At 42.3% G+C, this 144,179-nt stretch overlaps 1 protein-coding gene across 2 annotated transcripts; it reads right to left on the bottom strand.

The window, feature by feature from the left end:
• Positions 1 to 51,366: 51,366 nt before the first annotated feature.
• Positions 51,367 to 139,434, bottom strand: FHL3 (four and a half LIM domains 3). Of its 2 annotated transcripts, XM_077481810.1 has the most exons (7): positions 139,263 to 139,434; positions 123,957 to 124,089; positions 63,547 to 63,716; positions 61,865 to 62,039; positions 55,135 to 55,304; positions 53,253 to 53,439; positions 51,367 to 53,014 (listed from the first exon to the last, which is right to left on the bottom strand). In XM_077481810.1, exons 3-7 carry the CDS (start codon positions 63,700 to 63,702, stop codon positions 52,863 to 52,865), a joined length of 840 nt encoding a protein of 279 aa, XP_077337936.1. In that variant the 5' UTR covers positions 63,703 to 63,716; positions 123,957 to 124,089; positions 139,263 to 139,434; the 3' UTR covers positions 51,367 to 52,862. The 2 variants fall into 2 exon arrangements, with proteins under 2 accessions (XP_077337936.1, XP_077337935.1); XM_077481809.1 differs by lacking the exon at positions 123,957 to 124,089 and having other exon boundaries at positions 139,263 to 139,429.
• Positions 139,435 to 144,179: the final 4,745 nt, after the last annotated feature.

Below are 144,179 nucleotides of genomic sequence, written 5' to 3'. Positions count from 1 at the left end.
CGGGTGAAAGGACGGCTGAAGATGTTCCTTGGGGATTAGATGAAGAGAATAAGGCTTGAACTTGCTCCTCCAATCCCTGAGATGGTAACGAGGGACACCTATTAGTAAAAGTATTTTTTTTTTTTACCACTACTATTCATTTATACTGGTTTTTGAAATTCATAAATTCAGCAATTTAGAAACTGGAGGAAATGTTTAGCATTGGGAAACACTTTTTAAAAGATAAAAAGTGCATTTTATATATAACTATATAGATCAGATCAAAATAAGAGGCACATGAGGAGGGAAGAGGGACAGAGGGGCTTTGTTCCAAATCAGGGACAGTCCATCAAAATCAGGGACAGTTGGGAGCTATGCTTTAGACTGGGTTTACACTATTGCGAATTGAATGGATGGAATTACTGTATTTTTTAAAGTATAACTTCAAATAAAACATTTTCTTCAACTTTTGGCTAGAGTGGGGAGGGTTGGCATCTGTGCCAGGTTTACAGCTTGCTCTGTGTCCCCACTGTGGAGATTTCTGTTCCCATCCTTTCCCATAGACACCACATCGGAGAAGTGGAATTCTCTCTAAGGCTTGATTCACATCTATGCATTTTTAGTGCTTTTTGCATTTTTCAGATTTGCACTACAGAATGTGTTCCATAGGAAACCATGTTAATGGACTGTAGTGCAAATCTGCAAAATGCAAAAAGCACTAGAAAAATGCATGGGTGTGAATACAGCCTAAATGTGAGAGGAAATCTCACAGTAGAACAGATGTTCCCACTGATTTTATCTCTACTTCTATGCACATGTTTGCAATGAACCTTGGCTTTTTAGGTATTTGGGAAAATGTCTGGACATTTACCTGTTCGGCAGGAGTCAAAATGTCATGTATAATAGTGGTATTATTTCCACTATTATAAATTACAGCATTGTCAATAGTTGTTAAGAACATAAGCAAGTGCAGGCACCACAATGCTCTTAACAACCAGTGATGTCACATTTGACTTGCATGGCTGGGGTTCCCTAGCAAGTAACTATTGGAACTGGCAATAGTTAAAAGAAAAAATGGTGTAGGGGTTCCCCTATAATTCATACCAGGCCCTTCAGGTCTGATATTAAATGTAGGGGGGACCCCATGCAAAAAAAGCATAATGTTCCTACCAAAAATCTACACCAGACCCTTTTCCAAACATGGAGTTTGGCAGGCCAGGAAGGTATACACAGGTTATTGCTTATAGCCCTAATAGACCACCATATATAAAAATAATAAAATAAACCTTCAATCTTATGCATGAATGGAATATCTTGCATAGACTGTGTTACTTGGTATGTTGTGTCAGGTGACCCTGTTATGTACACTAAATGTTAAATAGAAATAAAGGTAAGTATGGTCGTGTACCATAAATGAAAAAATATTGACTACTTGCTCAGTCCAACACTGAACAGGTGGAACATCACAGTGAAGTAATCTATGTCCAGCACCAAACAATATAAAAAATTGTTTGACTTACTTGTGAAATCCTTTTCTTGGAGTACAGTACAGGACATAAAATATTCAATTCTAATCATGGGTTATGCTGCCTTGTTCTGGAGATTGGACACTAGCACAACAAAGCTGTAAAGGCAGCCCAGTATAACCCCTCCTACTCCCAGCATGCCTCAGTTTTGGTCAATAAGCAATAATAGAAGTCAAAATTCCAGTCTTTTTATCCGTACAGTACGGAACACAGAATAATTAGTCTTAACCATGGGGCATCAAAAAGCAGTCCAACTGAGAGGTGGGCAACACAGCAAACACATGTTCACGGGCCCACCAAACAACGGCTCAAAGAAATTAATCAATAGAACTTAGCAGCTTGAAGCCCCTTACACCCAAAACTGGTATCAGATGAGGCCTGAATATCCATCTGCCACCCTATACAAACGCCCTCTCCAAAAAAAGTGATAGGCAGATGACCTCAAAAACTAACCACTAATACAATACTATTAAGGATAGGGGAAAAGGGGACTGCAAGAATACCCACTAGTTTTTTGATCACTATCATAGACCAAGATTTGAATCATTCATCCTAAATTTAGGTGTTGACGCTGCAACCAATTAGCATATAGGAAAAAAGAAGGGATTACAGGTCGACAGACCCAGACTGTAAAGGGGTTGCTATTAGCACCAATAGATAGTTCAATATAAAGTGATTAAGTTTAAATTTCATTTAATATTATTCATATTTAATAATTTATCATAAATAAATTCAATCAAATTAAAATCAAGTACAATTCATAAAGATATTCCTACTATTAGACAGTCAATAAATCACAGACAGATTAACTCACAGGACATACACAAATGACATAAAACAATACACAGAACAACAGAGGTCCGGACCAGTTGCTGTAGGTTACTATAACCAAGACATACTATCTTATAATGTCTATTAAATTTTTTATTTAAAAAAATCTCAGATATTCATTAATTGGTTATCCAGCAATCTACAGCAAACTAGGAGAGGGAATAGTAAGATAAAGTAAAGATTATTATCAAAGTAGCTTAAGAAATGCTAGGAGGCTATTATTTAATACTAAAGTGCTGTTGGTTTGGGTTGTTAGTGCAAAGTGTCCACGGTAGTTCTCGTTATTAGATAAAATACTGTCCATTCAATATGGGCATTCATTTGCCCAATATTCAATCGGATGTTATGGAAGACAACAGCAATAGCTAACGTGGGTTAATGCGCATTACCACTGTGGATAGCGGCGATTAAAGTAATGTGAATGATATGGTTGCAGGCTAAGATTCAACCTTTTGTTGGTCCTAAAATCCCAACACTTATCCAGACCAGATTGGAGAAGACAGGATTCATTCCACAGAGTATATATTGGGAAAGAATCCTCATCTTGCACTAAAGCTAAATATTCTACCAAGAGCAATGGTACACTATAGGAGAACTCAGTTCTTTAATCTGTAGAGTAAAAGGAAACTGAGTCCCATAGGCTCCTCTCTCTCATAACCTGAGCTGCAGTAGCCAGCGACCAAGAAACAGGATGGGAAACCAGCCCAAAAGGTAACAAAAGATCCAGGCGATCTGGAAGGGCCCTGGGAGTGTCCCCACAAGAGCTTGACAAGGTCCTCCTGGGTCAGTTCGGAGTCAAGAGAATCACCAGGTGCCCTCCGACTGGATCCTGCAGAGAAGTCAAGGAAGGAGTATTAGAGGCGGAAAGACGTTGATCAGGTTGAAATGATCCTACTGCAAAGGCTGGGGAATTCCTGGATCTGGGGGAAAAACTACTAATTTTATTCAACCTGGAATCCAGGAGATCCAGCATCCCCCACCTGTGAATGTGGGGGATCAATAACAAAAGAGGCTGCTGACTTCAGAATCAGCCAATCAGACACTTGTATTCATTCAAAAGAACCAATGACACACATGCATATATTCAAATAGAAATGCAGTAGTGATGTGTGCAGACGGTGGTGTGCAAAACCATGTGGCAAGCATATGGATTCAAACACAACTGTGTGCACATTCCCACTGCTACCAATGATGTGAGCCATACTACATTATAGCCCAGTGGGCCGTAATTTTGTATGGTTATACTATAGTGCCAAAGTACACAGACCTGCTTACTTAGGAGTTTAAAAACGATCACCATGAAGTGGCCAGTTCCCTGGTGAAGCATAAACAAACATCCTTAAAAGAACAAACAGATCCGCCATGTCCACGGGAAGGTTTCCGCATCCAATGGTCTTCCACCAGCGTCGGTATGTGTGAATACCCCCACGTGAGCGTATTACAGCAAAACTGACGGGGGGGGGGGGTATCTGACAACATACATTAATAAAAATTTCCAACAACGCTCACTGATAGTTACTCCAGACAGAGCTCAGACTAGTACGTTTTGAAGAGATTGCTCTTGGAGATCCCACACTTCTGTTCTCTGTGAAATCACAGCAGCAGGTCTTGGTGTGCTTAGTAAGTAAGTAGCCAAATACAGCAATCCAAGAAAACATACTCCAGGGTACTTTGTTCTGAGTGAACTTCAATCAGGGGGAGGTTAAAGCCTAGTACACACGAGTCGAATGTCAGGCAGCAGTGGATGGTTCAATAGAAACCAGCCAGCATTCATTCTATGTGTACTGCAGCCGGTCTGACAGAACCTCGATGTTCGGCCAGCTTCTGTAGAAGGGGCATGACTGAAAAAGGGCTGCCAATCGGCTTCTGATCAGCGCTATCAGCCAATGGCTGAGAGCTCTGACCGGAGTTTTCTGGTGGTGGGGGTGGGGGAGAGGGATCTTCCCCTCTATCAGAACACAATAGCACAGCAGGGGAGATCGCTGAACTAACATCACATAGTTAGTACAGTGGCTCCTCCTAGGGCTATTAGTAGTGCGTACTAGACTTTCGTGGGGGGAAATAAATAGCAAATAAAGAAAAAATAATATAGCGTGCACAATTGCGATACAAGTCATATTGTTATTGAGTGTTATTAAAAATGACCTTTCCTTTTCAATCTGCAGCCTCTGTAAATTTCTACAGTCATGGCCGAAATTGTTGGCACCACAGAATTTTTTCCAGAAAATCAAGTATTTCTAACAGAAAAGTATTGCAGTAACACATGTTTTTCTATATACGTGTTTATTCCCTTTGTGTGTATTGGAACAAAACAAAAAAAGGGAGGAAAAAAATCTAATTCGACATAATTTCACACAAAATTCCAAAAATGGGCTGGTCAAAATTCTTGGCACCCTTTCAAAATAAATAAGGATAAATAAGATTGTTTCAAGCATGTGATGCTCTTTTAAACTCACCTGGGTCAAGTAACAGATGTGGGCAATATAAAAATCAAACCTGAAAGCAGTTAAGGGAGAGAAGTTCACTCAGGGTCGGTTCACACTGGGACGACTTGTCAGGTGACTTAGCCGCCTGACAAGTAGCGTCCCATTCTGTACAATGGAACCGTTCTAATTGGAGTGACACAAGTCACTCCGACTTAGAAAAAGGTTCCTGTACGACTTTGGGGGGCGACTTGCATTGACTTCTATACAGATTCCATTTTGCAAGTTGCCGCAGCGGTCGCGTCCAGGTCGTCTGAGGCAGTTGCGCTAGAAGTTGTGCTGCCTCAGTGTGAACCGGACCTTAGTCTTTGCATTGTGTGTCCGTGTGCCACACTAAGCATGGACAACAGAAAGAAGAGAACTGTCTGAGGACTTGAGAAACAAAATTGTGGAAAAATATCAACAATCTCAAGGTTACAAGTCCATCTCCAGAGATCTAGATTTGCCTTTGTCCACAGTGCACAACATTATCAAGAAGTTTGCAACCCATGGCACTGTAGCTAATCTCTCTGGGTGCGGACGGAAGAGAAAAATTGATGAAAGGTTGCAATGCAGGATAGTCTGGATGGTGGACAAGCAGCCCCAAACAAGTTCCAAAGAAATTGAAGCTGTCCTGCAGGCTCAGGGAGCATCAGTGTCAGCGCAAACTATCTGTCGACATTTAAATGAAATGAAACGCTATGGCAGGAAACCCAGGAGGACCCCACTGCTGACACAGAGACATAAAAAAGCAAGACTACAGTTTGCCAAAATGTACTTGAGTAAACCAAAATCCTCTTGTGGACAGATGAGACCATGATAGAGCTTTTTGGTAAAGTACATCATTCTACTGTTTACTGAAAATGGAACGAGGCCTACAAAGAAGAGAACACAGTACCTACAGTGAAATATGATGGAGGTTCAATGATGTTTTGGGGTTGTTTTGCTGCCTCTGGCACTGGGTGCCTTGAAAGTGTGCAAGGCATCATGAAATCTGAGGATTACCAAAGGATTCTGTGGGCGGCACAGTGGTGTAGTGGCTAGCACTCTCACCTAGCAGTAAAATTGGTCACTGGTTCAAATCCCAACCATGACACTACCTGCCTGGAGTTTGCATGTTCTCTCTGTGCCTGCGTGGGTTTCCTCTGGGTACTCTAGTCTCCTCCCACACTCCAAAGACATGCAGGTAGGTTAATTGGCTTCTGTCCAAAATTGGCCCTAGTATATTAATGGGGACCTTGGATTGTGGGCTCCTTGAGAGTAGAGACTGATGTGAGTGTGCAATGTACAAGGATAGGGACAATTGTAGACACTCACTCAGGTTGAACTGGATGGACTGGTGTCTTTATTCAACCTTACTAACTATGTAACTATGTAGTGCTCAGTGTCAGAAAGATGGGTTTGTGTCTGAGATCTTGGGTCTTTCAGCAGGACAATGACCCCAAACATACGTCAAAAATCACCCAGAAATGGATGGCAACAAAGCGCTGGAGAGTTCTAAAGTGGCCAGCAATGAGTCCAGATCTAAATCCCATTGAACACCTGTGGAGAGATCTTAAAATTGCTGTTGGGAAAAGGCACCCTTTCAATAAGAGAGACCTGGAGCAGTTTGCAAAGGAATAGTGGTCCAAAATTCCGGGTGAGAGGTGTAAGAAGCTTATTGATGTTTATGGGAAGCTACTGATTTCAGTTATTTTTTCCAAAGGGTGTGCAACCAAATATTAAGTTAAGGGTGCCAAGAATTTTGACCAGCCCATTTTTGGAATTTTGTGTGACATGTCCAATTTGCTTTTTTCCCTCCCTTTTTTTGTTTTGTTCCAATACACACAAAGGGAATAAACGTGTGTATATCAAAACGTGTTACTGCAATATTAATCTGTGAGAAATACTTGATTTTCTGGAAAAATTTCTGGGGTGCCAACAATTTCGGCCATGACTGTATACATGCATTGCAATATGGCTACATGGAGTTGTTCTGTACACAGAATGTGTACGGACTACTCCACAGAAACATAATTTCTGGCTTGTGTGATTGGCTCACCAATTTTCCCAGAAGTCTGCGTCAGATTTCAGGCATCCTCTACAACAACAATTTCATTTTTGGTGAGATATTTCCAATAGGAACACTTCTAAAAGGATGCAGGCCCAGCAGCTTCTTCATTAGTGCCCTGCAGCTGCCACAACTGACAGTTAATTATGAAACCACTCCCATTAGACCCACTCAGAACAGAGGCACAGACAAACACAAATTGATTTCTTCAGAATAACAAAAGGTAGGAATCTGCAGCAAAGGTTGTTATAAGCCAGTGATGGCGAACCTTGGCACCCCAGATGTTTTGGAACTACATTTCCCAGGATGCTCAACTACACTGCAGAGTGCAGGAGCATCATGGGAAATGTAGTTCCAAAACATCTGGGGTGCCAAGGTTCACCATCACTGTTCTAAGCCTTGCAAGGTAAATAGATCACCCAGGGGGGAATGTTTTTTTTTCTCAACACCTTTCATGTCAGCCATTGAAGATAGATCAAACTGCCTTGTGAAAGCCTGCACTTTGCATGAGAAATGTTAATGTTAATCGGCTAGCTTTAGGAATTTATGAATAAATAAAGAAGAGAGATATGCTGTGAGTGACCTGGACTTTTTTTTTTGGCTTCTTCTAGGATTCTTAATCATAGACTAAAATTCTCCCACATGCCGACTTATTAAAAAGGATGGGGTGTATTTCCTCGCTGTCTTCAGCTGAACAGAAGACGTAGGGTATATACTTTGGAATAAAGGGTGAGGCAGACGTATTGCAATTTTCATAATTGGAGGCAGCCAACATGCAAGATGCCACACAAAGCAGCGGCAGCTAGAAGAGGCTTCAGAGCCATTACCCTTGCACCATGGCATAGTATACCATTTATATGGAATACATGATTATTTATATACTGCAATAGCTAGGTTAACTAATGACAAAGGTGTAGAACAGGAGGCAGACTGGGTCACTTGCGGCCTTGATACAAAGCGGGGACAAAGGTCATCCATGATCAGGGCACTGTAGGCTCTCCCAGTACAGTATGCAAAAGAGTCAATAACAGCAGATATGATTCAGACCAAATGCATAGCAGTGGGAATAGCTTAGCATGGTTAGGTCACCAAAGGCCACAATGCCAAGAGAATGCACATTAAATAGTACCAGCAAGGATAGCAGTGGACCAAATGAAGAGCGGAAGGGGCAAATGGGCACTTTAACTAGGTCACCTTAGGCTGCCATACAAACAGCAATAAAGGGGGAGAGAACAAGCATGATTGTGTATGCTCTAACTGCAGAACAGTAGGGGTAAAGGGTTGTTTATGACCAAGGCACCTTAGACCACCATAAAACAGTATGTAAATGAGATCAATCCCACAAGGGGTATTAATGGACCCACTGCAGAGTAGAATGGATTAGTGGCTATTTACCTTTGACACAAGGTCACCTTTGACCACCAACAGTGTGAAAGTGAGACATTACCTGCAAGGTACTCACCAATTGAGAAGCAGGAGGAGTCAAGGACCATCGGCTAGTTTACCATAGGCCACTATACAAACTGTATACAAGTGAAGCAATACAAACAAAGGTTACAGACCAACTGCTGAGCAGTTGAGGTTAGTGGCCATGCATGACCGGTTCACTATGTGCCGCTGAATAAAATGGTTTGCAAGTAACACAGTACCAATAAGGGCTACTCACAGACCACTGCAGAACAGGCAGGATTAATAACCATCTGCGAATAGATCACTCTAGGCCACTGTACATAAGTGAGACATTACCAACAAGGGGTGCTCACTAACCACTGCAGTGAAGGAGTGGTAAATGACTGTTCAAGTAGGTTAACACTCTATTCGGGCAGTGGGAGATGCCCGCACTTTTATACACACATTAGCATTCATTTACTAAAGGCACATAGGCTGTTCACTTTGCAAAGGGATTTTCCTAAAGCTTAGTGAATGAGGCAAAGCTTTGCTGACTTCCATCATCCAGTCATGGGCAAGCAAAAATATTGTTGTTTTTTTTGTTTTGTTTTTACATTTTCCTTGTGTATGACGGTATTACAATATTATTTGCAAAGTGAATTTTCACTGTATTCACTAAGCTACTACATTCCTAATGAGGTGAATTTACAATAAGTGAATATGCTATTGATTTTATTAGGGAAGTTGCACTTTGCAAATGAGTCCTCCTCAAAGCTTAACCACTTGCCAAATGTCTGCCGTCATTATACGTCGGCTGTTTGAAGAGGAGTATCGTTGTTATGGCAGCAGCTAGCTGCCGTAAACCTGCTATCTTCTTCTTCAGTGGGCGGTCAGCTTTCAGATAAAAGTGGTCTCTGTGGCGGATTCACAGTGAGATCACTTTTATAGGCGGTGGGAGAGGGCCCCCCTGCCACTTTCCGATGCCCCCCGCCGCTTACTGGAGCTGTAGGCGATGGGATCCTTCTTGGTCTGTGGTATGGAGCTGACTGAGGGGAAGATGGCCCCACACTCAGCTCCATACCATTGCAGGGCAGGAAGCAATGTCAAAACAACATGGCCATAGCTCTTAAAGGGACATTTTTTTTAAAGACTTTCTTTGTGTAAATATGAGATCTGAGGTCCTGTTATGCTTTTTTTTATTACAAGAGATGTTTACATTCCTTGTAATAGGAATAAAAGTGACACTTTTTTTTTTAAAAGAACAATTAAAAAAAAAAAAAACTAGGGAAAAAATAAATCAGAAAAAAAAGTGTTTTAACGCGTCCTGTCCCGCCGAGTTCGCGTGCAGAAGCGAACCCATACGTGAGCAGCACCCGCATATGAAAATGGTGTTCAAACCACCCATGTGTGTTATCACCACGATTATTAGAATGAGAGCAATAATTCTAGCCCTAGACCTCCTCTGTAACGCAAAGCATGCAACCTGTAGACTTTTGTTAAGGATTGTCTGGAGATTTTTAATTTTGCCGCCATTCCATGAGCAGGCGCAATTTTCAAGCATGACATGTTTGGTATCAATTTACTAGGTATAACATTTTCTTTCACAATATAAAAAAAAATTGGGCTAACTTTACTGTTGTCTCATTTTTTAATTTAAAAAAGTGTATTTTTTCCAAAAAAAAGTGCGCTTGTAAGGCTGCTGCACAAATATTATGTGACAAAAAGTATTGCAATAACTGCCATTTTATTCTCTATGGTGTTAGAAAAAAAAAATATATACATATAATGTTTGGAGGTTCTAAGTAATTTTCTATCAAAAAAATCTGATTTTAACTTGTAAACACCAAATCTAAAAACGAGGGTCTGTCCTTAAGTGGTTAATGAATCTGGTGCAATTTCTCTTTGCAAAAAATATCCAATCACTTGCAAGGAGAATGATAGAAATACAATTGAGTGGTGGAAGTCAGCAGAGCTTCACCTCATTGACGAAGCTCTTCGCCTGCAATGTGCACAGTTATTGTGCCTTTACTAAATCAATCCCATTGCATGCTTGAGGCTAGAGCAACAACAGGTTTGCTTTTACAAAAAACTGATTCAGATCTAGTTAGTCAATTGTGCTAACAAGAACCATTCTGATAGGAGGAACAAGCAGAGTGACAGAGGGGTAAACTGCTGCTTATCCATCAGAATTTTTTCCTTACCTACAGCGGAGAACATTCAAGTCACTATGCTGGATAAAAAAGTCTGACCGGGCCAAGTAAATCTTGGGATTAAGCATACAGAAATACAAATCCTTTGCCAGATTAAACATCTGCCATATATTATTATTATTATTATACAGGATTTATATAACACCAACAGTTTGCACAGTGCTCTACAATGTAGGGAGACACTACAGCAATAGTATAATTCAAAACAAGAGGGTTAGAGGAGCCTTGCTCCTGCGAGCTTACAATCTAAGAGGGATGCGCTGGTGAAACAAAAGGTAGGGACTGTGAGGGATGAACTGATGAGGGGAGTAGAAGATTCAGTTGTTATCTGGAGGCAGGATAGGCCTCCCTGAAGAGATGAGTTTTCAGGGATCGCCTAAAAGTGGACAGAGTAGGAGATAACTGAACAGATTGGGGTAGTGCGTTCCAGAGGATGGGAGAGGCTCTGGAGAAGTCCTGGAGATGAGAATCAGAGGAGAAGACTAGGGAGCTAGAGAGCAGAAGGTTTGTGATGTTGTTTTTTTTATTCGTTGGGCAATGGGAAGCCAGTGGAGGGATTGGCAGAGAGGAGTGCCGGACGCTGAACGGTTGGTAAGCTGGATGATTCTGGCAGCCGCATTCATGATAGACTGAAGAGGGGATAGCATGCAGAGAGGCAGGCCAATGAGGAGGAAGTTACAATAGTCAAGGCGAGAGATAACGACGGAGTGAATAAGTTGCTTAGTGGTTTCAATGGTTAGAAAGGGGTGCATTTTGGAGATGTTTTGGAGGTGAAGTCTGGACGATTTGGATAGTGATTGAATTTGGGGCTGAAAGGACAGGTCAGAGTCTAGGATTACACCTAGTACCTTGGCATGTATTGCAACTGTTAATTTAGCCTGGAATTCAACTTTAAAGTGGAGTTAAACTCTGTGATACTTATCTATTCAACTGTCTGACATCCCACACCAGCCCTGGCATCTTCCACCTGGCTTCTTCCAGGTGCCGGGGAGCAGCTGTTTTTTTTGGCCAGTGCGGGATGATGTCATTTGCAGGAGTGCAGTCATCCCAGCACACATTCGCTGTGCTGGACTTTAAATGGAATTGCACATGCATAGATCAGTTGACATTCCAACAGAGAGGAAGAGACATTTCATGTCTTTTCTACAAGAACAAAGAGCCTGTCTGCTCAACTGCTTTTGAAAGCAGGATTTTAGTGCCACCTTAATTTTGTTTTAAAAAAGCCAAAACCCATATAAGGCATTGATCTGATGAGACGAACTGAGACAGAGTACCTTTTTAATTCGCCAGCACATTTCACAGTTGAAGGCACTTTCATGATGGCATAAAGTAGACCGACTGCCATTTAATTGTTTTTTTCTATAGCTGAAGAATTTTTTTTTTTCGTTTTTGCCAGCTGAGCATGACAAAATATGCTTTGAGCTGTATAAATAGATTACTAATTGCAACAGGATGCACAACAGTAATGAAGAACAGAAAATGAAAAGGACACCTAAACGCCAGTTATACTTTTAGTATTCATCATGTAATACAATCCATAAGGCATTGTGTCGTGCACCACTAGAACTGAAAAACAGCGCCCTGCAGACTCATGAAAACTGGTGTCCTCAAACATTAAGCTGTGATTTTAGATAAAGAACTTTAATCCTTGGGTTATACAAACAGAGCCACTGCTATCGGAAGAGTTGCAGAAAGTTGAGCTACACTGACCTTGTCTGTCTGGAATGTACTTATTGAGAAAGACTGGCTGATGTTTGCCAGAGCCTGCATGCCATATTTGTAAAGACACCTTACATAAGCGTCACAAATCTTTTTTAATTTTAGGACCAAGCATGCATAATTTAATAAATGAAGACGTAGATTCCAAATTATGACTCTTAGATCTCCTGACGTACTTTGAGACATGTGAAATTAGTTTGTAGGGATGGTCTCTGCTAAGTATGAAGCACAGGCAATATCCCATAGGCAAATAGCACAGTCTGCGTTTTTCACACACATATGCACGCCAGGAACAACATTGAATTAGAACTGAGTTTAGGTGGAAAAACGTCAGACCCGCTATCATTTTTGCCTACGGTCTGTGCCCCTCCCCCACAGAAAGTGTCCCAAAGAGGTTAAGAACCAGGCAGGGATTCTAAACCCAACATATGCTCTTATATAAATGGTGTTTTTTTATTTTTTTCGCTGTTGCATGTATTTCCCGTAATGATGATGAACCAGGAAATTAGGGAAATTTTATTAGTGGGGCACAGCAATACAAACCATCCTGATATTTTAAAACGCCTTCTGAGAATGTCAGATTATAGTTTAACACTCTACTGTCAGTCATTTGTCCTCTGCTTTAAAAATCAAATAAATAATTAACAATCAAAGTGAGTGATATACGGTATATACAGCGGCTAGAATAAGTATTGAACGTGTCACCATTTTTCAAGGTTAATACATTTCTAAAGGTGCTATTGACATGACATTTTCACCACATGTCGGTAACAACCCATGCAATTCATACATACAAAGAAACCAAAACAAATACGTTCAGAAATTAAGTTATGTGTAATAAAATGGAATGACACAGGGAAAAGTTATTGAACACGCTAACTAAAATGTATTTAAAGCGGAAGTCACGCAAAAATGTTTTTTTTTTTTACATCAGCAGCTACAAATACTGCAGCTACTGACTTTTAAGATAAGGACACTTACCTGTCCCAGGGTCCAGCGATGTCGGCACCCGAGGCCGAACCGTCCCTCGGTCCTCCTGCCACCATCTTAGACAGGTATCTGCACCCCCTTCCCCCTGAAAGGTGCCAAATGTGACACCAGGGGGGGGGAGGGGGGAGGGTTCTGAAAAGCGGAGGTTCAATTTTTGTGTGAACCTCCACTTTAATACTTCTGAAAAAATCCTTTGTTGGTGATGACAGCTTCAAGACGACTCCTGTAGAGAGACTAGTCACATGCATTGCTCAGGTGTGATTTTGGCCCATTCTTCCACACAGTCTTCAAATCTTGAAGGCTCCGTGGGCCTCTTGTATAAACTCTTATCTTTAGTTCTTTCCATAGATTTTCTATTGGATTCAAGTCATCTAATTGGCTGGGCAATTTTAGGAGCTTTATTTTCTTTCTTTGAAACCAATTTTTCCATGGGTTTGTGCTTGGGATCATTGTCTTGCTATAATGTCCACCCTTGTTTCATCTTCATCATCCAGGTACATGGCAGCAGATTTTTATCAACAATGTCTTGGTACATTTTTCCATTTATCCTTCCTTCAATGATATGCAGTTTGCCAGTCCACACCACAATGTTTCCACCTCCAAACTTCACTGTTGGTATGGTGTTTTTGGGGTAATGTGCAGTGCCATTTGACCTTCAAACATGGTGTGTATTATGACATCCAAAGAGTTCAATTTTGGTTTCATCTGACCAGGCTATATTCTCTTAGTATTTCACAGGCTTGTCTAAATGTTGTGCAGCAAACTTTAAACAATTTCCAACATTCTTTTTCTTCAGCAGTGGAGTCTTGCATAGTGAGCGTGCATACGGGCCATGGGGGCTGAGTGCATTACTTATTGTTTACTTTGAAAAAATTGTACCTGCTAAATCCAGGTCTTTATAGACAACTCTCCTGATAATTCTTTTCACTTCTCTGCCAGAAATCATGCAAGGAGTACCTGGTCGTGGCTGGTTTATGGTGAAATTATGTTCTTTTCACTTCTGGAATATGGCCCCAACAGTGCTCACTGGACCATTTACAGTGCCTTGAAAAAATATTCATACCCATTGAAATTTTACACATTTTGTCATGTTATAACCCAAAATGTAATTGTATTTTAGTGAGATTTTATGTGATAGACCAACACAAAGTTGCACTTAATTGTGAAGTGGAAGGAAAATTACACATTTTTTACAAATAAATATGTGAAAGTGTGACGTGTATTTGTATTCAGCCCCCCTGAGTCAATACTTTATAGAACCACCTTTTGCTGTAATTACAGCATCTAGAGAGTAAAATTCTTTACCCATTCTTCTTTGCAAAATAGCTCACGCTCTGTCAGATTGGATGGAGAGCGTCTGTGAATAGTAATTTTCAAGTTTTACCACAAATTCTCAGTTAGATTTAGGTCTGGACTTTGACTGGGCCATTCTAACAAATGAATATGTTTTTATTTAAACCATTCCATTGTAGCTCTGGCTATATGTTTAGGGTTGTTGTCCTGCTGGAAGGTGACCCTCTGCCCCAAACTAAAGTCTTATACAGACTCTAACAAGTTTTCTTCTAAGATTGCCCTGTATTTGGCTTCATCCATCTTCTTATCAACTCTGACCAGCTTCCCTGTCCCTGCTGAAGAAAAGTATCCCCACAACATGATGCTGCCACCACCATGTTTCACAATGGGGATGGTGTGTTCAGGGTGATATGCAGTGTTAGTTTTCTGCCACACATAGCATTTTGCTTTCAGGCCAACAATTGGATCCACTAGATTTTAGTTAGGAGTATCAGAGTAAAGGGGACTGAATACAAATGCACGCCACACTTTTCATATATTTATTTGTAAAAGAAATTGAAAACTATTTATCATTTTCCTTCTACTTCACAATTATGTGCCACTTTGTGTTGGTCTATCACATAAAATCTCAATAAAATATATTTATGTTTTTTGTTATAAAATGACAAAATGTGTAAAATTTCAAGGGGTATGAATACTTTTAGAAGGGACTGTAGAAGATTAGAAATCCTTCTGTAACAAATGCCATCAGTATGTTTTGCAACAATAAGTCTGGGAAGGTCTTGAGAGAGCTCTTTGCTTTTACCCATCATGAGATGTTTCTTTTGTGACACCTTGGTAATGGGACACCTTTTTATAGGCCATCAGTTGGGACTGAAGCAGCTGACAAGGGTCAGGATTGCTTTCTATTTACTTATAGATTTCAGCTGGTGTCTTGGCTTGTCATGCCTTTTTGCACCTCCCTGCTTCATGCGTTAAATACTATTTTCCTGTGTCATTCCATTTTATTGCACAAAAATTAATTTCTGAACGTATTTGTTTTGGTTTCTTTGTATGTATGAACGTATATATTCGCCAGCACACCATGGATCGGCAATTTTCATCCAAAAAGTTTTAATGGAAAGGATCACATCACAAAGGAATTAACACCTTCCTTTGTGATGTGATCCTTTCCATTAAAACTTTTTGGGTGAAAATTGAAGATCCATGGTGTGCTGGTGAATATGTATGCTTGTTTGATGTTTCCAGGACCTATCTGGTAATCGCTGCAGCACCCACCACTTTATGAGCCACAGATACCAGGAACGTGTGCGACAGCAATATTGATCAGTCTTTGTATGTATGGACTGCATGGGTTGTTACCAGCATGTGGTGAAAATCTCAATCTAGAAATCAATTTACCTAGAAAAAGTGTGACATTTTAAATACTTATTTTACCTGCTGTGTGTGTGTGTGTGTGTATATGTGTGTATATATATATATATATATATATATATATATATATATATATATAAATATAAATATGTGTATGTATATATATATATATATATATATATATATATATATATATATATATATATATATATATATATATATATATAAATATGTATATATATATATATATATAGCTGGTGCCTTGAATAAGTATTCATACCCCTTGACATTTTCCACATTTTGTCTTGTTACAACTAAAAACGTAAAATATATTTAATTGGGATTTTATGTGATTGACCAACACAAAGTACAAAGGTACATACCGTATATACTCGAGTATAAGCCGAGATTTTCAGCCTCTTTTTTGAGGCTGAAAGTGCCCCCCTCGGCTTATACTCGAGTCATCGCCGTCTGACTGCTCGATCAGCATATCGAGCAGACAGACGGCGGACATACTACAATTCGAAAGCCGCGCCTCCGCCTCCGCCTGTGATAGGCGGAACACTGAATTTCCCAGCAGCCTGTGTTCCGCCTATCACGGACATCGTCTCATCCTCGTCCGTAGTACGAGGATGAGACGATGTCCGTGATAGGCAGAACACAGGCTGCTGGGAAATTCAGTGTTCCGCCTATCACAGGCGAAGGCGGAGGCGCGGCTTTTGAATTTTAGAATGGCCGCCGAGGCGCCGACGAAGAGCGGCGATCCTGGCAAGGCACGGGACGGAGGCAAGGCAAGGCACGGCACGGGACGGGACGGAGGCAAGGCACGACACGGGACGGAGGCAAGGAGGCAAGGCACGGCACGGGACGGAGGCAAGGAGGCAAGGCACGGCACGGGACGGAGGCAAGGAGGCAAGGCACGGGACGGAGGCTCGGGACACAGGCTCGGGACACAGGTAGGCTGGACACACACACACACACACACACACATGGACACACACACACAGGGATGGATGGATGGAGACACACACACACAGGGATGGATGGATGGATGGAGACACACACACACAGGGATGGATGGATGGATGGAGACACACACACACAGGGATGGATGGATGGATGGAGACACACACACACACAGGGATGGATGGATGGATGGAGACACACACACACAGGGATGGATGGATGGATGGACACACACACACACAGGGATGGATGGATGGATGGAGACACACACACACAGGGATGGATGGATGGATGGAGACACACACACACAGGGATGGATGGATGGAGACACACACACACAGGGATGGATGGATGGATGGACACACACACACACAGGGATGGATGGATGGATGGACACACACACACACAGGGATGGATGAATGGATGGACACACACACACACAGGGATGGACGGACACACAGGGATGGACGGACACACAGGGACGGACACACACACAGGGATGGACAGGCATGTCTCACCCTCGGCTTATACACGAGTCAATAAGTTTGCCAGTTTTTTTGGGGGTAAATTGGGGGCCTCGGCTTATATTCGGGTCGGCCTATACTCGAGTATATACGGTAAGTGGAAGGGAAATGATGAATGATTTTCAAACATTTTTACAAATAAATATCTGAAAAGTGTGGCATGTATTTGTATTCAGCCCCCTTTACTCTGATACCCCTAACTAAATTAGAGTGGAATCTAGTGGAATCAATTACCTTCAGAACTCGCCTAATTAGTAAATTAGAGTTCACCTGGAGTGGTTTAGATCAAAGCATATTCATGTGTTAGAATGGCCCAGTCAAAGTCCAGACCTAAATCCAATTGAGAATCTGTGGCAAGACTTAAAGGGGTTGTAAACCCTCATGTTTTTTCACCTTAATGCATCCTATGCATTAAGGTGAAAAAACTTCTTCTAATGACCAATCCCCCAGCCCCCCCATTTTACTCAGGGCCATTTTTAAGGCAGGGCAAAAGGGGCAGCTGCCCTGGGCTCCATCATTGTTGTGGGGCCCAAAGCAGCTGCCTCATACTTGCCAACTATCCTAGTTCAAAATACCTTAATCTTTGTTTTTTTTTATTCCCATGCTGTGTCCCGATATCTCAGCGTAAAGTTCTGTTGCTGCTGCCCAGCTCTGCCCTATTGCCCTGTACAGATGACTCTCCCGCAGACCCTGTGTTTACATGTGAATAACCTGCATTGATATGCAAATAGAGGCGGCATTCATATTTATATCATGCCCCCCTGAGTTCATATCTACAATCACTTCTGCTGAATGCTGCCCACTGGGGAGGTAAAGGAGCATGCTTGAAAGTCCTGCCTACAACTGTAGTCATTAAGTCTAACATCAGCCTGTTCTGCAAAGGTAAGCAAATTGGAGGTGGAACCCTTCTACAAAAGATCATGTGCCACAGCACCCTGAATTTTGGTGCATGTGAACATGCACATCTCAGCTGATGCATGAGGGTGTCATTTGCTAAAGGGCAGGACGTTTCTGTGGTGTCAGGAAAGCAATTTTGCATGTATTCCCGACACACACAAATGTGAATGCAGGCTAAATATCTCAGTTACATTGGTGGTCAGTGTAAATATTCTCATTAGATTGGGGCTTAGTGTACAATCCTTTCATTCACACTAGTGGCCAGTGTAAATGTCCCCCTTACATTGGTGGCCAGTATAAATCCCTCTTTACATTGGTGACTGTGAATGCTCCTATTACATTAGTAGTCAGTGTAAATATTCATTACATTGGTGGCTAGTGTAGAAACTCCTCTTTATATTGGTAATCGTTAAAAAAATACAAACTTGCATTTGTGGTCAGTTTTGAATCCTCCCTTACATTGGTGGTCCATGTAGAATGCCCCTTTAAATCGGTGGTGAGTATAAATCCCCCTTACATTGGTAGCCAGTTTAGAAATCCCCCTTTATTGGCTGTTGATGTAAAATACCCCAGTACATTGGTTGTCAGTGTAAATTCTTCATAACATTGGTGATCAGTGTACATTTCCCTTTACATTGGTGGTAAGTGCAGAATTGCCCTTACACTGGTGGTAAGTGTAAATCCCCTTTACATTGGTGGTCAGTGTAAACCCCCCTAACATTGGTGGTTGGTGTAGAAGTGTCACCTTACATCTGTGGTCGGTACAAATCTCGGTGACAATTGTTGCCAGTGTAAATTCCTTCTTACATGAAGGTCATTGTATATTCCCCCCTACACTGGTGGTTGGTGTAAATGCTCTTATTACATTGGTGTCAGTATAGAAATCCCTCTTTTCTATTGATGGGTGGCACAAATTCCCCCTCACATTGATGGTCAGTGTAAATCCCCCATTACATTGGTAGAATCCCCCACTATATACTTGCTTTGCTCTACATGATTCAGAATTTGCCACAGTGTACTGCCTCCTAACTAATCCCATCCCCCACCATTGCCACTAATCCCATCAACCCCCCGGAATTGCCACTGATCAACCCCCCCCCCCCCCCCCAGCATTGCCACGATCTCAAGAGTCCTAGGATTCCTAGGTGTTTTCTGTCTATTGATGGGTCTCCTCACCTCCCCATTCCATGGTGTGCAGGCAGTGAGGACATGATGTGCTGTAACCTTTAGCAACCAGTCAGTGAGCAGTAATGCTGTGCACTAACGTCTTGTGACCAATCATTGAGCGGTAAGGATATGCAGTAACCTCTAGGAACCAATAAGTGAGCAGTAATAATGTGCAGTAACCTCTAGTAGAGCAGTGATATGTGTGTAAAGGGTAACAAAAGGAAAAAGCCGCGTACATATATAAATACTGTAAATAAAATTGGGGTGGCAGACACGCTGACGTCATCGCAATACAGTGTAGGTTGTACGGGCGATTGCATGCCGGCCAGCATTTTTTATGGCTTTCTATGTTATGCCACGTACACACTATCAGACTATCCGGCGGACCAGAGTCCACCAGACAATCCACCTGTGTGTGGGCTCCGGCGGACTTTGACTCAAAAATTGTCCGCCGGACTGCGAGTCCGCCGGACAATCCGGCTGTCTGTGCGCTAGTCCGCCGGACTTTTGAAATGAATAGACTTTCCCGCACACGGAGAAAAGTCCGTTCATTTTGAAGTCCACCGGATAGTCTGATCGTGTGTACGTGGCATAACATAGAAAGCAGTAAAAACGCCCATAAAAAATGCCGGCCGGCATTCAAGACCCCCGAAGGCGGAAGAAGACCCCTGGGTGGCGACGAAGAAGAAAACCGGGCTCCTCCACTAGTAAAAGAGCTAGCAGAAGATAGCGGAGGAGTCCAGCAGGAAGACCCCCAAGACGGAAGAAGACCCCCGGAGCTGTGCAATAAATTATTTTGAAACCTTGTGTTGTGTTTTATTTACATTTTTTTTCACCAGGTGAATGGGTAGGGGTACATTGTACCCCAATACTCATTCACATAGGGTGGGGGGCTGGTATCTGGGGGCCCCCTTATTAAAGGGGGTTCCTGGATTCCGATGAGCCCCTGCCCACAGACCCTGACAACCAACGGCCAGGGTTGTCGGGAAGAGGCCCTTGTCCTCATCAACATGGGGACAAGGTGCTTTGGAGTGGGGGGGCACTTTTCCCCAAAGCACCCCCCCATGTTGAGGGCACGCGGCCTGGTATGGCTCAGGAGGGGGGGGGGCGCTTGCTCGTCCTCACCCCCTTTCCTGACCGGCCGGGCTGCGTGCTCAGATAAGGGTCTGATGGGGACTCTGGGGGGGGACCCCACGCCGTTTTTTCAGTGTAGGGCTTTCCCTTTAAGTCCATACCAGGTGACGGGGCCCAGCGACGTGTCAATCTCGCACATGGAGGCGGCGACATTGAGCTCCTGCGCCTAGGTCCGCCGGAAAAGTCCGGTTGTGTGTGGGTAGGCCCGCTCGTTTGTCCGCCAGACTAAGTCCGCTGGATAGTCTAATTGTGTGTACGTGGCATAAGTGTATTTCTTTACTTTTATTAAATTTGTTATACGGAATTATGCTATGGTGAGTCTTCTTTCCATTTCCCTGGGATCCCGAGTACTGCCTTTCTGCTTCATGTGCTGCTGTTGACGGTCCCGGCCTATTTCATTCAATAAGGGAGCCTACTGTGATCATGGTCTGAGGAGGTGATGTGGAGATTGACTATGGGCATGAAATCACTTAACTTTTGGTAAGTGCCATTGGCAGCCCGTCCATAGGGGGCGCTCGGGCGCCGCCCCCCCCCTGCTGTAGTCACCAAAAAAAATAAAAAATTATAAAAAATAAAAAAAAATGTTTTTTTTGAAACTGCCCCTTTAAGAAAAAAAAGCAATGTCCATTAAGTGCACTGTGTCTATTAAGTAAGTGCACTGTGTCCGGGCGCACTATGGGAAACGCCACGTCAATGCAATCAGGAGATTGCAGACGTGGTGCTTCATTGGCGGGGTTTGGAGATGCTTTGTGGCGCAATCGATCGCACCACCAGCATCCGCCCAGCCGAGTGCTTTGTTCTCCGTGTGAGAACAAAGTCACTTCCGTCGGGCGGGCTACAAAAACATGGCCGCCGTGAGGACTAATCCTGTGTGTTCAGTAAAGAGGGGAGGCCACTCCCCTCTCTACTGAGCACACAGAAAACCAGGAAGTAATGGACTGGCCACCACTGCCTGAAGTGCAGGCATTCCCCTTGCTGTGGGGTTTTCTATCAGCAGGTGGGTGGTGATGGAGAAGCCACACTTACAGAGGTATGTAGATCTACCTGCCTGCCTGGGAGGGTGTTCTGCTTTACCTCTGCTCCCCCAACTATTCATTCACAATCTGGGGTGGGGGGGCTGCTGAGTGCTGATCAGAGCAATGCTTCTGGTATTCACCACTAAATCCCTCTGTCATCTATCCTGTCCTATCTCTCTCTCTCTCTCTCTCTCTCTCTCTCTCTCTCTCTCTCTCTCTCTCTCTATCTCCCACCAATATCTATCTATCTATCTATCTATCTATCTATCTATCTATCTATCTATCTATCTATCTATCTATCTCCCACCCAATATCTATCTGTCTGTCTGACTATCTCTCTCTCTCTCTCTGTCTCTCTATCTCCCACCCAATATCTATCTATCTATCTATCTATCTATCTAGCTATCTATCCATCTATCTATCTATCTATCTATCTATCTATCTATCTATCTATCTACCTATCTCCCACCCAATATCCATCTGTCTGTCTGTCTATGTATCTATCTCCCACCCAATATCTATCTATCTGTCTGACTATCTCTCTCTCTCTCTCTCTCTCTCTCTATCTCTATCTCCCACCCAATATCTATCTATCTATCTATCTATCTATCTATCTATCTATCTATCTATCTATCTCCCACCCAATATCTATCTATCTGTCTGACTATCTCTCTCTCTCTCTCTCTCTCTCTCTCTCTCTCTCTCTCTCTCTCTCTCTCTATCTCCCACCCAATATCTATCTATCTATCTATCTATCTATCTATCTATCTATCTATCTCCCACCCAATATCTATCTGTCTGTCTGACTATCTCTCTCTCTCTCTCTCTCTCTCTCCCACCCAATATCTATCTATCTATCTATCTATCTATCTATCTATCTATCTATCTATCTATCTATCTATCTCCCACCCAATATCCATCTGTCTGTCTGTCTGTCTATCTATCTATCTCCCACCCAATATCTATCTATCTGTCTGACTATCTCTCTCTCTCTCTCTCTCTATCTATCTATCTATCTATCTCCCACCCAATATCTATCTGTCTATCTATCCTACCCAATATCTATCTATCTATCTATCTATCTATCTATCTATCTATCTATCTATCTCCAACCCAATATCTATCTATCTATCTATCTATCTATCTATCTATCTATCTATCTATCTATCTATCTATCTATCTATCTCCCACCCAATATCTGTCTGTCTGTCTATCTCTCTCTATCTCTCTATCTATCTCTCTCTATCTCCTACTATCTATCTATCTATCTATCTATCTATCTATCTATCTATCTATCTATCTATATATCTATCTATCTATCTCCCACCCAATATCTGTCTGTCTGTCTATCTCTCTCTATCTCTCTATCTATCTCTATCTGTCTATCCATCTATCTATCTCCCACCCAATATCTGTCTGTCTGTCTGTCTGTATGTCTCTCTCTCTCTCTATCTATCTATCTATCTCCCACCCAACATCTATCTATCTCCCACGCAATATCTATCTATCTATCTATCTATCTATCTATCTATCTATCTATCTATCTCTCTCTCTCTCTCTCTCTCTCTCTCTCTCTATCTATCTATCTCTCTATCTATCTCCCACCCAATACCTATCTATCTGTCTGTCTGTCTGTCTGTCTATGTATCTATCTATCTCACCCAATATCTATCTATCTGTCTATCTATCTATCCCACCCAATATCTATCTGTCTGTCTGTCTGTCTATCTATCTATCCCACCCAATATCTGTCTGTCTATCTATCTATCTATCTATCTATCTATCTATCTATCTATCTATCTATCTATCTATCTATCTATCTATCTATCTATCTATCTATCCCACCCAATATCTGTCTGTTTATCTATCTATCTCACCCAATATCTGTCTGTCTGTCTGTCTGTCTGTTTGTGTGTGTCTCTCTCTCTCGCCCACCCAACATCTATCTATCTAGCTATCTATCTATATCCCACACAATATCTGTCTATTTATCTATCTGTAGGCCCTATTGCGGGCGAGTGATTGGGGGGGGGGGGTTGTTTGTGGTTTTGTTTGCGCTCCCCCAAAAAATAGAGCACCAGCCGCCACTGGTAAGTGCATATTTTGTGTGGTGGTGGTCATGATCCTTGGTGTTTTTTGCTTGCACAGAAGATTGAACACTTTTTATTTTTTTATTTTATTTTTTATTTTAATTTTTACATAATTATTACACTCATTATTATCAACAATTTTTTATTATTATCACCAATATATATATTTTTTATTTTATTTTTATTGTTACTATTAATCTAATATTTTTTTATTTTTCCATGAATTCTTATGAAATTTAGATATTTATTAAGTTTTCACTGGACTATTTTTCATTTATTGGACTTTTTTATCACTTCACTGGGATTTTTTTAATTTCATTATTAACACTTGTTATTTATAATTCTTTTTATAAATTATGGTATGTTACTACTATTGCAATCAATTAATTAATCACTCATAGGTGTTTATATTTAACCACTTCAATACCAGGCACTTAAACACCTTCCTGCCCAGACCAATTTTGAGCTTTCAGCACTGTCGCAATTTGAATGACAATTGCGCGGTCATGCTACACTGTACCCAAATGAAATTTTTATCATTTTTTCCCCACAAATAGAGCTTTCTTTTGGTGGTATTTGATCACCTCTACGGTTTTTATTTTTTGCGCTACAAATAAAAAAATACCGATTTTTTTTTTTTTTTATGTTTTTTTTGTTTCAGTTTCAAAACTTTGTAAATAAGTACGTTTTCTCCTTCACTGATGGGCACTGATGGGGCTACACTGATGGGCACTGATAAGGCGGCACTGATGGGCACCAATGATGTGGCACCAGTGAAGTGGCACTGATGAGGTGGCATTTATGGACACTGATAGGCGGCACTGACAGGCGGCACTGATGGGCAACACGGATGGGCGACACGGATGGACACTGATAGGTGGCACAAATTGGCACTGATAGCTGGCACGGATTGGCATGGATGGGCGGCACAGATGGGCATGGATAGGCGACACAGATGGGCATGGATAGGCGGCACAGATGGGCATGGATAGGTGGTACAGATGGGCATGGATAGGTGGCACAGATGGGCATGGGTGGGCACTGATAGGCGGCACAGGTGGGCACTCATAGGCGGCACAGGTGGGCACTCATAGGCGGCACAGGTGGGCACTCATAGGCGGCACAGGTGGGCACTCATAGGCAGCATTGGTGTTATACAATCAGTGCCAAACAATAATGCATGCCAAACAGTGATGCCCATTGTGGGCACTGATTGGCATCCATTATGGGCACTGACAATGGCATCCATTGTGCTGACTGGCATCCCTGGTGGTCTAGGGAGGATTACCTTTTGCTTAGCATCCCTGGTGGTCTGGTGGCATCCCTGGTGGTCCAGTGTGGGCATCCTCGGGGGGACTGTGCTGATAATCGATCAGCACAGACCCCCCCTGTCAGAGGAGCAGCCGATCGGCTCTCCTCTACTCGCGTCTGACAGACGCGAGTGAGGAAAAGCCGATCCCCGCCTCTTCATATTTACACTGTGATCAGCCGTGATTGGACACGGCTGATCACGTGGTAAAGAGTCTCCGTCGGAGACTCTTTACCGAGATCGTAGTTGCCGGGTGTCAGACTGACACCCCGCAACAACGATCGCCGCGATGCGCGCCCCCGGCTCATAATCCTGATCACGTCATATGACGTCCGATCAGGATTATGAAACCACTTTGCCACCGTCAATTTGTAATAGGGCGGGCGGCAAGTGGTTAATTTTATTTACAGTATTTATATATGTGCGCTGCTTTTTCCTTTTGCTATCTTATTGTGTTTACGTGTATCTTGTAAAACTGAGCTGCAGCAATTTTTAGTTGTACAAGTCTAGATTTAGGTTTAGCGCGGCATTTATTTTTATTTTTGATCATGTGTGTAAAGGGGCTCACAGGAAAGCAGAATTTTTCCTTACGTGCAGAGAGGGGAACTGATGAAGACACATGACTCTTCTTTCTCCTGGCACTCTGATCCTGGTGAGCCCTCCTCTCTCATCATCCCATGTTATGTCACACACAAGCACCTGGGATGGACGTGATAGAAGGGCCGTCCTGGATCAGTACAGCATAAAAGGTAGTTCCTTCCATGCTCTGCTCTGCAATGTGGGAGGAGTGGTCTGGGGTCAGCAAAGCAGAATCGCTGATCTACTCGTCACCTGGCCATAATTGAAGGGTAGATTGCAGTCAATGGGTCGCTGACCTTCGATTTAAAGGGTTAAAATAGGTGGCAACATGTCACCTCTTCACCACCTGTCAAATGCCTCTGAAAAGCAATCCATGTATAAATTGCTTTTCAGAGTGACAGTCTTTTTTATTTAGAGAATCAGAAGGAGGGGCATATGCCATTGTCATGGTGGTGTTGGTAGTGGGGGGGTTGTTCGGTGGACTCCCCAATTTAGCAGCCTCTAGTGTGTGTGTGTGTCTGTGTGTGTGTGTCCTCTAATTTGCCACCTGCTGCACACCCTCCATACTTCCAGCACAGCACAGTGTGTGTGTGTGTCCACAGGAATATGGGTGGGGCTGCCAGCGCAGGCACAGCTGGGATTGGCTAGTTCACATGGAGGTGCTCAAATATCATGGGCCTCTTCAGCTCCCTAAAAATATTCACTCCAAATCCTTTCTCTCGATATCTCACTTGCACGATTGAGTAAGATATTCCCACAGTCAGCAGCAACGTGCATGGACTCCCGATTTGGGGGCGAGTGGAGGTGGAGCATGCAGCAATACTGACAACTTGGAGATGGCAAGCAGAAAGTGCTGCTCGTACCCGCTCAGTCAGCCCTGCAACTAAGACTAACTGGAAGTCGGAGCACATATCGGACCAGTGTGAACTGGCCCTCAGTTTTGCATGCTCTAGAAAGAATAAATTAAAACCAATGAGCTTGTTTATACCACATGCCATAATCACATCAAATGAAAATTGCCAACTTGCTAATCGTTTCTTCTTTTCATTGGCCTGAAAGCATTGATAACAATTTTATCAACACGGGCCACCTTTGGACAGCAGGATTGTTAGTCTAGGGAAGTGGTCTCCAAACTTCCAGAACAAAAGGGCCAAGTTACTGCCCTTCAAACTTTAGGGGGGGCAGACTGTGGTCAGCGGGAGTAGAAAATCCCCTTGCATTTGGTGGGAATAAACAATAGGCTTGGTGGTTTCAGTAGGAGGAATAGTGCCACATCATTGGTGTGGGTGGGAGGAATTGTGCCCCATTTATGGTTTCAGTGGGAGAATTATTTCCCCATCATAGTGCCAGTGGAAGGAATACTGCTCCAAGGGCCAGATAAAGGCAAGCAAAAGGCCACATTCGGCTTGTGGGCTACAGTTTGGAGACCCCGGGTATAGGAGGAAGGGAGTGTTATAAGTACTAGTGGATTAAGTACTATTGGATTTAAATACACTAACAAATTGAAGCAGGACTCCAGCTAATACTTTATAATCAATTACAACAAACAGTATTTTTGCTTTTGGGATAGAGGTTTTACATAAATGTAGCGCTGATAATTTTTGCCTACTAATGTAATGTTGATGTTTTACAATGTAAGCCTATGGACAATTCTATAGCTTAGTATTTGGCGCCATCTAGCGGCCAAACACAGGTAAACTGAAATGAATATTGCTTTCACAAAGCACAAAGACTGAATACAGGAAGTGACTGTTATTTACTTTGGAAGGTTGACCTTTACCCAGGATGCTTAGTGACCTACCCATGGACACCCACACTGACAGTGCATGCTGGGTTGGACATAAAAGGAGCCCGAGTGGCCATTTTAGGTCTCTTCTGAATGCATGGCCTGCCTGTGAGGACTTGTGAGGAGGCCTCCCAGAAGAAGCGGCCTACAGCCATTGCAGAGCGCAACTCCAACAGTTTGTGTGAGTGACCTGACGGTGCCAGAGACACAGTGACAGATTGGAGAGATCCAGAGACACCCTTTTGAGCATCGGAGAACCGGGTTCACCCAGCATAGTGGAATGGAGTGACAGAGCCAGTTGACAGAGAAGAAAGCTGCAATCATCGGACCAAAGCTACCATGCAGAGCTCCGATCCAGTTGGTGAGCGGGTTGCGGCCCACAGTTTATTAACTTTTGCACCTAGTCAGAGTTATATACAGGCCTTGCTGGGATCTGTAGTCCTATGGAGGAGGAGTATAGCAACTGTCACTAGGCAGGCATAAGGCCTATCTGCTGTTGCATCTCAAGCCTTGTATCATAGTCACTGAAGTTACACCAGGAGCATCTTTAACTCAACTTGAATTACTTTAAACCTTGGATTACAAATCACAAGGAATTATCATAGCTAGCGAAGATCAGAAGATAAAGACTGAGTACATTAAGTGAGATCTCACGCATAGCAATAAAAGTAGGGGGAGATCCCATATATATGCATATTGTTTGTAGCTGTCTTATCAAAGTTCGTTGTCCTGTCAATCTATGTTGGATGACAGTACAAATGCTGTAATCACCTACAAATATATATAGTAAAATATACTTTGGTTAAGTACCTCGTTGTGTGGAGTATTGTTTTCTACCAGCAGGTGGAGCCAGTGGATCCTGAGAGGACAATACAGGTATATTGTGATATATTATATATTACTGTATTGTATTGCACCACAGCTGTGTCAAGTGGACTGAGCCAACTCAGTGGGGGTTCATTAGCAGAGTGCAGGCACAAATCAAACCAGCAGCTCCTTCGGGGGTCAGTTCTACATAAATAAATAAAAGTTGATCATTTTAAGCACCCCTACCAGTGTTAAATGTTCTGTCTCATCCCTTTAACTGCAAGAGAGCTTTTCTTTAAAAAAAACAACAGACTTAAAGGCTGGATCAACAGATGAAAACAGAAGAAAGAAAGCCTAAAAAACAAAAATAATACAGCCATCACATTTAAGAATTGGTAAGCACCAATATAATGTTGGTTTTTGGGTTTAATATTTCTTTAAAGGACTGGATGGGCAGGAGGGGCAGCTGCCCTGGGCACAACAGAGTAAGAAGGCTGGCAAAATGGACACAGGGCAGTAAGCCCATTTTATGATTTCATTAACAGTGGGGGAGGGGGTGCAGTTCCACATCCTTGCCCTGGACGATGGACAAACCTGTCCTGGTACTGCCATCACCACAGCACATAGGAACTGTTAGCTGCATCAGGCACAAGATAAGAGCCTAATATATCAAGTATATATCAATCAATATACCTGCAGAGCTTGAGCCCTAGTTCACACCAGTGCGAATTAATAGTTTAAAGTCGCATGACAAGTCTCATCCCATTTGAAACTGTTCAAATTGCTGCGACTCAAGTCGACTTTGAAAAAGGTTCCTGCACTATTTTCAGTGCAACTTACATTGAGGTCTGTTAAATGAAGTTGCACAGATATCAGCAAGCCGCACATGAAATCGCACTGCTTTGAAGTTGTACTGAAGTAGTGCAATTTTAAAACCGCCCTGGTTTGAACCAGGGCTTAATGTGTATTGTAGGGCATGGTGATTAGGGTCAGTAAAAACAACATCTGTGGATGCTAAAAACTGAATACAGTAAAACCTTGGATTGTGAGCATAATTCATTCTGGAAACATTCTTGTAATCCAAAGCACTTGTATATCAAAGGGAATTTCTCCATAAGAAATAACGGAAACTCGGATGATTCGTTCCACAACCATTTATTCATAAGTCCTTCAGTTTATAGTCCATATAAAAAGATTATAGCAATGTCACCAGGTTGAGTAACCATAAAATGTCCAGCCACAAATGGAAGCCTCCACAAGGGGATTAGAATCCAGCAGGAGCTACAGAGTATAAAAGAGAAGAGAGGTGCCTCTAAGTGTAGCAATATGGTTACATTTAATGAAAGTACAACATTTAACTCACATGGTTGATGATTAAAAGAGGCACATCTAAGTATGCAGGCATCCGGGGGAAAGCTGTCCACATAGACTGTACTCCGCAACGCCGACTCTCACCGCTGTCAGTCTGTTATCGTGACCGGGAATAGAGATGGCCTTGCGGTTCGCCCGGAGGTCGGTTCGCGGTGAATTTTGCTCATTCGCGATTCGCCAAACCGGTGGACTTCTGGCGCTGTTCGCGCGGCGGACATATGCGTTTACATTGTGAAGAACTTTGACCCATGATGACACATCCATCATGGGATACAGGACAGCCAATTGAGACATTTCAGCACATGGACAATTGGACATACCCCCTACCTTATAAATAGACCTGATCTGGCGGCCATTTTACATTCCTATGTATACATACGTATAATATACTTTCTTTCAAATATAGAAAGCCTATTATACTTGACTGCTGACCGATTCTGCAGCTGTCTTTTATCAGTGTAGGCACTGAGGGACAGTTTGGTGTTTTGGAGCAGGGACAGTCTGCAAATCACTAGCTACTAGGTCCACAAAAGTCCTTGTAAGGACTGGTATAGGTGTACATTATATAGGATTGTACACGTATAATATACTTTCTTTCAAATATAGAAAGCATATTATAGTGCACTGCACTGCTGTGCTGCTGACCGATTCTACAGCTGTCGTTTCTCAGTGTAGGCAGGGACTAGGGATGAGCTTCGAGTTCGAGTCGAACTCATGTTCTACTCGAACATTGCCTGTTCGCCTGTTCAGCGAACAGTGAACAATTTGGGCTGTTCGCAGCAAATTCGAAAAGCCGGAACACCCTATACAAGTCTATGGGAGAAATCTAAAGTGCTAATTTTAAAGGGTAATATGCAGGTTACTGTCCTAAAAAGTGTTTGGGGACCCGGGTCCTGCCCCAGGGGACATGGATCAATGCAAAAAAAAGTTTTAAAAACGGCCGTTTTTTTCAGGAGCAGTGATTTTAATAATGATTAAAGTGAAACAATAAAAGTGTAATATTCCTTTAAATTTCGTAGCTGGGGGGTATCCATAGTATGCCTGTGAAGGGGCGCATGTTTATGGTGCTTAGAACTGTCCCTGCACAAAGTGTCATTTGTGCAGGAAAAAAAGTCTTTTAAAATCACTTGCGGCTATTGTCGGGTCCCGTAATACAGAGAACACTCAATGAGTGTTCTCTGCATTAGCCGACAATTCATTCATTCATTGATAAAAAAAAAAAAAAAAAAGCGTGGGGGTTCCCCTAAATTTAATTACCAGGCCCTTCAGGTCTGACATGGATATTAAGGGGAACCCCGTGTCAAATTTAAAAAAAAAATTGACGTGGGGGTCCCCCTAAATATCCATAACCAGACCCTTCAGGTCTGATATGGATATTAAGGGGAACCCCGCATCAAATTAAAAAAAAAATTGACATGGGGTCCCCCCTAAAAATCCATATCAGACCCTTTATCCGAGCATGCAACCTGGCAGGCCGCAGGAAAAGAGGGGGGGACGAGAGAGCGGCCCCCCCTCCCTCCTGAACCGTACCAGGCCACATACCCTCAACATTGGGAGGATGCTTTGGGGGTCTGTGACCCCTCAAAGCACCTTGTCCCCATGTTGATGAGGACAAGGGCCTCATCCTCACAACCCTGGCCGTTGGTTGTGAGGGTCTGCGGGCGGGGGGCTTATCAGAATCTGGAAGCCCCCTTTAACAAGGGGAACCCCAGATCCTGGCCCCCCCCTGTTTGAAATGGTAAGGGGGTACAAAAGTACCCCTACCATTTCACAAAGAAAGTGTCAAAATGGTTAAATAAGACAAACACACTTTTGAAAAATTCCTTTATTAAAAATAAAAAAAATAAAAAAAAGATTCCAGCGGTGCTAATCCACTCTTGCTATCCAGCGACGGGTCTCCGGGGTCCAGCGATGGATGATCATATCCAGCGATGGGGGATCTCTCAGTCCAGCGCTGTCCATACATCCTTCTTCTGTCTCCACTCCGGAGACACTGCAGAGATCCCAGCGCTGACGTTTCTTATATTAGGAGGGCGGCGCCACCCGTCACCTGACCCCGCCCCCTCTGACGCTGGTGAAGGGAGCCAGGGGTTCCCCAGTGACGTATGGGTGACCCCGCCCCCACTGATGTAACGGAAACCTGCGTTACATCAGAGGGGGCGGGGTCACCCACACGTCACTGGGGAACCCCTGGCTTCCCTCTCCAGCGTCAGATGGGCGGGGTCAGGTGACGGGTGGCCCCGCCCTCCTAATATAAGAAACGTCAGCGCTGGGATCTCTGCAGTGTCTCCGGAGTGGAGACAGAAGAAGGATGTATGGACAGCGCTGGACTGAGAGATCCCCCATCGCTGGATATGATCATCCATCGCTGGACCCTGGAGATCCGTCGCTGGATAGCAAGAGTGGATTAGCACCGCTGGAATCTTTTTTTTATTTTTTTATTTTTAATAAAGGAATTTTTCAAAAGTGTGTTTGTCTTATTTAACCATTTTGACACTTTCTTTGTGAAATGGTAGGGGTACTTTTGTACCCCCTTACCATTTCAAACAGGGGGGGGGGCCGGGATCTGGGGGTCCCCTTGTTAAAGGGGGCTTCCAGATTCTGATAAGCCCCCCGCCCGCAGACCCTCACAACCAACGGCCAGGGTTGTGAGGATGAGGCCCTTGTCCTCATCAACATGGGGACAAGGTGCTTTGAGGGGTCACAGATCCCCAAAGCATCCTCCCAATGTTGAGGGTATGTGGCCTGGTACGGTTCAGGAGGGAGGGGGGGGCGCTCTCTCGTCCCCCCCTCTTTTCCTGCGGCCTGCCAGGTTGCGTGCTCGGATAAAGGGTCTGATATGGATTTTTAGGGGGACCCCCACGTCAATTTTTTTTAAATTTGATGCGGGGTTCCCCTTAATATCCATATCAGACCTGAAGGGTCTGGTTATGGATATTTAGGGGGACCCCCACGTCAATTTTTTTAAAAAATTTGACACGGGGTTCCCCTTAATATCCATGTCAGACCTGAAGGGCCTGGTAATTGAATTTAGGGGAACCCCCACGCTTTTTTTAAATTTTTTTTTATTTTTTTTATCAATGAATGAATGAATTGTCGGCTAATGCAGAGAACACTCATTGAGTGTTCTCTGTATTACGGGACCCGACAATAGCCGCAAGTGATATTAAAAGACTTTTTTTCCTGCAAAAATGACACTTTGTGCAGGGACAGTTCTAAGCACCAGAAACATGCGCCCCTTCACAGGCATACTATAGATACCCCCCAGCTACGAAATTTAAAGGAATATTACACTTTTATTGTTTCACTTTAATCATTATTAAAATCACTGCTCCTGAAAAAACGGCCGTTTTTAAAACTTTTTTTTTGCATTGATCCATGTCCCCTGGGGCAGGACCCGGGTCCCCAAACACTTTTTAGGACAGTAACTTGCATATTACCCTTTAAAATGAGCACTTTAGATTGTGAACGTTCGAGTCCCATAGACTTTAATAGGGTTCTAAAGTTCACACGAAGTTTAGGTCTGTTCGCAGGTTCTGGTGCGAACCGAACAGGGGGGTGTTCGGCTCATCCCTAGCAGGGACAGTTTGGTGTTTGGAGCAGGGACAGTCTGCAGTCTACTAGCTAGCTACTGTCAGTACTCTCTATCACAGTGCTGGTGTCAGTGTTCTCTATCACGGTGCTGGTGTCAGTGCTCTCTATCTCAGTGCTGGTGTCAGTGCTCTCTATCTCGGTGCTGGTGTCAGTGCTCTCTATCACAGTGCTGGTGTCAGTGCTCTCACGGTGCTGGAGTCAGTGCTCTCTATTTCGATGCTGGTGTCAGTGCTCTCTATCTCGGTGCTGGTGTGAGTGCTCTCACGGTGCTGGTGTCAGTGCTCTCTATCTCGGTGCTGGTGTCAGTGCTCAGTCTCTATCATGGTGCTGGTGTCAGTGTTCAGTCTCTATCGTGGTGCTGGTTTCAGACAGTGAGGGAGATAGCAGCGGAGAAGCCAATCAGCAGGCAGTTCCAGCACCATGGCTGAGGATCAGCACTGGACTGGCACCTCCGGACCACCGCAGTGGAGCCCTGCATAGGTGGGGGTAAGGCCAGGCAGAGGGAGGGGCTCAAGCACAGGTTGGCACACTGGGACACTGGCACAGGACTGCGCTGCCCTGACTGTGGCACTGATCATCTCCTGCACCCCCTTCATAGCCTGCCCTGACCTTGCCTCTCCTCCATGGCCTTCACGCGCTCCTGAATTGTCAAAATTTCACAGATAAAAACAGAATACTTGTTGTTGTCGATCCCAGATTCACTTAATACTTTTGTTATGTCAGTGTCCATGTTGTGGGACTATGTGTGCACAGCTAGTAAGTATTTTGTGGCTGAAAATATGACCTGGAGGTTTTTAAGGTTCGCCTGCCATTAAAGTCAATGGGGTCCGCCGCGAACCAACTTTTGGCCGTATTCGCGGTTTGCGTTCGGGAAACGTCCTGTCGGAAGTTTGTCCATCGCTAACCAGGAAGACTACCCTGCTGTAGAGTGATTTGGAAAGGATGACATTAATGGCGGTGCGGAGGACGGTCTATGTGGACAGCTTTACCCCAGATGCCTGCATATTTAGATGTGTCTGTTTTAATAATTAACCATGTGAGTTGCTAAATGTTTTACCTTCATTAAATGTAACCATATTGCTACACTTAGTGGCCCCTCTCTTCTGTTTTTTGTACCCAGTTGTGATATGACACTACTTGTATATCAAGATATCGCTTGTATATCAAGTCAAAATGTATTTAAAAATTTTGCTTGTCTTGCAAAATGCTCTCAAACCAAGGTTTTACTGTATTCTGTATTAGAAGATGCCACCTTTGCTTTATCTGCACTGAACAAAAACATTATCTTTTGGAAGTAACAGAAAGGAAGAGTGACAAAATCAAGGGAGGGTTTCCTTGTTTTTTCTTGGCATTCCAGTTGGTGCAGCAAATGGGAACATACACAGAACAATTACTGGCCAACAGTGTCAACTAAAATATTTATTTTCACACCTGATAAGTCCCGATTCAAACCTATGCAGGATGTAGTTTGCATATTCTGTTTTCTTCATTTTTTTTCTTGATATTAAATGTTGGTAATATATTCAGGTAATTTGTGCAATGGCATTACAGTCAAAAGAATTTTCATTTTTTTGTATTTTAAAGTTGTACTTCTGTTTGTCAAAAAGCCATATTTTTGTTTGTTTATGAAACTTGGCTTTATTTTTAAAGACGCTACATATCACAAGGGCTAAATCTACTTCTGAAGTGCATGTTCAAACCTTTAGGACCCTTTCACACGGGCAGATAGAATTCAACTTTTAGATGAAGTTATCTACCGCACCTAAACTCCCACAATGCTTTCCTATGGCCCCATTCACACACTGCGTTTAGTGGCGGTTTCGTTACATGTGGTTCTGTGCGGTTAGAAAAAATTTGACTCCGTCCAGGACCGGTTTAGCGCAGCTATCTGCATATAATCGCAGGTAATCGCAGTGTACTATTTCTCCTTCAGATAGCAGCGGCAAAGAGGAAAGAAAAACAACAGGAAGCACATCAGAAATGGCAAGAATGTTCCACTGCAGATAAAAGCAGCTGCATGTAAACGCACGTAAACGCTGCTAATTGCAATGCACAACTGCAAGTGTTTGCTGTGCCCGGAGCCTTGGAATTTTAAAATAACAAAACATGCTTTTAACAGCGGCAGAACAGCCACCTGTGTAAAAGAGGCCTAATACCATAAATCAGGGATATGCAATTAGCGGACCACCAGCTGTTGCAGAACTAAAAGTCCCATGAGGCATAGCAAGACTCTGACAGCCACAAGCATGACACCCAGAGGCAGAGGCATGATGGGACTTGTAGTTTTGCAACAGCTAGAGGTCTGCTAATTGCATATTCCTGCAATAAATAATAAGATTTTTACTCCAGGAGTATATAATGGAGTTTGGCAATTCTAAAGAAATGCTTAAATAATGCATTCAAATTGAACTAAACCCGTTTGGATTTAGGGCCAGTTCACACTGCTGTGTGGTGCGAGATCGGTCGTTATTCACACGGCACTGCAAATCACACGCGATGTCTGTGCGCTGCAATTTCAGCCATAGCTGATATCGCATTCAAACACTTTTTTTGATCCGTGCCAGAGTCGGAACCCAGTGCGATCTGATTCATGTCCGAACTGTCGGTTCGTAGTGCGATAGGCGAGCTGAAATGGGGGGGGGGGGGGGGGATATCATTAACAATTTATTGACGGTGCTAAATGGGTACCTTAAATAAATAATTATATAATAGATGAGCATCTTAATGGGATGCAGTGTACAGGGATAGGGGTAATTGTAGACATTCACTCAGGTTGAACTGGATGGACTGGTGTCTTTATTCAACCTTACTAACTATGTATTGACACTCCCAGCTGTTTGCATATGGCAGTATGAACGGCTGTGCGAGTCAGGTACGATGCGAGATTCGCAGGGCTCCCGCATTCGCACAAGTGTGATCCGAGCCTGAGTCTACTAAAATACGATGAAAGCAATTGAGATAACTAAAATACAACTAAAACAAAAAAATGTAATTTTAGTCAAAAGACAAGAACTACAAAAAATAAATAAAAATTTCACGTCAATAGCAGAGATTTGATGTTGTATTACCTGTACTGCCTTTTTCTCTGTAGGATATGTGGAAAGTATGTAACCTGTTGGTCTATGTGGACCTATTTCCTGCTATAAATAAACAATTAAAAAAAAAAAATTAAAATAATTTAACGTCAAAACGAACACTGCTGACCAACTGATCTGTCATCATCTTGGCCATAGGATCATTCTATTAAATGGGTCCATGCTGACCAATGAATCTGTCATCAGTTTTGGTATATATGGCTCAGCTGACTCATGCAGAAGAATAAAATCCGTTGAAATATTGAACAGCGAGAATTTCAGCCTGCGATGATGTCATCACATCTGCAAATACGTGCGCTCATCAAGTGACTGTTGCATGATTCAGATTTTCTGCAGACTTCCAGGTGGGTCAGATTAAGCCAGATAAGAAAGATCAAAGCTTTCTTTGGCCTATTTTAATGTGTTTAATGCATGGTTTGTAGAACGTGGAATTATTCAAATAAATATACATTACATAAAATAAATGTTTTCTATAGAGGAAAGCAAATCTGATTATTTGCTGCTAGGCAAACTGTGTAGTATAGAAAAATCGAAAAATAAAATCCTGTTACTTAACATACTAGATGTTGCTTAGAAGGGGTTAATCGAGTTTCCTTTGTAACATGGGTCCAGGAGAGCTGCCGGGGGTACTTCCACAGAGGAGACATGGTGCCGTGAATACCCATGACAAGGATAAAATCCAGATGTGTCCCATGCTCCCCACCCCCCAAACCCAGCCCTTCACAAATCCTTTTTCATTTCCTTTTTTGGTGAAAAACACAGAGCTCCCAATCCATTTTAAGAGCACCCTGTAGTCTGTTAGCAATAAGCCCTGCACTGTTACAGTTACCATTCATTTTAACTCATTGTTTGCCGCATCACCGCAGCCTTTGCGATAGAAAAATGCTGTTTCTCATGCTGCTGATCTCAGAAAAAAATATTTTGTCGGAGAAATAGATGTTATGCTGCAAATCAGATTTTACGTGAAATGTACAAAAACATTTTTTTTTTTTAACAATGTGCTATGAAGCTTACTAAACACTCTAAGTTGAGCAAAAAATTCTAATGCTGGCACTAATGTGAACTAACATGCATATAGCATTAACACCGCGTATTTGATGTAGTCAACGCACATTTAAGGCGCATTAAAAAAACCTTAAGGAAAAAAAAAAAAAACACCAAGACATCTTCTAAGTGAATTTTGGGGGGAAGTGTTTTTCTTCCACCTGATCATTGATAAACGCTTTTAAAAGGCATAGGGGGTTATTTACTAAAGGCAAATCCACTTTGCACTACAAGTGCAAAGTGCCCCTGAAATTGCACTGAAAGTGCAGTCGCTCTAAATCTTAGGGGTAGATCTGAAATGAGGGGAAGCTCTGCTGATTTTATCATCCAATCATGTGCAAGCTAAAATGCTGTTTTTTATTTTCCTTGCATGTCCCCCTCGGATCTACAGTGACTTTACTTCCAAGTGCCCTTGTAGTGCAAAGTTCTGTCTTTCTGTCTGAAAACAAAACGCTTAGGTATGAACAGAGCCTGAGTTCACACTGATGCAAATTTACAGCAAGTTTAATGCGTTTAGGAACACACAGATTCGCAGGCATGTAAAAAGCACAGTATTCCATGGTTTTGGTTCACATCTGTGTGTCATGAATTTGGTGCGAGGAAAGAAAAAAAAAGGATCCTGTGTGCGTTGACTGCGGGTGTGATGTGAATTCCTATGATGCAGTACGAATTTTATCTTCATAGGCTTCAATGATGAGGCTGTTCATTGGAGTAGAGCAGGCTGAGTTCCCAGCACAAGCTAAAAACCTATGCCTAGTGTGGTCACGTTTTAACCCCCCCTGACGGTCTTCCCGAGTCTGGCTCGGGGTGGAATTTTTATACCAAAAGCGGTATCCCCGAGCCAGACTCGGGACCACATCGCTGGATCCAGGAGGAGGTTTACTTACCTTCTCCCTCGGATCCAGCGTTGTCTCCCCGCTGTACGAGCGAGCCGTGTCTCGCTCGATCTATCACATCGCCGATCTCCGTTCCCTGCGAGCGTTGCGACGCACGGGGACGGAGATCAGCGCCAAATTCAAAAAGTGAAACACTCACTATACATACAGTATAATGTAATCTTCCAGATTACATTGCTGTATGTAAATATTTCACATCCCCTTTGTCCCTAGTGGTCTGCCCAGTGTCCTGCATGCAGTTTTATATTATAAAAACTGTTCTTTATGCCTGGAAACTGGAGATTGTCCATAGCAACCAAAACTGTCCCTTTACATCAAAAATTATTTCAGACCAGCTAGAAAACAGTGATAATAAATTGGAATCACTCGCAGAATTGAGGGATAGCGATTTGTGCGGAGATCCTTCATCAAATATTGAAAAGTAATGACAGTGACAATTCTGCAAATGAGCAAATTTCAGTGTTTTTGATTTGATTACATTATTGAATAATTTTTATTATTGTTATATTATTATTTGGTACAATTATTTATATTATAATTTATGATTTCATTTTTCAAACTTTATTATACCCGGGATGTCTGCTAGACTCTGGTTTGGACAGATTTAAGAGAGTTATTCCTAAGAATTACAGGACTACAATATAAAACGCCAAATTTTCATGCAAAATAATGGTACCGCTTTTAGCACCTAAAATCTGAAATAATCGTACCGCCAGGGAGGTTAATATAAAAGCAGACGGACTGATAGGAACACCAGGAATTTCACACAAAGGAAGCAATACAAAGAGAACAGGATACTTTTTCACACAAGACCAAGGTACATCAGGCATAGAAAATGTTAGGGTAATAGTCTTTAACCACTTGCCGACCACCTACCAGGGCAGGTTGACTCTATTGTCAGATATCTGTATGTCATTTTGTGCAATAGCCACTGTGGGGCATGTGTGCACGGCGTTGTGGGCGTGATCGCATGCCAAATGGACACAGGGGATGCCAATCAGTGATCATTCCCCAGGGAGGCAGAACAGCAAATGGCCTATATAAACAAGGCAGATCGCCATTTTGACAGCGGGGGGGGGGGGGGGGGGAGGTGGAGATCCTGTGTTCCTAATCATGAACACTGATCTCTGTCTTCCTCCAGTCTGAACAACCCCCACATAGTTAGCAAGCACCCCCTAGGGACACACTTAACCCTTTGATCGCCCCCCGTTTTAACCCCTTCCCTGCCAGTACAGCAACAGTGTATTAGTGTCACTGGTCCCCAAAAAAAGTGTCAGTTAGGTGTCCAATTTATCCGCCACAGTCCCGCTAAAAATCACCCATCACCAACATTATTGGTTAAAAAAAAATGTCATAAAAATATCCCCTATTTTGTAGACGCTATAACTTTTGCGCAAACCAATCATTGTACGCTTATTGGGATTTTTTTTTACCAAAAATATGTAGCTGAATATATATTGGCCTAAACTGATGAAGAAAATTTGATTTTTTTGGAAATGTTCTATGTTAAAAATATTTTCAAAATTGTCACTTTTTTTTATGGCGCGAAAAATAAAAACCACAGAGGTGATCAAATACCACCAAAAGAAAGGTCTATTTGTGGCACGACCACACAATTGTCAGTTAAAGTAACGAAGTGCTGTATCGCAAAAATGGCCTTAAGGGGGTAAAACCTTCTGGGGCTGAAGTGGTTAAATAAAGACACAATAGATATAAAGCGAATTTGTAGAAGGAAAAAAAAAAAGCAAGAAAGGAAATGCCTATTCCACAATAACCACATGCCATATGTCATTTTTACAGCAGGTTGAAATGCAAATATCTGATTCATTGTGATGTGTGTTGCTGCCACAATTTCATTTATCTTCATCAGCAATCAGCCTTTCAGGATTCATATGAATAGAACCCACTGTACAGGTGAACAAGCCGTCAACAAAGCAGAAGTCTTTACTGCTATAAACTCACTCTGGATCTGTAGGAGTTTTCATTAGAAACAAATCTTTGTATTCCCCGTCACATGTACAGCAAAGGCCAGACTGTGCCTCCTGGCCTAACAGTGCATAATGGTGCAGGCTACCAGGTGCACCACTGAAACATCACAAATCCCAGTTCACCCAGCAGGCTATAGACAATGGCAGACTGGGTAAGAGTTGCAAACAGCATTTATTTGCAGGGATTTCCTTTTTTTCACAATAAGTGCGTTTATCCATAGCTCCAAACAATCCCTGATTTCGTGGGACTGTCCCTGATCTGGAGCAAAGTCCCTCTTTCCTCCTCATTTGGCCTTCATTTTGGTCTGATATATATAAAATGCACTTTTTATCTATCAAAAAGTGTTTTCCAGTGCTAAACCTTTAACAGTTCCACCATTTTCCTCAGGCTTGATTAGGGTAACATTCTAAAGTCCTAAAAAAATAAATAAAAAAAGTAATGGTGGTAGTAAACAGAGTGGAGAAGTATATAATTCATAGCACAACATGCAGAGTGGAATGGTTTAATAACACAAGAGAGGTGATAAACTGGAGCAGCTTATAGTGTATAATGTACAGCATGCACACAAAATTCAGCAGTCTGCTGCATGATATGTACAGCAAAACTAAAGCGGGCTTGAAAAAGTAACAAATTGCATACAGGGGGTAGTTGTTTGTAATATAATGTATGTTGTACGAGATGCAGCAATCTGGCGTATGTAATATACAACACAATGTAAACAATTCAGCAGGCTATAGTATAGTAGCAGTACAGCACAATGTTTAGATTGTAGTAGTTCAGATTATACCAACAGTTTAGAGTACAGACAAGTGTGTTCCAAAGAATACAATCCACAAGAGCACACAGCAGTTCAGATTATATTGCTTTGAGCACAACATGAGAGCAGTGGTCAGGAACATTTATTTTACAATACAGTGGGCAGTAAATTTAAGCAGCGCATACTCAGTACAGTGGTCTGAAAAAAAAGGTGAGTTACAGCACAGTGTACATACAGGCATACCCCCCTTTTAAAGTGGTTGTATAGTTAATTTTTGGACTTTAACCTACAGGAAAGCCTATAATAAGGCTTACCTGTAGGTAAAAAAAATATCTCCGAAACCTGTATGGTTTAGGAGATATTCCCCTTGCAATAAGCCACTGACTGCAGCGGCGCACGCGCACAGGGGATTCCCGGATGGAAGTCCGGTAGACGCCAGACCCTGCCGGAAAGAAATCTCCCGCGGGCATGGGCGGGAGTGCCGATATCGCGGCTCCGGCCACTCACAGCGCCAGAGCCGCGATACCCGGAAGAAACGCAGAGGGAACATGTCAGCTCCCTCGGCGTGGATCGGGCCAGATATCGGGGCCTCGTTCTAAGGTAAGTATTACTGCATACTAGCTCATTATGCCTTTTCCTTTGCAGGTGAGTAAAAAAAAAAAAAAAAAAACAGGATTTTTTGTACTCACTGTAAAAAAAAAAAAATCCTTTTCCCTGTAATTCACTGACCGACACAGCTCCTCTCTGTAACAAAATGGGTTGTCAGCCCTAGCACTGGAGATTACTAGGCAAAGTTGTAATACAACACTTCAGAACTTTTAGTTCCACCCAGGGGGCGGTCCCTAGGCTACAACCCCCACAGCCTGCCCTAGCAGACTCAGTACGTCAACAAGCAGTATAATGTAAATAGAAAAAAGGAGGGGCGGGTGCTGTGTCGGTTGGTGAATTACAGAGAAAAGGATTTTATGGGGAGTACAAAAAATCCTATTTTCTTTTATATTCACCGACCGGCACAGCTCCTCTCTGTAACAAAAGGGGACGTCCCCAAACGAGGGGTGGGAAAACAGCATAAAACTACATCCACCATGGCAAGTGGGAACTAGTGAAACTCTACCCACCAAAAGTGTGTGGAAAAACCACCACAAAAATCAGGGTATCCTCAACAGGAGTGATTACCCAAAAACCGCACCAAAACTGCAGAAGTAATGCAACAGTGCATTAAAATCAGGGTATCCTCAACAGGAGTGATCACCCCAAAAAAATTTAAATAAAACAGTACTGTGTTTTTATCGAAAAACCAGGAAAAATTTTTTTTGCATTTTTAATTGCAACTACACGTCCGCCTGCAAAACTTTGCGGCCAAAACAGGCATCAGCCGTGCACTGACGTCTACCCTGTAAAATTTGGTAAACGTGTGGACAGATGACCAGTCGCCACCTTACACACCTGAACGACAGATGCCTGGTGTTGGAAAGCCCAAGACATTCCGATTGCCCTCGTGGAGTGGGCCGTGACTGGAAAGGGGGGCACCTGCCCCTTCAAGGTGTAGGCTTGTACTACAATCTGTCTGATCCACCTGGAAATTAAGTATACCTAAGTATGTGAGCGACATCGCGAGCAGCGGCTGAGCTTCTTGTTCCCTCTTGGCGATTGACGTATGCCACCGCGGTGGCGTTGTCTGATTGGATCCTGATCGGACGTCCTTTCAGTCTCATTGATCATGTGGATAGGCACAGCCTGATCGCTCTCAATTCGAGCAGATTGATTGGCAACCTGGATTCTTCCGTCGACCAGAGGCCCTGAGCCGACCGAACCCCCATCACTCCACCCCAGCCGGATAGGCTGGTGTCTGTGATCACTGTCCACTTCAGGAGGTAGGAAAGATTTTCCTGACTAAATCACCGGGGACCTCAACCACCAGATCAGTGAGTCTGACTGGCTCACCTGGATCTGGCGATCCAGGGACAACTGAGATTTGTCCCATTTTGACAAAAGCTCCTACTGCAGGACTCTGGTATGGAACCAGGCAAATGGTACCGCCTCGAAGGAGGCCACCACGAGCCCCAGGACTCGCATGCAAAAGCGAAGCAACGACCACTGGCGGTTCATCAGCAATGTGCCCGCGGATCTGCAGTTTGTCTGAAGGGAGAACACTCTCGCTTCCAAGGAGTCCAGCAGCAAGCCTAGGTACTCCAGATGCTGGGTCGGTACCAACACCTACTTCTTTAGGTTCAACAGCCATCCAAATTCTTGCAGGGTCTGCATGGTGATCGCTATATCCCCCTCTAATTCTGAGGCAGAAGATGCTCTCAGGAGGAGATCGTCTAGGTATTCCCTGATCTCGATCGCACGTTGCTGCAGCAACGCCAAAACTGGAGCCACACCTTGGTAAAGACTCGGGGGGCTGATGCCAGGCCAAAAAGGGAGAGCCAAAAACTGATAGTGGGCTTCCCCGTCTGCAAATCTCAGAAACTTTTGATACCTCAGGCACATGGGCATGTGCAGGTACGCATCCTGGATGTCGAAAGACGCCAGGAAGTCCCCTTGATGAGTGCAATGACTACCGAGCGAACTGATTCCATTCTGAACCTCTGCACTTTTACAAAGTGATTGAGGGCTTTTGGGTCCAAGATTGGACATACCCCTTCCTTTTTGGGAACTACAAACATCTTTGGAGTAGAATCCCTGGAAACGTTCCGAGTCCGGAACTGGTACAACCACTCCGCAAATCAGCAGGTCCCTTACTGCCCACAAGAAGGCCTCCCGGCGAACAGGGGAAATGGGTATGCTGGAGGGGAAGAATCTTTTCTGTGGCCAAGAGAGAAACTCTATCTTGTAGCCGGAGGAAATTAGATCGCAAACCCATTGGTCGGACAGTGGAGAGGAACACCGGGCTGCAAACTCCCGAAGACAAGGGTGGGGGCGAACCTTCATGCGTTAGCACATTTTGTTGCAGGCTTGCAGTGCCAGGGAAGCTTTTGTCCATCCGTGGCCATCCTGGGGACGCTTAGTTGAAGCTCCGGGCGGACGAAAAAGCCGTTTGTGAGCGGGAAAAAAAGGACCCTTGCCTACGGCGTGGCTCCTAAGACTTCCTGGCCTGTGGGAGTAGTGTACTCTTACCACCAGTGGCATTTTTTAATAATGTCATCCAAAGCGGCTCCAAAAAGCCGGTTGTCAAGAAAGGGAAGATCTGTCAAGGCTTTTTGGGATGCCTGGTCGGCAGACCAGTATACTAATCAGATTAGGCGCCTCAGCACCACAGCTGACACTGAAGCCCTGGATAACAACGGGAGAGTATCCAGGGACGCGTCACAGACGTACTTAAGGCCTTGCACTAGTTGATCTGCTAGTTCCACACAGACAGGAGAAGTCTGTTGCTCTCCCAATTCGTGATGCAAAAGTTTTGCCCACTCAGTCAGTGTCTGCGACACTAGTGAGGATGCCAGTACTGGTCACATGGCGGACCCCACAACCGTAAACAAGGAACGAGCCACTGCCTTGGCCTTCCTGTCTGTGGGATCCTAAAATGCAGGAGTCCCTTCTACCGGGATCATGGTTACTTATTTAACCTGGATACTGGGGGGTCCATGACCGGAGGAGCTGAGCACTTTTTGAGAAGGCTTTCCTCAAAGGGGTAACGCACTGCCATGTTTTGGGGACCGAAAAGGTCCGTTGCGGTCAACCCCATTCCCTGTAAATGAACATGTCAAAATAAGTCAGATACAGGAACACCTTAGGTGTACGTGCTGGCTTGCAGGACCCAAAAGGGACCAGTACATCAGCAGAGGGATCTTCTGGCTCCTGAATCTTCAGGGTATCACGCACAGCTGTGATAAGTGCTCCAACAAGTGCTTTGTCATGCACGGACCCGGACGGGGACTCATCCTCACTATCCAAACGGTCCTGGTCAGCGTCATCTGATAGACAGAGCAGGGGTCACCATCTGCAGCAGGGCCCGAGTCTGCATCAGAGCTCTCCCCAGAGAACGGGGGGCAGGGGCCTCTTTAAATGCACCTTTCTTCCCACGCACCGCCTCTATCCTAGCAACAACGAATTGAGGACCGCTGTCAGGGTGTCCATGGGCACTGTGCAGTCCGCAGGTGACCCGCTTGCAATTGCCTGGATTTCGGGGGAAGAAACACCAGTTTCTGAACCCATGCTGACCCTACCCTGTCTGCCACCTGAAGGGGACTTAGGACAGTGAAAGGTCCCACCCTCCTGCTGCCGCTGACTAGGGGGGCTCCTACCTGCCGGACTCACTACCCTGAGGAGTTCTGTACTGAATACAAAGCAATGCCTGCAGCCCCCAGGGGTTCCCAAGCGCAGAGGGACAAAAAACAGTGTTGGCAGCAGCCGTGAAAATGAGCGCTGAAATGATCTGTACAGCATGCTCTGGCTTTAGGAAAATGCCCGCCCGGTGTCCTGTACACAGACAGGAACCACAGGAAGCAAGGCTGTGAAAGCACATGTCATGCTGCTGCTAGAGAACACTGAATGAACGTTCTCAGGCCTTCGGAAAATGGCTGCAAGTGTCCTGAATAGGAAAACTCACAGAAAATGGCAGCTGAAGCCCACATAGACAACCTGCTCTGCCCATACCCAAAATGGCCGCCAGACATCGCCATGAGGTGAAAATAAAACACCCCCTGCAGAGTCACAGCGCTGGCCCAACACAGTAAAACCTCACAGGCACCTTCCAGGGACCCCCACACCAGACCCAGGACCACCACTATGCGTTCAGCCCCCCCATGACAGGTGAGAGTCCAGAGAGAGCCCCTGCATAGGTTACACATACCGCTCAGCAGACACATGCAGTGACCCCCCCCCCCGGAGGGGGGATAAAGGGAAGACAGGGACAGGGGAGGAGAGGGAGGTGAGGTGGCCCCCAAATCGATCTCCCAGGGAATGCCCAGCTGCTCAGCCCCACCGAAGCAGAGAGAGCTGTACTTACCAGTCCTGAAGAGCTGGAATACATTCCATTACAGACCCACTCACTGATCAGTACAGGGTGGCTGTTGGCCTCGGCATACTGTGACCCAGACATTAGTAGCCCAGCCATATGTATGCCCCGGAGCATAAAAGCTCACCGGCCACCTCTGGAGCGGAGGTATGACGTGGCCTGCCGAGCCGTAGCTGCGACCTGTACACGCTCGATGGCTGGACTGGGGAGATTACAAGGATAAGTGAACCAGCCTGTCACCCAGCCGGCTGTTGATGAATGATCCTGTGATCTTCTATCTTGAGCAAAAAGCAAAGCTTCTGCATCAAAAAACACGGACCTATGGGCCCGCAGGGTTCCTAGGTGCATCTCCTTCACTAGGCAAAATAAAACGGTGTCTGCTAGGGCAGGCTGTGTGAGGACTGCCCCCCTGAGCGGAACTAAAAGTTCTGAAGTGTTGTATTACAACCTAGTAATCTACAGTGATCGGGCTAACAACCCATTTTGTTACAGAGAGGAGCTATGCTGGTCGGTGAATATAAGAGGGGAAAAAAAAAAAAACGCTTTAAGTACACATTGGGGTTTATTTACTAAAGCTGGAATGTGCAAAATCAGGCTCACTTCTGCATAGAAACCAATGAGCTTCCAGGTTTTATTACCAAAGCTTAATTGAACAAGCTGGGGTTAGAAGCTCATTGAGTTCTATACAGAAGTGAGCCTGATTTTCCACTTTCCAGCTTTAGTAAATAAACCCCATTATGTACTTAAAAGTGAGGTATGCCTGTAGTACAATGATTTGGAGTGTTAATGCACAGCACAACATACAGAATATTAGAAGTATGTAATGTCCTGTGTGGCCTTCTGGGTGCAGTGGGCCAGAGTACGTAACATACAGCACAACACAAAGTGCAGAGATCTGAAGCATATAACAGAGCAGCAAAAAAACACCTGAAAAGAACTGATGAACTGTAAAATATTTCTACCATTATATTGTAGAGGCCAAAACAGAAGAAGTGGAAGGAATTGTCTACCACCAATTTGAAGTAGAAAATTGAGAGGGCAGGCAATACAGCCCCGACAGAGCATTATTTATGAAGGATGAGCCACAAGCTAAGATATACAGTGCCTTGAAAAAGTATTCATACCCCTTGAAAGTTTCCACATTTTGTCACGTTACAACCAAAAACGTAAATGTATTACATTGGAAGTTTTTGTGATAGACCAACACAAATTGGGACATAATAAAGTGGAAGGAAAATGATAAATGGTTTTCAATTTTTTTTTTTTTTTTTTTAACAAACATCTGAAAAGTGTGGCATGCATTTGTGTTCAGCCCCCTTTAACTCTGATAACCTCAGAGGTTTGTTAGAGAACCTTTGTGAACAAACAGCAAGGAACATACCAGACAGGTCAGGGATAAAGTTGTGGAGACGTTTAAAGCAGGGCTAGGTTCGAAAAAAAGGTTCCTTGACTACTTTTGAGCGACTTCATCACAACATGCGTGGACTTCTGGCAATGAAGTCGCAAACCAAGCCGCAATGAAGTCATGCAGGATCTCGGCTTTAGGATAGAGGTACACTTCTACAGGTCTTTTGTATTTTTTTTTAGTTTGCCAAGTGTCTACATTATGCGTCATTTAGAATATCCTGCTTGAGATTAGCAGAATTACACGTTCTAAAACGGTTTTACTAGCATACCTGCCATTTCCGCTGCTACAGATAAAAGCGACACAAAATTATTCAGCCACGGTTAAATTGCAGGAAATGTCAATGAACACTCTGTTTGGAAATCTCAGCTGAAACATTTTATTACAATTTAAGGAAACAAAAAGCACGATTTATACTAGAAACAGAATACATAAAAAATAAAATAAAAAATACAAAAAAAAAAAACACACACACACACAAAAACTTTGATTATCGCTCTTCTCAAAACTTGGTAAACTCTGATAAGCCTGCATCAAAGTCTTTATGATAAAATAAATGCTATAGGAAAACAAAAACATGCATAGTATTAAACAGAGGACCTTGCTGTGGTAGAAGCCTTAACCATTGCTCTGCAATACAACATGACTTCTACTTGCAGTGACAGGGTCAACACAAAAAGTGTGTTACTATAATTGTATTTTATATATTATGCTACAGACAGTATATACCATTGTGAAACAGACAAAAGTACACATTATTATTACATGTGAGAATATAAAAATGAAAGCATGGTATACAAAATATACTTTTTTTTATTTTTATTTTTTTAACTAAACCTTCAAATCTGATTGGTGCTTTATTTTTTCTAAACTGCTCCTAACTAAATTAAGCACATACAGAAAATGACAGAATATTGCATCTAAAGCTGAGACAATGTAAAAAATACTAGAATAGCATGTGCAGAACCAGAACAACTGCAACCAGACAAGCATACCCATAGAATTTATTCTTTTTATTTATTTATTTTTAACAATACCCCCAGTATGACATTTTCCCCCCCAAAACCGAACACCGTGGGGTTGATTTATCCAAGACGTATAGGCTGTTCACTTTGCAAGGGAAACTTCCCCTGGCTTAGTAAATAATGTGAAGATATACAGTTGTTTTCCCTTGCATCTAATTGGGCATTCTTGTCAATAAGAATTTTCATCACATTCAGAAAGGGAAAGGTCTTTAGAAAAATCAAAGCCAGTATGCACTACTAACAAGTTCACAATTTAGACCTCTGCAGCTTAGAAAGCTACACTGTTGTGAGGGTAAGAAGAATTGCCCCTGGCACTGACCATACGCTTTGGAATATCTCTCTAAGGGCTAAGCTACATGGCAGGATTCCTAGTAATGAAATTCTAGGGGTAGCAACTGATCTCTACACAGATGGAACAAATGGCTACCCATGGTAGTGGAGATTAATCACACTTTATAGGAGAAATGTACAATTTATTTGCTAATAAATGCAACCTGAATAGAATGAACCATAGGATTTAAGCCATAGGGTACCATCTTCCATCTGTAGCCATAAACAGACTGCTAGCAATAAATCACTAGCCATTTTTTCCTAGTCCTTTCATAATGAATTTTAGTTGGCAAGAAGTCAAAAGCAGGTCAGAATGAGGTCAACCACAGGGTCATTGACACAGTCCAAAGCCTGTTGGCAATTTGGTAGTGATCATCAAGGGTTGAGGAATACAGACAAAGTAATAGCTATAAAAAACAGTAATATACTGCAAGGAGGCTGTAGAGAAACCAGAAAAGGCCTGTGCAAAAAAAGTCAATAATTTAAGGTCACCAAAGTTAAATGCTAAAGTTGAGTTCCAGCCATTTCTGTGTTTATTAAAAGTCAGCAGCTACAAAAAGTGTAGCTGCTGACTTTTAATAAACACACATTCACATGTCCCACGATCCAGCTGCCCGAGGCCTCGGTCCTCTCTCCCGCCTCTGGCATCACTAGTGTGGGCACCTGGCTGTGACAGCTTACAGCTTCACAGCCGGGTGCTCACTGCACGAGTCTCATTGAAGGGCCGGGCAATCTCCTGGGACCTGTGACGTGTCCCAGAAGATTGCAGGGTGGGAGGGGGAGAGGAGAACTTCTGCTCGAGTCGCCTAGGCTGTCAAAACTAGGTACCCCCTCCCAAAAAAAGACATGCCAAGTGTGGCATGTCAGGGGGTCAGGAGTCCTTAAAGCGGAAGTTCCACTTTTGGGTGGAACTCCACTTTAAGTTAATAGGAACGCTGAAAAAAGTGCCAAGAGAATGTAAGATCAAAAAGAACAGCGTGATATATTTGTAGATTAGCCAGTATAGAAAATATGTGCTAGAGTAACTATCTAAAGATTATAGGTACTGTGGTGTCATGATCAGATAATGCCTGATACACACAAGCAGTCTTTTTTTTTGGTTGAACAAAGGAGAAGCTTGCTGTACTATGTGATGTTAGTACAGTGATCTCCCCATTGAGCTATTGTGTTCTGACAGTGGGACAGCCACCCCACCAGAACACACCAGTCACTGCTTGCAACCATTGGCTGCAAGCGCCATCTGGATGCCGGTTGGCTGTTGCCCAATCGACAGAAGCCAGACATTTGGCCAGCTTCTTTCGGACAGGCTGCTGCACACACTGGCAGAATGTTGCATGGTTTTTGTTGAACCAGCCATATTTGGCCCGTGTGTACCAGCCTTAAGACTGCTTGCTTATCACTACATGTGACAAAATAGGACTGTAATGCACAGCAATACACACAGCACAAGGAAGACTTTTCAGCAGTGTAAGTTTCATTATAGAGAATAATGATTCTTTATACAGGAAGCTGACAAGTAGCAGCTGCACTGACATGCTGACACATTGCAATATATCTCTAGCTTGCTTTCACACTAGCATGAAATGTAATGCTAAAATAAACGTTACATCATTTTACCTGCTAGCCATAATTACACATCATTTCCATACCATCAAAAATATCAACATGAGCTCAGTAAATACATTAACCATGTTTCAAAAACGAGAACAAAGCTACTTTTTTTGTCACTGCCATGTCTTCCTGAACACAATTTATTTAGGTTTATATTTGAAAACCTAAAAAAAAAAAAAAAAAAAAAAAAGGAACAAGAAAAAAATCTAAATGAAGTACAACTATAAAAAGGAAAAGGACTTTAATCATCACTGAAAAATACTTTCAGTAACTTGATCAAGCTATAGAGTCATGTCAGTTGGATTTCCAGTGCAACCAGTTACGATAGCAATACATTGGAGAAGTCAGCGATTTTGAATGTTGGGGCTCTTTTTTTTTTTCTTTTTTTTAAGCTGCATTTGGGATGTGTAGCACCACTGATAAAAGGAAGTGGTACCAGAGGAGAAATAAAACTGAAGTTGATCATGCTTAGCTTCCGCCCTCTGCAAACCAATGTTCTGCTGTGGGAAATAGATTACGAACAAGCAATCTGTTCTTGTTTGTATTTTAGTGACAGACGTCTTCGTTCTATAGGTTACTGTGTAGAAGAAATGGAATTGCATAGAGAAAACAAAAATTACTGTAGTTCTCCTTATCTTGTATAAAGAAAATCTTAATTATTAAGATCGGCCTCATTTTTCTCAAACTTAAAATTGGAAAAGCTTTAAATATCCAAAAGCCTATCACAAAACTATGCTGTGTCTACAGTTGACATCAAACTCCAACCAAAATCTGAAGGAGGACTGAAACTCCGGGCAGGTTTCTATTTTATTTGTCTAGGTTATTACTGGAGGGATATACCCATGCTTCCCATCTCTGTGATGGCGACAGAGACAGCAACAGAAGCACATTTATTTAGTAGTTATTTCCTTACAGCTCTCTGTTTCTTCACACCCGTATCCTTTCATTTCTTGTTCTTCAGAAAATCTTAAGGTCCTATTGCAAGAGCGTCATTCACTTCATCATGGAAACTAATTAATTAAAAAAATGCATGCAAACTAAAAAAATTCTACATCTGTTTTCATCCGTTTTTTTATTTTTTAAGTATAAACCAAAAATATGTTTCTGGCCTAAACACTGACATAATATAAACCAATGTCATCCATTTACATCCAATTTATGATGACCACAAAAATGGAAAAGGAGGCAAAATCTTTTCAGATTTTTTATTTTTTTTGCAGACATAAACAGCCAGCTTATAGACCTACATTGTGGTTCAGTTTCCATTCATCTTAAAAAAACCGAGAGCTGGATCCAGATTGAACACTGTGAGAGGTACTTAATGGCCTGTACACGCATGATCCAATAATTATATGAAACATACAGCTTTCGAAGTGATCATACGATAATCTGATCATTAGTACAGCTTTCGAGAGCCGATCATGACAGTTCATCCGATATTATCCAAATCGAACAAGCACGAAAATGTTCCTCATACGATACCAGATCGTATGATTTTCATTTAATCAGTACAGTTGACGTCCAAAAATACAATACAAATACACAAAAACACATTACATCACTTCCAAATTTTTATTCTGTTGTACGAGAATTTTCGTAACTTTAGTAACCCATTTAATATTTCTACTTGCAATTAGCAAGCAAAAAAAGTTGGACAATTGGTCTTCCGATTTTTGGATCGTGTGTCCGTGATTAGCAAGAATAAAGTCATAAATAAAACCTTTACCGATGTTCTGACTCTTGCCGCTCTGTTGGAACTGTAAAAAAAGTTTTGGCAAGATTCGTGCTTTAAAAAAGGTGTTTTCCATTGGTTTGTTTTAACACTTTTTAAAAAAATGTATCAAAATGTACCTCAACCTCCATGTTATTCAGGTTTTCCTGCCATCACACCCTGGGGCTGCCTCCTTTTATTTGGGTTTCTTCAGTTACATAAGTAGCTTGAGCTTGGCATATGATGGATGGATGGATTATGGTCAATCAGAAACTTGTTTCTTCTGCTATCCAACGTTTTAACAGTTTTTTATGCTATTTATGGGTAGTTTGTGTCATTTGCTAGTATGTATCAATATTTTATCTCAAAGAAGTAGCACTGGTTCTTGAAGCAAACAATTTTTATAAGCACAATTATTGATTTACAAACCATCTGTTGCCTTGCCAGAATAACTGGGAACATTGCATACTGTACAAGAGGCTGATTTGATCATATCATGACAGTGAAACTCATCAAGTAGGTATTTTCAGCGACTCAAGGCATTTTGCTCCACAGTGTTATCTGGTTCCTAGTGAGCTGCCTGACTGACTTTTCATAACCGTGAAATGTGACACATGAAATATTTTTAGCACTATATTTTGAAGTAAAAAAAAAAAAGAAATTTTTTCCCTTCAGATAGGAAAAAACTAAAAAACAAAGAAAACCTAATATAACATTCTTACTGAGTAATAACAGCATCATTTATGGCATAATACAAAAAATAAATGTACTATTAACCCCAAGGAGTAATAAAATAGGCGATGCACATACAAATACAACAATATTAATATAAAGTACATGAAAATACTGGTGTAAACTCTAAAAGCCTGTTTACAGATTTGTTTTTCAGCTGGGCAATCTACATTGTATTGCTTCTTCAAGGGGTTATATGGGTCCATGACAAAGGAGGTTCACCCATGAGCTGGAAGATGGAAGCCTAAAGGTCACTATTACAGTCACGGCACAGAATGTCACTATTGTCTGGAATAAAGCCTTTCCCCACTAACGAACATGAGCAACGAGTGCAGTTAAAGCAGCTGTGATGCCAGTGGCGGTCTTCAAAGGAGACATACTTTCCTCCACCAAAACCTGAAAGATAAAAATTAAAATGGTAATGCATACTATTCTATTCTTATTTAGCCCTGACAGTAGGCAAGTACTATTGGCATGTGGTCTTATTTAGGTGTATTAATTTCTATAAATACACATAAATAAGACCACATGCAAATAGCGTGTATTCATTTCTATGAATGGAATGTTTTGGGTGAAAAAATAACTAACATTCGGTTAATCACATGTATTAAGACGTCACTGAGCTTTAATATACCTGTGATAGGTTTAGTGCAGCCAAAACACTTCTTGGCATATAGATTTCCAAAGCACTTGATGCAGTATGGCTTTTCATCCTGAGAGGTGAACTGTGTCCCAGCTAGCTGGACCTTGCATCCCGTGCAGACAAAACATTCTTTGTGCCATGGCTCATCCCGGTATGTCACTCCACCTTTGCTAAGAATCTGCAAGAAATGAATGAAAGGTCTTTGAGATATAGAAATATGGTAAAATAAAGTACTGGTAATTCAAGATTTACAGTAGATGGCTTTAAAATTGGCATGCAGCCCTCAGATCATTAGCATGCGAAAGACAAGGAGGGGCTGTTATTCTTTTGTGATTTCCATTATACAATATCGACTGGTTGAAGGGAAGGTTTTGCCAGGGCATTGTTTACCAGAAGACATCAATGCACAATATAAATTTGTGTTTACTTTTTTGCACAATTTTGTCTGGCTACTTCCAGGTAAATCCAGGTAGGGGTGCAGGGCCTACTGAAAAAAAAAAAAAAAATAAAAAAAAAAAAACACACACTCCTTCTCCTGAGGCTCCTAAAGTGATTGTTATATTAAAAATAAACTAGCCTTTACAAACGGGTTTATACTTACCATTGCACAGTGCGGCCCCGATTTTGGGGTCCCCCGCCAGCACTTCTGGCTCCTCCTCTTCTTGGTGTGCCACCATAGGCAGCTAGGGATAGAGGCACTACAGACAGACTCAGCGCTGGGTCGGACGAGGACTCGGGTAAGTATAAGTGGGGGTGTGGGGGGCGCATACTGCTGCCTAAACATTTTTTTACCCTAATGCATTTAAAGATTATTGTTTATGTTTTAGAACCGGTTTCAAGTGGATATGTAAACCCTAAACCTATTTAAGTATGTTTGGCATCATGCCCTACTGTATATAAATTTTCCTAAACAAATAATTTTTTGTGAATCTATTGCAAAGTTGTTTATTTGGAAATTCTACCAGTAAAAGCACTACTGGTTTCAGGCGAACAGAGCAAAGTCACTCACTGCCTTCAAGTTAGCAGCAACTTTGTAGGTCTTCCATTGTCCATTGAGCTGCCTATCTGATAGACCCAACAGTCAACTGAAGAAGTGTGCATGGGGGCGGACAATACTGATGCCAACCAAAGATATCAGCTTGGCCTTGTCAAACCCCACCAGGAAGTTGAGTTACTGACAGGATATCCAGGAAAGACTTGCAACAGTCACAAAAATGTGTATAATAAGGCAGGATACCAAACATACTGAAAACATTTTTTCCGGTTTATTTACACTTTAAATGCAAGATCATATAGTCCAGTGGAATATCTAAATAATCTATCTATCTATAGAAGTACAAACTAAACCTTATCTGCACATATGATCTCAGATCAGGGCCCAGACTTTAAACAGCCGTCAATTCTCCTGCAGAAGTCAGTTACTGAGGATTGTAAATGAATAAGCATTACAAACGAATGAAAAAAAAAAAAAAAAAAAAGGATTAAAATGTTTCCAAGATAAATGCACTAAATAGCTGTATGTTCATTAAAAAGCACCACTTAGAAAGCATTTGTATCACACATAACCACATTTAAATTGTTACATGATCCAAACTATTACAAATTATATATATATATATATATATATATATATATATATATATATATATATATATATATATATATATATATATAATCCAACAGGTTAGAGAGTAAAAATAATTGCACCACAGCACAAAATTTTCTCTGTTTGAGAGAATATTTTCCTTATGTAAATTTATTATACCACACGTTCAAATAAAATACATGGTTCTGAGGTCATGTAACTTTACACAAATGTAAATTGCTGGGCAATTCATAGAATCAGACACTTCGAAACTCTAATTTCATCTACCTTTTTGCAATGTGTGCATCGTGGTGCAAATTTGCTTTCATAGCACGGGATGCAGTAATAGGCTTGGTTTTCTGGGATAAAAGAACGGGATCCAATGGGCTGCTTGCAACTATTGCAGATGAAGCAGTGTTCATGCCAAGTCTGTCCATTGTATTCCAATTTGCGAGAGCCTGCAAAAAAAATAAAATAAAACAAAGTGTTAAATGTCAACTCTAGCAAACTCTGTGCCATTTCCTAACATGAAGCTCAGAAAAGGTGTGATGCTTTGCATTGATTTTCATACAAACAACTCAGTTTCCATACATTTTAACATTGTAGGTCAAGGGAAATGTGACAATGAGGGCCCATTCACACTAAAACATACGTGTTCAGAAGCACCAGTTTTTACAGCCGTTTGATTTTAATGGGCTGCAGAATGGGAGAGAGCAAAAATGTAGTGCAAGTATTACTTTTGCAAATTGCGCCGCATGAAACTGCATAGTACTGTGGGTGCAACCTAAAATGCTGTTTGCATGACAGTTTACATATACATAATTTTATCTGTCTCTGGACAGTGAAATTGTTCCTGGGCAAAACCCCAAAAATTAAGAAAAAGAACAGATTTCTGTTATTGAGTGCAATTTTACTGCTTAGACCTACAACCAGCTCCAACTCTAACTTTATTTCAATGCTACGTTCCTTTTAACTAGGGTAGCTGCTGAAGTTACTCTGACATGACAAAACTTCCAGTGCTGTAAAATCTCATCAATATGTACATTGCTCTTTTTTGAGTGCAAACAAACAGTATTAACAGGTCAAGTCGAAAGACAATGAAAACCTCAAGAACGCCAGTGGCACCCCAGGTTATCGACGATATTCAAGACCAGGTTTACCAAGATATAAACTGAAATTAACCTATGTAACTTCAAACATACAATGAAATGTATCGGAATGGGAAACATCCATGCAACTGGATGTTTGAAGTTGACACTGGTTCAGTTCACCTCCCTTTACGCAATAGCCAGGACTTGATTTCCATCACTAGAGCCACTAGGCACACAGGGGTCTGATATGCTATAGTCAGAACTGGATTTGCAAAGTCTGAATGATGCAGAAATTGGGAAAAAAAAACAAAAAAAAAACAGAAGTGTAAAGTAATAAGACAGTGATGTAGAGATATTTTCTATATTCTACCCCCACCTGTATGCACATCATTGCTTCACTGGAGCATCAATGATGCATTCTGATGACATAAAGAAATTGTTATCTGACATTTTCTTTCCCTGCATAACCTCTAGAAAAAAAATAAAAAAATACTCCTACCATCTAATATTAGCAACAGGCTCCCTTCACTATTCCTGGTTTCCCATTACAGCTTTGACTTCCATATTCCGTGAACCCTGAAGTTGGGAGAACAAAATTATCTGTTTTCTAGGAAAAGTCCACAAGGGCTTAGGGAATTTTAAATATTTATAGCTCAGAGAATCCTTTAATCCTGTTACTCCTGTCCCAAGAAGACTTTTAAGTAATACAAATCAGCTTCAGAGCCAAGACAGAAACAGAATATTGCTTCAGTTAAACCCACAGAAGACCAACGTGTGGCCTGATATGAACCAGATTACAATGCAGAATGTGACTTAATTAACCGACAACATAACTCATCGTCGCCCAACTTGTAATCGAGCATCTCAAGATACAGAATATAAACCAAACAATTATATACAGACTAACACAAAATATAATTCATGGTACACTGTATATGTCTAGTCTTGAGCTTTATGAATAAATAACCATGTGCATTCTCATTTTGGATAAAAGCCTAGTGTAAGCATGGGTCAACCTGAGTTGCAGTTTAATGTCTTTGCAACTTGGCCAAACATGGCTAGAGCTTTACTTTGAAACAACACACACTAAAGTATTTTACTATCCTCCAAAAGATCGTCAAGCAAAATTTTTATTTAGATAGCACAGCCGTATTTTGCAATGTGTTGCAGAACATAACCATTTATATAGTTTTTGCGCCTGGTGGCAATAACAAGTTAATGTTCCCATCACACTTATTAGCTGTCCATGAAAAGCCAGATCTATCGCAAGTAGCAGAATTTGCTTGTCTTTGTATTGTGTTATTTTTCCTATTGAAATGGGTACAATCCTATCCTTGGATGCAGAACTCTTAGCCCTTGTACACACGGTCGGAGATTCCGACAACCAAATCCGTTGGAGTAATTCCGACAGATTAATTCCGGAAGTGATGTTGCATTCACACGGTCGGACCAAGTTGTACATAAAGTGATGATATTATTTAGTTAGGACGGGACTACGTTCAAGCTAGTAGCCAAAAGCTTTGGTCTAGGAATTTGATCTGAGCATGCGTGGCACTTTGTCTGTCGGAGTAGGCTACACATGATCGGAGTATGTCCGATCGGAGCATTTTGTCGGAAAATTTTACCGGCAAGTTGGAAAAGTTGGTCCGTCGGATATTCAGACGGAAACAGTCCGATGCAGACCACACACAGTCGGAATATCCGACAAGAAGGTCCAATAGGAAACATTCCGTCGGAATCTCCGACCGTGTGTACAGGGGCTTACATTGTTTTAGAAGACTTCAGTGATTAAAGCCGGCCGTACATAGATCGAAATTTGTCCGGTTCAGCAGAAACTGGACGATTTTCAATCCATGTATAGGCACCCAGGTTGTAAACAAATTAATCAGTCAGTCAATCTACAACCAGTCTGACGGGTCTCTTCTGAACAATTAGTGCTACTGGGTATAAGCTGGCAACACTAATCATTGTGTTCTGCCAGCAAGGAAGGCTCCCTACGCTCCCTGCTGGCAGAATATAATAGTGCTGTGGGAGCCAGTGTTGATGGGAGAATCAAGCAATTTTCTTTCCTTCCTCTCATGGTGGAAGAAAAGAAAATTGCATAATCTATGGCCCGCTTAACTCTTTGCCCGCTTAACTCTTACTGCCAATGCCCTCTGTGCTGTGCATCACAAGTGGTGAAGGAGAACCATATAAAAAGGACCAATTGGCCAGGACAGAAAAGCACCTCCCTTTCTTGGCTGTTCCTCTGTAAAAATACTAGACACTTTAGCCAGCCATGCATACCAGCCATGCATACAAGCAAATACTAGGGCTGAGCTAGATAACAAATATACCATAGAGTAGAATTTTTTGTGCCAATTTTCTGGGTAGACGCATTTAAAATCTTATCAACACTTTTAGTGTCAAATGCCTATACCGTGAAAGTCTCCTTTCAATGACTCATCTGTCTGCCCATTAAAATAATGATTTCAGAAGCCTCAGGCCTAAGCAACAAACATTTTCCCAAAATCCTTGAGGATATTTTCAACATTGCTAAGAGTTTTGTCATTTTTACTGCTTGTTTTAAATGAGTCACCACATTTATAATGGTCAAAAAACCTCCATCCAAGGTGTTAGCTGTGTTAGTTGAAAAAGTGACCCAACTATGACTTGCTTTCTGTGAACCAGATATCTACCAAGTTTGAAAACGGGCACATCATACATTTTAAGTGTAACTGTATTTTAAATTTCAGTGAAGACAGCAGCAGACAAGCAATAGCAACACGTGTGCCAAAAAGCAAAACTAGAGACAATAGTTTAATTTAATTTAGCACTGGTGTTATCACTACATGGCACCACAAGGAAACTGAGCTTTACAAATGCCTTCATAGCTTACCACTCGAATTGAAAAAACAAAAAATGCCTTTACCAACTCTTAAAGCAGATTTAAACTATAAAAAAAAAAATAAAAAAAAAATAAAAACACACATATACATAAAAAATATAATTTTTATATATATATATATATATATATATATATATATATATATATATATATATATATATATATATATATATATATATATATATATATATATATATATATATATATATATATCTATATCTCTTAGATATGGTGGCTGCATTCCTTCTTACCTTTCGAGCTACATACATTTTCAGCACGTACAGAAAATATCTAATAATCTTGTGGCCCTGTCACTTACTGTGAGCTTAAACACCCAAATTACTTTATACCTATTAATCCCATCAATACGCCATATGTGAAGATGAAGAAAGGCAGATCCAGTTAAAGTCCAGCCTGTTTGACAACCATGGCTTTCCCCAAAAATACAACGAAGTAAAAAGCATAGACCTATAAAGGGACAGATGTGTGTGATCTGGAGGATTACCAGATGAAAACAAAAGCAGAAAAGCCCACCTTCATCTATGGGCTGGAAAGCTGCAATAAATTTGATTTTTTTTAATGAGTTTAAATGGTTCCCATCCAGCTTATGGTCGAATGACGTCAGGGCAGGCCTCTCATCAATCAGGGTGGATTTTATATGATGCCCTCCCAGATCATGCCTCACATGGGGCCATGCAGTGGTGCAATCTGTAGCGGACCACTTCCGGTACCATGTGACCGCTGTAACCAATCACAGCAGGACACATGACCATTGTAAACAATGGATGGCTTTCTTTCAAGCCATCCATTATGTACAATTGTGTTGCTAGCTGTGATTGGTCACAATGATCACATGGCACAGACTGGGCCAATCACGGGCCATCTGTGTCCTGTGATCAGCAGTGGCCAATTACAGCCAATCACAACAAAACAAACTGTATGTATCAATTTCATGCAGTAAAATTTGTTACTATAAGCAAACATCATGTGTAAAAATAAATAAATTATTACTTTCCCAGAGTAGTACAATGTTACTATGGTAACATTTGACTATGGTTAAATTTAGACAAAAAGATAAATAAATAAAAAGCGAACAATAGAATATTTTTTTGTCATGCTGTCACCAGTCAGTGTCCCTGATCATCGAAACACCCGGTTTTTATGATGATGCTGTACTGCACTGGTTACAGTAAGTAAATTCTTAATTTCTTAAAAAAAAAAAAAAAAAAAAAAAAATTCAAAAAAACTCATTACTTACTAAATACCTTGTACTGTGTACATTCCAAAAAGGGGTAATTTTGGGGATATCTGCAATGTCATGACATTGGGCCTCAAGAAATTAGATCAGCCATTACATCGAGATTGATATATACCATAGTTTGTGTACTCTTTTCTGCAGACTAAATAATATACACAGATTTGGTTTGGTTTTTTTTTTTTACACCAAAGAAATGTAGCAGAATACATTTTGGCCTAAATTCATGAAGAAATATTTTTTTATTTTAACAGAAACCAAGAAAAACTTTTTTTTGGTCTTTTTCATTGATTTGGCAAGAATACAAAAGACCCAGTGGTGATTAAATACCACCAAAAGAAAGCTCTATTTGTGTGAACAAAATTATAAAAATGTATTTTGAGTACAGTGTTGCATGACAGCGCAATTGTCAAAGTGCGACAGTGCCAAATGCCGAAAATTGGCCTGGGCAGAAAAGGGGTAAAAAAAATGTCCAGTACTGAAGTCATTAAATACACTTTTAAAGCAAAGTAGACTTATTGTTCAAACCTTTACTGTTGTTAAGACTCCTTGAACCCAGCAGACAACGTGCATGATATATGAGTGTTGATGGAAAATTCGACTATAAGCTCCTCTGGGGTGCACATAGATGTAAATGGTTCATTATTCTCTGCTCAGTATGTTGATACTATATAAATGAATATATATAATATTCATGTAAGGATTAAATGAGTATGAAGTCATACCTAGAGAGATTCTACTTTGTACTGACATTCTGTTAAACATTTCCCAGCAATTTGGCTCGCCCTCTGTTATTGTAAACTGTGCCAAGGACATCCTAACATTGATAACTTTACTTTACTGACTTTATACAAAGAAAAAAAAAAAGAAGAAGGAGAAGATGGGTGTCAAGTAGTTTGTTATTTTAGTAATAAACCTACCTGAAATATAGAAAAAAGTCTAACTGCTATAGAAAAGTCCTATTAGGCTGGGTTCACACTGCAGCACGGAGCAGCTCACGGCAGGGGTCCAGTGCGTCCCTGTTCACCATTTCAGGTCCGATGTCAGTTGGCTGAATTCGGACTTGAAACATACCAGAAGAGGCACAGGACCCCTTTGGAATTTGCACCAGAGCCACTCCGGAGGTGTGAACCGCCTCCATAGAGAGCCAAGCACAATCTTCTGACACGCGAATTAGATGCATAAATCCGCATTCAATTCCCAATAGTGTGAACCCAGCCTTAAACCTGAGAACTTTATGTGAAATAAAACAGATACTGTTTTAGATATGCAACTTCTCTCTTTCTACCTTCGTATCCATTTTAGGCAGTTTATCCTGGCCATTTATGTTTGGGCAGCATGAATTTTCACAACCTTGATCATTCTTTTGGACAGTTTTGGCACCCTTACCAAAAAATTGAAGAGAACTAATATAAGATCAATGTAGTCATTATGGATTTTTCTTTGCACCTCTTGATATCCAAGTTGATGTAGTGAGCATTATCAAATTAGGTTTAAGATTTGTGAGATAAATGCATTTCATGGTTATTTAAAGGGGTTTTCTACCTTTAACAAGATTGGGAGCAGCACAGACATCTGTCACTGAACTTTAAAAGCAAAATAATAAGCTGGTAAGGGATTAATCCACTGGTTCCTCACCCAACAATGGCAGCTGTTTTATTGCATGCTTTTATAATTGTGTTTACTTCTACATATCTTGAGCTTTGAAAAGTCAGGAAGAAGTTTACAAAGTCTTGGATTTCAATGTTAAGGAAAAAGTACAAAATTTATTTATTCCATAGGTACCTGGCATGACTGTCTTTTCACAACTGACACATTTGGAGGAGAATTCGCTGCAGTAACAATCATTGCACAGTAGTTCCTCATCTTGACACGTAAAAGGCTCATCTGCCAAAGAGCGTTCACATCGGAAGCAACGAAAACAGTTCTCATGATAATGACGATCCTCATAGTAGAGTTCCTATAAATGGGGCAAAATACATAAGCGCAAAAGAGAACACATAACACCCATTTAATTGAATGTACATCCTCTCCCACAGTGTTAGATATAAAGCTATGCAATTCATAAAGAAAAAAAAAAAAAATGTGTTGAGCCTGATATTAGAGTATTAAAGAAGCACTCCACTTCTAGGTGTTAAGAGGGTAAAGAAATGAGATGATAATAAACGAAGTGTGTAAATTTGCAAGCGTGTGACATCCCAGTGCCCTAGGTCACAAAAAGTGTTATCAAACATACCTTTGAAAACTGATTAAATTGTATGTGATGGGGTTGGTGACTGGTTTGGTTAGGAATATAAGGTCACTGGTAAGGTATATGATGATAGACTCTCTAGTCTGTAGGTGTCAGTATTATGTTTGAAGAAGAGAAGACTAAGTGGTTCAATAGTCAGGAGGAATGGCGGGGGAAGGCGTCAGCCTTGATGGATGAGAGATAGAGAAAAAAAAAATTATATATATATATATATATATATATATATATATATATATATATATATATATATATATATATATATATATATATATATATATATAGATATAGAGATATATATATATATAGATATAGAGATATAGAGATATAGAGATATAGAGATATAGAGATATAGAGATATAGAGATATAGAGATATAGAGATATATATAGATAGATAGATAGATAGATAGATAGATAGATAGATAGATAGAGAGATAGAGAGAGAGAGAGCTAGATATATAGTAGAACCCCAATGTAGAAGCCCCATGGAAGTGACTCAAATGCTTTTTTGATAGCTAAAGAAGAACACAGAGGCTAGTCCTTTGAATTTGGCGATATTGTTAAGATACAGGAGCCTATGGATAATATTGCTAGCTTGTTTCCCCAGTATGAACCCTACTTGTTCTGCTGAGATGAGAGAGGGATGGCCCCGTTCAAAGTGCAAAGTTTTGAAGCTATGCAGGGCCTCTTTGACACATCCCCAATTAAGGTGTTGTGTGTGGCCCTAATCGAGAGTAAATATACAAACAGTCTGATTGTACACAAGTCAAACTAACCAGCCTGCCCGTACATGGATTGAAATACAACCAGTCCTTGCTGAACCAGCTGAATTTTGATCCATGTATGGCTGTCTCAAACTTGTCAAATGCAAATGCACCAGTATGGCAAACACAGCATATGACAAGAAAACAGCAATCCAGGTAAAACTTGGTCTTTGAACAACAATGTTTACTGCTCAATTAAAGTCAATGAGATTTTGCTGACATGTGTTACAAATGTACAGCCGCATGTGCTCCCCTCCTGGACATTAAAAACCACCGCTGGAAGATGGCATTAAAGGGTTAAATTATTTTATATTTTGGTTATTTGTGATCTTGGCACACAGAAAACTCGTTCTCTCAGATCCCACAACTAAAGGAACTCTGCTAAGATAGGACATCAAGGGATGTAGATTTTTCATGGAACACTTAAGAAAAAAAGTCTATTAAAGATTCTTACCCTTGAATCGTGGCCAATCAGCTCTTTACACTCATCGCATGTGTTGGCAAACAGGCTGTCATAACAAGGTATACAGTAAGGGCCCTCTTCCATCTGGATGTACTTTCGTCCATAGAGAGACTCCTTACAGCTACCACAGTCAAATGGCTCACTCATTGTTTAAGTTGAATCTACAAGGAAAAAACAAAAACAAAAAAACACTTGTAAAATGAGTACTATTGAGCTTTGATAAAGTTTGATGCTACGTATAAAATGTTTACAGTCATGATTATTGATGTACTAGCTAGATGATGTTCTATCTAATAGTCCCTTTAAATGTTGACTGTCTACATTTCTGGGGTTTTACAAGGGCAATTAAACACACAAAAAAGTAACAGTTCTGCCTAAGGATAGTTGGATGGCATGTAGAACAGGAACAATAAGCCCTTACTAGCATACTAAGGCTAGATTTAGAAGGGAACACAGAGGAATTTTCTAGCAAATAAAAAGGTAAAAGTAGACACCTTGTGGTATCTACTCTTAAAATTACTGTACTATTTTTAAAACGGCTGACCGATTTCAATTAAACTCAGGAATCTGGAAGGGCTTCTTTGTCTTCAAAGCATTCTGGCAGTGTGGTAATTCATATACATAAGAGAGATATGTTGTACATAGGACAAACATGAACAGAAAACAAAAATTTATTTTGTGTAATAAAGTATTACGAGCTTTAAACAGTAAAGCAAAAACCACGTGAATCCCAACGATTATTATTATCATAATACAGGTTTTATATAGTGCCAACAGTTCACACATCGCTTTACAACATGAGGGCAGACATTACAATTTGGTACAAGAGGAATCAGAGGGCCCTGCTCGGTAGAGCTTACAATCTAAAAAATTTCACTATTTCATATTTACTTTGAATTCTCCTCCACCACTGTTAGAATACAATGATCAGCTCTGAAGCCCGCTGATCAATCTGTTGAGTGGGAACTGACAGAGATGGACAGAAACGTTGCCAGTCCCTACCGAACCGCCCAAATTTCGATCCATCTGTGGCCAGATTTAGGCTGCCCATTGACCTCATAGGAAAGTTGGAAATGCAAGCATGACCCAAAACACCAGCAGGGAGAAAATGGCATCCTGGAAACTTTATGTCCATGGAGAGAGAAGTGGACTGAGCAAGAAGAAATACTTAGTATCAATACTGGGGAACATGGAGTGTTACTACAGAGCTCTCCATAGAAAGAAAAAAGGTGTGCATAGTCAAAAAGATTTAGGCAACTGGCTATGCAATAATATCTCAATGGATCGAGGACAGGTAAGTACGAGATACAGAAATTCAGACAATCATTTGACAAATCATTCAATGAAGCCATCATAGAGTCATCAAATTTTATATGATTTATATGCCCTTAAAAATCTTGTTCTTGCCATGCAAATGTATAGAACTTTAATGTTGCTGGCTGTTGGAACCCAGTTGCCACCTCAAAACGGCCAGCAGTCTACTGGTCAAGACAGAGAACACCTCCAGGTTATAGATGTGGTGCAACTTAACATGCCCCTTAGAGCCTGCCTGTGGCTAAAATGATGAGTGGACATGAACATAAATTCCGAGCATCTCTGCAGAGCACCACCCACAGCAAAAAAACACCCTGCCACCACCCTAGAACTAAACATTGCTTAATAAAATGTGGGTGAATAAACACAAATGCCTATAAATATTTTAAGAAATGGTTACCTGTGCGTCGAGTCACAACACAGTAACGCCTTACTGTACAAACATTCCCCACTGCTGAACTTCTACCTAACCACCTGCCAGCATATTTGGCACCGGCTTGATTCATTGCCACTTTATCACACTGGCTGTTATTTGCACAAAAAGGTAAGGAAAACAATTCAGCAGATATATATTAACTAAACCTACTACTGTAGCAAAAAAGAAATAATAAAATCTGTTCTGGGTGGTACATGATATAGCATATAATATTTATATTTATGAGAGCTCCCTGCGCCAACCTGTGTTTGAGGATGTATTTTCTAATAAGGTTATTAAAGTATAAGTAAAAAGGCAAAACTTTTTTTTATTTTAGCTTTGGATAGAGTGGAGAGGGATTAGACCACCTGTCAGGTTTTTATTGCTATTTATGATCCTATTAGGGAGGTTCACCCTCTCTCTTTCAAAGAAAAAGAAAATTCAAAATTTGAGTTGCAACCAGAACAGGAATAGAGCAGACATCTAAATGGAGACACAGATGAAAAAAAAAAAAAAACTGATGGGGTTAAAACCCTCCCTTATGCTGTCCAATAGGAAAAAAAAAAAAATAAAAAAAAAAAAAAAAAACCCCAACAGCGAGTTCTGTCTTTAGTTTTACCTTAACGTTCTTGATTCGTTGGTCCAGAGTAAGCCTCAAAACCTCATAAAAGCATAGAGATTGGTCACAAATAGTAATGCTAATTTCTAGTGTGGCCCCAGTGGTTAAACACAATCAGTGGCGTATGGAGTACAAGCCACGGGGGCCCCCCAAAAAAAAAAAAAAATTGTTTACTTTGGGGTCAGATGTCTTGACCTAAATTTTTATTAATTCTAGTGCAAGCCTGAGGTTAACAAAATGTGCAGATACACAGGCTCATGCTGCTATTTTTTTTTTGGACAAGACCATTTTCTATGTCAGAAAAAAGGAAAAGCAATTATTTTATGGACCATTCCATAATGCCCCAAAGTGTTATAAATGCATGGACAAATCATATTGCTATATAGAACACTGACTGCTTATGGCAATCCAATGCTTTTTGCCTGGCATAACTGATGTTGCCTACATTTATACATCCATAACAGCAGAATAAACTAGACCCACCAAGGCATTATTGTCACCAGTTTCAAGGCTGTGTCTGTATTTGGAATGATGCTAAGATTATCCAAGAGTAAGAGCAGACTTTTAGAGGAGTACACAACTGCAATAAATAACTTTGTTTAAAGTGGAAGTAAACCCTTCTATCATTTTCAGTCAAGGAAGCTGCCATCTTGGCCTCCAATGATTCTTCAACTGCCATAATGCTGCACATGTGATCAGTTATGAAACCAGCCATTGGATGGTTTGAAAGCTTGGTTGAGAGCACAACCAATGTAAAAGTTAGCATTTCCGGCATGCCGGGAATGTAAGTGTTTTTTGAAACTGGGTTTACTCCCGCTTTAAAGAGACCCTGCCACCAGATCATTAATTTCAATATAAATCTTCCAGTAAGATTATATGTGCATTTAAAATATTTTATTCATGTTAATTAACTGTAAACACCTCCCTTGTGTGGACATCCCAAAGCTCGGAGACTGCTGCTGTTGCCACCATCTTGGATTTGATGTGAAGAGACATCCATTCAATGCATGTATGGTCAGCTTTAGCAGAGCTGCTAATGGTTGTGTCTAGATATTCCTTAAGCCCCATACACAGGCCCCGAATGTCGCAAGACCTGGACCGAAAACCCCCCAAAAAACAAACAAAACAAACGACATTTGGCCCCGGACCCAGTCAGACAGTTGTTCCCCTGTCAGAACACAACAGCTCAGCGGGGGAGATCACTATACTAACTTTGCATAGTTAATACAGCGGCTCCAAAACAGAGCTGACAGTTTTTTTTCATTCAACCCAACGGTTGGAAAAAAAAAAAAAAAAAAAAAGAAGAATATAGCGTGTACCCGGCTTTACTCTTCCTCTCTTGCTGAAGTCTTCCAGTCAGCTCTAATCCACTGAAACAACAATGCTCTCTCTATAGAGCTGATATTTTATCTCAGCTCTTACTTTTCAGGAAGGATGAGTGATTGTTGTGAAATACAGATAACTAGTGGAAAAAGTGTCTCACAAATCAAATGTGATGCAATTATGGGCATGTGGTACTGCAAGCATGTAAAACTTAAGATGGAGTACAAAAAAAAAAATAAAAAAAAAAAAAAAAAAAAAAAGAAAAAAAAAAAAGAAGAAGGAGGAGGAAGAACACACACACAACCACACAGTATGATCATTCATGATAGATAGATAGATAGATAGATAGATAGATAGATACATACATACATACATACATATACATATACACACACACCTTTTTTCCTAGTGTGTGTGTGTATACACACACACACACACACACGCACACAAAAAAAAAGGGATTTTTAAAAGGTTTATTCGATTGTCTAATAGTTAGTGGGGTCAAATCAGCATTCATTTTTGGCCACAGCAACAAAAAAATAAAAATTTAAGGATCAGGATGAAAAAAAGTTCTCGAAGGTGTGAATTTCTAGAAACAATTATGTTTTTTGTTCAGGAAAGTCCATTTGCTTTAAAATAAAAATGTTAAAAACATTAGCATTGAATGTACTAATGAGAATGAGAATGCGCCAGCACCAGGAAACTAACTGGTTGCTTTTGGAAACAGCTCCACCATTCCCAAAATGAATATTTATGAATGGAATGCCTTCTGTCCCATGCGTGTCATAGTTCCTTTCTAAAAGTTGACACTTGTTTATATATAGCATAGGAAACATTTATCATATAGAATATTTAGAAATATTTGGTGCAAACCATATGATTTATAGCTGCTCTAGGACTTTTCTTTAAATAGCTTATTAACCACTCCAGCCCCGGACCATTTTGCTTGCCAAAGACCAGAGCAATTTTTGCGATTTGGCACTGCGTTGCTTTAACTGACAATTGTGCAGTCGTGCGACGTGGCTCTCAAACAAAACTGAAGTCCTTATTTTCCCCACAAATAGAGCTTTTTGGTGGTATTTGATCACCTCTGCATTTTTATAGTTTTTGCGCCATCAATAAAAACAAAAAAAACAAAAAGGGAGCGGTGATCAGTGACAGTGTCAGTAGGCAGAATGGGGAGATGCTGGTTTACAATAGCATTTCCCATCCTTCCTCTCCGTGAGACGATCTCTATGTCCGTGGGAACTGCGATCCTACTCACAAAGCTTGCGGCATGCGCGTGTGTGATGGCACAGCAACAAATTCATAAGGGACATACAGATACGCCCATTTGCACAGCCGTGCCATTCTGTCAACGTAAATCTACAAGCGGCGGTCGGCAAACTGTTAAGGCTGGGTTCACGTCCAAGCTGCATGAGGCTCGCAGCAGGGGTCTGGTGTGTCCCTGTTCTCCGTTTCAGGGATGAATCAGGTCTAAATTTTTGCCTGAATTCGGCCCTGAAATGAAGCCAAAAGATGCACAGGACCTCTGTGTAATCCGCCCACGCCGGAGATATGTGAACCGGCTCTATTGAGAGCCAGTCGGTCAATCTCCTGTTGTACGTATTGGATAGTAAAACCAAAGCTTAAGGCTAGGTTCACACATATGCGAACTGGATGCATTTTAAACCGCGTCCAATTTGCATGACATGTGAAAGAACATCGTTTACTATTGTGCCCGTTCACATACTGTATGTCCGTACAGCTGGAGTGCAGATTCAGTGCAAATTGAAGAAAAATTTTCTCCGTTTTCTGAGCAGTGCAGTCCAGTTTAGGTGCTAATTTAGGTCCACTGACTTCTATGGGAAGGCTTCTGAATCGTACATGGGACATGTCATTCAGGTGTGAACAGGATAAAATCCTGACCCGATATGGATGTAAACCTGACCTGATCCGATCAAAAACTGACCTGAAAACGCTGAACAACTACTTTGTCAATTAACAATGAAAATGGAGCTTCAATTCGCACGGAACATGTGTGAACCCAGTTTAATTGTCTGCAAACTTCAAGCTCAGAGATTCCACCAATAGAGTTTTAGAGATTGCATGGCCGATCACCTGATCACTAAAGTAGATATTGCTACTCCAGTGATTTCCACTTGATTTGGGGTCCCATGCTGAGCAGCAGGCCTGCTGAATTCTAGACACAGCTGGTCAGCTGCTCACCATGGGTGCTTTTGGAGAATGCTCTGCATTTTTATTTTTTATTTTTTTTTAAGAATGAAAAGCAGTCTCTGATTGCACTAGGTGGACAGTATGATGTCACCACCTCGCTTCTTCACCTCGTCCAATCATAGAACTCGCACGTATTCAGAAAATGCAAATCATTCACAGGAACTGGAAAGTGGAGATTACTGAAGCAGCAGGGTGTAATTCAGTGGCTTCCCTGGAGCATCGGCCAGGTATGGTATATGCATAGTTACCCAAGCTGGACCAATGTAACCATGTATAAAATATCCATACCTGGAATTCCTCTTTAATACTTTAGTAAGAAAGCCTTGCATACACTTCATAAATAATAGATATTCCAAACTACTGTAAATAGGTAATACCACTATAATTAGCAATATTATCCAGCTTGTTAGAGCCTGCAAGGGAGGTTCAGCATGTAACATTATGCAAGCACAGCACTTGGTGGGAAACTGCTGAAGCTTGTGTTCATCGTGGCCTTGTATTGTAAGAGCCTGGCTGCGTCTACAGCACTGTTTTCATTGGCAGAGCTACTGGTACAACATGATTCTGTCTTCAATGCCATGAGTTACAAACCCTATCATTTGGAAAGGCTAAATATATTCAGTCTACATTATTTAGCATTTTGAACATAGGGTCAAGTTCTGCCTAAAAACGAAGGATACAGAGATATACATTTTAAATGATAACATGTTCACGGAATAATGATAATTCTTTATGATCATGAAACCCAATAATTTACAGCTAAAAAAATAAATAAAAAAAAAATAAAAAAAAATACATACATCATATTTACAGGGTAGATTTGCAATGAGTAGCCTATTGGTGACACTATATACACAGTATTTGGTAAATGTGCCCTACACTTTGAACAATATTCAGTCCTGTGAATCTAAGAAAAACATTATTATAATTATTATACAGGATTTATATAGCGCCGGCAGTTTGCATAGTGCATAGGGAGACAATATAATCACAATACCATTCAATTCATTAGAGCTTACAATCTAGGGAGGGAGGGAGTGATATGAAAGTCTAATAAACTGAGGGATGAGTTGATGAAGAAAATAAATGAACAGTTGTTAGATGGAGGCAGGGTAAGCTTCTCTGAAGAGAAAAGTTTTCAGGGATCACCTAAAAGGGGATAGATTTGGAGATAGTCTGGCAGATTGGGGTAGGGTATTCCAGAGGATGGGAGAGACTTGGGAGAAGTCCTGGAGGTGAATATGGGAAGAGGTGATGAGGGAGATAGAGAACAGGAGGTGGTGGGAGGAACGAAGCAGACGATTAGGTTGGTATTTTGAGACTAGGCTAGTGATGTAGTTGGGGCAGGGTTGTGGATGACTTTGTAACTTATTGTTAGTATTTTGAATATAATTTGTTGGGTGAGTGGCAGCCAATGGAGGGATTTGCAGAGAGGGGTAGCAGATGCTGAGTGGTTTGTAAGGTGAATGAGTCTGGCCACAGTATTCATGGACTGAAGGGGGGGATAGTCTATTTAAAAAGGTAAGCCAATGAGGAGGGAGTTGCAGTAGTCGAGGTAAGAGATAACCAGGGAGTGAATCAGGAGCTTTGTGGTTTCATTCGTTAGGAAGGGACGTAGTTTGGGTATGTTGCAGAGGTTGAGGAGGCAAGCTTTGGAAAGGGATTGGATGTGGGGCCGAAAGGAGAGTTCAGAGTCCAGGATAACACCTAGCACCCTGGCATGTGGGAATGGGGAGGAAATATTATGAGCTCGATTTTGGACAAGTTGAGTTTAAGGAAGTGATGCGACATCCAAACGGATGTGTTTGTTAGTAAGTTAGTGACACGTGAGGAGACTAATGGAGTGAGTTGAGGGGTGGAGAGATAAATTTGGGTGTTGTCTGTGTGAGACAGACAATCAGCTCACCCAAGGAAGAGGTGTAGATTGAAAATAAGAGGTCCAAGAACAGAACCCTGTGGGACCCTGACGGAGAAGGGAAGCGGAGAGGAGGAAGTAGAATTGTGACACTAAAGGTGCATGGGGATAGGTAGAATGAGAACCACCAAAGGGAGCAGTCACAGAGACCGAGAGAGTAACTTTTTTTTGAAGAGGAGGGGGTGGTCAACCATATCAAAAGGCAGAACAAAAAGGTCCAGTAGTAGGAGTACATAATAGTGTCCGTTGGTTTTTGTGGTTAGCAAGTCATTTGTGAGTTTTTGAAGAGCAGTTTCCGCGGAGTGTTGAGGGCGAAATCCAGACTGAAGGGGATCAAGAAGATTATTCTTTTTAAGGTCTAGAGGAAAAGGAGTAAGGAGATAGGGCATAGATTTTTTTTAGATTGGTAGGGTCCAAGGATGGCTTTTTAAGTATGGGGGTGGTCAGTGCATGTTTTAGAGCATTGAGGAAGATGCCAGATAAGAGAGAGAGATTGAAGATGTGGGTTAGAGAGTGTAGGATAGTGTCAGAGGGTGACCGCAGTATTTTAGAGGGAATGCAGTTCAGGGCACAAGCGGTTAGGGGGGCGTTAGAAAGGAATCAAGCAACTTCGTCTATAGTAGCAAGTTTGAATAAGTGCAGTATCAATTGTACCTGTTGACATGGGGTGTTAGCTGGGGGAGATACTTGTAGAGTGGAACTTTCATCACAAATTGTATCAATCTTATTTTTGAAGTGATTAGCAATCTCCTGGGCAATGAAGGATTAAGTAGAGAGTTGAAGGTAGAGAAGAGTTGACGGGGATGAGAAGGTGTTAATGAGAAAGTGGTAAAATAGGTTTGCTTGGCGGTGTGGAGGCAAGAATTGTAAATTTGGAGAGCAGATTTGTATTGGTTGAAGTCTTTGAGAGACTTAGTCTAATGACGCGTACACACAATGGGACATTCCGACAACAAAATCCATGGCATTTTTTCCGATGGATGTTGGCTCAAACTTGTCTTTCATACATACGCTCACACAATGTTGTCGGAAATTCTGAACATCAAGAACGCAGCGACGTAAGACGAGCCGAGAAAATGTAAAAATTCAATAGCCAGTGCGGCTCTTCTGCTTGATTCCGAGCATGCGTAGAACTTTGTGCGCTGGAATGTTGTACACACAATTGGAATTTACAACAACGGATTTTTTGTTTTCGGAAAATTTGAGACCAAGATCTCAAATTTTGTGTGTCCGAAATTCCAATGGAAAATGTCCGATTGAGCCTACACATGGTCATAAATAGCTTCTATTGAATATATTTCAATTGGAAAATCCGGCCACGTGTACACGGCATTAGTCTTATGCCCTGTACACACAGTCGGAAATTCCGATCGTGTGTGGGCTATATCGGACTTTTTCCGTCTGAAATTCCGACGGAAAAAGTTTGAGAGCTGGATCGGACTTTTTACGATCGTTTGTAGAGAATTCTGACGGACAGTGGCACACACGCTCAGATTAAATTATGAGACCAAAGCTATTGGCTACTAGCTTCTACATAGTCCCATTGTATGCAACGAACGTCACTTCGTTCCAAACAATTGGATTTTTCAACAACTTTGTCCAACCGTGTGTATGCATCACAAGTTTCGGCCAAAATCCATCGGAAAAAAAAAAATCAGACGGATTTTGTGGTCGGAATGTCTGACCATATGTACAGGACATTAGACTTAGTCTTATGCCAAAGATGCTCAAGAGCTACATTTTTTGAGATTTCTGGTGGCATGGTCAGAATGATCTCAAAAGCCCAATCCTATTATACAGTGTATATTAGGTATGTAACAATCACTGTGCACACACGACCTAGTAATTACTTAATAGGGATGAGCCGAAACCCCCCCCAGTTCGGTTCACACCAGAACCTTTGAATGGACCAAAAATTTGTACGAACTTTAGAACCCTATTAAAAGTCTATGGGACTCAAACGTTCGAAATCAAAAGGGCTAATTTTAAAGGCTAATATGCAAGATATGCAACAGACAACACCAGCAATAAGGGGTATCTTCAGGTGTATACTGTGCTGGAGGCACACAACACCCACTTTAACTCCTGCAGATGCCTGAGAAAAGAACACTGTCCCTGCTTATCTTGCTCTTTCCCTGCACGCCGGAACACACTACACAAGGCCGCCGCGCTGGCGGCCTTATATAGTGTGGGGTGTGCACTAAACCCCCTGAGCTATAATTGGCCACAGGCATCCTGCCTGTGGCCAATTATGGCTCTCCTCGCTGTCGGCGCTGTGATTGGCCAAACATGCGGGGTCACAGTGCATGCTTGGCCAATCATGAGCCAGCAATGCACTGCGATGGCGTAGTGCATTGTGGGCCGTTCGTGCCACATGAAGTTCTGAATTCGCCGAACAGACGAACGGCCAATGTTCAAGTCGAACATGCGTTTGTGTCGAACACCGAGCTCATCCCTATTGCTTAACCAATAGTCACATGTTTCTGTAAGAAAATTCATCTGTTTTGTTGGAAACAATAAACATAAGATGGCATTAATTATTCTCTAGTCAAAACTATAAAAAAAGTTTGATAAAAGTCCTACTTTAATAGCGGTTTTAAATCAAAGCATATTTTGGCTCAATAAGAATATACATAATGATAGTAAATTGTAAGTAGTTCTAAACCAAATCTATATTGAAGAATACAAAAAAACTGTATAGCTTTAGGTTGATGTATTTCTACAATAGCGGAGTTTCCCAAAGCCAACAACCTTTCGGAAAGCCATCTGAGAAACAATTAGCCTTTGCTGTCTGTTGTTAGCAGAGAAACAATTAGTTGTGTGTACAGTAATCCGTGAAGTATGTTAGCTTTTGCTAATACTAACCTGTCCTCAGGTCATGTATTCATGACAAATGTCTCCGTGACAGAAATATTTCAGAATCGCGTTGCTTTGCAGAGGCAAAGGTGATATAATAGGATACTTATACATAGTACCACCCTGTCTATACATAAGCTGTCATTAGCACAGCCACTTGGGAATGTCTCACGAAGGCTTGAAAGTCTGAAAATCACCTTTAGGCAAACAAACCAAGGGAAGTATCTGTACACTGCTGATGACGTTCTACAAAGGAATGACCCATGGACTTGTCATTTACAGGCAAAGTAGTAAAGCGAACACAACTATATCAGTACTATTTTGCATGTGAAAGGATTTGTAATTATGGGCAGTGAGACACCTCTGTCAGATAGCATAGCTACTGTATGTCTAGGTAGGAACTCATGCAGCTCCAAGCTGGGCACACATCGACTGACTGGACAAGGAAGGAAAATGAACCACTCTACTCCTAGTGTTAGCACATAAGCACTGTAGCACAGCCTGGTTGGATGCTACTGAGGACCCTCCCTCTCCCAGCCTAAGGGAGACTGAACAGGGGAGGTCAGAAAGCATATTAGGACAATTTCAGGCATTTAAACTGCATAACTGCAGCAACTGGTATTTATTTATTTTACCTTGCAGCTCTAGGGTTCTTTAGACTAGGTTCACACCCCTGTGGCTGCAATTTGATAAGATTTTCAGCATGATTTTGTAGTGCTACTTGGTTGCATTTTTGATTCCCCTGTATTATTTTAGTTTTGGCGTATGATATGATAAGCATATCTGCTATGACAAAAAAAAAAGCACTGAAATTGCATCAAATAAATGCAGCAAATCACATGTACATGCATTTCAGTTGCATTTCTATTGAAGTCTATGGGGCAAAAATCATGCTGGAATCGCACCAAAGTGGTACAGGGCCCTTTCCCAAAAATCACAACGTGCTGTGCTGCATCGATGTGAAAAACATGATTTCTACTGTCAAGCAATTCTGTGTGACTCAAGTTGCATCTGAAAATGCAATAGTGTGAACAAGGCCTTAGTTTGAATCTCAACCAGGATGCTAGCCGCATTGGACTTTGCATGTTTTCTCTACGATTGCGCGAGTTTCCTCTAAACTCCAAAAACATGCTGGTAGGTCCTACTAGGCGTATGCAAGCATGTATGCGAGTTAGGGAACAAAAGCCATCTATACACGACTAGCTTTCATTTTTGTTCAGTCAGCAGGCTAAGGAGTTAAAAATGAACAGGTTCCTCCATCCACCCCATTTTTGGCCCTACAGAGACAATGCCTTCTGACAGTTGCATTCACCGCTGTCAAAATACACTGCTCAGTGGCTGCAGCTGTTTGAGAAAAAATTTCCAACATGTTTCTTCAACAGAAGGTGGTCAAAGATCGACCTCTGTAGAGCGTGGTCGGACACACACACACACACACACGCACACACACACACCAACATTTTGATCAGTTTAGGGCCAGCTTCAGATAGTAATCTTCTTGTGCTTAACCATTTGTTGACCACAATACGTCAATATACACATGTTGCGGTTTGCAAGTGGTTTACTGGGGTTATGGCTGAAGCTATCAGCCATAACCCCGGTATTTTCTTTTTAGCGAGTGGCTGCCTTTCTCATGAAAGTGGTCCAAGCGGCTCATTAGCTGCTGGATTGCTTTTCAGAAGTAGCGGGAGGAGTCGTCTCACCCCCTCCTCTCCTGCCAGTGTTGCCTGGCTGGTCATAGAGGCTGGCAGAGACCAGATCATCTTCGATTGCCTCTATGGACATGGAGGACTGGCGCAACGTCATGTCGTCACTTCTGGTTTAGGGTGGAAGTAAACATGTTTGTAGACAAAGCAGTTTGGGACTTTAAATGAGGCACGGGTTAGCGCCTCCATCCCGGTATTTAGCACAATAAAGAGGGAAAAAGGTGGGACTTTAAATGAAGCGGCTGAAGTGTGAGGGTCAGAAAAAGGTAATTTAATTGAATTCATAATATATGATACAAAGTAAATTCATATATATACATACATACATACATGTGCCGTAGTTGGGCACAAAATGTGTTATATGAAGACATCAAGGTGTATGTAAAGACACATAAAGTCAAAAAACATGTATAAACAATAACTAGTATGTAGGGCAACAGCATAGCCTAAAAATGCCTCAAGGCGACATATCCGGTACCTATGTTTGTAATCACATAATGTAAACATAAATGTACTGAATTAATATTAGAAGTAACGTCGGGACGTAGTAAATATCACTGTAGCATCAAATGTAGCTCTACGCGTTTCGTGGATGTATTCTCCACTCATCAGGAGCAGATGCGACAGATACCTGTAAAATATATGGATATGGTAAACCACACTCTGTATAGAGGGGAATAGGTACAGTACATAGTTAATCTCTTTTGAAAGCACTCTATGTACTGTACCTATTCCCCTCTATACAGAGTGTGGTTTACCATATCCATATATTTTACAGGTATCTGTCGCATCTGCTCCTGATGAGTGGAGAATACATCCACGAAACGCGTAGAGCTACATTTGATGCTACAGTGATATTTACTACGTCCCGACGTTACTTCTAATATTAATTCAGTACATTTATGTTTACATTATGTGATTACAAACATAGGTACCGGATATGTCGCCTTGAGGCATTTTTAGGCTATGCTGTTGCCCTACATACTAGTTATTGTTTATACATGTTTTTTGACTTTATGTGTCTTTACATACACCTTGATGTCTTCATATAACACATTTTGTGCCCAACTACGGCACATGTATGTATGTATGTGTATGAATTTACTTTGTATCATATATTATGAATTCAATTAAATTACCTTTTTCTGACCCTCACACTTCAGCCGCTTCATTTAAAGTCCCACCTTTTTCCCTCTTTATTGTGGTAAACATGTTTGTTTGTTTTTTTGTTTGTTTTTTAAGCAAAAAGATAAAAAACAAAAACAAAAAAAACACACATTTATCTTTTTGACCCCAGATCTCTCCATAAAGAGGACCTGCCATCCTTATTTCCATTACAAAGGATGTTTACATTCCTTGTAATAGGAATCAAAGTGATCAAATAAAAAAATCCCTCTGTGCTTGTGTGCAGAAAACAAAACACATACGCAGAAACTAACACACTAAGTTGCACACCCATGTAAATGGTGCTGGCATCACACATTGCGGCAAACGTTTAAACAAGAGCAATAATTGTAATGCTAGACCCCCTCTGTATTCTAAACACATAACCTGTAAAAAAAAGAAAAGAAAAAAAAGCCTTGCCTATGGAGAAGTACTGTCGTTTGTCGCCATTCCACTAGCATGCTCAATTTTAAAGCGTGACAGGTTAGGAATCCATTTACTCTGCGTAATATCGTAAACGGATTTGTATATCAGTGCCAATGGTTAGAGATGCATGTATACCTTACAGCTTTATTGTAGTTTAGTTGAGCAGTCTAAACTTTCTCTGCTGCCTCTCAGAACCCGTTCCACAGCAAGTGCCAAGCACTTGCACTTTCACCTAGCTTATATAATACAGAAGCTCCAGTGGACAGGCAAATTATTCGTAACTGCTGAAACACAGAGAAGCCTTTAGGGTCGTCTTTGGGAGGTATGTACTCCTCTGGAATGAAAAAGCATGTGCAGTATCTCCCTTGTATGAGTAGTTGGCCCTCAAAACTAAATGCAGGAGTTTGGTGCGCTTTTAAAAAAGACTCAGTTAGACTTACCGGTGACGGTATTTCTAAGAGCCTTTCAGGACAACCCCGGAGAGAGTAGCTCCACCTTGCAATCAGGAAACACATGCCCACTTTAAAAACACCTCCTCCTCCTCCATGGCTTCAGTTATTGTGGCCTTCCGACGCTGGAAAACAAAGCACAGAAAGCACAACACCATGGTAGAACTTAATACATTTACTAAGCATAACCTAGGGAGGGAAGTAACGGTTGTCCTGAAAGGCTCTTAGAAATACCGTCACCGGTAAGTCTAACTGAGTCTTTCTCAAATCGCCTTTCAGGACAACCCCGGAGAGGATAACCGAGAAACTTACCCTAGGGCGGGACTACTGCCTGCAGTACCTTCCTGCCGAAGGCCTGATCTGCTGCAGACAGTAGATCTAACCGGTAATGCCGGAGAAATGTCGAATAACTGGACCAAGTGGCAGCCTTGCAGATTTGTTCAGGCGTGGCACCGGCCCTTTCAGCCCAGGAAACTGCCGTGGATCTAGTAGAGTGGGCAGCAATACCTGAGGGAGGTATTTCTCCTTTTGCTTTATAGGCTTCTGTTATAGCCAACTTAAGCCACCTACCCAGCGTACTTTTAGAAGCTTTCTCCCCCTTGCGTGATCCAGAAAATATCACAAAGAGGGCGTTTGATTTTCTAAATTCTTTAGTAACTTTCAGAAACTGTAAAAGACACCTTCTCACATCCAATGTGTGAAAAACTTCCTCTCCTGCATTTGCTGGGCTTGCAGAGAATGTAGGTAACACTATTTCCTGTGATCGATGGAAAGTTGAGGATACTTTCGGTAGGAATGCTGGATCCGTCCTCAGTACCACCCTGTCCTGATAAATTCTAAGGAAGGGTTCTGTAATAGCTAGAGCTTGGAGCTCGCTGACTCTCCTGGCCGAGGTGATGGCCACCAAAAAGATTGTTTTTAAAACCACCTTCTGTAAAGAAGCTTCTTGTAAGGGTTCAAACGGTGCTCCCGAGAGACCCTGTAAAACTGTAGACAAATCCCAACTGGGAAAGTCTTTAAGGGCTACTGGTCTATTTCGAGCAAGAGCCCTAAAAAAAACTAGAAATTAAAGTTTCTTTAGATAAAGTCTTTTCAAAGAAAACTGATAAGGCAGCCACCTGAGTCTTCAGGGTACTGGCTGCGAGACCCTTCTCCATTCCTTCATGGAGAAACTCCAAGACGGACACCGTGCTCTTGACCTTGAGTTCTCTAGAACTGCACCAGGAGTTGAACTTTTTCCAGACCTTCATGTAAATTGCCTGTGTAACTGCCTTCCTACTGGACAGCAGGGTCTTTACTACTTTATCTGAGAGACCTTTAGCCTTTAACAGGTCCTCCTCAGAAACCAGGCGGTTAGCTGCAGGAGTTCCACTTCTGGATGACTTACTGTCCCCTGTGATAACAGATCTTTTCTGAGTGGTAACCTCCATGGGGGCTTCGAGGCTAGGTTTCGAAGACCCGCGAACCAGGGTCTTTTTGGCCAAAAAGGAGTGACTAGTATTAAGTCTGTCCTTTCTTCCCTGAATTTCCTCAGTACTAGTGGAATTAGAGGAAAGGGGGGAAAGGCATAGCACAGCTGGTAATGCCAGGGGTGAGCGAATGCATCCAACCCTATTGCTGCATCTCCTCGGTGAAGAGAAAAGAATCTGTCCACCTTTGAGTTCTGCTGGCTGGCAAAAAGGTCTACCTGAGGAACCCCCCAGGCCTCGGAGATCATCAGGAACACTTCCTGATTCAGACTCCATTCTGCCTCTAGCAATTTGCGCCTGCTTAGGAGGTCCGCAAACAAATTCTGAGAGCCCTTCAGATGCACTGCCGATAGTGAGGCTGTGTTCTGTTCTGCCCAGGCTAACAACAGATTGGCCAGCTCCATCAAGCTCCTGCTTCTGGTTCCCCCTTGCTTCATAATGTAGGTAACCGCTGTTGTGTTGTCTGACAACACCTGAACATGGTGGCCTCTCAAACTCTGCTGAAATGCCACTAAACCCAGAAAGATCGCCTTCAACTCCCTCCAGTTGGATGATCTTTGAGCTTCCTGTTTGGACCAGACCCCCTGAGATGTCTGACCATCCAGATGGGCTCCCCAGCCCCAGGCACTTGCGTCTGTAGTAAGGCGCTTGTCCACAGGAAAGGTCCACACCAGGCCCCTTGAGAGGTTTGCCTGGTCTCTCCACCACCAAAGAGCCCTTTTCGTCTTTGACGAAATTTTTAGCTGTTTTTCCAAAGGATCCTGATGGGACCAGCTTGACAGAACCTCCCTCTGAAGGGGTCTGGAATGGAACCTGGCCCACTGAACAGCCGGGATTGCTGCCGTAAGCAGGCCCAGAACTGCCATAGCCATCCTGACTGAGACTGTCTGGTTGCTCTGTATCCGCTGTACAGCTAGCTGTAACTTTTCCTGTTTTTCCAACGGCAGGAAAACTTTCTGGAGAATCGAATTTAATGTATACCCCAGAAATTTCATTTCCTGTGAGGGGGTCAGGATTGACTTCTCTAGGTTTAGAAGCCATCCCAGGCCCTCGAGGTGAGACTGGGCCCTCTGGAGATTGACTAGGACCTGCTCCCTGGAGTCTGCAAAAAACAAAAGGTCGTCCAGATAAGGAACAACTGGAATCCCCTTCAATTTCAGGGGTTCCAAAGCCTCTGCCATAATCTTCGTAAAGACCCTGGGAGAGGACGAGAGTCCGAACGGCAGAGCCCTGAATTGGAGGTGCCATACCGAACTCCCTACCTTCAATGCCAGGCGCAGGAACTGCTGCGATGCCTGATGAATTGGTATATGAAGGTAGGCATCCCTTAGGTCCAGGGATGCCATGAAGCATTCTGGGGTCAACAGCTTTGTGATGGAGAAAATTGTATCCATCCTGAAATGTTTGTACCGAATGAACCTGTTCAGGAATTTCAGATTCAGGATTAGACGGTACTTCCCTGAGGGTTTTTTCACCAGAAAAATATGTGAATAAAAACCCCCGCCCTGCTGGCTTACTGGGACTTGAATCAGAACCTCTTGCTGTATCAGCTCCTGTAACAACAGCTTCATTGCAGAGGCCTTCTCCTGATCCCTTGGCAATGTTGTCACATAAAACCTGCTCGGGGGTGGTTCTGAAAACTCCAACCTGTACCCCTGATCGACAACGCTCTTCACGAACAGATTTGGAGACAGCCTGTCCCATTGTTCGCGAAAAGCTGACAGTCTCCCCCCCACTGGGGAGATATTGTCACTTGTTCTTAGGGGACTGCTCTGGGGGAGATCTAAAGAGGACTCCACCCCTGCCTTTGCCCTTCTGTGAACCCCATCTGCTCTTGTGCTCCTGGTCTTTTTTATGGGACTGCTGAAAAGCACGAAAATTCTTTTTGGCAATCTGCTTTTTCTTAGCTGGAAAAGCCTTCTTTTTATCGGCTGTTCTATCCAGCACAGACTCTAAATCAGGACCAAAGAGCAAGTCACCCGAGAAGGGAAGACCACACAGCTTGACCTTAGAGGCAGTGTCCCCAGACCATGTTTTCAGCCAAACTGCTCTCCTGGCTGAATTTACAAGAGCCGAAGACCTAGCGGCCAGTTTAACTGATTCTGCTGATGCATCCGCCATGTATTTGACTGCATTCAGGATCAGTGGAAAGGACTCTAAGAGATCCTTGCGGGGTGTCCCCGCCTCAATATGGCTCTTCAGCTTCTCTACCCAACATTCCAGATTCCTGGCCACCACCGTAGCTGCCATTGCTGGTTTTAGACTGACTGACGCGGCATCCCAAGCTTTTTTAAGGATGGAGTCAGCTTTTTTGTCCATTGGGTCTTTAAGGATCCCCATATCTTCAAAGGCTAGATCCGTTCGTCTGGATACCTGCGAGAAAGCTGCATCGACTCTAGGTTTCTTATTCCAAACCTCTGAGTCCTTATCTTCGAAGGGAAACCTTCTTTTGAGAGCTTTAGAGAAGAAAGGGGCTTTTTCTGGGTCCTTCCACTCCTTTCTCACTGAGTCTGAGAGGACCCTGTGGACAGGAAAAACTCGCCGTTTTGTTTCGTCCAACCCCTGGTACATTTTGTCATGAACTGACAGTTGTACTCTTTCTTCCTGAATTTCTAGAGTAGTGTAGATTGCTTTTAAAATATCATCTACTTCCTCTAGTGATAGCTTGAATTTGGAGCCCCTGCTATCTTCTTCCTCTTCCTCCTCCTCAGAATCCCTGAAGGAGATGAGAGTACTACCCCCTTCGTCTCCAGACTCTTCAGTTTCCACCTGTCTGGATGACGACGCCCTGGGGCTGGGCGGTAAGTTCTGAGGCTCGGTCTGTGCGGGAGGGTTTTGTATCAGAATGGACTTGACTGAACTCAAAGAGTTTGTCAGCTCTTTAACCGAAGAAAACAAATCCTTATATTGTTGAGATGTTTCCTCTTCCACCAATTCTCTGATACAATTTCTGCACATTGCCTTCTGCCATGAATCTCTGAGGGGGGTTTTGCAGGAAGGACATTTTCTCTGACCTGGTCTAGCTTTTCCTAGTGATTTTTCCTGAAACGACATACAGGTTTAATTCACTAAAAGCTCTCAACAACCAGTTGCTTAACACCAAGCCAGTGCAGAGACCCACCACCAAACAGACCTACTAGTGAGACCCCAGAACTAGGCTGCAAAAGGTCAGAGCGAAGTCCACCTCTGACCTGCAGCGACAGGCCCCCAAGAGGGGGGAACAAACAAAGACATACCCACAGTAAAGCAGAGGGTGCCAGTGCACCTTACGTACCTGGGCTGGACCGGTGCTGGGGGCGCCTGTCTCCGCCATAGCTGGCTTGCACTCTTCCATCGTTTGAGTGAGGCAGCTATTTTACAAACAGCTCTCATTTTAAATTTTCCCGGCCGCCGCGTCATCAAGGCCGGCCGGAAGCGGAAGCACACGGTCACCTGACCCGCCCCATGACCCCTGCGTTCCAGGCGCTGAACCACGGCGCCACGCCCCCTCAGAGCGCCCGCGCGTCACCGTGAACGACGCCGTCGCCGCCCGGGACCCGGCGCCGAAAACGGAGCCATGCCGCTGACCTGCAGCGGCCTCCGCCAGCAACAGAGCCCTCCCTGCGCTAACAAGCGGACACCGGGCACCCGACGCCAGCACTCCGAGGGTCCTTACTCCCGTGAGATGGCGGGACCAGGAGCTCCAGGAGTCCTCTCCCCGTGGAGATGCTGCTGGGGGTCAAAGAGAAACAACCTGCAACAAAAGGTAAGCCTTACTCCCCTGCAGAGAGTGTAGCTCTCCCTGGTTCAGGCACATGCTTCCTCCAAGGAGGAAACACAATAACTGAAGCCATGGAGGAGGAGGAGGTGTTTTTAAAGTGGGCATGTGTTTCCTGATTGCAAGGTGGAGCTACTCTCTCCGGGGTTGTCCTGAAAGGCGATTTGAGAAATTGCTCCAAACCTGCAAGATATAATAAAAGTCTATGAAACCCCCCCAACCACTGGTGTAACATCAGGGGTCACAATGGCGAACCCGCTCCATGCTCCAGGTGGCCCATGCAGCCTCCCTGGTCACATTCGGTTTTACACTTGGACAGGAGGGGGTGGCATTTACAGGAACCGATCCTCTCAATTTTCCTCCTGAAACTGCTGAAAGCCAGCTTCTTCTCCTGTCCCTCCCGCCAGCATTTAGCAACTACAGGGGTAGAATATTCATTATATTATTCAAAATAAAAAAAAATCTAAATTGAAATTCTAAACAATTTCATTTTATTGTGGCCCACAACCATTTACCATATCACATTAGTGACCTTCCCTCTTCAAAAGGTTGAACTTAAAAGGTAAGAAAAGCTAAAGCAACAGTTTGACTGCTCTACTCCCTACCCTACAACCCTCCAGTCATTTGAGAATGAATGCTGTGATCCAACAATGAATGAACTTCATGCGCTGTGATCAAGCAACTCCGCCTTAACATGCTACAGCCTCTCCCATTACAAAATCACTGCATACTTGCACTGCGTAGTGGACTTTCCCAGATGGGATCATCAGTCAGTTTAAATATTACAGGGTCAAGGCTGAGCAGCTTGATTCATTCTGATTTGCCTAAGCTTAAAGGCAATCGTTAAACATCATTCATTGAGGTTTTATGACGACAGTAGGGAATGGCATTTGTTTTGATTTCTTGTAGTTCTAAAACTACAAGTTCTTTAGCAGATGTAAGGGTTAGACAGCAGTGAGGAGCACCACTCAGCCAGGATTCGTCTTCTAGCACTGGGGGAAGGGAAAACAAGCATGCCGAGCAGCAGGAAATTAGGAAGACGACAATGCATCTCTCTGAGGGTTTATTCACACCAGTTTGTAAATTGCATCAGAAAGGATGTGATCGCAATCTCCATTAAGGTTCGTTTAAATAGGAACCTGAGAGGTCATCAGACAAAAACTGAAGTATGTACAATGATTTCAGAATGGCTTGCAATGCTGAACTCTGGTCCTACTGATAAAAAAAAAAAAAAAAAGAATGGATTTAGTTTGCCTGCTATACATCTGGTGCAAATAAGCCCCAAATGTGTACATACAGCCAAGTACCTCTGTAAATACTTTCACTGATGGTCACTGCTACTCTATGCCTTCCCCCGTATGAGAGCAGAACATGTGAAGAGATCACCCCAATTTGTACAAGCAGGTCATGTAGCCACCAGACCATATTGCCATTTAGCCCTGCACACCAAAATATATTTTATAAAAACAACTTTCCCACACTTTCCAAATGCCAGTGACAGAAGTCAACTTAATTCCAATGGCAAGCCAAACCAGCGAGGTGGCTTGAAGGAGGAGGAGGAGGAGGAGGAGTACAGTCAAAGCTAGTTTTCGCCTTCCTGTGACCCATTTTTTGTTGGCTGACTTCACAGAGCCAGGCCAGGTTTAGCAAAGACTGCAGCCATATGCTCGGGATCTGCCCACATGCCTGGACCGACACCCGGCTCCGCCTCTCGGAGAGCCACGGAGAGCCTGATCTGGTGGTTCCCATCCCCTCCACAACCCAGTACTCCAGTGAGTGAGAAGAGGCAGGAGCAGAGAGCTAGTGACTGACGGTTCTCAGAGCTCCCTGAGGAGAGAGCTGGTGATTGAGCGGTGTTTTAGAGCCAGCAGGGGACAGATGCAGCAGCATCTAGGCAAGTGCGATTCCACAAAAACACACACACCACCACATGATGCTTTGAAATCCATTAGGTAAGGCAGCATACCACTTTAGGGATTCTGCCACTGATGACGTGTCAGCAGCGTGCCACTAACCTTAGGTGCACATGTCGCAAACGGTTGTGCCAGAGCTCCAACTCCAAAAAGGTAAAGTTGCCATTTGCATTTTGAGCTCCTGATGTGAGAACCATGAGCTTCAGGAGGAAAAGATTTGGCAAAAATATACTGTAGCCATCAATGCAAATGATTTATCGTTAAAGTGATGCCCTTTATTGGCTTATTATAAGGCTATATTCACACCTAAGTGTCACCCTTTGAGCATTTTTGATCATTTTTTGGAGCAGACTAGCATGTTTTGACAGCTTTTGTCGGGTGTTTTTCAACTAAAAAGCTGTGTAGCTGCTGTTTTAGCACAAAACATGCAAAATACTTAAGAAAGCTCATATCATACTTTTTTGCCATTTCCATTTAAGTATATAGAGACAGAAACGCTCAATTGTGCCTGAAATGTATCTCATGTACTTTGAGCGACATAAGTTTTGCTAAAAGCGACAGGAGGCTCCGATGTGAACAAGGCCTCCAGTTTACTCTAATAGAAATTTGCCACTGGAAGGTCATGCAAGAGGAGAGGCTTGCAGTGTTAACAGATCTTGAGGTTGGAGAAACACTTTTTTAGTATCCATATATGTATGCCAAGATGTGAGTCAGTGTCTTGCCTTACAATTCTCCTTCCTTTGGTCTTACGGAGCACTGATGTCACACTAAAATCACTAGGATTAGTTGCTATGCTTTTATGCGCTGGGAGTGTAAACTGTCTACAGGACTCATGTTGGCCACACACTGTTCTGATAAGAATATGGGGTTGCTATTATGAATGTTACTTTAGTATTAACTAGTTGCATAAAGTTGTTGGCACGCTTTATTGTAGCCCAATTGCACTTTACATTTTGAAGCATTTTAGTTATTAGCCTTACTATTTACAGTGGCTATAAAAAGTCTACACGCCCATGTTAATCTGTGATATATTATGTTATATATAAAATAAAAAACACGAGACAAAGATAAATAATTTCAGAACGTTTTCCACCTTTTTAATGTGACCTATAAAATCTACAAACTCGCCTAAATGAACACTCTTCCTTGGAACTGTTTGTTAAAGCCCATCTTCTTCAAAGACAAAAAAATTATATATCAAATAAATCATTTCAGAACTTTTTCCACCTTTCATGTGATCTATAAAACTGTACAACTCAATTGAAAAGAAAAAAAACAAACATTTAGGGGGAAGTAAAAACAAAAATAAAAATAGTGTGGTTGCAAAAGTGTGCACACCCTCTTATAACTGGGGATGTAGCGGTGTTCAGAATTAGGAAACAACATGCAAATTCATGTTAAATAGGAGTCAGTACACAACTGCCATCATTTAAAGTGCCTCCGATTAACCCCAAATAAAGTTCAGCTGTTTTAGTAGGTCTTTCCAGACATTTGCTTAGTCGCATCCTACTAAGGAAGAGGGAAAGAGGTAAGGAGGGAGGTGGGGCAAGAAATCCTAAGAGGTAGAGGCCAACCAGATATGATAGTGATGGTCAGGCTTGACAACCCGAGGAAGGTAATTTTGCTTAGATATTGGTACCAAGCAGATGCGTTTTTTTATTTTATTTTTTATGTCTAGATCAGAGTGGCATGTTTAGAGATAGAGTGGAGTTTTTAAAGTGGAGCTCCACCCTAAAGTGGAACTTCCGCTCATTGGAACCCTCCCTCCCTCCGGCGCCACAATTGGCACTTTTCAGGGGGGAGGGGGGGTGCAGATACCTGTATAGTACAGGTATTTGCACCCACTTCCAGCATAGATATCCGCAGAATCTACGGATATTTACGCCACTTCCTGCGGGTCCCCCGCTGTCTGTTGGGAAACACACGGATCCCATAGACAGCGGGGACCATCCTTATTGCGCAGCGCGACTCGCGCATGCGCAGTAGGGAACCGGGAAGTGAAGCCGCAAGGCTCCACTTCCTGATTCCCATACCCAAGATGGGGCGGCAGCACCCGAGAGCCGACATCGCGGGCGCGTCGGGCAAAACTCCCGCTTTAAAGGTGATCACTAAACCATGGAGAGTAGTGTCTAGTTGGCATGATGCAATTGTATGAGACGGTATTAGTTGTAGATACAAAGTTATTTCACCGAGGCAATGGTATGGTGCAGGAGGGATGGGAAATCCATGGAGACTAGGAGGAGTTGATGAATTTGTCTTGAAGAGGATGGGCTTTAGCAAACAGTTCGAAGGAAGCGTGTTCATTTAGGTGAGTTGTAGATTTTATAGGTCACATTAAAAAGGTGGAAAAAATTCTGAAATTATTTATCTTGGTCTCGTTTTTTGCATCACAGAAACCCGACATTGTAACAGGGGTGTGTAGACTTTTTATATCCACTGTATTTCTAATTGTACAAACCCTGAGGTTGACTTTAGAAAATCAGGGACAGCTAACCATTAGGGAAATGGATCAGAAATGATCAGATGTGCAGCCATGGCTGCTAAAAAAAAACCCACCTAAACAAGGGAATTAAGCTGTATGCATACTAATGCTGCACTTTTAGGCTCAATACACACTGGACGTTAAAATAATGTTATAACAACGCCAGTAGCTTTGCAGTGAGCCGTTTAATGTTTTCGCAATAGTGTTTTTCAGCGTTAACATTTAAAAAAAAAAAAAAAAAGTATTTATTTTTTCAATGGATCAAAAACGTTAAACGCTGTTGAGCCACTTTATGAGCGTTTGGCGTTTTTTTGGCATTTGTGGTAAAAAAAAAAAAAATGACTCCTGAACTCGATTTTAGGGCATGAACTCCACTGCTGATAAACATCCAAAAATGTACACGTGTGCAAAAAAACAAACCGCCTAAACTCCCAAAAATGCCTGTCTGAGCTTCAGTGGGCATGGAGCCTTAGTGACTGAGTGAATATTTTCAGGAAGAAAACAAGTTTTTGTGAGTGACATATAGCCTCCCCACCGCCAATTAATTGCATCTAAAAATCAATACACCACAGCCTGCTTTTTAGCCGGCTGACAAGGGGTACCACTTGCTGAAACAAGCTTTTAGGCTGGATTCACACCTATGCATTTTTAATGCTTTTTGCAGATTTGCACTACAGAACGTGTTCCATAGGAAACAATGTTGAATGGACTGTAGTGCAAATCTGCAAAATGCAAAAAGCACAAAAACTGCATAGGTGTGAATACAGCCTTAGAGAGGCAATAAAACACAGAAAGTGGGGCATCTGAACAGCAAATATTTTGCCAACTTACTAACGCAGATCTAAATTCTCCTAATGCTTTAATTTTTGAGGAAAAATTCAACCAGTCATGGTAGGTCATACTACCCAGGGGTAAGTCAGCATCTAAATAACCAATCTGAGAATATATGGTTTTGAAACAAACTTAATCCGATTAGGGCATATAATTAATAGCAATTTACTATAAACCACAAACAAAAAAAAACAAAAAAGCTAAAAACTAAATTGAGCTATAGCGACCCAACAACTAAAAAAACACTAGCAGTATGTAAAGCAACACTTAAAAGCATAAAGAAAGGCAAAAAACATTTTTCTTTGTTTTGGATAGAATGGAGAGGGATTAGAACAGGTTTTTATTGCAGTCTGTGCCCATTCGTTAGATTCACCTTATTTGTCCTGTTTACCGTGATCATCGAAAGTGAGAGAGTCCAAAATCAAAATCCCAAATTTGGGGCTGACCCCAAAATGGGAATAGTGAGAATATCTTCCAATAGGGACACACATTTGATAAATTTGGTGGCAACCAGTGATTTTTCTCACTTCCTGTCTTGGCCATGGGTCAGAAAGTGAAAGGGGTTGTAAAGTTAATTTTTTTTTTTTTTTTTTAACATGTTATACTTACCTCCACTGTGCAGCTCGTTTTTTCACAGAGTGGCCCAGAACCTGGTCTTCTGGGGTCCCTTGGCAGCTGTCTCGGCTTCCACCCGTGCTCCCGTAATACAGCCGGCGGCTATAGCCGCTCACTGTATCTGACAGCAGCGCGAGCCAATGGCTGTGCTGCTTTCAATCCATCCACTCTAGCCAATCAGTGGCCAAGCTGAGAGCGGCGAAGAGGACCGTCGGGGGCGAGCACGGGACTTTCGAGGGGTCAGGTAAGTAAAACGGGGGGGGGGGGGGGGGAGAGGGGGTTTCACTGTCAGATGTTTTTTCACCCTAATGCATAGAATGCATTAAAGGTGAAAAAGTATTTACCTTTACAACCCCTTGAAGGGAAACCTCTCCAATGGAGCACAGATGCCAAAAATAAACCTTAACCACTTGCCGCCCGCCCTATAACAAAATGACGGTGGCAAAGTGGTTTCATAATCCTGATCGGACGTCATATGACGTGATCAGGATTATGAGCCGCTGCGCGCCCCCGGGGGCGCGCATAGCGGTGATCGTTGTTGCGGGGTGTCAGTCTGACACCCGACAACTACGATCTCGGTAAAGAGTCTCCGACGGAGACTCTTTACCACGTGATCAGCCGTGTCCAATCACGGCTGATCACAGTGTAAATAGGAAGAGCCGGTGATCGGCTTTTCCTCACTCGCGTCTGTCAGACGCGAGTAGAGGAGAGCCGATCGGCTGCTCCTCTGACAGGGGGGGTCTGTGCTGATCAATTATCAGCACAGCCCCCCCGAGGATGCCCACACTGGACCACCAGGGACGCCACCAGACCACCAGGGATGCCCAGGACAAGGTATGCCACCCTAGACCACCAGGGATTCCAGTCAGTGCCACAATGGATGCCAATCAGTGCCCATAATGGATGCCAATCAGTGCCCACAATGGGCATCACTGATTGGCATTGATTATTGTTTGGCACTGATTGGCATCCATTAGTACATTATAATACAATGCCGCCTATCAGTTCCCATCTGTGCCGCCTATCAGTGCCCACCCATGCCCACCTGTGCCGCCTACCCATGCCCATCCGTGTCGCCCATCAGTGCCGCCTATCAGTGCCACATACCGATGTCCATCAATGCCACCTCATCAGTGCCACTTCATCAGTGCCCATCAGTGTAACCCCATCAGTGCCCATCAGTGAAGGAGAAAACTTACTTATTTGCAAAGTTTTGAAACTGAAACAAAAAAAAAAAAAAAATTCGGTATTTTTTTATTTGTTTAGCAAAAAATAAAAAAACCACAGAGGTGATCAAATACCACCAAAAGAAAGCTCTATTTGTGGGGGAAAAATTATAAAAATTTCATTTGGGTACAGTGTAGCATGACCACGCAATTGTCATTCAAAGTGCGACAGAGCTGAAAGCTCAAAATTGGTCTGGGCAGGAAGGTGTTTAAGTGCCCTGTATTGAAGTGGTTAAAGAACCCTTCCTTATTGTAAAAAAAAAAAAAAAAAAAAAAAAAAAAGTTTTTCCTTTTGTTCTACTTTAAATATCTGAAGTCCCAAAATGTATTATACTGATAAAAATAGGAGAATATGATATCATTATGGACACGAGTTTCTTTGCTGCACGCACAAGTGGCCTGATCCTGCCCCGGTGTAATGTTTGAGAGATGACTGGGGGATTTAGAAGACAGTAATGAATATTGCCAACATTGTGAGCTCATATTGTTGCTCATCTTTGGGAATAAAGATTTTACAAGAATTTGGGCTGCTTTAATGCATCCAGAAAGTTACAGCTTTTTTTTTTTTTTTAGAGGACTGGTCCCCACCCAAAAACAAACAGTAACACTATCTGAAAATGCTGTGTTCTCCGTAAGGGTTAAATTTGTACATACGAAGCTAAATCTGCCAAAAACAAAAATATGCTATACCGAATCCATCCTTCTGGCATGAAGTCACTGTACAAAATTGTGATTACAAGGTGGAAAATAAAAGTGCAGTTGAGAACAGGAAATACAAGAGCTTCTTAACCCTTTAAAGTCCACATTTTTCAATGAGTTAGCGTGACTCAAAATGTGCTCTACCAAACGGTGGAACAGAACGTCAAAGGGTTAAAAAAAAGGGAGGGGGGGGGGATTTGCATGCGAACCATAGATGAATAACTTGTCAGCCTTATTTATGGCAGGTGGGGCCAGTGCTACCTCCCTACCCCCATTTGGTAAATGCCACATTGACAGCACAGCTGTGCAGCTGGAAGAGGTCATGCTGGAGACATGTGGTTCTAAAATGACTGGTCAGAGGGTAACCAAGCTGGCTTATAGATCGGAGTGCATGACACACACAGGACCAAGACCTCCAGAGAGGAAAGAAAATAAGCAGAAAACAGAGTTTGCATTGATTTCTAAAGCTGTAACATCGAATCATCCTTCTTGCACACGTACATATTTCACATACAGTAAAAGAAAGGCGAATCTCAAAAATAAATAATGCAGCAAGGCTCCACACCTAACAGAACTTATGGAAGTGAGCTTGGCCACGACAACGATACATACAAGGTTTTATAGGTACCGGTATATTAATCTTAACAAAACTAACAAAAATCAGTTTCGAGGGTTCACAACTCTTCATCAGGGCTAGGTAAAAACACAAAGCAACATTAAAAAAAACAAAAATCAGTAGATAAATCTAAAAATAATTAGTTTAAAAATATATTTTATGGATAAACCAGAGATTGTCCTTCCTGGGCCACATTGAAAAAAGAGGAATGGTTTTGTGCCACACTTAAAATACACAAACAATAAAAGATGAGCAGAAAAAGTCAGGCAGATCACAAGTTAAAAGTAGAAGTCCACCTCAACTCTAAAAAAGACATCCACGATCTAACACTAACCTACCTAGCCTTGTAAAGACTAAATCAGTATACATACCTTTTTTTTTTTACCACTTCAGCCCGGAAGGATTTACCCCCTTCCTGACCAGAGCACTTTTTGCGATTCGGCACTACGTCGCTTTAACTGACAATTGCGCGGTCGTGCGACGTGGCTCCCAAACAAAATTGACGTCCTTTTTCCCCAACAAATACAGTGTGGTTTTTATTTTTGCGCTATAAACAAAAAAAGAGCAACAATTCTGAAAAAAAAATACGCATTTTTTTACTTTTTGCTATAATAAATAAATATCCCCTAAAAATATATAAAAAAATAAAAAAAATTCCCGCAGTTTAGGCCGATACGTATTTGTCTATATAATTTTGGTAAAAAACAAAAAACGTAATAAGCGTTTGATTGGTTTTCGCAAAAGTTATTTTTTTTTTTACTAGTAATGGCGGCGATCAGCAATTTTTATCATGACTGCGACATTATGGCAGATACATCGGTACAATTTTGACACATTTTTGGGACTATTGGCATTAATACAGCAATCGATGCTATAAAATTGCATTGATTACTGTAAAAATTTTACTGGCAGTGAAGGGGTTAACCACTAGGGGGTGGGGAGGGGTTAAATGTGTCCTGGGGAATGTTTCTAACTGTCTGGGGGATGGACTGCGTGTGACGTGGCACTGATCGCTGCTCCCGATGACAGGGTGCAGACGATCAGTGTCCTGCCATTAGGCAGAACAGGGAGATGTTGTTTACATCGGCATCTCCCCGTTCTTCAGTTCTGTGACATGATCGCGGGTATGCCCACAGCGATAAAGTCCGCGGACACGGTCACGGAGCATGCAGCAGGCGCGCGCACGGCGAGAAATTCAAAGTAACGTATGGTTACGTTACTTTGCCCATCCATGCCATTCTGCCGACGTATATTTGCAGACAGCGGTCAGCAAGTGGTTAAGCAGATTCGGTCCAGTCTCCAGAGGACACAGCTGACAATGGCTGTGAAATGAATGGGGAGTGATGTCACCCATAGAGACTTACTAGAGGGTTTCCGTTGTCAGCTGTGTCCTCTGCACACACCTCCACATCAAAGCCGCAGCTGACAGCTCGTCGTGCGGTCAGGTCAGATCGGCTTCAGAAATGGTATATATACTCAATTCTTCTTTACAGGGTTAGATAGGTTAGTGTTAGCTTGTAGATGTCTGGGATATTAGTGTTCGGGTGGACCTCTACTTTAAAGTGTTTGTTACCCCAACACTTCATATTCCCTATATGTGCCTGCTGTACCATGTACTTGTATGAGAAAGTATCCTTTTCTCTTTGTATTGCTTCCTTTATGTGAAATACCTGGTGTTCCTGCTAGTCCCTCTGCTTTCCTAATAAAAACTGACCACACCAAGTAGGAGAGCATAGCATGGTCAGTTCTCTAGCTATGCTGGGAAGCCAGTGTGCTTTCCTCCAATGATCAGACTTGTCCTGACACGCCCCAGCTGCACAGCCATTCACTGGGAAGTTCAGTGTGCTGCTGCTTCTCCTCTCCCCAGCTCTTATGCAGTTGAGAACAGAGGGAATGTGATCATTAATAAGGAAGGGGAAAAAAAAAAAAAAGGCATTTATCATTTTTTTTTTTCATTTTTTTTTATCTATACAAAAGTGTTTTGCCTTTCATTTCTATTTTTAAACTGAGTTGTTTTACAAGGTGATCTTCTACAATCACAGATACAAACAATGTACCTAATAAAATTTAAATATTTTTTATGAAAATAAAAGAGGGGAACATAAAACAAATGCGATATTTGACTTGACTTTAATATTCAATATTGTTTTGATAAGCGTATTCATCAATATCTGGTCTGGTTCAATGGATGTGGTATCAATGCTCAATGAATAATCAAAGTGCTCATCGGATATTTTGGCTCCAATTTTGCCCTTTGTGTGCTTCACCCTTACAAATTAGTTGCCCACAAATATAGGTGCTGCTGAAAACAGATGACATGAATAAAGCGTGACTGAAGAGTGGGAGATTTTTTTGGGCAGCAAGATAACCCTTATAAAAGTCCAATAAAGAAACAATGGGGATTATTTACTAAAGGCAAATCCACTTTGCACTGCAAGGGCACTTGGAAGTGCAGTCGATGTAGATCCGAAGGGGACATGCAAGGAAAATAAAAAACAGTATTTTAGCTTGCACATGATTGGATGATAAAATCAGTGGAGCTTCCACTCATTTCACATCTACCCCTTAGATTTACAGCGACTGCACTTCCAAGTGCACTTTCAGTGCAAAGTGGATTTGCCTTTCGTAAATAACCCCCTATAACTTCTGTGTCAGGTTTCTCCCTTCTGCTTCCTCAACTCACAGGCCAGTAAATCCTGCATAATATGGAAAACAATATGCAAACTATGGATTTGCCTTTCATAAATAACCCCCAATGCCACATTTTCCTTCAGCCGCATGTGTTTGCCAAGTGCAAATACATTTTCACAATACACCAACCCCCCCCCCCCCCAAAAAAAAAAAAATAAAAAAAATAAATAAAAGTTTTTAAGTAAGTTTTACAAATTTGTGTTGGGCTGCATTCATGGCCATCATGGGCTGTAGGTTGGACACCCCTGGTGGATTAGGGAGTGAAAAATAGGCAGAATAACCAGTTAAAGGTATACATATGTCTTTAATCAGTAACCTATGACCTACTGGCTTTTATCTGTTGACCTTCCAATAAATCTACACTGGACTTATTTTAAACTTGTGTAGCACTCTCATATTTTGCACTTTGTTGACTGCCCGCAGGGACCCTTTAGGGATATCCTGTGTAATAGAGAGCTGCTCTTAAGACTGGAGATCGGATCATATTATACTCATTGACTGATTTTCATTATACTCATAGGTCCATTCTCGACCAACATAATTTTGCATAATTATAATGTCTGACAACCAGCTGAGATAACCTGCCCCCAGGTTGATCCTGTAAGCCCAATAAACTGCTGAACTTTAATAGGTTGACCCTCCACTAGAACATACCCTAGAAGGCACTTAGTTTGTTGAGCTTGAAAAACCATACGAGATAGACGCAGACCATTTGCACTGGTTGACAAACAGCAGGGTCCTTCATGACCAGATTGACCTATGCAAACACCGATCCATTCAGGTTGAGTTATTGCCTCCTGCCATCTAGGGTAAAGGTTGTATTTTTGGAAGGTTGCTGTTGACCTTTAAGTTACATTTCACTTTGGGTCACTGCAACAATCAGAGATTATGGTCAGACAGCATAGTTAAAAGTCTGAAGGTAATAAGAGATATATATATATATATATATATATATAAATAAATAAATCTTTCCATCTATCTTGATATATTCTCTTGCTGAAATATCTCACTATATGTGTACATGATTAGTACAAAAAAAAAAAAAAAATCCTAGCTAAACATGTTCAATCAGCAACAAATGAGTTAACAGTATTCCTGCAGAAGGCAAGCTGAGTAATTTTGGTTGCTGTTCCAGCTGTGTCAGGATGAACCCAATGACATCACTGACCACAAGACACAACCAGACTAAATACCCACTCCTCTACGCTACCGTTTTAGGTTCTACAAGTCTAGTATCAGACAAAGGCCAGACGCCCTCTCACAGACGAAAAAGTCACCTAATTACAGACCTTGCCCACCCAAATTAAAAAACACACAGCATTTTTGCTTCTTCAAAGCACCAGCCGGAATGCCACAGTAGCAGGCAAGAGTGCTCAAACACCAGGGAAGGCAAAGTATAAGCAGATTATAAACTTCAGCTTTAAAGCCTCATTATAGCCGAAAAATAAAAAAGGGAGAAAAGGAAGGAAGGAAGGAAGGAAGGAAGGAAGGAAGGAAGGAAGGAAGGAAGGAAAGAAAATGAAAGATTAGCACAAGGGACATATCCTACTGAATGTAAGTTATGTCCCTTGTGCTGACTCTTATTTCATTAGGTGAAATCCTCCTCCATCCATGAACCCCTGAACCCAATGTCACCATAATGTTTTAGTGCAGCGGAGGTTAACAGGACAAAGGGGCTGTCATAGGCTCTCATCAAGAGTGCATGACTATACCCACCCTTTCTCCCCAGCCCCGCCATTCATAGAAGCCAGTACTACAGCTTCTATGAATGGAAAGTGATCTATGAATGTAGGACGGGCAGACGAGTGATACATCTGCCCCTTCAATTTATAGATCCAGATTCACTCACAGAAGCTATACTACGGTTTCTATGAATGGTGGAGCTGGGTGGAAAAGGTGGGAATCCCTGGGCACTTTTGATAAGAGCTTGTGAAAGTCCCTTATTTCTATTAACCCCCGCTGCACTGGAAGATAACAATGAGGTTTTGGGGGGCACGTGCTGAAGATGCATCAGCACAAGGGACACCTCCTAGTTATGCCCCTTGTTATGATTTTGTGTGTTTTTTTTTTTTTTTTAATTTTGGCTGCGCTAATGGAGCCGAATATCAGTTTCGGTAGAACGGCATGCCAGAAAAACCATCTGCCAATTGGCATCCAATCAGCTCTTGCAGTCAATGGCTCCGAGGTGCATACCAGTTGAGGGGAGAGTCACTGTGCTAAAACCGCATTGTTAGTATAGCAACCGCCCTCCCCAGCTCTTTTTTTTAATTCAGCCCAAAAAAAAAAAAACAACTAACTCAATTAGGCATTAGGCTTTAACTTAGCCAGTAATACAACAGAAATACATTCAACAATGCTTCCATAGTGTTTCAGTAGTAACATACAATGTTGTAATCTATACTTATGTACGGTTTGGCAGGGATAGATAAAAATTATTTTTTTGTTTGTTTTTGAGAGAAACTCAATACAGAAACTTTGTAGTTGCATAATTTATTAGATTAGGGTTGATTTAGGGAACTAAAACTTCCAAATCAGGTACCTCAATCAGCATACTGCCAAACCCCTAGGATGTGATAGTAACTAGAGGGGTGATTTGTAATAAACCTAAACTTCCCCTATTTTGCTGTCTTGGATCTGGTATAGCACACACACACACACACACACACACACACACACACACACACACACACACACACACACCATCAGCTACATTTAAACCACAAACCTCAGTTTCCACTTTCTCTATAACAAAGCATTTTTGCAGGGTGAGGTAACATCGCCACTGCATCATTCTTCCAACTCTTCTATGAAATGTGAGGCTGTTCTGCTGGAAGCTTCCACTGGAAAAGTGCATGTTATTACGGTAACACTAAGTCATGATGAAACATCACAGGTGCAGTGTGAAATCCATAGATCTAAAAACAAAAAGGGGGTTTAAATGAAGGAGTCGACCTCCGCAGGATTTAGACAACGATTTCTACTATGTTGAGGATGATGGACATGGTCAAGCTGGCCACAGACATCAGTGAACATTCGGACATGTATGTTCAAAATATCTCAATGTCTTTTGGCAGGGCTTCTGCCCTAAGTTAGACAGGAATGTTTTAGTGACACAAGTGCTCCTGTAAAAGGCAATAAAAGATGAAGGGGGGGGGGGGGGGGGGTGGTTGGTGGCAGGATGACCGTCCCTCCATTAGTTACACCGGCAAGAAACAGATTTAAAAAAAAAAAAAAAAAAAAAAATGTTAAAATTACTTGGCCGATTATTGTACTGAGCTTTTGAGGGCTGCCCCATAGATATTAGACTGCTACTCAATCTAAACCTTTACTCAAAAGCCATTATTTGCTAGTTAACGGTCTTAAAAATTGTAACCCTGGCATTCATTCTGCTCAGTCAGTTGCCCAGAACATGGAATCCCTATGGCTACTGGCATCCTGGTTTTCAGGATTGTCCTAAATCTGAGTTTGTGAAACGGGACTTCCCTGGTTCTGGAGTAGTAGTAGTAGTAGTAGTAGTAGTAGTAGTATCTAGTTCTCCGAGATCAAGGCTGAACAAAACAATGTAACACAAGGCTGCAATGATCTATAAAACAACTCAAAAAGGCAGACTGAATAAACTTTTCGACTTTAGCATTAAATTGCTTTATTTTTTTTTTTACTTTTGAGGAACCCATGAAAAAAAAAAAAAAAAAAAAAAAAAAAAAAAAAAAAAACCCAACAACCCTGCAAATGTTTAGGGAACCCCTGAAATAATAGTCTGATCTACAATTTACAGACATTAAATGTTACCATACACTAAAGAGGCTCAGTGTAAACAATAGCAGTGCTAAGGCAGAATACTCTTGGCCACAGAGCATGCACTCCACAAACCTCTTTACTTTTTTTTTTTTTTTTTTAGAGCAGGCAAAGGCCAAAGCAGATGAGCAGGCGATTTAGCTTTTATAATCAATAGTCTACTTGTCGGAGTTAATTTGTTAAATTACTCTGGAGAAATTTGGGTGAATATTGACAGCAATTAGAAAAGAATGCAATACCATGCAAGGGCACACGTGCAGAGATTTTTTTTGCTTAAAAGAGTGAAAATATTAAGGAAGGGTTGATGCCTGGAATCAAGTCAAGACTAAAGCTGGTGATACTAAGGGTAGGATGGAAGAGCCGAGCCCATGATGTTACGCCGTCTTCGCCGATACTGTGCGGTGGCGAGTTGGCCGATGTGTATCAAAAAGCGCTTTTGTATTTTAATCTTGTAAGTGTAGTTTGTTGGGGTCCTTTAGGTAAAAAGCTTTAAAAACAGGAAGCACTATGTATCCGCCTTTCTATTGCATGTAATGCATATGTGGGATATGAGCACTGGAGATTTAAGTAACCTGGAGTCAAGGAGGACTGGAGAGGGGTCACCAGCTGAGTGGATACAAATAAAGATGACAGATAAGCACATATCTATGAGCTTGAGGCTAACAGGTCTTTCATTTGGGGTGTGGAGGTGCGTGACTCACCAGAGGAGTGACAGGGATAGAAGATAAATTATAATGTTCTGGGGAGCACTGGACTTCACTTGTTTTTGATCAATTGCACTTTTTTGGATTTGAGTCACAATTGAATTTTTGAATAGTAGTTTCAGACTCTCTCCAATTTTATGAATTTGAGATTTATATGCATATTAATTGATTTTGTTGCACTGCACAGATTTATCTTATATTAGAAACTGTAATATGAACTTGTGCCAAGAGAAATAGGTTTGGCTGCCTTCTTTTGAACATGCTAGTTGCCTTGCTGTCAGAATGTTCCTCTTTTTAATCCTCAATTAGTGATTCAGACAATGAATAAGCATATTGGGAAGGCAACTTGCATCTTCTAAAGTGGTCAAGCATGGAGGCTCGCATATTGGGGGGGGGGGGGGGGAAGCCAGTATCTGGTTTTGACAGGTACCTGCTCCCACTTGCAGGTGGATTGCCTAAGCGGACGTTTTCCTCCCCTCCCTGCGCGCAACCTTTTGGGATACGTCACAGGTCCCAGAAGGCTGCGGGACCATACACAAAGTGCAGCATGGCTCACGCATGTGCAGTGGGAAGTTGGCCATGAAGCTGCAGAGGAGTCACAGTTGGCTTCCCACAGTAAACTTGCCAGCGCTGGGGACCCAAAGACTGGCAAAGAACCGGCCCTGGTAAGGAAGGAACTGGATCCCTGGGACAGGTAAGTGTGCTTTTATTAAAAGTCATCAGCTTAAAAAAAAAAAAAAAAATAAATAAATATTCAAACAAGAAGAAGAACCTCTTTAAGTGATGTAATGCAACAGAGTTGGTCAAAAACTAATGTTGGTTTTCAGAGGGACTGAGCCTTTAAAGCAGGGATATGCAATTAGCAGACCTCCAGCTGTTGCCAAACTACAAGTCCCATCATGCCTCTGCCTCTGGGTGTCATGCTTGTGGCTGTCAGAGTTTTGCTATGCCTCATGGGACTTCTAGTTCTGCAACAGCTGGAGGTCCGCTAATTGCATATCCCAGCTTTAAAGGAATATACAGTTGTCATCTCTTTCACTTTGAAAAAACTTCAATACCTGTTTGCATGGAAGTGCACAGCGGTAATGGCTAGACTTTTCCCCACGGGTCGTAAAAACGAAAAGTCAAGCTTACTAAATTTAGAACTGCCTGACGATACTATACATTTGCTTTCAAAACTACAGACGAGTATATCCCCTCACTGTAGTAAAGGAATTCCCTTCTGTGTGGAGGAGGAAGGGGAGACGCTGAAGGAAGCAGAAATCCCTACAGAGATAAAGATATAGATGGAAGGAAATGTTTTTTTTCCCCTCAAAAGAATACAGAATATATGTAGACTTTTACGGCCATGTGATTCCCTTTGTGTTATAAAACAAATCATCCCTTTATGGTAAGATAATAGTTTAAGGAAAAAACTAATAAAAATACAAAAAGCATGTCCTATATGTAGGAGATTAATTAATTTTTGTTTATAGCATTTAGGGATAATGTTAAGGACAGTACGCACAAGCTTCTTTTAGAAGCATTTAGGTAGTATTTTACTTGCCAGGGTAAATTTAGATTCAGTCACTTGTCAAACAGATTTCTAGACAAAACCATTTTTTCTTTTTTAAAGTTACCAGACAGTGGGAAAGGTTAGAAGCCCTGTCAAATTTCCATTGTTGGCCATGTACCCATTGATGAGAATAAGCCTATATTTGTACTAGTGATCATTGTTCTACGGAAAGAAAGTAAAAGGAAATCCAAAATGTTAGAGCCACCCCCAGAACAAGAGATGAGGGGAAATCTTCTTATAGGAGCACCCGGGCAGTTACAACATGATCTCCACCTCATCCAATCAGAAAATGCTTTGCTTTATTGAGAAAAGGCCAAGTGTCCTCAATATATAGTGATAGAGACTGTGCCAAGCAAATGTGGCCAGAGTTGGCTATTATACCTATAATATAAAGACATTTTTTGTGTTATTAATGTGGGGTTGGCTTCCTCTAGTGTTTGTTGTGCCAATTTCCCTTTTCCTATGATAGGACTGAGAGCTAAGCATCATGGGATGTGTAGTTCATAATGCGGAAGTGACTATGTCACCAGAACTGATCTGAACTACAATTAACAGAATGCTGAGTGGACAAAGCAGATTGCTGGAAAAAGGATATAAAAGAGGCTGGGGTGGCCTAGATTAGCCTCTCTAGATGCTGTTTGACCCTGCCAGCAGGAGGTCTGTGTGACAGAGTTGCTGATGATTTGCGGCCTACACAGCTATACTCAGAGGGATCTCTGCGGACAGCATCTTTTCTTCTGTGCAGTGGACCGGAGGGTGTTCCAGGTCATCCAGAGACGCCTGCAATTCAGATCCCAGCTGCAGCGTGGCGCGGCAAATGTGATTACTCAAGGCCAAGACACAGAGACAGAGTTCCGGCTGGAGTCTTATCTGCATCGTTACCAATGTCATCTGAGTTCCAGAGTGGTGAGCGGGTATAACCCATGTCATAGTTAAGGACACTGCTTTCAGACATCTTTCACACAGTTTAGCTGACGGTAGTTGTAGTTCCACAGAAGTTAAATCTTATAACGTACACTGAAAGCAGACATTTATGCCCAGCTCACATGACGGATTCTAGCATCTACATTGGATAACACCCTTAGGATTATAAAGAAGGAAGTTATAATACAACAAGGATAAACCAAGGTCCTGCTAAATTTGCTACAATCTGTCACTCAGGATTATTTATTTACAGCATAAAGGGGCTAGCTGAAGACATCTGAATTTCAAGGAATACCCTTTTACCTTTTTATTATTCTATTTTTCCTCATCTGTTTCTATTGCATTTAAAAAAGGGAGCCATCCTATTTGAACATAATAGTTTGCATATTTTTTTTCCATATTATGCAGGATTTACTGGCCTGTGAGTTGAGGAAGCAAAAGGGAGAAACCTGACACAGAAGATGTAGGGGGTTATTTACGAAAGGCAATTTGTGTTCCTATACAACCAAGGGGAATTTGCATCATATTGTTTGATAATGGTAGATTATAAATTGTCAACAGGTGTGTGCGAAGGAGCGTTTCTTACTAACTGACCAAAGTTGACATATACTTATTTTTGTGTTCTAATTGATACAGTAAAAACACATTTGAACCGTTTCTTCAATACTGTGCGAGTCTCTATTTACTATTACAGTTGGTAAGATGATGGAACCCAGGGTGTCAGAGGTAATGGAGGATTTTCAGAGTCGAGGTAACAAATGGGGTCCAGTCTATTAGCAGCCCCCATGGGGGTAACTGCTACGCGAGTGATCTCCAGCAGGGCAGCATCTCAGTATGAGACCTAGGAGGTTATTGGAAATCAGTGTAGTACAGCAACTGTGCCTACTACAGCGATTTCCAGGGAACAACCAGATATGGCACACGTATACTTACCATTGGCCCAAGCGAGACCAATGCAACCATGCAAAAATTTTCATAGCCAAGCTTCAAGTGGTTCTAAAAGGGCAGAATTATTATTATTTTTGTTTACCTTAATGCATTCTTTACTTTAAAGGTATAAAGCCCTGTGTGCTAACCCCCCCCCCCCCCCAGCTCCCCATTAAACTTACCTGAGCCCGAGAGTAGCGTCTCTCTCTCCCCCCCCCCCCCCTCAAGGGTTCAGAGAAAGCTGAAAGGACCATTGGCTACTGTTGCGGTCAACCACAGCTAGTAAGGAGGGGGGGGGGGGTCAGTGCTCTGTGTGTCAATGGACACATAGAACGCTATGGGGGAACCTGGCAGAGGGGAGGAGCTTTCTTCAGTCACGTTAAACAGAATGGCTGCAGTGGGAGAATTATCCATTGTATGGTGCTGTCAGAATACCCGTACAGTGCCTCCATCTGATTAGATGCGGGCACTGTTAGGCTGACAATATTTCACCTGGCTCCTTACATTTTTTAAATTCAAGAATGTTGGGCCAAGTGGTGCCAACAGGGCCAGGTCATTAGGGACTGGCCAAAACCTGCTCAATGTATGGACAGCTTTAGTGTTTCAGAGCAGACCTCTTTCCAGTGTCATGTGACTACATTTAGCCTCTGAAACAATTCTATCTCCTAGGTTGCATCTATAAGCAGGGCAGCAGAATCTTACCCAGTTTTATGGATCTATTTAAAAATTGTTATAAGTGAAGGATTTCAATGCATGTACTGGGTGTTCCTCCACGGAAAGATTTCTTTATTCCGGTGCTTCAACTTCTGCTTAAAACACCATTTGTTGGTGTGATTTTTTTTTTTAAAGCAGATGCTACTATATGAAAAGCTTTGGCGTAATCCACCGTAGTAGTGAAATAGGTGACCTCAACTACAGAATATGCGATTCTAATAGTATAGCGTCTGCTTTTCACAAGCTCAATTAAATGAGGTCTGAATGAACAAGACTTTTCTGACGATTAAAATAATAATAAGTTCTTTTGGCGTTCACTAGTTGTTAAAAGACAACATTTACATAGCTATTAAAATAATTAGCTTTTAGGCCAAGAGATTCTAATGGAATCACAAATCAAAATAAGTACGCTTACATTTTCAGTTCATATCAATAATTAGCATTTCACATTGTATACATAAGCCTAAAGCATTAAGTGATATTACATTTTACAGACAATGAAAGGTTTAATACGTCACGATTTTTGTTAAATCCACCCCTTTAAAATCGGTGTGGTTAATGGGTGTTGTTGCCGTAAAACAGGATTATTTGTGTTAAATGATCTGGTTAATAATCAGTAAGTGAAAGTGATACGTTATGCTTGTACTCTAAAATAGTGCATTTGTTAACCAAATCATGCATTAAATGGGCTACAATGCTTTAGCCTGCACTTTGCCTCTATACTGAAGTGGCTGTTATGGTGGAGGAGCAGGGCTATGTTTTCTCATGTCAGACAAGTCCCCCAGTGACTGACAAAACTGGGGTATTGATAAAGAAGCTCCAGAAAACATACAGACAGCACAGAACCAAATAAAAGAATGGAGATCCTTCCAATGCATGTCCTTAGATACAGCTTCCCCTCCAGTAAGAACAATGAGCAGCACAGCTCACTCCAAATCTGGTATGACTAGAAGTAATAGCACCTTCAATCTCACACAGCAGAATTACTGTTTTTATGCACAGGAGTGCCTTTGTGCAGGAAATGCACAGATTTTTATCAGGAGCAATTTAAGTTACATTGTTAAATCATTTATGGTATGGCTAGTCAGGGGTGACCCGTCCATTAAGGGTGCGTGGGCACCGTCCACCCCTGTCCATGCGTCCAGCCCCTTGCAGGACGCCGGATGCATGGATTCCAATTAGGGGTTTTGAAGCACCTTAGAGCCAGGGGCTCGAAATAGGCTTGAAAATATGGTGTACTAGGGGAGCAGAGAATGTGTACAGAGCCCACCCAAGTGTGTTACAACAGGGAACAATGTTCCTCCTCCAGGCCAAATCAGGAAGCAGGTTTTGAGACTCGTCTCACGATCCTATTGGATGGCTAGGAGGAGGGGAAAAGCCGCACACTGGAAGCTGGCGATGGAGGAGAGGACATGGTGCTGCTGCATGCCACCCACTACCTGCCTAGATGGCGCAAGTGCTGGACCAACCAGCAAACAGGCGTCCCCCCCCCAAAAAAAAAAAAAAATTATATAATAATAAACATCTGCTAAAGCTCAGTCAGTCAAAGCTGAGCTTCAGGAATGAGACAAAAATCTGACCTTGCAGTGGGGCAAGGGGTAAATACTCATTTAGTCTAGGGATGCAGGGATAAAGTGTGTTACTTTACATTTTACTCCACACAACCTGGCCCCTGCAAAGTTCTCTCTAAGGCTGGGTACACATTAGGTCAAAAGTATGTACAACAGTCTTTCCAATAGAAGCCTTTTTTTGCAAAAGGGGTATGCTGGAAAACCAGCATCCGATCATTGCTTGCAGCCAATGGCGACGAGTGCTGATCGGTGTGTTATGCTGCCCCTATCAGAACATAAAGGCACAGCAGGGGAGATCGCCAGGATAACATCATCACATGTGTTAGTATGGTGATCTGTCAGTTTTGCCTTTGTTCAGCCCGCTGGGTTGAACAAAGGAAAAAAAAAAAAAAAAAAAAAAAAAACACCTTTACATTTGTACCAGGGTTAAGGCTCTTTGGCCAGTTGTTGCATGCTTGCCTCCTCAGGGTTATTAGCCCCGCACTGTTCATGAAGATTGAGGGACAAACCACCTCCTAGAGCTAAAAGCCATCGGTGGATCCTGCCAGAGCCAGGAATAAGACAAGTAATAAAGCTTACCCTTGCAACCCTAGATTTTAACCCTTGCAGTGCAGGAGGGGCCCCTTCTTCACCCCCAGAGTTAGGCTTTGACAGCTTTAGATGTTCCCTACTGTATAAGATAGAAAGTCTTCACTCTGAGTTCGAGTCCACTTTAAATGAAGAACTTCAAAAAAGGGCATAATAGTGCAATAAGCACTTTGTAAAATAATTTTATTAGGACTATAAGAACTTTTGCTCATCTGCAAATTGAGGCTCAGAATCATGTGACAATGTTTCATGACTAAAATGTCCACATAAAGTAAGCTTTGACAGTGATTAATAGGCTATGGGAGCTTGTATGGAATCCGCTGCACAATAAAAGTCAGTAGTGGAAAGAAGATCTTGAGCAGGTCAGTTATTTGGAAATGATGAAAAGCCTTCATGTTTGGCCAGCTGGACCCATGGGGCATTTGTGAACTCATATGATTTCCTAGTAGAGCAAGTAGACCTGCTTGCATTTATTTCTTCGTTTTTTATTCCATTATCTAGATTTTAAACACCTCACAGGACTGGTACTAAAACAAATTCCTGCCTGATGTAGCTCCACATCTAAAGAAAATATGAATATGATGCAGACAAGAGAGATGGGAGCCAGGGATTTCCTGAGGTCATTGTGCTTGTAGCAATAATAGTGCTGTCCTCCTGCCGTCTCATGTTATTTTAGGAAATCCTTGTCTGCAGGCATGCTATAGACAAGCTGCTAATATTCCCATGGCTGCTACAAACAGGATACACCTGTACACTTCACTCACTTCCAAAAGACAGGTGTGCTCATGATCCATCGCGGATTGAGTTGCATGACCTGTGTGGCCCTTGATACTTCATACTATGTCTCTGGCGGTCCCAAAAAACAATCATCGACTGACTGAACTAGTGCCAAATTGCAGATTATGAAAATCGTATATCTTCATCTGACATTTCTAAAAGTTCTGTCATTGTGTTTGAACACATTTCAAAAATTTCTACACCGGTCTAATGCAGCAGTTTTCTTTGTAGCATCATCACTTGGGAACCCTATTAGGGAAGACATTTCTGTCAAAGCTCCCGGTTCTGGTTTATTTACATCCACATTCACTCAGCAGTGCCAGTGCCGACCCATTTTAAGGTTACATGCATAGGGAAATGCAGTCTTAACCAAAGAAAAAACCCCTCTACTCCAATGCGCAAGTTCTAAGCGTTTCATATTAATATTTAAATATGGGCAATCCATGTGCCATGAATGAGAAAAATAAATAAATAAAAAAAAAAAAAGAAGAAGGTTAGCACCGCATCAGGCTTTACCGCTATCCAGGCTCCTAAATTTCCCCTCACTTTGGTACAAACATTTATCAGACAGAAAGTGAGGTAAAATCTGCAACAGGGAAGCAAACAGTATGAAGCTGACAGACTTGCTAGCAAACCCCTACTTAACTTTAAAAAGGCATTTTTATTTTTAAGGCCGGGTTTACATATGTGCAAATTGGATGTGGGTTTCTACACATCTAATTCACATGACATGCGAGTGTGCCTGGCTGGCAATGAAGCCGGTTCACACGGGTCCAGGGCAGCCACGGTCCGCATCCAAAAACGGTCCTGTGCGTTTTTGGGTCTGGTTCAGGTGGGAATTCAGGCAAAAATTGGGACTTGAATCGCACGTGAACCAGTGAACAGGGACATACCGAACCCCATTGCTGGGAATCGCGGCTGCATATATGTGAACCCAGCCTTAAAAGGGGTTGTGTTTTTTCATCTTAATGCATCCCATGGTCGCTGAATGATGCACTCTGGAGTGAGCCCGCAAGTTAACCAACCAATCCCCCCCCCCCCGGAGAGTGCTTCTCCAAGGGGGTTATCTGCTGTGGGGAGGAGCTGTGAGAGCCACCGAGGGACTCCAGAAGATGGCGTTTCGGGCCACTCTGTGCAAAAACGAGCTGCATGGTGGAGGCAAGTATGAAATGTTCATTTGAAAATCAAAAAAAATAAAAAATAAATAAAAAAATAAAAAAACTTTACAATCACTTTAATACCGAGCTTATAGCGTAAAAACCACAATAAAGCCACTGCAGATACATTGTTGAATCTTAATCCAACAGAGTTTGCAGAATACTACATGCACATTGAAATTAGAGGAGTGAATATGAAAAGACAAAAAAAAAAAAAAACACCACACACCATCACAATGGATTTGTTACACAAGACACTTGGGGGCATATTTTAGTTGTGCAGACAAGCATTTTCATAATTGAACAATAGGTGTAACCCGATTTAGACACACCTTTGTTGCATATAAAACCTCATACAGATAAATAGTAGCATGTAGAAGCCTGAAAGTTTATACTAGAAGGCAGAATGCTTTACAATAGATACATGGAAGTGATTTTGGTAATGGTTTTAAATTTGTCCCCAAATATAAAATAAACCCCAAAATATCTATCTATCCATCATGGGATGTGATACCAAAGTTTTGCTGCAATTAAAATCTTTTACTCTTCCTGCAATAAGTTTAGAAGCAACAGTTTTGAGTCCATGCTCTCTTTCTCAAATTGCAACTGTGGCTCCAACACACAGTTGGCTGTTGAGAAAGAGCGAGGACGTTCAAAACTGTTTCTTGTTCACTCCAAACACTGTGCTGTTAATATTTAACCTCACATTAGTTGCATAGTAAAGGATGGAGAAAAAAAAATATATAAAATAAAAAGGAAGAAGAGAGAGGGAAGGACATAAGTCCATCTAGTTCAACCAAAATTATACACACCCATATGCACAATCCTTCACTCATAGCTGATCCAGAGGAAGGCGAAAAAAACCCCCCAGCAAAGCATGATCCAATTTGCTACAGCAGGGGGAAGAAAGAAACAAGAAAACACATTCCTGATCCCCCAAGAGGCAATCGGTTTTTCCCCTGGATCAACTTTACCTATACAACGTTATACCCAGTTATATTATGTACATTTAGTAAAGAATCCAGGCCTTTTTTTTCTTCTGAGCTTGCCAGAACCACCTCTGGCGGGAGTCTATTCCACATTTTTCACAGCTCTTACTGTTAAGAAACCTTTCTGTATTTGACGATTTAATTTTTTTTTTACCTCACCGCAGGAAGAATACAGTAAAAGATTATTTTTGTTCATCCAGCAATGAAGCCAAATAGTCACAGCACAGTGCTAAAGAGTTTTAAGTGTTCATGCTCTTTCCAAGTTCCAACTGTGACTCCAAACACACACACACACACACACAGTTGTGCTCATAAGTTTAAATACTCTGGCAGAATGTATGATTTCTTGGCCATTTTCATGAATGATAATAAAATGGCTGAAAGATGTTTTTGTATTATCAACTGTGTTTACTCTTTAAATCATAATGGCAATAGAAGCTGTGCATGGGACATACTTGGACATACCACTATGACAATGATCCAAAACAAGAGCCTCATCCACAAATACCACAAAAGACTTCAAGCTGTCATTGATGTTAAGGGGGCAATACACGGGATTAAGCACTGGGGTATGTAAACTTTTGATCAGCGTCATTTGGGTAGTTTCTGTTGCCACTGATTTAAAAAGAGTAAACACAGTTGATTGGCTGAAGCCATTTATTATCAATCAACTGTGTTTACTCTTTTTAAATCAAATGGCAACAGAAACTACCCAAATGAGGCTGATCAAAAGTTTACATACCCCAGTGCTTAATCCCGTGTATTGCCCCCTTAAAGCGGAGGTCCACCCTAAAGTGGACCTTCCGCTCATTGGAATCCTCCCCCCTCCAGCGCCACAATTGGCATCTTTCAGGGGGGAGGGGGGTGCAGGTACCTGTACTGTACAGGTATCTGCACCCACTTCCGGCGTAGATTCTGCAGAAGGTACGCCCCTTTCCGCAGAATCCACGCCCCTTTCCGAAAGGCCCCCCGCTGCCTGCTGGGAAACACACGGATCCCAGAGACAGCGGGGACCATCCTTATTGCGCAGCGCGACTCGCGCATGCGCAGTAGGGAACCGGGAAATTAAGCCGAAAGGCTCCACTTCCTGATTCCCATAACCAAGATGGCGACGGCAGCACCCGAGAGACGATCGAGAGATCAGCTTCGGGTGCCAACATCGCGGGCGCGCTGGGCGGGTAAGTGGCACTATTTAAAAAGTCAGCAGCTGTAGTATTTGTAGCTGCTGGCTTTAAAAAAAAAAAAAAAAAAAAGTCGGAACTCCCGGCGGACTGCCACTTTAACATCAATGAGAGCTTGAAGTCTTTTGTGGCATTTGTGGATGAGGCTCTTGTTTTGGATCATTGTCATAGTGGTATGTCCAAGTACGTCCCATGCACAGCTTCTATTGACATTATAATTTAAAAAGAGTAAACAGTTGATTGATAATAAATGGCTTCAGCCAGACACTAAAGCCCCATACACACTATCAGATTGTCTGCTGAGTCTTTCCTTCAGATTTACCAAAACCATGTAGTAGAAGGGCCTGCCTGATTGCATACACATTGAAACTCCTAAGGTTTGACCTCATATTATATGGTTTTGGTAAATCTGAAGGAAAAACTCAGCAGACAATCTGATAGTGTGTAAGGGGCTTAACCATGAGTGAAAGAAAAGTTTGTTTTATCATTCTTCATATTCTCTGAAAAATGGCCAAGAAATCATAAAATTCTGCCAGGGTATGTAAACTTATGAGCGTGTGTGTGTGTGTGTGTGTGTGTGTGTGTGTGTGTGTGTGTGTGTGTGTGTGTGTGTGTGTGTGTGTGTGTGTGTGTGTGTGTGTGTTAAAATATTTTATTATATATTACATTATATATATTCTCATTGGTCCCTGCCCTCAGGGAGCTCACAATCTAAAGTCCCTAACTCATACATACCGGTACATATACTAGCGTCAATTAGACAGGAGCCAATTAGCCTACCAACATGTCTTTGGAGTGTGGGAGGAAACCTGGCAGGAAAACCACGGCAGGAAAACCACACAGGGAGAACATGCAAACTCCAAGCAGGTAGTGCTGTTTGGGCTTTTACCTTTTTTGTTATCTGGAGGGTTGTTACTTGCTGAAAAACTCTCAATCTAGGTTGGGGGATATAATTGTCTGACCTCTGGTAGTAATGCTACTTCTAAGGAACGCACATTTTAGTGCATAATGCTGCACAGATATGTGCCAACATCAGTCCTGGGAGGCAGGCAAGGGACGTATGTGCCTTGGTTTCCCGTTAAGCTTTTTGGCTGTAAAACAAATTATAATGTTTCATCAATGACATAACTATTTTTGCATGACAAAGACACTACATATCTACTGCTGTGTAACTGTATCGGCCATAAACAAAAAACACCTGTCCTGTAACCTCCTCCCTAGAGCCATTCTCTATTTTTGCAGCAGACAGTTAGGGATGCTGCCATCTGTTTTAAACAATCAACTTCAAGCAGTTTGAACTTGTATCCATTTTATTTACTAACCAGCTTGGGTTAGTAAATCAGTATACTATTAAAAAAAGTTTAAAAAATAAAATAAAATCATATGCTCATCTCAAACTGTACCAGATTACTAGTGCTGTGACATACGGGCTCATTTATACAAAATATGAAAATAAATACTAAATTAGTGATTTAGGTTAATTTATAATAAAAATACCAAATGCAGGGCCTCATACACAAATTAATCAGAATTCTGACCATTCAAAGGCAAAAATTCTACTAGCTTTTCACTAAACCATGTATTTCAAGATTACTTTTGTGTTCCTTCCTAACTCCCAAACCAGAACAGTCTTGCACAACACATAGACAGGGCAAAAAAGCATGTGCTGCTGGTTCCAGGATCCTGGTTTTGGCTTTGATGCATTTTCCCTGTCCACCTGCAAGGTGATTGATCTCTGGATGGAGAGCAGATCTGATTTAAGCCAGACAAGCCTGAAGTCTCATGCTTGTGGTATTGCGTTTGTAACACATTTTCCAAGCTGCCCGTTTGTCTGCTCTGCTGATTTGCTTTGGCTTTCCATGTGTATGACCTTGGATTAGATATTGACTATTCTCTGAGCTCTGCCTGCCTTGTTCCTGGACTGTCATTGAACCACTCTGCCTGTTTGCCAACCACAAGTACCTGTTTGCTTTGCTCAGTTCGTGCCTGCCCTGGCATGGTAACCAAGCACTATAGCATTCTGTATAAGTCCTGGGGGCACCCAAAGTACCAGTAAGCATGCTTGCCTTATGGGAGTGGGGGCTGCTTTAGGTGAAGAACACAGAAGCCAGCTATAGTGTCTGACCACCTGCATTAGGGGTAAGCATGCCAGTTCCCTTTCACGTCAGTTCACATTAACCTGCTGCTCTGGTGTGCGCTAAAAAGTACAGCATACAGTTTCTCAGCGCACCATGGTGCAACGTAATCCACTGCATCGCACCATGCTGCAGCCAATAGAACTCTGACCACATTCACATGGACCTATTTTGAAGCCACAAAATGGAAAAAAAACAAAAAAAAACAAACACAAACACAAACACAAACACAAACACACACACAAACACACACAAACACACACAAACACACACACACACACACACACACACACACACACACACACACACCACACTTTATGAACAGGTTACACCCCATTTTAGGGTGTAACATGTTCTTAAGCATCTGCATCCCACCCCCAGAGCACTCTCCCTGTGACAATGTGCAGGATTCCTCTCCCCCACAGCCACTGTCATATTTAAAATCATTGAGGGTGTGCGGGGCTCCAAAGATCTGTGAATGAATAAACTACAAGTCCCGTCCACCATCACAGCAGACTTGTAGTTATCAATGGACCACAAGTGCCATAGTCCGTGCCCTCCTAGTCCATTGACACTTCCTCCAGCTCTGTAAGAAATTCTGCAGGAGCTTGACTTTGCACCCATGGGGTGCAATACTATGTAGGCTCCTGTGGAAAAAATAATAGAAATGTACAATTTGTTTTCCTACAAAATGATGTATATTTATATTTTTTTCTTAAAATGGCAAACTTAGCCTTTAACTCACTTCTGGTGTTAACTGGTATCAAGTTTTGTTTCGCACAGGTCACACCACATTATTAAACGCTGCCCAAATGCCCCTTCTGGTTTTCCCTCAAGAGGAAGTAAACTCTGAATGCTTCAACATATGAATGCATAAAAAGACATTATAGGTGCATTTTTGGCATGCTGAAATTGAATTCAACAGGAGGCAGCAGGCTGTGGCAAAGACACAACATGTCCTAAAATTCTCCATGAAACACAAAGCAAAAGCCAACACCTGCCACTGTACGGGAGCATCAAAAACATGGCTAAAATGCTTATTTTTCCATATTACTAAGCCCACATATAGGAGTAAGCGATATTTCAGGTTCACACAAAAAAAAAAAAAAAAGTAAAAAATTTTATTAAAATAAAACAGGATTTAAAATCGCACCAACAGTTTGCACATCGTTTAACAACGTTAGGGCAAATAGTACAGTTATATTACAATACAGGAGGAATAAGAGGGCCCAGCTCATTAGATATCATCCAGACATCGGAGGGGCAAGACTGCGGCCAGTAAAAAGTAGATAATGTCCTGGCATTGGTAAAAGTGCCCCATCATTGGTGTCAGAGGAATACTGTCCCATCATTGGAGTAGTATCATTGTTGTCCATTGCACAAATAATTCCCCACTGTAGGTGGCAGTGGGAGGAATTATGCCCCATTGTTAATGCCAGAAGAAGGAGGAATAGTGCTCCAAGGGCCAGATAAATGCAAAGAACCACATCCCGCAGTTGGGCTGCCGTTTGGAGATCAATGCCTTAGACATCTCTCCACCTATACTTCATACATAGATCTGTATATTAATATGCAAAGCGCCAGAACACTGCACAACGTAGCAGGCACTGCTGGAAAAGAGTGATTAAGAAAGCACTAGGAAAGAATTACAAATTTTGGCTGTAGGAATGCAGCTCCGAAGACTTTTATTTATTATTAGAGTTTAGAAAATGTTACATTGATGCTGACAGTGAGGAATGCGGCCCCGACATTACAGCTAAATATAGTTCTTGCCTTGGGAGACCTCATCCTGAGCGCCACTCTGCAGGGGACCACAGAGCCCGGTGCCAATTCATCTGTCTCTGGATAACAACATGGATGGCTGGAACAAATTTCAGAGCTTATTATTTCGACCCAAATGGACAAAAATAACGTATTTAAATGGAACCTGGACTGACATGAATGGGCACAATTTCTCAGCACATAACTGCCTGCAAGTGCTGTTAAGCTATCAAAATCTTTTAGAGCTAAATTAGAATAGCAGAATATTTTTAACCTCCGTTCTGTAAACTGCACACATATTGAAGAAACAGACCATTGAAAAGGTGTTCCATCTTAAGACAAACAAAGGGAATCTGCTGCTGATCAGCTGACTGGAACAAATCTAGCGGTCTGTGGTTTCAAGTTGGAATGCTTCTCAGACAAAGAAAACTAACACAACTGTGGTCTTAGAAACCCTCTCTAATATTCACTGCTTACAGCCTCAAAAAAGGGGTCAGGCCACTCAAAAAGGCTTTAGGAGGTAAATCACCTAATAGTTTCTCATATCTGGCAAGTATTCCTATACTGAATTTATAACTGGAATACTAACTTTGGGTGGATTAACCCTTTACGTTACAAAAGGTTTGGACATTCTGCGAGTTCACGTGCACCATTTGAGGTGCCCTTTGTTCTTTTTAGCCTCACAGGAGCCCATCAAAAGTTTGTTATGTGGACCCCGCCGACTTCTGCTGTGAATTATTGGAGGGCATTGTCAACAAGGGTGATTAGCTTGAGTTTGGCCCAAACCTGGAAGTTAGCCATCACTGATGGGCCAATGAGCTGCAGGAGGGAGTTTCCCTGTGCTGCAGCTAATGAATACAAAGAGGCGTGGTTGCTGTTGACATCATTCACCTAATATAGGCACATGCCCATATTGGGTGAATGTCATAGATTTATAAATATCCATATGGTTATATTAGGTCTATGACCTTACGAGCATCTCTGCCATTTACGTGCAGCTGTGAGGTAGGTACGCTCCCCACCTGCATTTATTGGCCCAGCAATGATCGCTAACTTCTGGGGTCAGACTGAAACCAAGCTCATCCCTATTCAAGGTGTGGTCTAGAAACAATAGATACATTCATAACTAATTTTTTTTTTGTTTACACTGAAGGCTAGGATTGCTCGAGTCTAATGCTAGCCATACACGGCTAGAATTCTTGACAATTCTTGCTAAATTGGCTAAAAATTCAAGCTGTGGGTGGCTCTGTTGCCACCACCCGACCTAACAAAAACTGACTGAAAAAATCTAACAGGAACTGTGTGGAATCCTATTAGATGCAGTCACAGTTAAGCCTCGTACACATGGTACAAATGTTGGCCAACCGAGCGTATAGTTGCATACTAATGGTACACAATTGTCGTGCAACAAACATGAGTGTAGTGACGCACTACATAGAATTTCAGCTCTTGAGCGCCACCCTTTGCGACTCTTCTGCCAATTTCATGTTTGGACTTTCGACTTTTACTGACCATACAAAAATCTGACATCAAACCGTTGTCTGCAGAAAATTTACTAGCCTCTCATCCAACATTTGTTGGTGGAAAATTGGACAACAATTGTCAAAAGGAGCGTACTAATGGTAAGATTTTAGGACAAGTCTGTCAACAGACAATCCCCTGCCAACAACTGTACCGTGTGTACGAGGCTTTAGGGTAATTACCTCAAGCGGTCTGAATACAATAGCCGGCAGGGAAGTTGGTGCCAGACATTCTGTTAACCAGAATAGATTGAGAAATCTATGCATTTATGGTTAGCCTTAAGCTGGCCATACAGTAGATGAGTAGAATTCTAGACAAAAAAAAAAAATATCTTAGAAAATAAGAATCGCTCGTTTTTTATGAAAAAACTTTTCATAAAAACAAAACACATTTCTAAAGCTGGCCACACATTATACAACATTCTTGCTCAATTTCCTTTAGATTTACCTTCAACCATGTAGCGCAAGGGCCCACCTGATCACATACAAATTGAAAATGTTTGGGTTTGCCCTGATATTATAAGGCTTTGGTAAATCTAAAAAGGAAAAAGATGTACAAAATAATTGTATAATGTATGGCCAGCCTAACAGCGTGTGTGGTTTTCATTCTATTCTAAAATCAAAATGTTAAAAGCAAACTAAATCTTTTGAACGACATTCCAATGTTCTGAGAATTTTAGCACAAAGACTTTTCCCCACAAAATTTTCTTTCAAAATTCTATCCATCTATGGCCAGCTTTAGTCAACTAATGCCCTGTACACAAATTCCGCCAGCAAAAGTGCATTGTGAGCTTTTGGTCAGAAATTCCGACCGTGTGCATGCTCCATCTGACTTTTGCTGGCGGAATTCCAGCCAGCAAAAGATTTAGAGCAGGTTCTCAGTGTTTCGGTCGGAAAAAGTTCTGATCGCCTGTACCAATTCCAATGCACAAAATTCCTACGCATGCTCTGAAGCATTGAACTTCATTTTCTCGGCTCGTTTTACGCCGCCGCGTTCTTGATGTTCGAAAGTTCAGAGAACTTGTGTGACTGTGTGTATGAAAGCCAAGCTTGAGCGGAATTCCATCTGAAAAACCATCCAAGATTTCTCAGACGGAAATTCCGCTCGAGTGTACGGGGCAGAAGTATCGATAAGGAGTGGTCTAGATGGGTCTTCCATTGTGCCATTTCAGAGCAAAAGTGGAAATTTTCTTCACTGCAGGAGTGAGCATCAGTATACAGAATTATCTTACCAAATTGACCTAATGAATTCACTGCTTTTCCCAACATTCCTGTATCAGTTCAAGTGGAAACACCAGCTATTTGCTGATGTCAATGGATACAGCTACACCCTACAGTGCAGTCCATGGTTTCTCAAGAATTAGAGAAATGATGAAGCACGCACTACAATACGAAAAAATAAAAAATAAAAATAAAAAAGGGAGAGAGAGCAATGCATCATCAAGACAAAATTATATACACTGCATTAGTAAATAAAGCCACAACCGACAAGTCTGAGTCTGGTTTCAGGTGAGCAAGGATTTATTTCAACACTTCTTAACTGCTAGAACGCTAGAACATAATGAAAAGCAAACAGTAAGTAATAAAATGTGTTATAACAGCTCAGTAAATGTCATGACGTGGATCCTAAGCATTCTAGGCAGATGATATGACAGGACTGACTCTTCAACACAGGCTAATCTGATTTGCCCCTTAGATATGAAACACCCTACAAACATTGCATACAAATCCATGATGCGTCACTGTGATTAAGAGAAATCAGAGAGCTAGGCACTTTCTTCACGTACAAAATTGGTTTCTAGCAAAAAGGTGGGAACAGCAGTGGAAATGTTCTAAAAGGTAGCAGAGGATTGGCATGACAGAAGACGTGGTCAGCGAGAAGACTGCGTATCACACCAGATTTACCCCAGAGATTGCAAAAAAAAAAAAAAAAAAAAAAAAAAAAACCCCAACTTGTATTTTACCATAATTCTATTGCATAAAAAAAAAAAAAAAAAAAAAAAGGGAAGGTGGAGGAGAAGAAGGGGGGTCAGGCTTTAGATACACTTTAAATGTTAACAAAAGCTGCCGTTTCCCGCATTTAAAAAGCTACTGTATATAGTTTGCTTTACACAGCATTCTTCAGAGTACATAGCAACTACATATTGTAAACATTTTTCCATAACTCACATTAGACAGACACGTTTGTAATGTCTGGTTTATTGTGTTGATATCCTGTTAAAACTTTACTGGAATTCTGTACAAAGGCATACAAACCTAATCCTACTCATTGCATTAAAATTTAAACTCAATTATTTGAGATAGCATGTGTTTTCAGGTCCAATGACATGGATGACCACCTCAAAATGTCTGGCTCCCAGCCCACTAAACATGACCGCCATTGTTCAAATCAAGTAAAATTACACCCCATTTGTACCACTTTTTCTTTTAGATCGCAAATCTGAAACCTTCCTTGGCTGGTATTTATGAAGCCTTTTTTCTATACGATTACCATTATTTTGCAGCAAGAGTTCTAACTGTGATTGTTATACCAGGATATAGCTATTGATGAATTAGGCGGAGTGGCAAACGTGGACTGTGGAGGTTCTCCCTGCTCACACCTTCAGCAGGCACAGAGGGGACCCCAGTTATACAATGTTACACCTTCGACATGGAATAGCCATCTTATAGCCCAGTAGGACGATGCAAGCCAAATTTTTCTTTTATTACGAAAGGAAGACAGACAATCCTGTGAAAGAGGGTCAGAATACTGCTGCTTTGCTGAAAAACTGGTTAATCCTGTAAAAGTAACATTACACCATAACAAATTGAAAATGTTTGCAGCTTATCAAAAAGATCTTTTGTGTACTGTATCAAGACAGAGTCTCTGTGGTATGCTCTCGTTTCCTGGAAGTGTTACAAAGTAGGGGTATTCATGGGCTCATGAAAGCAATTCCGCTTTCTGTCTAGTCATATGAAATGCACATGTCAGTTGTAAATAAAGTAAGATCAGTCAAGGACTTTTAGAGTAATCCAATGCAAATACAAAAGGCAAAGGCAAAAAGGCAAATAACTGATAATTCGAATAACCAACTGTTTGCCAACTGATTTCCAACCCCCAAATTAGACACTGCTGTAGCGCGAAAGGACACATGATTTGTAACTTTTTTGTACCAAGCTATGTTTTATAAATTCCTTGGTGCAGTTTATTAAGCTGCATAATTAAATAAATACGGTGCACTAATTTGCATGGCAATACATAATTGAGCATCTTCAAGCTAAAAACTTGTGTGTGGTTCAATTTCAGGCCTTGTTCCTGCCTGCCTTAATGGGGTTGTAAAGGTAAAAGTTTTTTTTTCCACCTTAATGCATTCTATGCATTAAGGTGAAAAAACATCTGACAGTGCCGGCGCCCCCAGCCCCCCCCCCCCCATTTTACTTACCTGACCCCTCGAAAGTCCCGCACTTGCCCCCCCCCCCCCCCCCCGACGTCCTCTTCGACACTCAGCCTGGCCAATGATTGGCTGGAGTGGATGGATTGAAAGCAGCGCAGCCATTGGCTTACGCTGCTGTCAATCACATCCAATGATGCGGCACGCCGGGGTGGGGCCGTGTGATACAGCGAGCGGCTATAGCCACCGGCTGTATCATGGGAGCGTGCCCGCCGGTGCTTCTCACCATGTGAGGGAGCTCGTATGAACATGAGAAGTACCTGCGGGAGGAAGCCGAGACAGCCAACACAGTGTCGTGGACTTTCAATGGTTAACACAGGCATTCAGGAGGCGACGTGGCTTTTGTGCCTCCTGTCAACTGCTCTCTAAAAACCATTCCACCGTGAATCACCTTTAAGCGGGTACCACAAGCATAAACAAGACCAACGAGGCCTATACCGCTGGAAAACCAATGGGAGGTGTCCACATAACCCTGGACCTTCCCACTCTTGCAGTAGAGAAGATAGAAGACATGGACCACAGATTTAAAGTGCTTCTAAAACCAAAAGTTTTTTTCCTCTAATGCTCTGAAGTTAAAAAATAAATAAAATAAAAAAATAACCCAACCATGTCACAGGATCCCCCGCCCCCACTATACTTACCTCTGCCCAATATCGATCATGTGCTGTGCATGAGAGCATCAGCACCCCCCTCACTGGGCAGACTATTAGCAGCAGAAGCCATTGACTCCTGCTGCTGTCAATCAAATCCTCAGATGAGGAAGCAGGGGATGGAGCCTAGCCATGCTCTCTGCATCAATAGATGCAGACAGAGCAAATCTGTAAGAGTGTAGTTTTCTGTGGGGGCACTTGACAGATGGAAGAGGGAGTAACCAGGAGTTCCAGCAGGGGTCCCAAGAAGAGGAAAGTGCAACAGGCATTTCCTGTAGGGTTGCCACCTCATTCCTTTAAATCCAAGCACATGAATTACACAGATTTTGAGGCCAAGTTAATGCAGATAAGGCACAGAGTTTAATTACCACCTTAATCAGCCACAGAACCCGTGTAATTCATATGCTTTTGGGTTTAAATGGATGAGGTGGCAACCCTAATTTTCAGTACTAGCTGAAAATATTCTTACTTCATTACAATGTTTTTACTCTTATTAAAATGTATAAAGCATCAACATATTACAGAGACCTGTAAAATAAACAAATGGAATATTGATCTTTGAGGTTTTTTTCCCTTCGTCTGGCGGTTTTCTCATGGACAAGGACATAAAAATGTGACCCTACAACAAATCACAAAAACTGTATACTTGTCTGCACCAATACAAGCCACTTGAGGCTGAACACCTTTGAAATAAGGCATGTACCTTCCCATTTAGAGCAATACAAATCTACTATGATAGAGGTTATTCACACCACAATTACTGTACGGGAGATAAATTAGAAATGAACACAAAAGCCCCAGCGTAAGATCGAAGACCTCAGCCCCTCGAAAGTAGTAACTGTACTATGAACATTGATTTATGTACTCACGCCAATCTTTTTCTCTGTGTGAAAATATGTTATTTTGATTGATCATTTTTTTCGAAAATGCAATAGACCTCGAAGGTGCCATTATATACTAAAGATGTCAGCAGGCCAATTCATAAAATCAAATTAGGGCAGTTATTTTAGTTATGTAATGCACCATCAAGTTAGCAGTAAGATAACACAAAATTTTCATAATGGTGCCCGAGCACAGCCGTTAATAAAAAAAAAAAGGAGGCACAGTGGGACGCAAAAAAGGAGGAGATTTATTGAAACAGCAATACAAGAATTTCTATGATTTGCTACATTTGATGGCCTAATTGATAAAAATACTGGAATTATAGCAACTACAGCAAAACTTAAGCTTAGTGCACACTAGAAGTTTTTTTTTGTTCAACCCAGCAGGGCTGAACGAAAATATAATAAAAAATAAAAAAAGAGCTCAGGAGGAGCCGCTGTATTACTATCCGACATTACTGCAGCGATCTCCATTGCTGGGCTATTGTGTTCTGTCAGGGGGATGTACACCCCCCCCCCCCCCCACGCCAGAACACTCCGGTCAGCAGAAAGCGCCAATCAGGGGGCTGATCGGCAGACCTTTTCTGGTCACGCCCCTTCAAAAAAAAAATAAAAAAAGGCCAAATGGCCACCTTTCGTAAGACCGACTGCAGTACACACGGGCCTAATGTCGTCCGGTTTCCACTGAACCGGCCGATGCTGCCTAACACATTCGGCCTGGGTGTTTTAGGCTTTACTGTACATGATGAAAAAGATGAACACTCAATTACAGTAAATGAAGCGGCATATATGGCAATTGGTCTTACAAATGCTCAAATGAGACATGGGCAGGCTCATTTTATAAGACAAAAAATAAAAAAATAAAAAACACGTGGCATTATTTTTTTGGTGCAAGTTTTGGTAGTCTTGGTGCGAAATATGGTGTTGCATAGTCCCCGATTTGGAGGGACTATCCTTGATTTGGAACAAAGTTCCTCTGTCCCTCATTTTGGTCTGATCTATATAGTTGTATATAAAATGCACCATTTATCTTTCCAAAAGTGTTTCCCAGTGCTAAACCTTCCATCCAATTGCTGCATTTGCAAAATTTTAAAAGCCAGTATAAAAAAAGGAATAGTAGTGGTAAAAAAAAACCACTTATGCCCCCCCCCCCTTTCTGAATTCTCCTTTAATGGGACATGGCAGGGGTGTGTCATATGCCTAAATACTTTTGTTAATAAGTGTCCCTCATTCCCATTTGAAAAAGTTGGAAGGTATGGTTTCACGTAAAGAGCAGTATCAAGGTATAAGTCAATGGTTAGAAATTAGGGTTGGGGTTAGGGTTTTGCTTTAGGTGGGTAAGGCCCCTTTTACACATGCGGACAGTATTTCATCCATCCGTTTGCAGATGAAATACGGACATACATACATTCCTATAGGATAGCAGGTGTCTGCGGATTGTCCACCTCCACTATTGTCCGATTCTGCAGACGGATGAAAATCCTATTTTTCTATCAGTCTGCAGAGAGGATTAGATGAACACGGACAGACGGTCCGTGTTCATCCGATCCCCCATAGAGGAGAGTGGAGAGCTGACAGGGCGGTCCTTGCACAGTGTGCAGAGACCGCCCTGCCCGCAGCCGGCTCAGCGGGGACAACGGAGCGATCCCTGCTGAGCAAGCGGATCATCATGGGGCGGATCATTACTGATTCATCCCGTGTGAAAGGGGCCTATGAGGTTACATTCTAGAATATTAAGGCTGCATTCACACCGGAGCGTTTCAAAGTCGTGTTTTTACCACAATTTTGCACAGGTCACCAATTTTTAGCTTAAGGTTGTTTTTTCAGGCTTTTTGCTTCAGGTCACAAAACACTCAGATGTGAACAGGTGCCATTGAAATGAATGGGATTTTCCTTGCTGGGCATATTTCAGGTGTTTTACGAGCTGCAACCGCTCAGGTGTGAATGCAGCTAAAGCGTTAATCTTCAAAGTTAGGTTTTTAGAGGTAAAGAGCTTCGCTCCTTTTACTAGGTGCTCATTGGCAGCATTAATTCAACCCCCCACTTTCACTTGTGGTCAGTGACAGTCATAATTAACCCCTCTTATTGGTGGTCTGTAGCATTTAACCCCCCCCCCCCCTCCTTTTATTGGTGGTCATTGTCAGCGATATTTAACCCCCCCTTTAAATGATAATAAAATACTCCCCTTTGATTGGTGGTCAGTCGCAGTAATATTTAACCTCACCACCTCCTTTTATTGGTGGTTGGCAATAACTAGTAATAAGTGCACCTCTTTCAGTGGTGGTCAGTGCCAGTGATAATCCCCCACCCCTTTCATTGGTGGCTTGTGGTAGTACCCCAAACCATTACATTTGTGGTCATTGACAATAATAATAATCATAATAATAATCCTCCCATCCCTTTCAATGGTGGTCAATGGTTTTCCCATACCCGATTAGACAGTTCTGCCATAGTCTATCTCATGAGCACGTCGCACAAGACTATTTCTACTGTCAAGTGGAGATACAGTAACTCCGCCTGACAGTCAGGCAGTACTTACAGTGTGGGATGCTGGAACGTAGAGAGTCTTCCATTGTCTTGCACCCAGCTGCCACTCTGCACTGGTTCCAAGCATTTTAGGTCCCGCAAGATAGCCTGCAGGACAATCCTGGGATTTTGCAACTATAAACTTAGCCATTTGAAAAACCGGGTTTATATTTTGACAAAATAGGCCTGTGGGTTGAATGACCTTGCTGCATTATAAAAAATTTGCTGAATGAAGTTAAAAAATGAACTATGCATTGAAGTGCTGAGTCCAACACAGGACATTGCTGCACAAACAGCACTACTGATAGAAAAGGAAATTGGGCAATGCTGATAATAGAAGTCATTAAGTCTTCCGCCATACAGGTCTTTAGTCAGCTATAATGAACTTCCTCAATGTCCAGAAATCTCTACTAACCCATCATGAAAGTCAGCTGGTGAGATGGGTCACATGTATGGGAATGATGGTCAGGAGTGGCAGCCCAGCTGTTCCACATTTTTTTAAAGAATGTCTAATAATACCACAAAAGCATATACATGCTTATACTGGAAAACATAACATTTTGTCTGCAGTGCGCACTTCTTAAAAAGAAAGCTATTTCACGACAAAAAATTGACACAACATCCTACACAAGCCATTTTGTAATTTAAAGGGAATGTATAGTGGCTTTAAACATATTTTCACTTCTATATAAATTATTGTAAAAAAAATAAAAAAAAAAGCTGTAGGCAAATCACCTACCTTCTGTAGCAAACACAGTGCCTGCAGTGAGCATCCCCAAACTCCAATATATAGCCAAGAAGCCAACGATTCTACAACATGGTGTCTATTTATTTACATTTTTTTTTTTTTAAATAAATTAGTAGTGACTTCAGCATCAAACACAGTTCTGGGTGTGTTGGATGCCTGCCCCATGCTTCCACTGCAAGCCTAGAAGTGTGTAGAATGCTGAAGAGTCTTTGATAATAGTCCTTCATAAATCATGCAATTTTTATATAGCCAGCAGATGGCGCTTTAACTGCCTTTTCATGCATTCAGCTATTTCAGCTTTGCTTCAAAATGTTGCACCTTTTCAAGAAACTGCAGATTTCTTATTCCACCACTGCCCAAAATAAATAAAAAAAGTTTGTAAAAATCCTTGTAATGTATATAGTTCACTTTGTATCTCAGCCAAACTGGATTTAAAATTGACAAGCATATCATAAACAAACAATGAGATTAATACATATTTCCCCATCTAACTAAACTTTGTAGTCGAGATTTTTGAAATAGTTTGTGCAAACTGGGATAACTCTATAGGCAACATTAAAGAGGAAGTAAACCCTTCCAAACAACTTGGACCTATAGGTAAGCCTAGATTAAGGCTTACCTGTAGGTCCAAGCAATATCTCCTAAACCTATATGGTTTAGGAGATATTTGCCCGAAAATGGGCACCGCTGTCTACGGCGCATGCGCCGTAGACATCGGCGCGCAGGCGCACTAAATGCGGCAAATCCAAGAATGGATTTGCCTAATTTGTCGACTCCCGTGCGCATGCGCGGGAGTGACGTCATCGCGGCTTCGCCGTATGGCAGCGGCGGAGCTGCGAGACGCGACTCCTGTGCGCATGCGTGGGAGTGACGTCATCGCGGCTGCGCCGCTGTGATTCGTCGGAGCTGCGAGACGCCACCAGCAACATGGATGCGGCGGACTACAGGGGACAGCGGCGACTTCGCTGGCTCCTGTGTCAGGTAAGTGACACATAATGAGCTACTATGCGATGCATAGTAGTCCATTATGCTTTACCTTTGCAGGGAAAAAAAAGAGGAAGTAAACCCATCAGGGTTTACTTCCTCTTTAAAAGGGGTTGTAAAGGTTTGTTTTTTATTTTCTAAATAGGTTCCTAAAAGCTAGTGCATTGTTGGTTCACTTACCTTTTCCTTCGATTTCCCTTATAAATGTTTTTTTTTTCTTTGTTTTCTTTGTCTGAATTTCTCACTTCCTGTTCTTCCTCAGTAAGCTGTTCTGGCTGACTAACCACCAGCTCGGATGATGGTGAGAAGTTTACTGAGGAGAAACAGGAAGTGAGATATTCAGACAAAGAAAAAAAACTTTTATAAGGAAAATTGAAGGAAAAGGTAAGTGAACCAACAATGCACTAGCTTAGAGGAACCTATGTAGAAAATAAAAAACAAACCTTTACAACCCCTTTAAAGCAGGGGTAGGCAAACTCAGCTCTCCAGCTGTTTTGAAACTACAAGTCCTAAGAGACATTGCAAGACCCCGACAATCACAGGCATGACGGGATTTGTAGTTTCACCACAGCTGGAGGGCCGAGGTTGCCTACTCCTGCATTAAAGGATGCGTTAAGTTAAAGAAAGATAGATAAAGGAGCCTTTTGCAGCAGATCCCTGGTTCCATGCAGGTTTCTTGCAGATCTGTCATTGTATCTGTGTGCCTGTTCATCGAGTATGGGCAAGCAGATACACTGACTGGAAGAATCCATGAACTACCACTGTGCTCCACAGAACCACGGTAGTTCATTGAGAACTACAAGCCGACAGTAGCAAAGGATGTCGGACTTGTAGTTCATTCACACAAAGAGCTATGTGAATGAATGACGTGGCTGGATGGACAAGGCCACGCCAATTTAGAAAAACGACAGCTGGTACAGAAAACTTCTCCCCATACTGCTGTTGGGGGGGGGGGGGGGGGGGGACAGGTGGAACTAGTAACATTCCCAAAAGGTGAATTTATCCTTTAAAGTTTCCAACCAATATGACAGAGTTTCCAATTCTCTTAGGTTACATGCACACAGGTGACTTTGCTCGTCAGTATCCAATACCATGGATTTGGCCTCCTGGAAGGCACATCGTGCAGCTGAAAGGCTGAAATACACAGCAGCTAAACAGGATATGGAGCAGTACTCAGCTTAAAGCCTTATACGTTCAGAGATTTATGCTTTGAACATAGAATTTCTGTGCTCTGGGCAAAAGTCCAACACATATGGCCCTAAATACGAGTACCGAGTCCAGACATCTAGTATTTTGTGGCCACTGCACCTGTGCCCCACGGGTGCCCAAAAACAGTTATTAGATGCGGACAGGCTGAACACATGAGGCCTTAGATGACCATTTATTCCTTTTAAAAGAATATGTAAGCCTAACATTTCAGATTTCTTCTATGTGCGAAAAAATACCACGTACGAAAAAGTACCCCGTTCTTTGTATTGCTTCCTTTGTGTGAAATCCCTGGTGTTCCTGCCAGTCCCTCTGCTTTCCAATTAAAAACTGGCCACACCAAGCAGGAGAACACACTGTGGTTAGTTCTCTAGCTCTGCTGGGAACTCAGCTTGCTCTCCTCCAATGATCACACTTATTCTGATATACCCATTCACTGGGAGGCTCAGTGTACTGTTGCTTCTCCTCCCCCAGCTTGTATGCAGATGAGAACAGAGGGAATGTGATCACTTACAAGAAAGGGGGGGGGGTGCATTTATAATTTTTTTTTTTTTATATATCTATACACAAATGTTTTGCCTTTTATTTCAATTTAAACTAAATGGGTTGTTTTACAAGGTGAGGGTTTACAACCACTTTAACAATCACTGATAAAGGTGATGAGTAATAAAACAATTTTTAGAAATGATAAAATAAAAAAGAGGGCAACATAAAACTAGGGTCAAAATTATTGCGTTGGAAATGTTCACATCAGAAGACCTTTTGAATCTCAATATGTAAACCTTTGGTCTACTTTCATTGACCTGTAAAAACTTAACAACATGTTTCCAACACCCACATACTTTAATAGCGCAAAGAAGGACTTGTGTATGTAAAATATTCCAGACCCATCAATCTGTTTACCAAGAGCTACTGACACACACACACATATAACCTTACTGAACAGTTATTCTTTAGTTCTTAATTGCAAGAACAAAACTACAGCCATGATAGGAGTGGTAATCCAATACAACCAAACAAAATGTAGCTTGCCAAGTCAGACCAGCACAAGATGGATTTTGTTGAGTTGCTGTGGTTTTCTGTGCTTAAAGGGGTTGTAAACGTTCGTTTTTTAATTTTCTAAATAGGTTCCTTTAAGCTAGTGCATTGTTGGTTCACTTACCTTTTCCTTCGATTTCCCTTCTAAATATTTTTTTTCCTTTGTCTGAATTTCTCACTTCCTGTTTCTCCTCAAACTTCACACCATGATCTGAGTGGTGTTTAGTCAGCCAGAACAGCTTACTGGAGGAGGAACAGGAAGTGAGAAATTCAGACAAAGAAAAAAAAAAAAAAAAAACATTTAGAAGAGAAATCGAAGGAAAAATGTAAGTGAACCAATAATGCACTAGCTTAAAAGGAACCTATTTAGAAAATAAAAAAACAAACCTTTACAACCCCTTTAAAATCACACCATAGCCTCAAAGTTGCTCTTTGTTTTTAAGAGAATGGGGAACTTCTACTTGGTTTTTATTGCTTCCTGTGTTGTCAATATGGACCCCACCCCAATCCTATTCCAAAAAAAAAAAAAAAAAAAAAAAAAAAAAAAAAAAAGGGAGGAGGAGAATGGCTGTTACCAGTACAGAAGGGTCTAACCCAGCCTGTCTCAAACAAGAAGCAACGCTTGAATTTTCTGGTCTCAAGGAACCCCTGCCAATATATTTTTTTCAGTAATAATAAAATTATGAATGGCATAATATCTGAAAAGGAAAACAGATGTGAAAAATGTAGTACCACAATGGTAGTCACTGCAATGCCTACTTTCATTAGCGGTCAATGGAGAAAGGCACACGTAAAATTGGTAGCCTTTGGGAGAAGTACCCCTTTACATTGGTGCTCAGTGGGAAGAATTGAATCTTGGGAAAAAAAATAAATAAAAATAAAAATAAAACTTAAATCTTGAAATGATCGAATATATAAAAAAAATAAAATAAAAAAACACAAAAAGGAAGGGGTAGTTGATGCTTGGAATAGACTTCTACCTTCTACACACTATTAGATTTTCGGTAGGATTTTTGTCTTCAGATTTAAAACCATATGAGGTCAAACCTTAGGAGTTTCAATTTGTATGCAATCAGGAATGCCCTTGCACTACATGATTTTGGTAAATCTGAAGACAAATCAGCAGAAAATCTAATATAGTGTGTTTGGGGCCTAAGTCGACAGTAAGTGGATTCAAACAAAATGGGTAAAACAAATCTATACTCAAATAAAAAAAATGAAGTTTCTCAAAAAACAAAAACAGCAACAAAATAATAATGGGTCAGAAACAATGGACCACTTGGTCTTTTTTCTGCTGTCGCTCTATATTTCTAGGGATATCCTGGAAACAGGGCTGATTTGCAGCACATAAGCTGGCTAAGCAGCAAGAAACCCATGGATGGTTTGTTTGATTTGCACTGTATATATTAAGTGACAAAGTATTTTATCACGTTCTGACCGCTCCCTATGAAATGATCAGGGGCCTTCTGAAATCATTTGTTTTAAGAACATCACAAACATGTGTAGAGATGAATCACTGACAAATGGGGAATATCTGTATCCAGGTCAATTTATTTTTGCATCTCATGATCATCTCATCACATGCACTGTCCTAAAGTCAACAATTGTGTTAAAAGTTATAGCACGCTAAAGTACCCATGATTAGTATTATATTCAGAAACAATGTACCAAGAAAGTGTCCCTGGGGCAGACACTGAGATTTGCGATTGTCACTCTACAGGAAGTTACTGGATTGAAGGGAACTATTGTCTCAGTAATGACTTTTACCAGCAAGTGTGTATATGTGTCCACAGTACAGATGTTTTAAATGCAAACATCAGCAGTCACAGCTCAAGCACTTGTGTTCGAGATAAGCAGCACGGCTGACGAAACACACATTTCCTGCAACTGCCAAAATCCTGTCCATACTCTGCAAACGCTAGGTTATTACCAGGAGAGGAAACTAGAAAGCAAAATATATAGAGCAAATTTTAAAAGAAAAGCAAATTGTGAATCATCACTTTAAGCCCCCACAGTTATTACCCTTTATTCCACTTGACCCTCCCTTTTAGATCGTAAGCTCTAAGGAGCAGGGTCCTCCGATTCCTCCTGTATTGATACTGTACTGTCTGCCCTCATGTTGTAAAGCGCTGGTGCTATATAAATGCTGTATAATAATAATATTATTATTAATAAGAAGCATTCCATTAGTTCTTCTTAGATGGACATGCGTGGAGGACGTGAGCTGTGGATGGCAGTAACCACTAAGTGGTATGACGCATCTTGTTAATACAAGAAAGGGTTGATTGGTGTGGAATTTCTGTTTAATGGAAATCCCCTTTATGTAGGATGAAAATGGAAAAAAAATAAAAAAATAAATAAAAAAAGAGAGGAAGAAGAAGGATTCAACAAATGGCCTCTCATCCTTCATTCCATAATCTTTTTTGATACATTTGATGCAGCATCAAATTTGTTTTGGCCTTGACACAGCACTCGTAGCAGGGAATTCGTTCAAACTTCTAAAGTAGTCCATACTCACTCCATCAGCAGTTCCCAACCTTTTTTTTTAATTTTAACTTACTTGCGTATCTCTTGGCACCCTCTTTTTTTAAACTTTACCTGTTGGCAGCCCGTTTCCATACTTCATATTAGCAAAATGTTTGTAGTCAATATAGTTGCTATTTCATATCGATAGTTTATAACTATAAGCCCTTGTACACACGGTCGGAAATTCCGACCGCAAAATCCGTCTGTTTTTTTCCCCCCCCCGACGGATTTTGTCCGAAAATGGTGATACATACACATGGTCGGACAATCCGATCATTCGGGAACGTGATGACGTTCGTTCTCTGCGACGGGATTACGTTCAGGCTAGTAGCCAATAGCTTTGGTCTCGTAATTTGATCTGAGCATGCGTGGCACTTTGTACAATCGGAATTCTCTACAAACGATCGGACAAAGTCCAATCGGATCATGCTGTCGGAAAATTTTATATCCAGCTCTCAAACTTTGTTGGTCTGACATGCCGACAGAAAAAGTCAGATGGAGCCCACACACGGTCGGATTATCCAACAACACGGTCCAATCGGACATTTTTCGTCAGAATTTCCAACCGTGTGTACAAGGGCTAAGACAGACTATAGACTGTTCAAATTTCTTTCCTGCAACCACAGGTTTCAGGAAAGAAGTTCACATGATTCCCCTATCAACACAGACAGTGTTAACAGGGGAAACTCTCCTACCAAGCAATTGTCTTCTCCCAGCAGGGGGGCAGTGGTGGGTGAGGGAATCCGGTTCCACCGAGAAAAGACAGCGATCATCAATAGCGGCTATAGCAGCCGCTTGCAATTATCACATGTAAAATCCGCCAGGCTGGTTATACACAAGTTGATTGAATAACTTGGTACATTCAGCCTGCCCCTTTAAAAGGTTTGAATTTCGAGATTTGAACCATCTATGGCCAGCCTAAATAAATAGCAATGGAACATTAAAAGTGGTTGTAAACCCAGTGAAGTGACTCAAATCCTTCTACATACGTTGTACCTGCAGTACTTTATTCTCTACAGCCTTCTAAAAACAAAAACACAAAGATAAAAGGTTTTTTTCTCAGCTTCAGAAGGCACACACAAAGCACAGTGCTCAGTGTAATCTGAAACCTGAGTGGATGGAATGGTTTCCCCCTCCTACACAGAATCACAGAGCAGGGTTGCCAACTGCTAGTAAATTCACTGACAGTTTGTAGAAATCCGAGATTTTTTTTTTACAACTGCCAGTAAATATCAGGGGCGATAATTTCTTGCTGCGTTGACTTTTTAAGGGTAAATCAAGCAGATTACATTGTTATAGGTCTTGTCAATGCTTCCATATCATGTTTATACTGTTCAAATATTCACTGCATTTTTAATAGGAGTTCTGTAATTTCTCAGGTTGCCAGTAAAAAAACATGCTCCGCCAATACATTTTCCATGTTTTGTCAGTAAAAAAAAAATGCTGCGGGAGGTTGGCAATCCTGTCATAGAGAAACATGGACAATCACCCGTTGCGTGCTGGGGGGCGTAGCCCAATATAATCTGTTGACTCATGCAGATAGCAGTGAGAAGTGACCGAAGAAAGAAATTACACTTGCTGCTTTGGATTGAAGCAATTACACACTACGGAAAGATATGCTGTGTTCATTTTTCATGTCCGAGGTTTACAAGCACTAAGGTAATTTACTTCTTTGAAGTACAGGTTCACTGACTCCAGCAGGAACACTCTGCCTGTCTTAACTGCTCTCCAACTTCTTCTACAGTCGGCTTCTTTTAAACTTCCACACCCTCTCCTAGGCCCAGAGCGCATCAGGGCACTGGCAGGGGCACCTGATGTTGGCAAACACCACACAGAATGATGTGGCAGTGCAGTGGTCACAAAGTGGTTTGTCAGCAGAGGCACTCAAGCATTGAGAACCCTCTCTCAAAGCTTCCTGCAGCACGTCGTTAATCATTGCGTAGAGTGCTGCAGTAAACATTGCTTGGGTGGCCTGCTCCTGTACAGGCTCAAGGGGAGAGGTGGGCACCTGCATAATGTGCGGTGTGGCTGCATGCTGTGACTTCTGTTGATAGGTGGAATATGAAGGGAAGAGGATGACCACAGATCACTCTGCTCCTGCCTACTGAGGCCTACCTCGTGTCACTTAGGGGTTTGTTTACTAAAGCTGGAAAGTGCAAAATCAGCTCACTTCTGCAAAGAAGCCAAACGGCTATTGCCAAAGCTTAATTGTAACGAGGTTAGAAGCCGATTGGTTTCTATGCAGAAGTAAACCTGATTTTGCACTTTCCAGCTTTAGCAACGAAACCCCTTGGTGACCAAGTGACACTTCGTTTTCAGTCATGTTATCAAATATAGTCTGCCATTATTCATTTTTTTTTGTGTACCCCTAAATATACCGGTGTGTACTCCTGGGGGTACACACACCCCAGGCTGGGAACCACTACCTTATATTAAAAACAGTCATAATGAATGGTTAATTGCAAAACACTCGAGGCTCTATACTAAATGATGTCATGAAGAGACACAAATTCTAACAACTATGTAGTGTTGAATGCCAGTCCAAGCCTCATCAAGTCATGCAACAGATGACACATGTATGGGTAAATAATAGTTCCGTTTTTAGCAAGCAAATCTAATTATGAAATAACTATGGTGCTGAAGGCTTGCAGGTGTTGGAATAACTACACTGCACAAGACTTGAATAATGGAGAATCCTCAAACATCTGACTTTTTAAAACCAAATTCCATCCAAAAGTTGTTGTTTTTTTATTTTTAATCTGAATAAAATGGGAAACTGCTAGAACCACCATCAAGTTTTACATTGCTGTCAGCGTCTCACTGGGGAGATTTTCGGTCTGTTTCATGCCTGTCAGGCGATGGAAATTGGGGGGGGGAAAGAGGGCAGGGAGCGTCCATTTCCACATAGGAAAAAAAAAAACACACAACACTTTTTTTCTTTACCAGTGGGGAAAAGTTTGGACATTACCAGCCTGCAATTGTATTTTTTTTTGTTCTCACTGGGAAGATTTCCCTCACTTCCTGTCTAGGAGTTAGATGTCAAACCAAGCAGGAAGTGAAAGGAAATCTCCTCGTGGATTTCAGACTAACAAAAAAAAATAAAAAAATAAAAAAAATAAAACACACACAACAGGGGTTCTAATCCGTCTGTACTCCACCCCCAGAAAAGAAAAAAAAAAAAAAAAAAAAGTTTGGCTGGAGTCACACAGCTTGAAGGTTCTCAAGGCAAAAAGCACTAATAAAACAATGTTTAGAGTGATTTTCTTGTTAAATTAACAAAGTCATCCAAGAGAAATACGTTTCTACTTGTCAGTAGTGACAGCAAAGCTAAGGAAAATAAATCATCACAGAAACCGTTTTGGCAGCATACATTGTGTTCATACACCATATCTATTTTTTCTCAGATCCAAGGGCTCCCCTTATGTTTATCTTGTAGGTATACTGTTACAGAACCATACCCAGCCTTCTTGCACTTCTCTATAATGCCTGCTATGTAATAAAATGAATGTACATAACTAGGAACTAATATGAAGACAATGGTGATAATCCAGTCACACATACATATGTATACATTGTTAATAGGAACTTTTCATCATTTAGGTTTTTAATTTTAAAGTGACTTCTACATATATCAGCCACTGAATACAGTAGGACACAATTATATTTAACATGGCGTTAGTCGTGTTTTAACATGTCTCCCTAGCCAGATCAGGCTCCTTGTACGCGGGGTATCTAGCTGCTGCTTGCAGAGGTTTTAGTACACCCTAGAGAACCCGTTTCTCCAGGCACTCACCCCTGAACGCATAGGGCCCTAAAATGTGCAGTGTTCAGACGCAGCATATTTCAGCCCGGCAGACTTAACAAGCTACAGGCAACCGGATTGTATGCTGCACCCGTGCCTCCTGGGTGCACTAAAAACGCTGAGATTCACGCACACAGCAGCTAGACGCTTAGCAAGCAAACTACATGACAAAACTGACATTATTAGCCATTGTTCTGCTAAAACCTCTTATATAACAAAAAGGATGCGCCACCAGGGAGGTGGGAGCCGGTCAAGAGAACTTTTTTGGCAATGCCGGCCGACTTCTGTGGGACTGGCTGTCAGCCGGTTTCTATTGAACTGGCCGATGCTACCCAACATTCAGCCAGTGTGTATGGGGGCTTAACAGCAAACTAAATTTGTTTGACTTTCATTGGCTAATTCAATAGGTACATTTTGAATCACAGTACTTAGTACCAGGTTATTTACATTTTTTTAGAGCAGTAGTTCTTAACTGTTTTACCCCAAAAGAATGACAAGTTTAAGTTACAAAACAACAGCAAAAGAGAACTGCATTTATAGAAAACAGATTACAGAACAAAAATAAAAAAGAACAAAAAACGATAGACGCATTATCATTATCCAACCAACCTCAAGGTCTCCACCAAAGATGTGGGTCTGAGACCCCTTACTGGCAAAGCACTGTCCCCCCCGACAGAAATACTACAATCTTTGAAGTAGCTTCAGGTTTCAGGGAACCCCTGCTAAAATTATTTCTTTGAGGGAAGAAAGCCTATTACGTTGGTGGTCATTTCAATGAATGCCCCCCTTACCGTGATGGTCAAGATGTTTTTTTTTTTTTTTTTTTGTTTGCTGAAAGTAACATCAGTGGTGTCATGTCGCTAGCTCTGCCAAGTGGCCTTGGATCAGAAACTATGAAGACACAATCAGATGGAAGGTCAGTCACAGTTCAAAGAACCCCTAACAATCTAAGGAGAAACCCTAGGGTTCTACTGAACCCTGGCTGAGAAGGGACAATTTTAGTAAGTAATAACATTTTCCATACAGAACAATACACAGAACGCAGTTTCCCCAAAAGGATCTTACAGTCTAATTTACCCTCTCTCAACATTTTTAACACAGAGGAACCCCCCGCCAATAAATACTATAGCTACAGTTCATGGTAAATTGGTGTGATGGTCAAAGGGAAGAATGCTCCTTACATTTGTGGTCATTGGGAAGATTCTCCTGCCCCACTTGCGGAGAGCTAAAAAGATTGTTTGTGTTGGCAATTGCATATATGCAAGGCAAAAATTACTCATTGCCCAAAAGGAACCCCTTGCTTCCTCTAGAGCAGGGGCCTCCAAACTGCAGTCCAAGGGCGAAATGTGGCCTTTTGCATGTCTTTACCAAGCCCTTGGGGTACTAGTCCTCAATACTATTCTTCCTACTGACAACAATGCAGCACTATTCCTCCCACTGACACCAGCCATGGGGCACCATTTCTCTCACTGGACATTAGCAATAGGATACTATTACTCTTACCAATTCCAATAATCGGGCACTACTCCTCCTACTGACCACCAACCCTTAGGCCATATTTATTTATACAAATTGTCACTACAAAAATAGTTACATTTGTGACAAAATCAATTTTCTCAAACATTCAACAGGTCTTTTTTAACCTCCACTTTCACGTGAATATGTTTATTTTTTTATTTATTTATTTTTTTAAATCTGTTACAACAATAGTATCATACAGTAAAAATGTGTTGCAAATAAGAACTACATGAATTTGTTGCATGTGCTGGTATGAACAATGAAAATAGTTTTCATTAAGTTGGCACAAAGCTTCCAACTACATATACACAGGAATGTGTTGCCTTAAGCTGCCCATAGATGGCCTGCTGAACCGGCCAGACTTTGATCCATCTATAGCCATTCTCACTTGACAGAAGTCAATCTAATGATCGACTTCTGTCAAACAGGGACTGTTAAAAAAAAAAAGGTCGATCAGCAGGCTGACGAGTATATTCCGATAGTGGAGGAGTTCCCACTGTCAGAATACAATGGCACAGAAGGGAGGTTTCCTCTATTCACCAAGCAAGTGTGGATGGGGAAATTATTATTTTTGTGATCAGTCTTCTGACTGGTTGAATAAAAACAAGGCATCTATGGTCAGTCTTACTGAATCACTTCCCCTTAGTTTAAAAAAAAAAAAAAAAAAAAAACAGTTGTAATGTCCTGAGCTAGGGCAAAAAACTGTAATATACAAGTTTAATGAAGCCTGACGCTGTAAATTAGCTAATTAAATTACCATGACACATGCTTTCTCATACATGTATTACGTAATATTCCCTACAGGAAGTGCCATTACATTGATAAAGCCTTACCCTACACAGCATCTACCCGTAAAATACATATGTAGAAATTTTTTCAATAGTAAACCACACAACATGCTACAGTACAACATCAGAACATACAGACAAATGATCACAAGCATATCCTCCTCAGCAACCAGCAAACACCTTTCATTTAAACAGATTGGCTTCTGCTGATGCCAAATACATGATTTGTAATGGAGATTAATCGCTGCTACAAATTGCTAATGCCAGCAATTTAATTGCCAGTCACTGGAGAGAGTGCTACAGCATTGAGTTGTGATCTGCTACAAATCACTCTCCTTATAGCAGCATTCCACAGAAATGCATTAAAAGTGAGATTCTGCCGAATCTTAATCGCTAAGCGATTTAAAAATTTAAGAGATACCCCCCCAAAAAAATAAAAATAAAAAAAAAGTGCTCATCTGACATCAGCATAATGCTGATTACACACGGGTGACTCTGTTGAGATCTCACCACTGACAATTTGTGGCAGGTTTGATAAGAGGCTGCCTGTTTATGCCTATGGCAATGAGATTCAGCACGCCAGCGAGAGAGTGACACCTCACTGCACCTGGATACAAAAAAGGGAGACATCCAATCGGCACACACAGTTTTTTTTTTTTGTGATCATGGCACTGGCAATTTGTCACTAGTGTCAGAAATGTCCCATTGGTCTTCAAGCTTGGGTTAATATATCGGTGATATTTTTTAGTAGAGCTTAAGCGCCAAGGCTGGACGTTGGTGAACATAGGTTGTTGAGCTGCCCCCTAGCCACCAAGCTGCAAGTTAACATGGTTGCAGCACAGCCTGGACCAAATCTAGAGAACTGGTCACGTTTGGCAGCCAATATTGCCACCAAACACAACTCATTCATCAAGTGAATATGGGTGGGCCACAACTGAGAATCAAACAATTGGTTTCTAGGTATGGTATTTTAATAGAAAAAAAAAACCCTTTCGCTGAAAAAAGGGCATTCAGGAGGTGGCAGACATTGCCTCAAATACATGGGCCAGCCATAGATGGAGCGCTAAGAAAAAAATCACTAGATTCCCTCATCAGCACAGTCAATGTTGCTGGGGGAATTCCCCCTGTGGAGCCATTGGGTTCCCCCAGCAGAGGGTGGCCAGGGAAGCCATCCCTGCCAAGAGAATACAGTTATCATTGCTAGTGGCTATAAAATTTGCTAGCAATAACCACAAGTAAAATCTGACAGGCTGGTTGTACTCAAGTTGATCGATCAGCCTGCCCATACATAGTTTGGTTCAGCAGGAACCAGCCGAGATTCAGATGAGATTTGAACAATCTATGGCTGGCTCTGGCAGCCACTGCTCTACTGCCGATAAGCATTCCATCAAAAAACGAGCTGAAGAGGATCGGTAGAGAGTAGCGTTTTCATAAACAAACCCCAAAAATTACCGTCGCTGGTGATTTTACCGGTGACTCAGAGCACTGAATCTTAATTGCTGAGAGAAAAATTGCTTTAAAAACTGAAGAAAACCATTATGATCTTAGTGAGAAATTTGCTTTAACAAAAACAGGAAATGGGGAAAAATAAAAAATAAAAAATAAAAATCACTGCAAAAATTGTCCCATATGACATCAGCCTAAGACCCCTTTCACACCAAGGTCTATAGCGCCTGCAATCCGCCCTCAAATTGCGGTCTCCAGTGTGAAAGCCCCGAGGGCTTTCACACCGGAGTGTTGCGCTGGCAGGACATCAGGAAAAGTCCTGCCAGCAGCTTCTTTGGAGCGGTGTGTTTACCGCTCCTCTACCGCTGCTCTCCATTGAAAGCAATGGGGCAGCGCTGTATTACCGCCGGCAAAACGCCGCTATTGCGGATGGTTTTAACCCTTTCTCGGCCGCTAGCAGGGGGTAAAATCGGCCCACTAGCAGCCGAAATGTGCTGCAAATCCGACGGTAAAACGCTGATAAAAATAGCGGCGTTTTACTGCTGACGCTATAGGCTCTGTGGTGTGAAAGGGGTCCAATAGTGGCAATACATGGTGCTATAAACTGATTGCATAAATCAACTGAACAATCAATGTGCAGGGCAAAATTCAATTGATGTTCCATACATGTGTACCCCAAGTGTTGATTAATTCCATACATAAACAGATTGTATCATGTCAATCGGATAAAAGCATAGGTCGTCTATTGTACTTCCAACTGACTGGAAGGTGTGAACCATGGAAATGGCTTAGGACACACACAAAAAAAAAAAAAAAAAAAAAAAAAAAAAAAGCACACACTACTGATTGATTTTTTTTTCCTGCACGGACAAGAACGTGAGGTGTATGATGACCCTTAAAGTGGTTGTAGACCCTTTACAACCACTTTAACTTACAGTTAAGCCTAGATTAAGGCTGCTTTCACACTGGGGCGAGAGCAGCGTCGGCGGTAAAGCGCCGCTATTTTTAACGGCGCTTTACCGTCGTTTTAGCGGCGGTGTGCGGGTGCTAGCGGGGTTGTTTTAACCCCCGCTAGCGGCCGAAAAGGGGTTAAACCCGCCCGCAAAGCGCCGCTGCAGCGGCGCTTTGCCGGCGGTATTGCCGCGGTGTCCCATTGATTTCAATGGGTAGCAGCGGTATAGGAGCGGTGAATACACCGCTCCTTCACCGCTGCAAAGATGCGGCTGGCAGGACTTTTTTCACCGTCCTGCCAGCGCATCGCTCCAGTGTGAAAGCCCTCCGGCTTTCACACTGGAGTTAAAGGGGCCGGTTTTTTTCAGGCGTTACACAGGCGCTATTTATAGCGCTGTAACGCCTGAATACCGCCCCAGTGTGAAAGCAGCCTAAGGCTTACCTGTAGGTGCAAGACATATCTCCCAAACCTAAAAAAGGTTTAGGAGATATATTTGCAGAAATATCGGCACCGATGTCAAGCGCAGGCGCACTGAGTGTGCTGTTTCTAATGGCAAGCATGCGCGGGAGTGACGTCATCACGGCTCCGGCCAGTCACATTGCTGGAGCCACGATACCCGAAAGTCATTCCGGGATAGATGGCGGTGTCGGAGGAGGGGGAACGAGGACCGTTTTTTGCATGCTAGTCTCGTATCGAAAATGAAGAGTTTACCAAGACCCCATAAACCTTTTTTTGTCCGATTTCCTTAAGACCCGTTTCACAATGGAGGCATTTTTTTCCAGGCGCTTTAGCGCTTAAAAATAGCGCCTGTAAAAATCCTCAGCTGCAATCCCAGCGTGAAAGCCAGACTGCCTTCACACTGGGGTGCTGTGCTGGCAGGACGTCAAAAAAAGTCCTGCAAGCAGCGTCTTTGCAGCGCTGTACACCGCTGCTAAAGTGCCCCTTGCCCATTGAAATCAATGGGCATCGCCACCGAACCACTGCAGCGGCACTTTGCGGGCAGTTTTAACCCTTTTAAAAAAGTGTTAAAAGTGCCCGCTTGGAAAAAACGCGCCACCGCCCTCATCTATAGCAGTAAGCGGCATTGGAAGGCTAAATAAGATAACAACAAGGCCTGGGGAAAGTGCCCGCTAGCGGCAGAAAAGGGATGCAAAAACGACAGTAAAGTGCCAAAAATATCGGCGCTTCACCACCGACGCCCAGGCGCTGGCAGTGTGAAAGTGCCTTTAGATTTACCAAAGGGCCTGCCTGATTGCATACAAATTGAAATTCTTAAGGTTTGACCTCATATTATATAGTTTTGCTAAATCTGAAAGGGGGGGGGGGGGGAATAAAAATGTATTTATAATATATATATATATATATATATATATATATATATATATATATATATAAAAATTTATTGCCCCGACAGAAAATTGTATAGTGTGTATCCAGCTTTAAGCTACAAAAACCTTGTATGACTAAAATTTTTTAGAAGTGATACAATGTATTGAATTGTATTTTGAGATAAAAATTGTATGGATTAAACAAAATGGTATGATCTGATATTGTACAAGAGAACGTTGTGTTTGTCCCTTCAGATAATTTGATAAATGACAAACTGTCACAAATCGGCTCTCGAAAGCGAATGAACGAACGATTGGATTATTATACGATCCCTTTAAAAGTGATCGTTTCCGTCCAGTTTTCTGATTGTGTGTACTAGGCTTAAAGGACTATTCATTTCAAATGCCAAATTATGATGACTATAAATCAGATGATATAAAAAAAAACGTACACATAGAAAGTTCATACCCATCTATTCCAAGAAAGGCCCTAAACTAAGAATATAGCAGCTGTGCATGGCAACCAATCAGCGTCCAGCTTTCTATTTATAAAGCTTAACCGAACAGGCTGAAGCTAGCAGCTGATTGGTCACTAAGCAAAGCTGCTCCAGTCTTAGTAAACCCATAGAATGCTTTTTTTCCCCTCCAACTGCTGCTGTTGATGAGAAGTTCCAAGTAAAGCCCAGGTCTTGCACCATGTGTATGTTGTTACACACAATGCTGCAGGCAGATTCCATCTCCTGGGGAGAAGTTGAAGGTTTGGGGATGGAGCAGTTGAAGAAAGAGATGAGAAGAGGAGTGATCAGAGAGTGGAGAGGCGCCTGTGTAATAACAAAGAGAAGAGTGTCTCTTTTGTGTGTGTAGGGATCAGTGATCACTTACCTTTGCTGTGATCCTCAGGTGTCCAGGCTGTATAGATGACAGAGCAGTGAGTGATCTCCTGGCACACACACGCTGTACTCTATGGAGGAGAGATGTGATCAGTTACTCACAGAGGAAATGACTAGCCCTAATTCCTAAGGTAGGGTTATTAGCATAGACAAGACCCCGCCCACCCCACTGTCTGCTCTATGACAGGGGGCGGGGCCCGGGGAGTGACAATGACCAGACTGGTACCTGGCTCACTGATCTCTGCTGTGCTAACCCCTTCACTGCCAGAGCCTGGGCTCAGGAGGGGAGGAGAGGAGAAGGGCGAGGAGAGGAGAGGGGGGACTATTGCACAACATCACAGCGATTTTCCAGATGGGACAGCAGCTGACTTTCATCAGAAAGCTCCGAGTGTTCCAAGGAGGACAGTGCGGTTTAATAAATGATCAGGACAATGACGTTACCATATGCTTTATGATGGCGTTCCTGGAAGAGCTCGCCCCTTCTCTTGTTCAATCATGGAAACTTTACAGGCTCCTTTCTTCTCCATGTTTACCTTAAAAGGCCCAGACGGGTTATATCGCACTGCTTCTACTTGCTGCTTTCCTATGGCCCGTACACGCGATCTGTACGTCCGATCGTCCGACTTTTTTCGCTTAAAAGTAGAAATTGTATAGGTTACTAAAGTCACGAAAATTCTCGTACAAGAGAAAAAAAAAATTGAAATGAAGTGATGTCATGTGTTGTAGTGTATTTGTATTGTATTTTCGGATGACAGCTGTACTGACTAAATCAAAGTCGTGCTTGTCTGATCAAATAATATCGAATTAACTGTTGTGATCAGCTCCCGAAAGCTCTGTACTATTTATTATTATTATTATACAGGATTTATATAGCGCCAACCAGGGGCGTTGCTAGGTCTACAAAAGAACTGGGGCTGGAGCCCGTAGCAGCGTAGTAAAGAAAGTCATACGCTTGGGCGGGCATACACATGTATATACAATAATATACGTATGTGTATATTCCCAGAGAGCCCCCCACTTACATCAGAGTCCCCAGAGAGCCCCCCACTTACATCAGGGTCCCCAGAGAGCCCCCCACTTACATCAGGGTCCCCAGAGCCCTCCGTTACATCAGGGTCCCCAGAGAGCCCCCCACTTACATCAGGGTCCCCAGAGAGCCTCCCCCTTGCATCAGGGTCCCCAGAGAGCCCCCCCACTTACATCAGGGTTCCCAGAGAGCCCCCCTTACATTAGGGCCCCAGAGAGCCTCCCCTTTGCATCAGAGTCCCCAGAGAGCCCCCCACTTACATCAGGGTTGCCAGAGAGCCCCCCTTACATTAGGGTCCCCAGAGAGCCTCCCTTTGGCATCAGGGTCCCCAGAGAGCCCCCCACTTACATCAGGGTTCCCAGAGAGCCCCCCTTACATTAGGGTCCCCAGAGAGCCTCCCCTTTGCATCAGGGTCCCCAGAGAGCCCCCCACTTACATCAGGGTTCCCAGAGAGCCCCCCACTTACATCAGGGTCCCCAGAGAGCTCCCCTTACATCAGGGTCCTCAGAGAGCCCCCCACTTACATCAGGGTTCCCAGAGAGCCCCTCACTTACATCAGGGTTCCCAGAGAGCCCCTCACTTACATCAGGGCTCCCAGAGAGCCTCCACTTACATCAGGGTCCCCAGAAAGCCCCCTCCTTGCATCGGGGTCCCCGGAGAGCTCCCCTTACATCAGGGTCCCCAGAGAGCCTCCCCTTTGCATCAGGGTCCCCAGAGAGCCCCCCACTTACATCAGGTTTGCCAGAGAGCCCCCTTACATTAGGGTCCCCAGAGAGCCTCCCCTTTGCATCAGAGTTCCCAGAGAGCCCCCCACTTACATCAGGGTTGCCAGAGAGCCCCCCTTACATTAGGGTCCCCAGAGAGCCTTCCCCTTAAATTGGGGTCCCCAGAGAGCCCCCCACTTACATCAGGGTTGCCAGAGAGCCCCCTTACATTAGGGTCCCCAGAGAGCCCCCCACTTACATCAGGGTTGCCAGAGAGCCCCTTACATTAGGGTCCCCAGAGAGCCTTCCCCTTAAATTGGGGTCCCAGAGAGCCCCCCACTTACATCAAGGTTTCCAGAGAGCCCCTCCTTACATTAGGGTCCCCAGAGAGCCTTTCCCTTAAATCGGGGTCCCCAGAGAGCCCCCCCACTTACATCAGGGTCCCCAGAGAGCCCCCCACTTACATCAGGGTCCCCAGAGAGCCTCCCCCTTGCATCAGGGTCCCCAGAGAGCCCCCCACTTACATCAGGGTTGCCAGAGAGCCCCTCTTACATTAGGGTCCCCAGAGAGCCTTCCCCTAAATTGGGGTCCTCAGAGAGCCCCCCACTTACATCAGGGTTTCCAGAGAGCCCCCCCTTACATTAGGGTCCCCAGAGAGCCTTCCCCTTAAATCGGGGTCCCCAAAGAGCCCCCCACTTACATCAGGGTCCCCAGAGCCCCCCGTTACATCAGGGTTCCCAGAGAGCCCCCCACTTACATCAGGGTCCCCAGAGAGCCTCCCCCTTGCATCAGGGTCCCCAGAGAGCCCCCCACTTACATCAGGGTTCCCAGAGAGCCCCCCTTACATTAGGGCCCCAGAGAGCCTCCCCTTTGCATCAGAGTCCCCAGAGAGCCCCCCACTTACATCAGGGTCCCCAGAGAGCCCCCCACTTACATCAGGGTCCCCAGAGAGCCTCCCCCTTGCATCAGGGTCCCCAGAGAGCCCCCCACTTACATCAGGGTTGCCAGAGAGCCCCTCTTACATTAGGGTCCCCAGAGAGCCTTCCCCTAAATTGGGGTCCTCAGAGAGCCCCCCACTTACATCAGGGTTTCCAGAGAGCCCCCCCTTACATTAGGGTCCCCAGAGAGCCTTCCCCTTAAATCGGGGTCCCCAAAGAGCCCCCCACTTACATCAGGGTCCCCAGAGCCCCCCGTTACATCAGGGTTCCCAGAGAGCCCCCCACTTACATCAGGGTCCCCAGAGAGCCTCCCCCTTGCATAAGGGTCCCCAGAGAGCCCCCCACTTACATCAGGGTTCCCAGAGAGCCCCCCTTACATTAGGGCCCCAGAGAGCCTCCCCTTTGCATCAGAGTCCCCAGAGAGCCCCCCACTTACATCAGGGTCCCCAGAGAGCCCCCCACTTACATCAGGGTCCCCAGAGAGCCTCCCCCTTGCATCAGGGTCCCCAGAGAGCCCCCCACTTACATCAGGGTTGCCAGAGAGCCCCTCTTACATTAGGGTCCCCAGAGAGCCTTCCCCTAAATTGGGGTCCTCAGAGAGCCCCCCACTTACATCAAGGTTTCCAGAAAGACCCCCCTTACATTAGGGTCCCCAGAGAGCCTTCCCCTTAAATCGGGGTCCCCAAAGAGCCCCCCACTTACATCAGGGTCCCCAGAGCCCCCCGTTACATCAGGGTTCCCAGAGAGCCCCCCACTTACATCAGGGTCCCCAGAGAGCCTCCCCCTTGCATCAGGGTCCCCAGAGAGCCCCCCACTTACATCAGGGTTCCCAGAGAGCCCCCCTTACATTAGGGCCCCAGAGAGCCTCCCCTTTGCATCAGAGTCCCCAGAGAGCCCCCCACTTACATCAGGGTTGCCAGAGAGCCCCCCTTACATTAGGGTCCCCAGAGAGCCTCCCCTTTGTATCAGGGTCCCCAGAGAGCCCCCCACTTACATCAGGGTTCCCAGAGAGCCCCCCTTACATTAGGGTCCCCAGAGAGCCTTCCCCTTAAATTGGGGTCCCCAGAGAGCCCCCACTTACATCAGGGTTTCCAGAGAGCCCCCCCTTACATTAGGGTCCCCAGAGAGCCTTCCCCTTAAATCGGGGTCCCCAGAGAGCCCCCCACTTACATCAGGGTCCCCAGAGAGCCCCCCACTTACATCAGGGTCCCCAGAGAGCCTCCCTCTTGCATCAGGGTCCCCAGAGAGCCCCCCACTTACATCAGGGTTGCCAGAGAGCCCCTCTTACCTTAGGGTCCCCAGAGAGCCCCCGTTACATCAGGGTCCCCAGAGAGCCCCCCACTTACATCAGGGTCCCCAGAGAGCCCCCCCTTGCATCAGGGTCCCCAGAGAGCCCCCCCACCTACATCAGGGTTCCCAGAGAGCCCCCCTTACATTAGGGCCCCAGAGAGCCTCCCCCTAAAATCGGGGTCCCCAGAGAGCCTCCCTTACATCAGGGTTCCCAGGGAGCCCCCCACTTACATCAGGGTCCCCAGAGAGCCTCCCCTCCCCTTGGGGACCCCTGCAGAGACTCGGAGCTATGGGCCCCAGATTCAGGGCTATAGCCCCAAAAGCCACCCCTTAGCGACAACACTGGCACCAGCAGTTTGCACAGTGCTTTACAAGATGAGGGCAGACAGAACACTTACAATACAAATCAATACATAAGGGATCAGAGGGCCCTGCTCGTTAGAGTTTACTAACGATCCGATTATCGTACGATCGTGTCAAAAGCTGTATTTTTCGGGGGATTTTCAGATCGTGTGTACGGGCCATTAGGCTGTACGATTTTACTTTAGATTTACCAAAACTATAGGATACAAACCTAAACACCTTCAATTTGTATGCAATCAGATCCTTGCACTTCATAGTTGAAAGTAAATCTAAAGGATATTGAATAAGAAAATTGAATAATGTATGGCCAGCATTAGGGTGACCATACACACTTCCACATAGGATCGATCTCTATTAGATGACTTATTCCATCAATATGTAGGCAGGTGCAGTTTATTTTCTCCCCTGCAGGTGGCACTCTTCCACAGTGGCACTATTGGAGAGGAATTCAAGAGGAACGGGTTCCTCTATGGCAGGGGAGGCAACTTATCAGAGGTTGAGATCTACCTGGACAACATGGAGTTAATTAAAGATACCCCGAAGGGGCGGTGCCCTTTTAAAAACAAAAAGCAAACGATCAAGTCTGT

Source organism: Lithobates pipiens, unplaced genomic scaffold, assembly GCF_037356315.1.
Source record: "Lithobates pipiens isolate NorthernLeopardFrog02 unplaced genomic scaffold, aLitPip1_a1.2 Scaffold_16, whole genome shotgun sequence".
Taxonomy (NCBI): Eukaryota; Metazoa; Chordata; class Amphibia; order Anura; family Ranidae; genus Lithobates; species Lithobates pipiens.
Note: the sequence above shows the minus strand (reverse complement) of the source record. Positions and strands in the feature narration are given on the sequence as shown.

Coding starts and splice junctions, on each gene's coding strand:
- FHL3 (XM_077481810.1), bottom strand. CDS start 63,702: ATGAGTGAGCCATTTGACTGTGGTAGCTGTAAGGAGTCTCTCTATGGA. Junction 62,040..63,546: donor TGATTGGCCACGATTCAAGG/GTAAGAATCTTT, acceptor CCCCATTTATAG/GAACTCTACTATGAGGATCG. Junction 53,440..55,134: donor GATGCACACATTGCAAAAAG/GTAGATGAAATT, acceptor CATTTCTTGCAG/ATTCTTAGCAAAGGTGGAGT.